The 144,179-nt window shown below is 33.3% G+C and overlaps 7 protein-coding genes across 8 annotated transcripts; 4 read left to right on the forward strand and 3 right to left on the reverse strand.

The window, feature by feature from the left end:
* Positions 1 to 53,868: 53,868 nt before the first annotated feature.
* LOC133200057 (crystal protein-like) lies at positions 53,869 to 59,589 on the forward strand. The gene is made up of 5 exons (XM_061335807.1): positions 53,869 to 54,060; positions 55,546 to 55,666; positions 57,641 to 57,830; positions 58,177 to 58,307; positions 58,589 to 59,589. Exons 1-5 carry the CDS (start codon positions 53,891 to 53,893, stop codon positions 59,573 to 59,575), a joined length of 1,599 nt encoding a protein of 532 aa, XP_061191791.1. The 5' UTR covers positions 53,869 to 53,890; the 3' UTR covers positions 59,576 to 59,589.
* Positions 59,590 to 60,971: 1,382 nt separating this feature from the next.
* Positions 60,972 to 63,166, reverse strand: LOC133204149 (uncharacterized). The gene is made up of 6 exons (XM_061339913.1): positions 63,065 to 63,166; positions 62,670 to 62,744; positions 62,529 to 62,585; positions 62,332 to 62,406; positions 62,025 to 62,163; positions 60,972 to 61,551 (listed from the first exon to the last, which is right to left on the reverse strand). Exons 1-5 carry the CDS (start codon positions 63,164 to 63,166, stop codon positions 62,044 to 62,046), a joined length of 429 nt encoding a protein of 142 aa, XP_061195897.1. The 3' UTR covers positions 60,972 to 61,551; positions 62,025 to 62,043.
* Positions 63,167 to 68,027: 4,861 nt separating this feature from the next.
* Positions 68,028 to 73,641, forward strand: LOC133200069 (bifunctional peptidase and arginyl-hydroxylase JMJD5-like). The gene is made up of 7 exons (XM_061335812.1): positions 68,028 to 68,373; positions 68,749 to 68,900; positions 69,278 to 69,444; positions 69,739 to 69,899; positions 70,685 to 70,849; positions 71,225 to 71,327; positions 73,413 to 73,641. The coding sequence occupies exons 1-7, from the start codon at positions 68,114 to 68,116 to the stop codon at positions 73,629 to 73,631; spliced, it is 1,227 nt and encodes a 408-aa protein (XP_061191796.1). The 5' UTR covers positions 68,028 to 68,113; the 3' UTR covers positions 73,632 to 73,641.
* A 1,211-nt stretch (positions 73,642 to 74,852) lies between these two features.
* LOC133200081 (uncharacterized) lies at positions 74,853 to 76,235 on the reverse strand. Its single transcript, XM_061335820.1, has 2 exons — positions 75,899 to 76,235; positions 74,853 to 74,978 (listed from the first exon to the last, which is right to left on the reverse strand). Exons 1-2 carry the CDS (start codon positions 76,230 to 76,232, stop codon positions 74,893 to 74,895), a joined length of 420 nt encoding a protein of 139 aa, XP_061191804.1. The 5' UTR covers positions 76,233 to 76,235; the 3' UTR covers positions 74,853 to 74,892.
* Positions 76,236 to 77,868: 1,633 nt separating this feature from the next.
* Positions 77,869 to 79,263, forward strand: LOC133200092 (uncharacterized). Of its 2 annotated transcripts, none has more exons than XM_061335831.1 (3): positions 77,869 to 77,997; positions 78,450 to 78,793; positions 79,042 to 79,263. In XM_061335831.1, the coding sequence occupies exons 2-3, from the start codon at positions 78,463 to 78,465 to the stop codon at positions 79,245 to 79,247; spliced, it is 537 nt and encodes a 178-aa protein (XP_061191815.1). In that variant the 5' UTR covers positions 77,869 to 77,997; positions 78,450 to 78,462; the 3' UTR covers positions 79,248 to 79,263. The 2 variants fall into 2 exon arrangements, with proteins under 2 accessions (XP_061191815.1, XP_061191823.1); XM_061335839.1 differs by having other exon boundaries at positions 77,869 to 77,993.
* A 3,058-nt stretch (positions 79,264 to 82,321) lies between these two features.
* LOC133202965 (uncharacterized) lies at positions 82,322 to 101,636 on the reverse strand. Its single transcript, XM_061338820.1, has 17 exons — positions 101,551 to 101,636; positions 98,994 to 99,217; positions 98,285 to 98,617; positions 97,526 to 97,613; positions 97,152 to 97,237; positions 96,315 to 96,413; positions 95,959 to 95,982; positions 94,898 to 95,227; positions 93,764 to 93,856; positions 93,210 to 93,269; positions 92,573 to 92,667; positions 89,976 to 90,008; positions 89,772 to 89,831; positions 88,355 to 88,949; positions 85,343 to 85,546; positions 85,049 to 85,186; positions 82,322 to 84,561 (listed from the first exon to the last, which is right to left on the reverse strand). Exons 1-17 carry the CDS (start codon positions 101,634 to 101,636, stop codon positions 83,906 to 83,908), a joined length of 3,204 nt encoding a protein of 1,067 aa, XP_061194804.1. The 3' UTR covers positions 82,322 to 83,905.
* Positions 101,637 to 106,597: 4,961 nt separating this feature from the next.
* LOC133171946 (la-related protein 6-like) lies at positions 106,598 to 111,476 on the forward strand. The gene has a single exon (XM_061306743.1). It carries the CDS (start codon positions 106,767 to 106,769, stop codon positions 108,435 to 108,437), a length of 1,671 nt encoding a protein of 556 aa, XP_061162727.1. The 5' UTR covers positions 106,598 to 106,766; the 3' UTR covers positions 108,438 to 111,476.
* The last annotated feature ends 32,703 nt before the right edge of the window (positions 111,477 to 144,179 follow it).

Raw genomic sequence — 144,179 nt, forward strand, 5'->3', positions numbered from 1 at the left:
GTTTCTGATTTTGATGAAGGGTGATGGCATGGTTACTAAAAATAGAAATTTCTGTGAAATTCTTTCAAAACGTTACTCCTCCTACAATTTTGGTCTTATTTCAATCTAACTTGGCACAGAAGTAGACTACACTACGATACATAATTCTCTTTTTCGGTTTTTGATTTCGATGAACGATGTTTGCACCAGGTTAAGGACAAATGTACGAAATTAGAATTTTTAGATTTTTAAGTGCATGCAATACCTTTGCCCTGCTGCAATATGCTTTTGGAGAATTTTGGCACATCGGTGAAAACTAACACCTGTTGAACGATTTATCCACGGCTACCTTTATATATGTCTAGACCAAGAGACGACATAGTTACGGAATTATGACTGTCTGCTTCCAAGCTAACACTCTGGATGTTGACGGAAATGGATTCAAACTACCCGATACTTATAGATAAATTAATAAGATCTTTCCTTAATGTAGGATCTCAAAGGTCAGGGTCACTAGGAAAAGAAATAATGAAACGGCCTCAGAGCCATTACTCTTGAAACTGAACTTTAGCTCAAATCCTAAATGTATTTCACGATGTGACACAAAGTCATATCTTAAAGGTCATTCATTACTCGAGGACTTTGATTGCAATGATTCAAACTTTATGTTGTTTCAAGGACGTAAAGATGTGTCAAGATCTTTTTGACTTTTGGTTGAGATTATTTGGCAATTTTAAACTAGTGTGATGGTAAAAAACATGTATCTTGATTTTGAATAAATGATTAAGAGGACCTCTAAGAATGTTGTTTGTCATAGTCCTATAGTGTAAAAAGATCTTGGCTCACATAATTACAGTTCCATGTATATTGTGTACAGTTACTAGTATCTCGGCCGCGACTGACCTAAGTCGATAAAAAGTAGGTAGCAACTGTTCCTTCGCCATGCGCTCTGCACTTTGAAGTGAAAGTTGCGGGTCCTTCGGATGAGATCTTAAAAACCGAGGCCCCGTGTCATGGCAGGCGTTGGCACGATAAAGATCCCTCACTGCTCAATGGCCCTGAGTGCCGAGTAAAGGTCCAAATTTGAAGCCCTTTACCAGTATATGGTGATGTCTCTATATGAGTGAAAAATTCTCGAATGAGACGTAAAACAACATACAATCAATCAATCAATACACAGTTACTATTAATTCAAATATCACTAAGCCTTTTGATTGTACAGGTTTTTCTCTTAATCATACATTGTAGATTTTGGTCAAAATTTCTTTAAAAATTGTATTCATAAACTTTATAACACTATTTCAAATTCATAAGGTTAATGCATGAATCAAATCGTTTGTAAATTTCATTTGCCTGTGTTGGACACGGTTTATTGTGAAAAGGAAGAAAAGGGACTGACCATCTTGATCAAGCAGCACGTGACTCATGTTCCCAACAAGGCTGAACAACTACCCCAGGTTTGAAAATTAAAATAAAAAAGAGTACAAAATTCTAATTTTTACATAACCAATTTAATGTCCTTAAAGCTACTGCTGCTCCTTTGCTTCCAAATTTATGTTTATGGTTTTTTAAACAAGAAAATAATTTTTTCAACAATATAGGGTCACGCATTCCTATATTTTGTCACGAGGTATGAAATATCATGATAGAGAAGAAAATTCTGACATACTATTGCTGCATTTTTGTCAATAATACTCATCTATATGTCGATATTCAACACGTTATTTTCGACTCCCTATTTGAAGAATTCCAGTTTAACAGACATTTCTAACATTTTTGTACGAAATTTTCCCTCGGCCAATTTATTAAGAGACTTAAGTAGGATTTGATCTGTTAAGATGTAGAATTTGTTGCAGCAGTTTGTGCAATATTCATAAAGATTTTCGATTAAATAAAATCACTGGAGGTGCAAATTCATCATTTTAAAGAAAAATGCATCCATGAATGATAAATAGTCCAAGATTTCTTGTTATGACATACGTAAAATCATCTTGATTGTGGCAAGACTTGCCCTTAGTCATATTTGGTTATTCCAAAAGGACGAATCTGCAAATTCTTGTTTTTTCTTTAAGATACTAGATTTGAAGTGCATTTGACCAATTTCACTATTTATATCTAGATCGGTTATAAAGACGACGTAATAGATAATGAAAAAATTGACTATGAATTTCAAACCATTTTGTGTTAATACAAACATTTTTAGACTTCAGATGGTCTACTTTGTTTGCACCAGATTAACTACATGAGAAATAATGATTTCTCACAGATTTTTAAGCGCAAACAATATTTTTGTCTTGTAATATGCTTTTTGTGATTTAAACTAACAACTATTGATCCATTTAGCTCCCTGCTATTTATAAATCTATATCGCTCAATAGGAAGCACCATACTGATTTGGTTTGGTTGTCTGTCTGCCAGCAATCGCAAAATACTAGAGCAACCTCCGGGGAATAACTCCCTGGGTATTGATTGTTCGAATGAATTCAAATTTTAATAGGAATTGACCATTACCTATATAGATATAATAATAATATTTTACAAAGGATCTCAGACGTGGGGGTCACTTAGTAATGAAATGGCATCAGAGCTATAACTCTCGAAACCTTGATCACAATGAATTCAGATGTTAGTGTGTTGTCCAATTCCTTAAAGTTATCTTAGGGTCTTGATACGTGGGCATATCTTAAGGTCTATTTATGTCAATTTGAAGACAGCTGCGAATGACACGACATTTTTTTCTTTACTTTGTATTTTTTCATTATTGTATTGTCCATCGTCGCAGTATACTCTGCAGAAATCATCGGCATCATCATGTGACAGAGATACAGGGTATCAGCACAAGGAAATCTTCTGAAGATAGCAAAACATTTTTATCATTTATCACTGACTTTTCTATCGATGTATCAATGTGATTAACAACTGCAGTAAAGGCATATGCCATTTCATTTATCTTCTTTGATTTAAAGACAGGCTGAAATATCCTTCTCTTTTCTTGGATGCTTAAGGTAGTCCCGATTCTCAGGTTCTGAAAATCAGCTTTTAAGTAATTGAAAATGCTCACAAAAATTTCTCTGATTAAATTTACCCATGAAGTTTCTTCAAAGTACATCATTATAGTTAATCATATTATATAGGGGAAAATATCAAATCTCAAATCTATTTTCAGGAAATGCGAATAAAAGCACCAGCTATGTATTTTCTAATTGAAAATTGATCAGCAAATATATTTTAGGATGAAAAAATATAGGTATCCAGGCATTTAGAGAAAATTGCATCTTTTTTATGCTTATACAGTATTTTAGTTCCTACACCAATTATTATGTAATACGTAGTGTAAAAAGCTTGTGCTATCATTGCTAGACATCAAATATCAAGTCTAATTTGATATCATGCTAATACCCATTGGTATCTAATGCTAGATTTAAGGAAATTCGATTTCTCTAAATGTAATTTTTTTTCTTTTATGGAGTACAAATGTTACATTTGTTACTTTTTACAAGACCGTTTCTAAGACTTCAAAGAACCTTGAATCTTACTGAGATGCATAAAATGACAATTGTTGCACAAAAAGATCTCAATTTCTAGCTTCATTTTGAGACTTTAAATAAAATAATAATTTTAAGAGTTATCATTTCTGGCTGAGGATCGGATATCCTTAATTGTGAAAGATTTTTTTTTTTAAATGCTTATTATGTTCCCCAAACGAAGTTTGGGAACATATTGTTTTTACTTTCTTTTTTTTCAAAATTTCTTCTCCGGTACTTTCTTGTCCGCGAGTGTTCTCTAAAACTACTCATCCGATTGAGATGAAACCTTTTTAGGTTTAACAGGCATATTGTGTAGATTGCAGGCGCGTGCGAGAAGTGAAATGACTGATACAGTTAAAACAGCTTTTACCTTCCTATTTTTCATGATATGCTTTGAACCTTATTATATATGTATTAACAAATATTAGTGGTGTAGACAAGATGAGGTGTTTGAAAAAGCAAGAAAACGCGCATGCCTGTGTGTTTGGCTCTGATTGGCTGACACAAAAAATCTCAATAACCATCTTGTTTTTGACGAAATACATTGATATTCAAAACATATTCACACATAAGGAGGTTATACATTATGATATATATGAGATATAGTGAAAATGCGCGCATGCACGTGTGATGCAATTTGATTGGCTTAAATTTTAAATGACTGTAACTTCCTTAGATTTCAACACAACAAGATGAAATTTAGAATATAGATAAGTACATGTATAATGGGTTCCTACATTATGCTACTATCAAAATTGAATGCAAGAACATGCATGCACATTTGCTGGATTCTGAATGGCTATAATACCTATATTTCTGTATCTCTCATAGTTTTCAATGAAAATTTTTGAGATTTCTTACATAGGTATTTTTATGTGGAAGACATGTAAAATATCTAGAAGACATGGGCATGCGCGTGCTCTGAAATCTGATTGGCTAACACTCAGAGGACTATACCAGAGTTGTTTTTCGATTAAATATTTCTGGAAAAAGTGTAGATTTCTTACACAAAAGAATTGCTTAATTTAATGAAGTTTGCAGGGAATGGGGCCCATAAGGGAGTGAGGGAATGTTTGGGGAACATCTGTAACGGTTCCCGTTACAATTAGCACTAGTTATATTTTTGTTTGCGGCCGATTTGTTGCTTTCTATTAATTTAACTTGTAAAAATGGTGCTAGATCCATAATTCCCGAGTCTTGACTGCAGTGATCCAAACTTTAGCATGTTGATGCCCACTCAAGGTTAATTACGCAAAGGTCAAGGACGCGGGCTGTAAGAGAGTGAAATGGTGAAAAGGGCACACATCCTTGATTAAATGATGGAAAATTCAGCATGTATCTAGGTCTTGAAGTGCAATCCTTTAAAGTACATATCTAATATTGAGATCGATTCCATCATCATTTACATTTTGCTTTACGGGGCGACCATTTGATTCTGATGGGGAGGGAGTGGGGCTGGCAGATTTTGGAAATAAATAATCTGTCCTCGAAAATATTGAAAACAAATAATCTGACCCCAACTGGAAGAAAATAAATAATTTATCCCTGGTCATCTTGGAAATAAAAAATTTGTCCTTCACTGACCTGAAAGTAAGCTGACTCGAAAACTTGAATCAAATGGTCGTCTCCTTAAAAATGTGTCACCGATAAGTTTGTAAATACTGAATAATTTTATATATATATATATATATATATATATATATATATATATATATATATATATATATATATATATATATATATATATATATATATATATATATATATATATATATATGTTTATATTTATTTATTTATACGGAAAACCTACGTTTAAATTTATCAGTTATATATGTATATTGTTTGCTTCCCCTTCCCACATTTTTACGGCAAATATGAACTTTAATACAATGGAAAGAAAATAACTAAATACTATTTAAGGAAACTAGTCGATCAGAGTGGGATCTTAAGCTTATTTTAATAGGATTGCAAACATCATTTATTCTATTAAAAATCTGTCTGGACTTGTTAACAGGAGTAACACGTGCAGTTTTCACTTGGTTAAATCCTGACAGGATGAATTCTCGTTTAGCTTCAATTCTTATTGGTCAAAAACAAGGTAAACAGACAGTTTCATTGGTTTTTTACCTCAAAATTGCGATTTGCAGAAATTAATTTTCTGTTTCTTAAACCACTCCTGAGCGACATGCCACAAGGTCTAAGGCTGCTTAAGCAGACTACTTATTTTCTCATACTTCTGAAGCGTGCACTTTTAAATCTTGTACCAACTAGGTCGTCGACTTCACAGCAAAATATATTACAGAAGCGCTACAGAATTCTGGACGTACTACATAACTAGTTATTAAAATCAGTTACAAGTAGTATTCCGCTCTTTTACCAATAAAAAATGTATGTCTTAATTTTTTCTTAGTTTGTATTCAATTATAATACTTAAGTTGGACCAAAACATACAAGTCTTGCTTAACGTGGCATTAACTGATTTAATTTCAATAAAGACCAAAAGTGTCTCTTACTGTTGTGAAATCTTACAATTATAAGCAATGCTTAGGGGGGTCACGGGAGGGATTATGATCATGCCTTTATGCTTACTGTACGTTTATTACATTGTTACAAAAATACAGACAGACAGACGGACGGACAGACGCAGAGGAAACCTATAGTCCCCTCCGGTTTCACCGGTAGGGGACTAATTAGCAATAATTAAGTTGAGTCAGCTTGGGTAATGACGATAGTGAACTAACAATGCTTGTCCAACCAAAGTGTTATTTCTAGTAAAACATCTAACAAATGGTAGTTTAATTGAAAGGTTCATCACTTATATCAATATGGTCAATTATATATATCAGTTCTCTGTTGAATTCCTCTTACCATGATTATGTCTAATTTGATTGATGAAACAGATATATTTGTTTTTTCCCTCAACAAGAACATTAACACGGATATTTACCGGTACTTTTATGTGAAATAGAAATCAGATGATCAGATAAACTACCTCGGGCATATATATAAGGACATGTAACCAAATGTCTGGCTCCGGGGCCATAAAACTTAGACGAGCTCACTTTTGATCTCAGTCTCACTTTTACCAAAGGAATTTATAGTGGAAAAGTGAGACTGAGATCAAAAGTGAGCTCAACTAAGTTTTATGGCCCCGGGGCCTGAACTCTGCCTTAAAATGTAAATGATGATTGAATGCAGTTAAAAAGTGTATAAATTGAGCACTGATTTTTTAATATAACGTGCTGTAAAAAAATGTTTCTTTCCTGAACATTAACAAAGAACTTAAAGAAAAAAATAACAATGTAATCTAGAGTTATCACAAGTAACCATCATTACATGGTGGAAAAGTAATCAGATGTAAAAATTGGCTGTAATCAGTTTGTAATCGATAACTTTTAAAATCCAAAGTAATTGTAACTTAATCGATTACTTTTAAAAGTAATCGACCCCATCCCTGGTACGTACCCATCTGTTATCCTCAACGCTTCCTATATCACTGAATAAAATATAATGAGACTTTCGCAGATTAAATTCTTTATTACAAAGTGCCACACATTTGGGGTTTCCCATAGAAAACATGGACGCTGTCATTCTTTCTATTATCCAAAAATTCTTCGACATTATATTCGCATGGGAGCGGGGATATCATTTTGTGAGCTCAGTGCTCACAGTATCTCTAGTTTTGCTTGCAAAAGCGACATTTTATTTTAGTATGAAAAAATAAAAGTAAGTTTAATTTCTTTTTTTCAATTACAAATAAAATGTTTAGTGCAATAAAATATTAAGTCATAGCTTTCCGGGTAGACATTGTAATTGACCTTTTCACTTAACAAACGGCATCCTTTCGGGGGGAAATATGACGATGTATATATCCATCTAAATCCAATAATTATGTAAGTGACAAGTATAACAAGATAATGGATTAATGCATAACCGATTTGCATTCAGTAAAATATTAAGCAAGACATATTAAAATAGAAACTACGTTGTATTTCATTGCTGAATTTTTATCAGTCTGTTTCAGAAAATCGGAGGGAATCAAACTTTGATAATTTTTTTCTCTGAAAACGTCTTTTGTGCTTTACAGCATCATCACTAAAATCTTCAGACTTGTAACATAAGATCGATTAAAAGTTAACATAAAGTTACGGATGAAATATTTTAGATACTATTGCAATAATTATAATTCAGGTTTTTAGTCCACGGGTAAAATGGAGTGCAAACCCATCACCATTTTTGAATTTTATGTCTCGTAACAAAGATGCCTTTCTTTAAATAACAGAAGTTAATCTAGTTATAAGCTTGACTAACGCTAATTCAAGGTTATCTCCTTTGTAGCATCTTGTTAACATTACGTAATTTAGGTCAGTGATTATTCTCAGAACCACGCAAAGTGAGACTTTTTACATGTTCTTGTTGTTGCACTCAAAACCTGGATTTACATCATGTTGGAAGGCAATTCTAAAATAGACTATTTGAATTTAAACACTCGTAGAACTAGATTAAATTGCTTTTCCTTACAATAAAAGGGTCCAATGACCATAGGTACGGATAAGTTCGGAATGGAAAATAGACTTCATGAAGCTACGTGCCTTTTCCTCTGTTTTCAACTTAGAGGTATATGTAACCGTGTCAATTTGAACGGTACCAAGGATTCGTCTGGAATGGCATCCGTTGTTTCAGAACGAACGGGGTAAGGAATGTTGGCGTAGATGATACAAGGTATAGGTAGAGGCACCGTTTGACCAACAAGGTAAAAACGAAATATAGGTGTGCCACATTCCCTTAGGTCAACTAATATGCAATTCCAGAGGAAAAAATAAAGATAAATGAAGGATTCTGTATTTATTAGATGAGTCTCAACGATGGCAACAGTTTACATGTACATGTTTCAACAAACAGATAAGTTAAATGTGATCGAGTCGGATCTGGCCGAAGTGGCCTGCGGACTCAGAGTCCTGCAGGTGAGTCGGACGTGGCCAAAACTGCCCTTGTATATTCCAGACTTACGATTGAAATTATACATTATTATTTATAAGATTCTACACAATGAGTATAAAATGACAGGTGTTGACATTAAGAATACTGAGTGAAAGATTCACGGGTATTGAGCAATTAAATATACTTACATTTGTAATGATTATGTGTGCACATGAAAAACAAGATAATTTCACAATGTTGTTATAAAGAGATAAACAGTTCTTGAGTTATAGCACTCTGTCCCTTTGTTATAACGGATCTAAAGTCCAAAAAGTGTTACTGGTAAATTAAATAATGAGCTTTATTAAACATGGGTCGAGAATTAAAATATGACATAAGCAAAAAAATTAAAAGTAATGTCCAAAATAAAATTATTATCGAGCAGTGAATTTTACACTTTGATATATACATACACAATTTAGAACTTAAATAACTAAGAATGCCACTTCAGACCACCGCTGTCTTTAACTTGGCACTTGGTTGCCATTATTCATGAAGTGAAATGAAATTGGAAACAGCAATTCTTTTTCTTTTAAGGATGCCTGATGTGGCGGTGCTCTTTTTAATCGAACAAAATTGTTTTAAATAAATGACAAAGCAACCAAAATATGTAAGCACACAGTATAATTGACAATTCTAAAAAAAGAAAATTAAACACATTATGTAATATAAACATAAACATGTAGCAAAAACCGTCATAATATCTTCAGTTTACAATATTATGCAATGAGGTTACGTATGGTAGAAAAATTTACAGTAAAAAAATGCTTATTTCAAATCTAAACAATGTCAAAGATGGGACATCAACCACCCTAAAAGTCAACAACGAAAACGTTAACACAGGAAGTGGAGTGGGTGGCGGCAACAGAAAATTGTAGACGAAGCTAACAGATGAAGGCTGACGTTATCTTGTGCGCATGTGCAACTGATGATGAGACAGGAATAAAGAGGGCCTCCCAAGGGGGAGAGGCTTCTCCAAAGGGGGGCAATTTAGGTGAACTAGATAAGATTCACCAAAATAGTCTTACAAAAATTATCTATATCCGCATACATGTTTTTGTAGAATAAAAATGTGTTTGTGATTATTTAAACTGTGTGATTACTAGTACTAGAAAACAACAACACAGTATGTCATATAGTGTTGGATCTACTAAATAAATAGATACAAAATCACGAATGAAAATTTAATAGAAGGTACTTGGAAATTTTCAGGACACCCTGTCTCTTCCTCGGGACAAGAAAAGATTCTAAAGTCATACAACAAAGGAAATGGAAAACAAAAAGAAAACTAGCAGAAAGCTACAACTACTAAACCCTATATATTTACAAATTTAATCGTTTAATTTTAAAGTTGAAATCAATTGATTCAAAATAATTACAGACCTCTTAATAACGTGCTTGGTCTGCCTGATGTTTTGATTTTCCAAGATTGTTGTATAGATTCATCATTTGTTATGTAAAACAATTTTGAGAAGGGACAAATCAAGGTATCAGTGTCAGTCATATAAATCTGCTTCAGCAACTCTAAAAACAACATTTTTGAAGATAATCATTCAACATTATTTTCATAGTGATTAAAATAGAAATGACAGATGATATGGGTTGCGTCGCTACATCCAATTATAAGATTTTACAAGACATGTCGTTAATATTTATGTGAATGTTATTCCAGTCAGAGACTACATTAGGTTACTTATCAGACAAATTGAACGTGAAAGTATATATCTGCTCTCGGTTACGAAAATTCATAATCCATACATCTATTTAGTGCAAAAACAACCGGCGCCTGTGCAGATAAGAATAGTGACATTAACATTGTCTATATTATTTAATGATTCCGGTTGATGTCCTTGCTTATGAAAAAAAAAATTGTCAACAAAAACTTTTTTGTCAACAAAAACAAAAATAAAAATGGTCTTTGAAGGTATTGCAGCTCCTCTGGTTTTCCCTTATAATAGAGAAAGAGAAAAGGTGCGCCTGGATTTGAAACATTTTTTTAGTTTTATATTTCTTGATGATTTCAAACTTGTATCAAGTTTTATTGAAATCAAACCCCATAGGTGGGACCAGGTGCCAAAGACAGTAAGCATCCCTTGCCGACCAGTCATATCCAACACCTACGTGGGACCAGGTGCCAAAGAGAGTAAGCATCCCTTGCCGACCAGCCAAATCGAAAACACCTAGGTGGGACCAGGTGCCAAAGAAAGTAAGCATTTCTTGCTGACCAGTCATATCAAACACCTACGTGGGACCAGGTGCCAAAGAGAGTAAGCATCCCTTGCCGACCAGCCAAATCGAAAACACCTAGGTGGGACCAGGTGCCAAAGAGAGTAAGCATTTCTTGCTGACCAGTCATATCAAACACCTACGTGGGACCAAGTGCCAAAGAGAGTAAGCATCCCTTGTCGACCAGTCATATCTAACTCCTAGGTGGGACCAGGTACCAAAGAGAGTAAGCATTTCTTGCTGATCAGTCATATCCAACAACTAGGTGGGACCAGGTGCCAAAGAGAGTAAGCATCCCTTGCCGACCAGTCATATCAAACACCTACGTGGGACCAGGTGCCAAAGAGAGTAAGCATCCCTTGTCGACCAGTCATATCTAACTCCTAGGTGGACCAGGTACCAAAGAGAGTAAGCATCCCTTGTCGACCAGTCATATCCAACACCTAGGTGGGACCAGGTGCCAAAGAGAGTAAGCATCCCTTGCCGACCAGTCATATCCAACACCTAGGTGGGACCAGGTGCCAAAGAGAGTAAGCATCCCTTGCCGACCAGTCATATCAAACACTTACGTGGGACCAGGTGCCAAAGAGAGTAAGCATCACTTGTCGACCATTCATATCCAACACCTACGTGGGACCAAGTGCCAAAGAGAGTAAGCATCCCTTGTCGACCAGTCATATCTAACTCCTAGGTGGGACCAGGTACCAAAGAGAGTAAGCATCCCTTGTCGACCAGTCATATCCAACACCTAGGTGGGACCAGGTGACAAAGAGAGTAAGTATCCCTTGTCGAACAGTCATACCCGCCGTGAGTCCTCTGCATTGATCAGGTTAACGGAGTTAATCTGAAGTTAAAAATTAGTAGGAAACAATAGCCTTACAATTTGTTCGTAACATGTCAGTAGAAATCCGATTCAACAATATAGGCTGTATTAATTTTGCAAACAACGTCACTGTCACGACGGTAGATTTTGCGTAATGATAAATTTAAACGAGACTGTTGAAAACCCTGATATGTAAACTTTTTGATCTGTAGATTGTCTGTTAATTGATCGTAGGCAGAAGATGCCTTTTTTTTTACCTTATCAGCTGGAAACATAAACACCGTATGAGGTGATAATGGAATATAACTATATAAACATATGAAGTTGACAAAAAAAGGCTAATCCAATTTGTCATATAGTTCAGTTGTTAATTGACAAACATATAGAGTAAAGAAACACCCAAATGAAATGTGTAAATAAACGAACAGTAATTATGCTCAAAATCAAAGTAAACAAAACAAACTAAGAGCAGAACAGATACATACCCCCATGAAAACAGGTCAGGTGCCCGTTCGGTCTTGGTCATGGTTGGGTAAACGGAAAAAAATCGTATATGAAGCATTTGGCAGACTCTGTAATTTCTTTGTTTCAAATTCACTTGTATATATCGTGTCGACATATAATGAAAACAAATTTTGTTATTTGATAAAACGTTGCACTTATACCTAAAAGTTGAATGCCACAGCAGGTGTGTTACGTTCATATAGAAAGTTTAAAAAAAAAATACGCTTGAAAAAGAGGTTGGCTAATAAAGGAGCACAATTAATTGCATTGGGAATTCCAACAAAGTGTTGGAAGATCTAGTATCCAAAAAACTACATATATATTCACAATAAGGAAATCCGGCATTTTTTTCAAGTATGTAATAATAACATCGAAAAATCGTGGTGTGGGATCATGGCAACCGATTAAAAATAATTGCAAGGGTTTTTGAGAAACAAGAACAAAAGCTATGTTTCAATGACGGCGATGGGAGAAACTAATGTGCATAATTACAAATATTAATCTTTTTCAAATCTCGACGAGCGTTCTTGACATGGTTACTTGTTATCATTGTACGAACTTTCTTTGAAATTCTTTCAAAATTCTCCCCGTCCTACAGTTTTTGTCCTACTTCCATAACCTCAGAACAGAAGTACATCGTAGACTGCATCAAAGAACAGATTCTTTGAGTAAGGTTTAATGAAATCGAACCAAAACTTACAGCAATAAACCCATATGTTTGTCTTCAAAGGTATGATTTCAACAGAGAGCTATCCAAGAAACATATTGAAAAGGTATTAATTCGTGTGGCGACAGATGTCATTGAAATATCTTTTTATTACTATGTAATTTTGTGGTTTTATGCAAAATAGGATTATGCTTTCTTTTCTGTTCAGTCATTGCATTTCTCATACATTTTCCAGTTCATCTGAACCGAAGGTTCACGCTCTAAGCTTCTCTGATTACTTGTCGTCTGCCTGTCTATCCGTCTATTAATTTTTCACGTCTCCGACTTCTTCTCCAGAACCACTGGACCTACATGTATGTCAACAAAACAGGCCACCATTAAAGCATTCCATAGTGGCTTGAGTTCAAGCGTGATCAAATGCAAAAGACCACGTCCTCTTCATGGGGGGGGGGGGTGTTAATCTGGAAATGCAAAAAAAGGGTTATGAGTGTCTTGAAACATATGTCTTTTAAGGATCAATGGGAGGATGAAATTTCAGTAAAAACTTTCTGATACATGTATGTACAATCAAGTTCAAAATATGACCCCTGGAGGTAGTGGTCGGGCGATCAAAGTTTTTCTTCATTTTTTTTTTTCTTGGAAAACTAAAGTATATACATGTATGTAAAAACTTGATAAATCTTTAATTTAAAAAAAATCACTATGTGAAAGTGATGAAACCTACATGCCTACATCGTACATAGCTGCAACGGGAGAAACGATGATCCATGATTCTAAATTTCATTTTTCAATAACGGCGAACAGTGTACATAGGTAACTACAGTTACCAGTTAGCATTTTCTGGAAATTCTTTCAAAACACAACCTACTTTTTTCGTCCAATTTCAATAAAACTTGCAACACAAATAAACTAACCAAGGTTATCCATACTGTAAATCAGGTTTATTGAAATCTTACAAAAAAGACATATTAATACGCATAAACCCATATGTTTGTCTTCAAAAGTATGAATAGAACAGAAAGATATCAAAGAAACAAATTGAGAAGGTATTAATTTGTGTGTCCACAGATGTCAATGAAATAACTTTAAATAAAATTTATGCAAAGTAGGCTTATGCTTTTCTGTTATTTTTAAATGACATTAAATTCCCCACACATGTTTTGTCTGATTTGAACAATTTTTGTGGGCGTATGGAATTGCTTTATAAGTTAATCAGTCAAATTATCTCACAATCTAGTTCACGAATAAAATTAATCCTAAAACGATTTTAGAAAAATCCAAAGATACACAATTTAGTGCATCGATCTGAAAATTGAACTAGAAGTCTTTGACGAGACTGTACCTCTACTGGTTGATACTTATTGTAAAGGTAGAGAAAAAGAAGCCCTTGCACTTGAAACTTTGCAACAGCAATAAATAGATAACGAGTAATGGTCCTTGGTTTAGTCTCTTTTTGTGACATGATTTATTGCAATCACACTAGTAGCCTTTTTAAAAGAATTTCACAGAAATTTCGATTTATAGTAACAATGGCAAACCGTTCACCAAAATCAAAAACCGAGACAGAGAATTATGTATATCTGTGTAGTCGACCTGTGAGCCAAGTTATATTGAAATCTGACCAAAAATGTAGGAGGAGTAGCATTTTGAAAGTATTTCACAGAAATTTCTATTTTTAGTTTTCATGGCAACACCATTATTCGAAATCAAAAACCGCTACACAGAATCATTTATCTGAGTTTGAAATCTCCTTTTGTGCCACGTTATACTGAAATCAAATCAGATCTGTAGGAGGAGTAGCATTTTGAAAGTATTTCACAGAAATTTCTATTTTTAGGAACTATTGCAACACCTCACCAAAATCAAAAAATCAAAAACCGATGCACAGAATTATGTACATATGTATCTTAGTGTTGTCTCCCGAGTGTCGCAGTGGTTAGAGCGTCTAGATCTGCTCTAGAGTCGCGAAGTAAGGAGCTGATCCTTACGTCGCGGGTTCGAATCCACTGCGAGACCGTATAAACCGAGGTCCCGTGTCGCGGTAGGTGTTGGCACGAAAAAGATCCCTCACTGTTCAATGGCCCTGAGTGCCGAGTATAGGTATAAATTTGCAGCCCTCCACCAGCAAGTGGTGGCGTCTCCATACGAGTGACAAATTCTTGAAAGGGACGTTACACAACAAACAAACAAAAACAAGCTTAGTGGTGTCTACCTGAGTGCCAAGTTATACTGAAATCAGACCAAAATTTTAAAAAACTGGTATTTCACAGAAATTTCTATTTTAGTAACCATGGCAACACCGTTCATCGACATCAAAAACCGATGCACAGAATTATGTATCTTAGTGTAGTCTACTTGTATGCCAAGTTTCTAGTATATTGAAATCAGATCAAAACTGTAGAAGGAGTAGTTATTTACGGACGGAAGACAGACACCTTACTATTCCATAAGCTCCTCTGGTCTTAAAATATTTTCAAATGTTAATCCTTGGACAGTTTTAATCTTGATTTTAATTAACCCAGGACAAATGTGCATTAAATATTAATTTATGATTTTTAAAAATTAGATTTTGACAAGTTATTTTACGTATCTTACAAATTAAGTACCTCATCAGAAACTGAACAAACTATATCTTCCAGCTTTCATTAAAAGTACTCTGTGATCGTTAACTTTCAAGAGAAATCATTAAGTTGTTTTGATATGCGTTGGCTCCTCAGACCAGAGGGAATGTTTAATATTCGCATTAGATTACTGGTATGTTAATGAAGACCTAAACACAATCATTTTTAAAGGTCCTAAATACAGGTAGCCCCGATCTTTCAATTGGCGGTAGAACTTACATTAATTCTGTCGAAGATTATGTCAGACGCTGATATTTGAAGGGGAAGACCTGAATATTTTATCAGAAGGGAATCAGCGTTTTAGAAATATTTTAAAGAATCGTGTTAGAAAGTTAAAAGGCAATATGCGAACCATCTATCTTTCCGTTTTCACTCAATCGAAGGTGATAAAAGATTTAAAAAGAGTACATGAACAATATTATTATGGATTCAACAGACAAGGCTTGTCATAATATCGTCTTTGTTTTAAGGCTCATTATTATAACTATATTTAAGAGGAACTTGATTTTAATTCTACATTTGGAACTCTTAATTACAATAGCAGTTCACTCTCTAAGGGGGACGTTCTTCAAAATACATTTCAGTCTGTAATACTTTTGACACTCCACTCACCGAAGATGAGTTCGATTCCCTATCTTTGGATTCATAAATTTTATAAAGATCCTAATAAACAAAAATGTCGACCATGTGGCACAGTTTTTAAGAGAGTAAGATCTAGAGTCGCGGAGTAAGGAGTTGATCCTTACGTCGCGGGTTTGAATCCCACTGTGGGATGTGAAAACCGGTCCTTTGGATGAGATCATGTAAACTTGGGTCCCGTGTCGCAACAGGTACTGGCACAAAAAAAAATTCCACACTGCTCAAAGGCCGTAGTCTAAATTTGCGACGCAAAGATACATTGTCAGGTCTAGCAAGTGCTCTATCAAGCTCCTATCTTTACCCCTCACAAAAATATTAACTGCTGTAAAGGAGAAACTTCAGATCTACTATGCCACAGCATATCCTAGAAGTGATGTAAATCAAATGTGGATTCTCAAACTTATCATATCACTTCGGAGAACTTTTAGAAAATTTGAAATCACAATTTTTTTCAAAAGTTAGTAACATCAAAACGCATGGCTTTTTTTTTTTTTACACTTTATACAACAATTCAAGGCCGTAACTACCATTGAGGCAAGTGAGGCCAATGCATCACTAAAATTTTAGGGTTTTCTGAAAATTGAAATAGCTTTACTTTGATCTGAAATTATTTGCCTCTATGTACTAAATTCGTTATAATACTTTCAGCTTTAATTTCAATTTCTAAAAATCGATCATCTCACCAGGTGCTTCGTTATAGTTTAGAAAGCATGTAAAAAATAATTCAACACGAGTGAAAATTTTCAAAGATTAAGTCTTTAATGTACTAAAACCCAGGTATTGAGAACCCCCATCAGGGCACGACCCTCGACCCGATTGGGACTCAGGCGGCCCCTAGATTGGGCCTAGAATCCTTGCCTCACTAAAAATTTGAGCCTAGTTACGGCTTTGCTGAATTTCTTACATTAAATTAAAAAAGAGACTTTTCGATATCATAAACAACTGCTTCTTCAATAAAAATGAAACTCAGAAATTTTCATATCTTGTGATTGGTCATCGCTAAATATCACTTTGATTCTACTCACAAGTAAATATACTCTGAAGTTAATATTAAAAGAATGCTGGAGTTCCTCCTTGACACTTGTATACTTCAAAAAGGTTAAACAGTCCAAGTTACAAGAACTGGTATAGTATGTGATTACATTAAAGCTGACATGAATTCTTAAAAACGCAACATTTGCATCAATGTACGACTTGTTTCATACCAACTATTCCGCAATATTTCTTTCAGATACCTTGTCTTATTGTAACGATGTATACCCCAGTGCCCTCGTTACACTTGAGTGAATTTGTGGTTTGGCTATCGACGCGTGCACATCTCCGATAGTAAAGTATTTTGGGAACACATGAATTGATGAAAACATTTCAAAACCAGAACAGATAAAAACAGTCATAACGATAATTATGAATAATAACATAAATGCAAGTTTGGAAGAAAAAACATTAATTGTTGCGCGTGTTTTTTAAAAGCATACCAATATATGCACAATAAACTTGAAATAATACACAGTAAAACTCGTACAAACAATTTGCAATAATCTATCGTAAGAATGGAACAAACCACCACTCCACTAGCGTATTTCCTATGCATGTCCATATGCATTCAAATACAATTGGTGCATATCGAGAGAACACGTCGAACACCGTAAACTTATTCATACCTGGAAATAGACCACCGTACCCGTTCGAAGATGTGCACATGCCGAATAATTTACACCTTGTATTCCATTTATTGAAATATGCATCACAAAAAAGTAATAAACTCCATAAATACTCAACAGTAAACACGTTGTCACTTGATCGTACAGCCTAGCATTCGAATACGCTTAGTCCGTGCTGATCAGATTTTGGTCAGGGAGAATATCAAAAGTGAAAAAAGGGAATTAGTATTTGCGCGACTGGGTAAAAAAAAAGAAATCACTAAAAAAATAAATAAAATAAAAAAAAAGGTCTAATTGCTGATTAGCTAAAAACTAAATTGAGTAATTTGGTGTGAAAAATAGATTTAGAACACGACATGAGAGCATTTAACCAGAACACAAATTAACAAATATACACATACGTGGAGCGCGGGGGGGGGGGGGTACTCCCTTTTCACAGAGTGTCTTTCAGGCACGTAGCATCTAAGAAATAATTGACACTTTACCTGAAAAATCTTTGACAAGCTAAAAAAAAAAATAATAATAATAATTACAATAATAATAATAACTAGATGAGATCTCGTTGCGAGCAACGAGTAGGTCTTCCGTTAGATTTCAAAATCTAACGGAATGTTGATTGGGAAATTTTGATTGATAAAAGAAAGTAAAACAACTTTAAATGTAAAAAAATATTCATATCTATTCTTCAGAATTGTTTAGCAACTCATAAAAGAGTGAAATCTATCAATTTCAAACAACTTCCGGTCTTTTTTATTCACTTCCGGTATGACCGGAAGTAGTCAAAATTACTTTTAACTATTCACTGAGTGTGGAGGAATCATCCCTCAAAGTTTCGAGGAAAAATGAGCATTTTTTCGACTACTTTCGGTTCGGAAGAAATAACTTCCGGTGGAAATAATATGATTCGAAACAGTATATTTGCCTCTATTAAAAACATTTCAATAAGAAAAAAATAAAAATTTGCATATTTTTAAACTACTTCCGGTGGACAACGGACGTCACGGCAACAAAAGCTATACAGGTTTCTCAAATCTACGAGTCACAATCTATCATCCCTGAAAGTTTAAAGACTCAATTTTTAACCGATTTTGAGAACATTTGCGGACAAAATGCCATTTTAAAAATTGAAAATTGGCTATATCTCGCGACCGGAAGTGATGACGACAAAATAAAAAAAAACGCGTAAAGTTCAGATAATTTGCCATCATTGCTGAAAGTTTCGTGAAAATCTATCGAGGCATTCTCGAGAAATCGTCTACACAAAATCGGTAAGAAAAAAAAAAATAATAATAACTAGAAACGAGCAATGAGAGGTCTTCCGTCCGATTCTGAAAATAAAAACAAAAATTCACGCTGAAAAAGTGATAAAACAAATTCAGCGTGAAAATCCAAGAAAGCTAACGATTAACCATTCACTTTTTTGCATCACTTCCTGTCTCGACCGGAAGTAACGACGATACAAGATTTTCTTACGATTCAAATAAACTGATGACTGACTATCAAAACTTAAATTTTAGACTTCAGTCGTTTACTGTTGCTGAGCAATATTGTGAGAACAAATTCTAATTTTGAGGACAGGTAAACACTCGACCGGAAGTGAATTTTATAAAAAATCTCTGCAAACTTTTTCAATCAAAAAGATGAAAACACACATAAAACTCCTAGAAGACTCTCTATTAACTCTGTAAATCCCAGAGAAAAATATTGAAAAACAAAAAGTTGCAAATTTAACATTTTTGAATTCACTTCCGTTTGCGACCGGAAGTAAGAACGACGAAAAATAATTGTCGATCACCATATCTACATTTGATACTCTATCACCTCAGCAAGTTTCATATTCATATCTTTAGCCATTCTCTGATGATACTGTTTACTTTCTTTTATTCTTTATGTATTCAACTTTTTATTTCATGTAATTCCATATACAGGCATGTCCATGTAATCTTTTTCTGCACTTCTATATACTTCTGCATCAGACCATTTGTCTACCACGAAAGGTTGGTCACGATACATTATTTCGCGCGAAACGTCACGGGTAAATATTCGCGCATTTCCTTTGGAATGTATTTTCTATTGAATGGTGATAGCTTCAATAAAATTTCAAAATGTATGTTCTTATAACCTGAATATCGAGCTTGAGAAAGTATATTTATCATATTGTACTTATTATATATCGTATGGATAAGTAACACTAAAGCAGTGATTTAGGTAAGATTTTCTACAAGTTTTATTTTCCTGTTTCCCCCAAAGTGGCCTATACCGATTAGTTACACATTCATGAAAATACTGGAATGTTTCGCCCAAAAACTTGTCTCGTCCTGCGACGGTCAAGGAATCTGATACCATTTATGTTCAATAACAACATCTTTTAGAAAAAAAATATTTATATCAACTTCATTAAAAGAAATATATGGAGATAACGAACAATATTCAAGCTCAAAAGTCCATTAATCAATACAAAATAGGAGCAGAGCAAACACGGACCTCCAAACATCAGAGGTGGGGAAAAAACAATGGCAACGTAATATTTACTATATATTGATTGCTTTAGTCAGGCAAGTTTCTTGAAAAGCTATTACTTATAACCATGGTTTAGGATCAGTTTTTCCGTGGTGTAAAACAAAAGGTTGTAGTCATCGTATTTCCACTTGTAGTCATGTCGTTTTTCTACTTTAAGATACAGACAAGAACAATTATAGTAGACGTTTGAGGAAACCCTCGAAACAGAATTGCAACGTAATTGTGATGTGACAATCCAACAATTCCTTCACATTTCTTTGATCCTTATGGTACTTTCATTCAAAAATCCTAATTTGTGGCGGGGGTGGGGGACAACTTTTTCGAGGATTTGACTATAGTGCAACAAAAAGTGGAGGAGATCAGCCTTTGAGTATGTATTTCAGTAAACAGTAAAACATTATGCTCGAAAAAAGGGGGCATCCCCCACCCACGCGTTCGACAGGAATTTTTTAAATTTTAAGACCGGCTGCCCCCCCCTCCCCCAACTCTAATCCAACATTATTGTACACTGTACTCAAATATTTTTCTGCCGAAAATGATAGTATGAATGGAATCTGTCCCTCCCCTGACTACGGATTTTTTTTTAAATGCCTGTTTTCCTTCTTCACTTCCCCCAATTTTTAAGTGCCTAAAGTTTTTCTTTTGCTTGACAGTCATTTTACTGCCCCCGCTCCCCCTCGCATACACACATTTTGAGAAACGGTGATACGTGCCTGTTTTATATATGGATATATATTTTATATAGGATTACTTAAAACCTAAACCGCAAGACTATGGATAAATATTTTGTGCATTTTCAATACAAGTATACTCTCTCTCTCTCTCTCTCTCTCATGTGTAAGCATCCAAACATGTAAGAGTAATAATGCATATAAAATCCGATGTTGTAAAAATCTTGGGAAATGATATAATCTTTATAAGGGCAGATCGAGGAATTTTTCTGGGGCAGGGTGGATCAAACCTGCTGAAAAAATTGTCTCCTTTTTTTGACAAGCCAAAAGAAAAAGAAATGAAGAAAAAAAACCTACACACCTAAACGAAAAGGTACACAAATTTATTGTGAAAACTATATTTCACGGGAATGGAAACATGTGGACCCTTCTCATGTACTTTCCAGAGGAAACAAATTCATTTTTTTTGTTTCTTTATACCCCCGAAGAGCACATAGGGTTCCTACCAGAAATTTTTTAACCAGAAAAAAAATAACCAATATCAAAATGAAAAAAAAACTTGTGTGTGTGTGTGGTGGTGGGGGGGGGGGGCACTGTCAGGGGCACATTGTTTTCCTTTCCTATAAACTTTGACCATTAATTATATAATATTTAAAGAAATAATACACATGCACGCAACCATATTTTAATCATTCAGTCACATCACAAAATTTCTTTATATATCTAAAACGTGTAAATATGTGTATAGTTGTTTAAAAAAAACTTATGTAATGTAATAATAGTTCTTTTGCATGGCCTCGTGATATCTTTGGCAATGCGTGCGAGGATTGTTGAATCACACGACATCACATTTGGGTACACGGTAGAACTATTTCAATTATCAATATTACTTTCACATATATTAATAGTGTAATACTTATTCAACTTCAATATATACAAAAACATGTACTGTAGATTATTTTATATACACATAATTATGTCTGTGCTTGTTGGTAATTGTATCAATCGTGCTTGTAATTTGTGACGCCTAAAAGTCGAAAATGTCTACAGAAACAAATTGTTCAGTGTGTGTAAATTTAAGATATATCAGTTTTATACCTAAAATAGTTGAGGCCAGTTCATTGCAAGTATTTAAATATGTTTGATCAAGGAAAATCCGACCTTTTTCCGACGTTTGTTTAAAATATATTGAAAAATGTATTCTACATACCCCCCCCTTTTCATTTTCTTTAAAAGATGTAAGATCCGTAACAAGAATGTATGTTTATGTAATAAAGAATCTGGGGGGATAAGACGAGCCATGTGCCCATGCCCATTTTTCGGCTATGCAAGAACATTTATTGGAAAAAATCTCTCAATTGTTCGAATTTACTTAAGCATTTTAATGTTTCCGTAGTTTTCAAAATGATATTTATATTCTAAACAAGCTAAACAGTTGACTTTTATTTTCTGTCACAAATGTCTAACATGGGTAAGGACTTCTTTTAATTAATCTGCATATTGAGTGTTTACACTTATTGTGGAGATATTATAAAAATGTTAACATCGTATATAATGATAATGGTGATCTAGAAGCGCTTTTATTTAAAATCAATAAAACGGGAATAAAAGTATTCAAATATCTATTATAATTTTTATCCGGCATTTTAAATAATTTACTGTAAATAAGTTCATTACTACATGTATATATTTTATTTCCAGTGAAAAATATGTTACTCTTATAGACATTTTTTATAAAGTAAAACAAAATTAAAACCAAAAAAATCAACAAAAAAAAAAAAAAAAAAAAAAAAAAAATCAGAGCATGACTCGAACACTTTCCTCAATAAACGTCCCTTTAAAGAGCTCATCGCTAACCACTAGGCCACGGAGTCACACTAACATTTCCATTTAAATAGCATACAGTTCTCTATATTTAGCAAGCGTTTTTGGACTTAGAATTTTTTAAGACCACGGTGATAATTTAAGTAAGTTAACTTAATTTTTTATGTAGAGTGGGTCTTCATACCAAATTTTTGCAAGTGTAAAAAGCAACATCTTTCCATTGCCTTTCATTAATCGTTCTCAAAAAAATGGTACGATGACCCACTCTATTTAAAAATTGTAGTTATATCATCCAATTTATGTCAGTTTCTGTGAAAATTGAGCGTAATGCCATTTTGTTGTGTTAATCAGAATCATTTTCGCTGTTACAGTATTCAGGTTTTGTCAAATTTATATGCAAATGGTAATAAGCATTACATTAATTCAACAAAAAGTGAAATTTTTGTAAAATGAATTTATTGATTTTTTATCGATCGTTATGTAGGCATATGGCTCGGCTTATCCCCCCAGTTTCTTTGATGTAATGAAGCCACATTCATGAACATATTTACTTCATGTACCGACAACAGTTAGTTCGATTTCTGAAACGTTTTATTTGCGTGACTATATTGTCTAATCAGGCAAATACCAGTGTCATTTCCACCTTCGATATTTTCCCTGACCAAAAATGCTGATCGGCAGGGACCATGTGTATTCAAGTGCTAGTGACAATTTGTTTACCGTTGAGTTACAAATGGAGTTATTTCTTCTGTGATGCATATTTCAATAAAAGGAAAATAGGAAGTAATTCTGTCGACCTGTGCACATCCCTGTAGCGATAGCTGTATTTCAGGCAGATGAGTATAAAGCGTTCGACGCGTTTTCTCGGCATGCATGCATGCATGTATTAGTTCAATGCGTAAGTTGCAAAGTATGTGCTTATACCGTGTAGCATGCATAAAGCTCAATAGTACAGTGTTTTTTTTGGGGGGGGGGGTTGAAAAAAAAATGCATGTGGTAGCTTTTTTATTGTTCAAATATAAATGTAATGTATATCAAACATGCATTTGCCGTTTTGATTTTTATGCATTGCATCAAAATTATTCAAAATTTATATACTCCTTTCCAGTTTTCAGTAAAATTCCTAGTTTTGGTAGGATTGTTAGATTTATTGCATGTTCCAAAGCTTTATCGGAGATGTGTACAGGCCTACATGTTTACGGTCAGTTCATGACGTGTTCCAAAACTTCGCTATCGGAGATGTGCACATGCCGACAGCCAGGCTAGAAAATCACTCAAGTGTAAAAAAGGCATCAGGGTTTATATAGCCGGTAAAATAAGTGAACGAATCTGAAAGAAATATGGCGGAAAAAGGGAGTACGGGAATGAAATAAGTCGTACAGGGATGAAAATATCACATTTTTAAGAGTTCATGTCAGCTTTAAAGTAAACAATCACACTTCCTATTTACAAGGAAAGCTAAACTACTTAGAACCAACATAATAGGTTACTTATAGAAAGGTTTTTAAAAAAATATCACTGGGTACCCATTAATCTTAAACCGTAAATCGCTTATTACTTGTTACCGTAAATATTTCGTGCACAACGTATGATCGGTTTTCGTAAATCGTGTTTCATGTGCTTTCTGTATTTTCTTGATCGTTACCATTGTGTCAGTCGCCCGCGTGGCACAGTGGTTAGAGCGTTCGCTCTAGAGTCGCGGAGTAGGGAGTTGATCCTCACGTTGCGGGTTCGAATTAGAAACCTGAGTTAAAAGCCATTTGCAACTATGAGAAGGAGAGATTTAAAGGATTTGATGAATTGCGAGTTGCATTAAGGAAGCTGGAGAAAGAAAATTAGATAGAAGTGTGAAGTAACACGGCTCAGGTTAAGCAACCTGTTGTTCGGGAAAAGGATGAAGTTCAGGGAATACTTAAACAAATTGCTCATCGACTTGACAATTTGGAACTTCAGAGCAGAGGTCGAACTCTTTACAGAGGATCATCAACCTATAGAACAAGAGGCAGGGGCTGTATAATAGGAAGATTTTTTAGCTCTCCCAGGCAATCAGATGGTGAGTTGAGACCGCAACAAAGACATCAGCGTGATCCAAGCAGGGTAACTAGTGAATTTAGTTCCTCACAAAGTCAACCTTTCGCTGAAGTTATATGCAAGAGATGTGATAGAGAAGGCCACATACAGCGGGGATGCCGTAGTGTCGAGCTAACAGAGATATTAATGGAAAACCATTGACTTTAAAAGTCTATGAGGAGAGGTCGTTCATGGACTCAACCGACTTTAAATCATCAGCAATAACATCATGGAATTCACCATCGGGTTTATGCGGAGAACCAACAGAAGATAATGTTATAATTAATGGCATAGAAACAAAGGCACTCATGGATAGGTTCTACAGTTTCAACAATAAGTAAGAAGTTCTATTTGGATTATTTTCAAGATGTGCCTACAGAGGATATAGGAACCTCAATTAACATCCAAATACAGCCAAATTCAAGGGTAGTTGTTAGAGGATGTATAGATAAAGCCTTAGCCTACCAACATTCCTTAGCAGTGCTATAATCTACAATCAAGTCAAGAGTAGATAAGGATATATACATAGAACCAGCCTTGATTAAATACAAGAACTCTGTGCTGGATCAAATGTATATATGAGTAACATTACTACAAGAACAGTTACCATACAACCAAAAGAAGTTCTATGTGAAATACAGCCTGTAACAGAAACCGAAAAGCCAGTGACGGAAACAGGAAAAGATTCAGAACAAGATGTTATGAACTTGATTAAAATGGATGAGGAAAATTTATCTCATGATGAAATCGAACAAGGAAAGCAGCTGATTTTGAGCTACAGTGACATATTTTCAAGAAGTGATAGAGATGTTGAGCAAGCAAAGAATGTGTATCACAAGACTGAATTAGAGGATGATAACAATTTCAAACAAAGATATAGATGCATATGATTTCTCCGGCAATGGTCAATGAGATAAAAGAACATCTGAGGCTCCTGTTAAGATCAGAAACCATTAGAAAATCCCATTCACCACGGTCATCGAATGTAGTTTTGGTGAAGAACAAGATAACTCCTTGAGATTATGTATAGATTTCCGACAACTAAATAAAAAGACCAAGAAGGATGCTTACGCATTACCCAGAACTGATGAAATGCTAAATTGTTACGCGAGATATAAGTCTGTGCTAGACCTAAAATCTGGATACCATCAGGTCGAGATTTTTGAGCCAAGAAGGAGAGACGGCGTTCACTATTGGACCCTTTGGGCTGTATGAATTTAACCGGATGCCTTTTGGATTGACAGAAGCACCAGCTACGTACCAAAGGTAAATGCAAAAAACTTAGGAGATTTACATCTAAAAATTTGCTGTAGTTTCATTGATGATGTCATCGTATTTTCCTCCACATTTCAACAACATTTAGAACGACTCAAATTAGTTTTCGACCGCATTCGTGCAGCTTATCTTAAACTGTCACCTAAGAAATTCTTCTTATTCAAAAGAAACATGAAGTCTGTGGGACATGTTGTTTCAAGTGAGGGAGAAGAGACGGATCAGGACAAGATATCCAATGTGGTAAAGTGGCCTACACCTACAAATCCAGAAGAGATTACGAAGTTTATAGGCTTTGCAGGATATTTCAGGAGATTCATTCAGAATTTCTTTCAAATTTCTAAACCATTGACAGTTATTTCCAAGTACATTCAAAAAGAAGAAAAAGAGAAAAAGAAAATTGTAAAAGGAAAGGGAATAGCAGCAAATAGCTTTTGATCTATTGAAGGAGAAGCTATCGACCGCACCAGTCTTGAGCTATCCAAATTTTGCTAAGCCTTTGAACTTCATACTGATGCAAGTGGCCAAGGTCTTTTCCAGGAACAGGGTGGTTTGAAGAAAGTCATAGCATTTGCAAACAGAGGATTATCTCTAAATCGGAACAAAACTGTCCAGCTCATAAGCTAACCACCCATGTCACCGTTGCATCTAAAGTTGCTGACGATAACACGTAGGTTAAGGGATTATTGTCCGTAAGAACCGTTCCCTACCCGCTTTAGGAACTTAAAGAGTTTGACATAAAGTACAAACCAGGAATCAATAACCAGGATGCAGATGCTCTATCTAGGATTTCGATGTCCAAAGATGCTGTAAGGTCTGTATGTAAGAAATGGACATTTCTTTCGTAGAAATTTTAGGTAGACAAGAGACAGTAGATTTAGTTCAGACTGATTTGCGGATGGATGTATCAAAGGATATTGACAGGAAGGAACTTCAACATCAAGATGAAGGAATTAGACCCTGGATAGAAAGAGTTAAATCAGGAAAAAAGCCAAAGAGAGGACAGTTTCCAAACAGCCCATTGTTTGACAAGCTATATGTAGAAAAAGGAATTTTGTACAGAAAAGTAAACTGGTAAACTTGCGAGATCAGAACTTTAAACCGGAAAATTTAACAGCAGTGCAAATACCAACAGTACTGAAGTTACTTCATAATGAAATGGGTCATCCGGGTATAGAACGAACAACATCTTTGATAAAAGAAAGAATCTATTGGCCTGGTATATCTGTAGATAAAGAGAATTGGGTAAGCAACTGTGACAGATGTATAAAGAGGAAGACACAACTTGACAGAGCACCATTGGTAAATGTTACCACCGAACAACCATAAGAGTTGATATATATTGATTTTTTTTTGTCACTTGAACAATCCAAAGGAGGACAACAGAACATTTTGTTAGTTACAGACCATTTTACGCGCTATGCCCAGGCTTATCCTACCAGAAATTAGACAGCTAGAACGACAGCAGAAATTTTATTTAATCAGTTCAAATCTTATGTTTTCTCATTTAACTGTACAAAACACGAATCTACTGGTAATTCTCCATATTTTCTTATGTTCGGTAGACAGGCAAATTTGATCTGGTCATAGATGACAGTAGAAAACCACAAACCAAGTATGTCCAGGAGCTTAGGAAGAGACTGGTACAAGCCTATGATTTGGCTTTTCGAGAAGCTGAGAAATCTAGAATGAGACAGAAAGATCATAACAATAGAAATGCCAAGGAACAGTGCTGGAAGTGAGAGACAAAGTATTAGTTAGAATGGTAGATTTTGAAGATAAGCATAAGTTAGCAGATAAAAATACACCTTATATCATTCTATCACAACCCAATCCAGAAATTCCAGCATACACTGTAAAATGGAGAAGGAAAGAAGAGAACCTTACACAGAAATTTATTATATCCCATTGGTTTTATATTTGATAGGACAACTTCATTACCCAGAAAGAGAACTACTCCAACTATACTTCAGATTACCGAACATCCAGAGCATTCAGATAAAGAAGATGAACTCCAGAGTGAAAGTAGTGAATATGAAATTTTGGTGTTTGCAGATTCAGAAAGCAATATTGAACATAATATTGTAGGATCTGAACATCATGTGCCAAATGAAGAATTTGATAGTTTCAATATGAATTCTGAATAAGAAGAATCTGAAATTTCATCAGAAATTGAGGAAGAGGATGAAAATGATGACGATGATATTGATGGGGATACTACTTTGGATGATACAATAGATGACTTGCCGTCAAAACCTAGATCATCGAGGATGAGACAGAAACAAAAACGGTTGACATCAGGTGAGTTTATAATGAAGTCGAGCACAAGGCAACGACAAACTTGGCAAGACAAAGCTTATTTTATTCTTACTTTTTAAAAAAATCTACACAGAATGCCACAATTTCTAAAGACACATCAGCTTTTGTGGTTAAACATATTTTAAATTCTTGAATAGAATTTCAATTATTGCATTTTGACATATAAATGAATTTTTGAGATTTAACTGTACTTTGATTTTCAGGGTTCAAGGTCATGTTGCAGTTTAATCCATCTTTTATGATTATTTGCAGATTTTGCAGATTCTACTTTGATATGAATGGAATAATTTCATTAAAATGGTTTATAAAAGTAAATATTTCAGATCCGTTACAATTTTTGCAGAACTGCATAAATATGACTTACTATATTTCCAGTATTTGTTTATAAATAAAGTTGTGTTGTTTGCTCAATAGCTCTGATGTCTAGTGTTATTTTCATTTCGTACTCTTACTTGTTAAATGACGTGACGTGGAAGTCATTTTTCGAAACAGGGGGGGGGGGGGGGGTTGGGTTGTGATAGTATATATTTATTTTGTTTGTATTGGTTTAAATAAAATAAATAATTAAGAACTAAATTTTCAAATATTACCCAAATAGGATTCCATATTCTAAGTTATTTAAACATGTAATTTATCAATAAAATCATAAATGGGTTTCCGTAGGTAGTGTAGTATCCATTGGTTTATATTCTTGTTGATGGATTTAGGTGTCAAAGGTGTAGTAATATTCAAGTGTTTGAATTTTATTCTTGTTTTGTATGTGTTGTGATATTGGACTTGACTGACATCGACAGAAAAGACAAATCTTATTAATCTTTATTAACTTGTGAGAATGCAGAATGATAGAAAATTGATTGATTGGATGTTGTTTTACGTCCCATTCGAGAATTCTTCACTCATATAGAGACGTCACCATACACCGGTGAAGGGCTTCAAATTTAGACCTTTACTCGGCACTCAGGGCCATTGCGCATTGAGCGATCTTTATCGAGCCAACGCCTGTCGTGACACGGGGCCTCGGTTTTTAAGGTCTCATCCGAAGGACCCGCAACTTTCACTTCAAAGTGCCGAGCGCCTGGCGAAGGAACCGTTGTTACCTATTTTTATGGACTTAGGTCATTCGCGGCCGAGATTCGAACTCGCGGATAGAAAATTGAGTGACAAATATAAAAATAGTATTTAATTTTATACATTTTGATTAAATCAATATTAAATATAACAAATGATTTTTATGGGTTTTTCTAATAATAGCTGTATATAAGATCATTTGGTTTTGATACCATATATCTGGTAAGATCAATGTTGTGTGTGTTGTATTTGTCTGTGGTGTTTGATTATATTTTCTGTTTAAACTGTATTGCACTGATAAAATTGATCAATATTTACCTATTTGTTTAACTTGATTATAAATTATAATCATGAAATATCTGATAAATGATTGAATTTTACTGTTCTATTTGAATACATATTTATTCCATTTCAAGTAATATTGATTATTGTTTATGTTAACAAAGTTCTGAAATGAAGTTATTTCCCTTTGATGTGTGTTTTGTGTTCTAATGTATTTGTTTGTTTGATATAGATATGCTAATGAGATAAATGAGAGATAATTGTATTCTTTGATGGAATAAAAAAGTAGACGAAGACGCGGGAGAAATTGTTAAAGCCTCGTCAAAAATAAATATTAAGAAATCAGGTCAAACATTGAGTTCCATCGCATTGGTTTGTCCTTTCTGAAGATCGAGAATGTATATAGAATGTTGCTCAAAGTAAACCTGGCGATAAACCAATGGAGTGAATGAGCAATTCTTAGAGGAAATTGCAGCAAAAAAGAAGCAATATTATCCATATTTAAAAGAAGCCAAAAACAAAAAAAAAGCAAAAAGGGTCAAACTGATTGATGAAGAGTGTGTGATTTATAAGCTAAGCATAGACTGGAAAAGAGAGTGACTACAGCTGTAGATGAAATTCTAACTATGCCGAAAATAGATGGGGAAAGAATAGAATAGATCTGAGCCTTTGAGATGGAGAAGAGGAAATCCAACGGAAAGTATCAACAGAATAACCACTTGTAGAATAACACCATGATACAGAACACAAGCAAACTTTAATGTATCATCGCCACCACCACCAGTGGCAGGGACCGCAGGGAATGACCAAGCAAACTTCAATGTTATACCACTAATACCACCGTAAATGGAAGTACTTACCAAAGGAAACGGTCAGTATATCATTTTCCCAGCGACAGTTGTCTCTCTTATCAGGAGGTCGACAAACCTTAAATGACTTTGATTTTGGAAAAGGTACACAAGTATTTATGGCATGATAGAATAAACCTTTTACATAGTATTCCAACTCGTACATTTAACTGAAAAGTCCTTGACATAATTGTAAAGAGTGTGGCATTAAAGGCTAGCATAAAATTGGTATCACAAGATGAATCGATTACACATGACAAAGACAGCAATGACGGTCAGATTAAATGAGCGCGAAACTGACTGTTATCGTTTGATAACGATGCCAAAACATCCATCTGATAATTCTCTAGCTTAGGACAGAGCTAGACGAGCCAAATTTAATAGCATTATAAGCCTAGCCTTGACGCCATTCTTTTTTTTTTCAGACCCAACAGATAATCTGTAGAAGTCTGGTGATATTAAAAAAGCGATCCTTTAATATATTATCACCAGGTGGATATATATTTGTTATCTAATATCGTACTCCTTTAGGTAATTTTTTTAACATTTTAAAGACGAGTCTTTTTACAATCTATTTGAAAAATAATCTTTATTTCAAAAATAACTTTGGCCTCGAAGGGTCTCAGATAGTCTGATTATTTTTGCAAAGAAGATGTTTTGATAAGGCTGTTTTTTTTTCATGATGCATTTCAATTTAGTTTGTTAAATAGTAATAAGATATATGTTTCTCTTGTTATATTTTCTTATTTGTTTGCAGAACCAACGTACATGTATGTTAATCAAGTGACTTATAGAGATAATTAAATGGTCTCCAAAAGCGCCTCAGTAGGTTAGGACAATTTATTACATTATTTTGACTATTTTATATGAGTAATGGATTTAAAATCAACAGTGAGTTATCAGAATACAAATTTAGGTCACTTGAATCACTCAGGTGACCTATTGCTATCTGTTTTTGTTCGTCATCGTTCGATGTGCGTCGGTCGTAAACTTTTGAACATTTTCATCTTCTTATCTGAAACCACTGAACCAATTTCAACCAAATTTGGCATATAGCATTTATAGATCAATGAAAACAAAACTTATGAAATTCATGGCCCACACCCCCCTGGGGCCTGAGGGGTGGGGCTAAAACCAAAATTAATGCAATCTTTAAAAACCTTCTTCTTTACTCCTGGACATCAAGCAGTCTAACTGTTGGCATGATTGTAATAAGCATTGAGCCCTCTACCAAAATTGTGAAATTCATGGCCCCAGAGTCAGGGGTTCTGGTGCTAGGGTAGGCTCTATTGAGTATACAGTGAAAATGCATTATTCCTTTAAAAAATCTTCTCCTCTGCTCCTTGGTATTTAGCAAACAAACTAAATGCTTAGATATGATGAGTAATCTTCCAAAATGGTGAATTTCGTGGCACCTGGGTCAGGGTGTCTGTGTTAGTGCGGAGCTCTATAAATTATATATTAAAAATACATTAATTCTTTGAAAATGTTATTCTCTGCTCATCGGTATTAATCTCCTAGATATTAAACCGAGTGCATTGTGATGATGAGGAAAGGTGCCTCTTTAAAAAAATTTGAATTTCATGGCCCCTCGGTCAGGAATTCAGTGGGTTGTGAGTTTCATGGCATCAGGGTCAGGTATTCAAGGGGGGGGGGAGATATTTATATATTGAAAATGAATTAATTATTTGAAAATCTTCTTCTCATCTCCTGGGAATTAAGCTGATGAACTGAGTGCATGTTTATGAGCTAGTGAGCAAGTGTGCCTCTCCCAAAATTGTGAAATGTGTGTCCCCAGGATCAGAGTTTCCTCTGAGAGGGGTGGGGGCTCTGTTGATTATATTCTAGTGAAAATACATTATTTCTTTGATAATCTGCTCTTGGATAATAAGTAAACAAACTAAGCATATAGTTATGATGAGCAAGGATGCCTCTTCCAAAATTGTGAATTTCATGGGTCCTGGTTCAGGGAGTGTTAGGGCGAGGCCCTTTTTGGATATACCTGATCTAAAGCTTTCCACTTTTTATCTTTCACCTGTCCACTACACTACGAATCTTACCTTTGTTACACATAGGGAATCATGGCTGTAGGAATTACCTGTGATTGGTTATCTGATTGGTTATAGACAGTCACGTAATTGGGCCTTAAAACTTCATATTTCACTGTCAACCCCTTATTCAACCCCTGTTTTTTTTAATTGTATTTCGACATCATTGATCTCGTGGCGCAGTGATATGATTTCTGCAAAGCAAATGAGGTGATTCCGATTTAGAGCCCAACATTTTCCAAGCCTTCGGGGAACATGATTTTTCCCGGCGGAATAAATCTTCGAATTTCCCCCATCATCATGCAATTTGGTGATAGTGATGGAGTGTGTAGATAGTACAGTAGCATATGAGGGCAAGTATCTTAGTTGTTGCTGGTCATGAGACTAATTATTTTGTGATGCTTGATTATCGTATTTCTCGTGTTTTGGAGTTTTGGTGTAATTTGTGTTATTATTTAACATTCGCAGAGTCGCCCGCGTGGTGCAGTGGTTAAGGCGTCTGCTTTAGAGTCGCGGAGTAAGGAGCTGATCCTTACCTCGCGGGTTCGAATCCACTGCAGGACATGGAGACCGGTCCTTCGAATAAGACCGTATAAACCGAGGTCGCATGTCACATTAGGTGTTCACTGCTCAATGTGCCGAGTATAGGTATAAATTTGCACCGGCAAGTGATGGCGTCTCCATATGAGTGAAAAATTCACGAGAGGGACGTTGAACAACAAACAAACAAACCGTTCTGTGGATCCTGTACAGGATTGTGTTAATATAATCATGTGACCAGGCCCTTGGGCCTCTTGTTTGAATAGTCATTTGTGCAGCATTTACAGTATTATCAGTAAAATCGTCAGACTTAACTAAACGTCGATCAAAAGTTAACAACATAAAATAGCGGATGCTATTGCAATTATTCTTTTTTAGTCCATAGTTAAAATGTAGCGCAAATCCTTCATCATTTTTTTTCATGGGCTTTATGTCTTAGATAAAGATGCCTTTCTTCATACAACAAAAGTTAATCTAGGTTATAAGCTTGACTAACATTACCTTCATGAATATCTCTTTTGTAGAGTCTTGTTAACATTACGTTATTAAGATCAGTAATTATTCTGCGAACCACGCAAAGTGAGGCTGAATACCTGTACTTGATGTTGCTCTCAAAATCAGGATGTTGGAAGGTAATTCTAAAATAGACTGTTTTAATTAAAACACTTTTAGAACTAGATTAAATTGCCTTTCATTACATTCAATTGGTTTAATGACCACAGGAACATGCATGTAAGAAATAGTTCCAGTTTTATTCGAAAAGTATTAGATTGTGATTATGGAGGCAGATAACGGAGGAGGAGTTGTTATAATGGATAAGAACTTTTAAGAAAATATAATCTAATTTTAATCATGTTAAAGACACAGATTTTTTTTTTTTTTTTTTTTTTTTTTTTTTTTTTTTTTTTTTTAACAGTTTTTGAAGTAATTTTTGAATTCTGGTGTCCTTTAAATCCTTGTCATTCCCGTAAGATCAAGCTGTTTGATGAATTATTCAAAACTTTAAGAGCTACCGTTCGTTGAATATTTGAAAGTTTCTATTCGGGAAGGTTTTAAATGACGAACACAAAAAAAATGTCAATTATCCAGTGGCGGATTTAAAGCCCCCTCCCTCCCCCCCAATTGTCAAAGTAAATCATAGTTTCGTCAAGAAAATAAAAAAAAAATGAATGAGTCGACAATCTAAAAAGCCACCTGTGAGTGAATGAGTAAAAAAGTTACGATAATTCATGTTTTAAATCTTTTCTAGACAGTTTCCATGTGCGCCCCTGACGCATCGCTACTATGCGATCGTCACTGCGGGTACATATAATGTTCTGTTTGAGTCAGGAATATTATTGAGCATTTTGTATACTTCTCTTTTTGGTATATTTTTTTCAATATACCTTCATGATGGCATTCTGATTATTTTTCAGAAAAATGTCTAACACACACGATGCCATAACGTTATTAACGTGTGTGAAGATCAAACTTATACATATACTGATTCAATATTTCTAATATCCTGGGAATCTTTCGCAAACTAAACATTTGCTGGTTGTAACTAGTAATATTCACTTTTTGTTTAAGTACTTGGAGTATATTTTTCCATTCTTTGACCATTTTCCATTTTTAAAAAATCAAAAAATGTGGAATATTTGTAAACTGTGCCGAACAATACGTTCACTTTTGTGCCATTGAACAGTGAAGGTTCTTTATCGTGCCAACGCCTACCGTGACACGGGGCCTCGGTTTTTAAGGTCTTATTCGAAAGACCCGCAACTTTCACTCTAAAGTGCCGAGCGCTAGGCGAAGGAACAGTTGCTAACCAAGTTGCTACCTTTTTTTATCGACTAAAGTCAGTCGCGGCCGCGATTCGAACACACGACCTTCCGATCATGGAGCGAGCGCTCTACCGACTGAGATTCCGTGACGGTTATGTGTAATGAAATAATGGAGATAACGAACAGTATTCAAGCTCAAAAGTCCATTAAACAATACAAAATAGGAGCAGAGCAAACACGGACCTCCAAACATCAGAGATGGGATCAGGTGCCATGGAGGAGTGAGCATCCCCTGCCGACCGGTCACACCCGCCATGTGATCCTTGTCATGATCGGGAAAGGATTTTTTGAATCCTTGTTTGAAAGAGTAACATTTTTACTTACCTTCTATTAATTTCAACATTGATTGTTGTTTTGTCCCCTTACAATAGGATATATCTCCCATGAACTTCGTGTTTTTGAAATATTTGATGCAAAATCAATACAACCACGTAGTACACGAACGTATAAGATTTTAATAATCTAAATTTCAAACTTCAATCATTTCAATACTAAATGTCTAAAACTAAAACTCTCGTTTAATATATGTTACGGAAATCACTTCTTCGTCTGGTCCGGTGGATACATACGCAAATAAATATTTTATTTCTTGGAGGCGATCACTACACACACACATACATTCCAAAATGATCCATCACTCAACCCCTCTGAAGAATTCTATTGTTACTTGATGTCTGGAATCTGGAATGCAAAAGTCGTGCACAGAAAATTGCAGGATTTTTTTTTTAATGACCCATTTATGATTATAACTTTTTATCTTCTTTGTCATGAGAAAGGGACAGGGAGTCCTGTTTTGAATTATCATTTTTTGAGTGGATCTAAAAGTGAAGCTTGAAATTGAAAGCTCATTGTGCAACAATTTTCATATCATGCTTCGTAATACGATTCAAGGTAATCTTATGCCTTTGAAATTGTTTTGCATTAAATTGATATGTTCTCTCTGGAAAAAGACAAAAAAAAATCTCATTTTACAGAAATTAAATTTCCTTTTCAACTCGCATTATATACCAATGCTTTTTAGCATGAAATAAAGTTGTAAGTGATCTGTGATATCTATCAATGATATCACATTCCCTTTACACGGCGTATTATACGAGGGTTGATCCAAAGTAATGTCACAGCTGCTGTAAAATCTTTAATAATCGAATGTTATCAACAGAATTTCATATACTAATACCTCTATATATTTTCATTTTTGTCTCAGAATTTCATTTAGATATTTGCAGTACTTTTTAAAACATTCAAATAAACACAACACTGGGTCTCGTCTATCGCCACACGTCAAGAATGTACCGACGGCGTTATGACGTTTCTCTTCGGCACTCATTTTCAGTTCATTAACAACTAAGATCTACGCAAAAAGGAATGAATTCAGAAATAATACTTTGACAGAGTTCAAATAATTTTAATACAACAACTCAAGAGAAAATCAAAGCAAAATGGTAGTTAAGATTATTAAAAAGAAGCACGTGTACGTGAGAGACGTGAGAGGTTTAATAAGATATGGTTATGCCTACATGGAACCTGATCCTACGTATGATGTTTTTAAAGGTCCGTATTTGCTTTTCTCCAAATATGTATTGTTCCTATGGACTTCCGATATGTTTTAACATCTGCCGTGGCCTTCTAAAATCGATATTCAGATATCGACGACGTTTTATCAATTAACAACATTTATTTCCATTCTTATGTCAACTCGATATATCCCACTGAACTTGGAATAAAAGACACCACAGCGTCTGCCAAATTTGTTTCTTGGATGTTTTACTGACTATAGACAACTAAATTGTATGACAAACCAGATGACTTCAGCTTTTCCATTCTAACTTTAATTCTTCTGCTATTACATGCATGAAATATATGGAGATAACGAACAGTATTCAAGCTCAAAAGTCAATTAAACAATACAAAATAGGAGCAGAGCAAACACGGACCTCTAAACATCAGAGGTGGAATCAGGTGCCATGGAGGAGTGAGCATCCCCTGCCGACCGGTCACACCCGCCGTGTGCTCCTTGTCATGATCGAGAAATAACGATAAAATCCGTCGACAATTCAGTGTGTAAATAATGGCCTAACAATTAGTATGAAAAACGTCAGTCAGCATCTGACTCAATGTTAAATTGTATTTGCTGACAAGGTCATTGTATCGACCATAGAACTTACGAAATGATGACTTTAAACGAGACGGCTTATATTCTTATTTCATCAACTTGTTTGTCAATAATTTACCTCGTTTTAGAAATTGTACATACGTAGAGCATGCTCTTGCGTATCGAATCAACTGAGAGATATATACCCCGTATGCAGGTGATGAAGGCATATGGTGTTTATGTCTCTCAACTTATTTGCTACTCAAGAGCACGCTCCGAGTACGATCAATTTTAAACCGAGACAGGCTACTCACACAAAAGTTGATGTTACAGGGATTTCAACTACCTTGTTTAAAGTCAGCATTTCGTAAATTCTATAGTCGTTAAATGACCTTATTAGCAAATATAACCTGTCACTGGGTCGCATTTTGGCTGACTTGTTTCATACCAACTGTTAGGCCTTTGTTTTTATACTAAATTTGACTACGGAATGTTCCGTGTACTTGATCAATACATAGAATTCATGGCGGATGTGAATGGTCAACAGAGGATGCTTTCTCCTCTTGGGCACCTGATCTCACCTCTGGAAATTTGGGGTCCTTGCTTATGCCCAGTTCACAAATTTGTATTATTTGTAGTTTTTATGAGATCGATTACAGCTCTTTGTCTTCACCTTTATCATTGATTACAGTTCGTTATCTTCATATTTCATCCCGAGATATATTTGTTGATCAATTTCAACTAGAAAAGGCAGAATTAATATTTTCATTTATATTTCCTATAAAAGTTTTTTTTAGATTTCGTATCTTTCCCTCTTTATATGATGAACTTTGAAGAAAATTGCATGGCAGATACACATTACTTTGTGAATTCAGTGACATTTGTGTGAGCAAATTAGTTACTAAACTGCTCATTTTTATCCGATGGTTCGAGATATCGAGGGTAAAATACTTATGAAATACGTGGTTAGGAATTCCCTATCCCTTCGACATATCCATGGTATTCGTGATATCCGTGCTCAAGATACCGAAGTTCAACTGTACATGTATATCAAAAGGATTCATGACAAAGCAAGAATGTGCGACTGGAATACAGGCATGTCCGCTGTGTTACAACAGTTCAATGATTTATTGGCATTTTATGTTGTTTTTTTAAAATTATTATTTATTTATTTATTGATATGAAATTTTGATAATTCCGAAGAATATTTTAGATTAAGTAAAAAAAAAAATGTCTTGGTATAAATCCCCCTCTCGTTTTCATTTTTATTCATTTTGTATCATGTTTTTGTATTGTATATGAACTTCTGACCAGTTTGTATAAAATGTATATATGTTATTAATGATGTTGATGTACCTCATGTGGCAATATTTTTGGTTGGGATGCATAAATTGAACTTAAACTTGGTATTTCACCCTAATTAATGTTTGGCATGATTATAGAAAAAGAAAAATCCATCCATTTATTGTAATTATGTCACGAGGAACAATATCATGTACACGTATCAAGGCTTTGCGCAATAGGAAGTTATTTGAGAAAATGATGAACTAATCTTCATACTTTATTTTTATTTTATTTTACAGCAAATGTTTAGGCTAACGCACCTTGGTTGAGAATTATAACAGCATGTTCTAGCTTTGTTGTCAGACATTAGCAGTCAATTTTACGCTTATAAAATCTGATAATTATTTATAATGTCTTTATCATGTGTAATCGGTCATCTAAAAAATGTAGTTTTATGTAATATTTAATGCAGTGATGTAATTATGTCAAGGACCTGCTTATTTAATATAGTCGTGGATTATTCTACTGCAAAAGTCTGCTTCTGTTTTCAAACTGACTATTTCATACATCATGACACTGAAATTAAATTTTAGAATATTATTATTATGATTTTTATTTATTTATTTAGGGATATACATGGTGATAAACGAACTTGGAGCACATGAAAAGAGCCATAGGACATTTGATAGGCATTTTGGCTTACTCTAGTAGTGATTTCTTAAGGAGTGATTTTTCTCATATTTATTGTATTTAAGAATTAATGAAATTTTCACAGATTCAAGAAGACAATACCAATGTTTGATATTATCAATAAGATTAAATCGATCGTTTTATTTTGGTCAGATCAGGGTCATTGTCTTTTTTCATTAAGATTTTAAAAAAATCCTGTTGCCAATTATTTGATGCCTACTTCTATTTCAAAAGATTTTTTTTCTTTTTGCATAAAAAGATGATACCATACAGTATATGTCACGTGATACTTTCAAATTGAGATACATAATTTAACTAAAATAGATATTGGCCAACCTGCATTTCCTCTAATTTTTTTAAATTCTTAGGGAATATTAGTTATTTTTGTTTGCTTCTTAAATTTAAATTTTGTTACTTTTTTCATGTAGTGAAGTAGTCAAATAAAGATAAAAAATGAAGAAAAAAAGGTTTGACTGTTTAATAAGCGAGAAAAACACTTTTTACTGATTTTTTTACTCAAATCTGTTCTTAGATTGGAAGAGTTTAAAAGCTAACAAAATTGTAGTCTGCTCTGAAAATCATATTTATTTTAAGCTTTATTACATTTATTAAGCATTAATTTCAGTTACTTTAGAAAATTCCTTTCAGTCTTGTTTGTTTAAAAATGATGACTAAATTCATTATGCTTTTGTAATTTTGAGAAGCAGAAAAGGAGATATTTTCATATGTCGCCAAAAATATACCATAGTCCCTTCTAGATTTCAAACTCAGTTTACCATTACTATTTAAAATTTTACAATTATATATGGGAAGGAAAGAAAAATATAATCTTTTAAATTCCTAACATCTAAATATAAAAGACATTCAAGCAAATATACTTTGAATATTTCATGAAGTCAAAAACCAGACAAAAATCCCTTTTTAGATTCATTTTTTTTTCTCTTCTATTTTGTTATACAATCTTATATATTTACATTTGCTGTGTTTTTCTACTAAGCCAACTGTGAAATTGATTTGAATGTCATTTTCGTGTATACTCAAGCGTAGAAATATGCATGCACGGAGAAACTCGCACTAAAGTGACGTCACAATGAGCTACAGAGACGTTAATAAAAATATCACGATATAATTCAAACACTAAGTATATTTTTGGTGCTTTTGAACATGTAAGATGTAAATATAAGGAATGTTTTTAAGTTAGTGTGAATTATTGGTGTGTAAATCACACAGACTTGTCACGTAGGCATATTTCATGAAGCGTCAATAGTCGCATTATAATATCATAAATATGAAAATCAACAAAGAATTACATACATGTACGGTAAAAGCGTATTTTTGCCCCGATGAAAGCCAAATATCAAAAAAATAATTTAATTTTGTTTGTATTCTAGCCTCTGATTGGTTAATATCCAAAAAGGAACACAAATTATTTCTGTATAACCTGGTTTGGTATGGGGACCCCCCCCCCCCTTCCCGACAACCAGCTGAATCATCTGTATCCATACAATCCTCTCATTTCCAGTCCTCGGGATTCATGAAAAATTCCAGATTTAATAAATGTACCTTTAAATTCAAACAATAATTCGATCTTACCACATGTAACCAAACAACATGGCTGCTATGCCTATGTATCAGTTTTTATCTCCCCTCGATTCCCATCACTTCCGTTACTTCCGTTACTATGGTTGTATTATTGAGCGGCAAATTTGAACTAATAAAAAGTAACGAAATTTTACACCCATAGTTATTTAATGATTTTAAAATTAAATTATAAGGAATGACTCTAATTCTTGGCCAAATTATTCGAGTATAACCTGGTTTGGGTCAGTTTACGCTGTTTTATAATCCGCTTCGCGGATTATAAAGCGTAAACTGACCCAAACCAGGTTATACTCTAATAATTTGGCCAAGAATTAGAGTCATTCCTAAAATGTACACAATTGTATAAACAGTTGTAGTTTGGAATTAGATTACTGGCAGTTCTTGTTTCTGTGACGTCACAAACTATTTGGATTTTCCATTGTTTTTAGGAAAGAGCACAAAATGGTCAAAATTCATTTAATATTGACTATAGAATTAAAAGAGCGCAAGCGTAATATTCACACATTTCATTGATATTATAATTTCACAAATCATATCAAAATATCGAGTTGGAGCAGACATGCGCTCGATGACTTTCAATCAAAATGTAGTCGAAAATACGATTTTACACGTTAACGCTTTCGTGGCGCAGTGGTTAAACTGTTGCCGTTTGAATTTTGTGATTCTAAGTTCGAGACCAGCATTTTCCGCTTGATAAGTCATCTTTGTTTTTTATTCTTTTTATTTCTTTTCTACTTTTTCATTTTTTAATTAATTAACATAATTTCAAACAATAATATACACGTTACACTTAAAATGTAGAAAGTATCTCAGGAAATGTCAGAAACTATTTTATTTAGGGATGTCAAGAAAAGTCGACTATTCGACTATCTGTCGAATGGACCGACGATCGAATATCGAAACAACATTCGTATAAATAAATGCAATAGAAGAGTGAAAACGAGATCATGGAATTCTCATCTCAAAATTGAGAATCCGTCTTTCCTCACGCACAGTCGATAATTTATTGTATTTTTCATATCTATCTTTTATTTTTATAGATTTTCTAAACTAAATTAGAGCATGTAGAGTGACGTATAAGATGATTGTTACACTTGCACCTGTGAAAATAGTACACGAAATATATTAAAAACGTTTCCCTTGAATTGAATTGACCAGGTATGTGTATTACTAGAAACGGATATTTCCTTTTAAATGCTTGAGTCGGCCGTGATATCTTTTTCTGCTTTTTGCCTAAATTATAATTAATAGATGATATTTTTGTTTGAAAAAGTCACTTATTATTTGTATTATCATTTTTGTAACCCTACCTCTGACAGTGACGTAGATTCCATGTATGTTTGTATGCTTGTATGCTCGAGCATGCACATCGGGCTAGCCAAGGGAAAAATTGAAGTGCTTTTAATTTTTTTTCTTATTTATTTAAATATTGTTTACCCTCAGTTTCTGTCTGGTTTCTTTCTCCAGGACAAGCCAATGTTTTTTGTTTTTTGTTGTTTTTTTTTGTTTACTTTTATTATCTATTTGAAACACCTGTTGGGGTAGTATTACGGTGAAAATTTTACTGTTTTATTATATTTTTCAAGATTCAAAAATTAAGATAATGTTTTATGTTTATAAAACAACTATTTTTAGATTCTCTTCTTTTCAAATTATTTTCTTTATTGAATTTACGACTCCTAATATTCATTCAATTATATCATCGACGATTTCATGTAATCCAAGATAATTGGGTTTAAAACCTGTCATCGATTTGTCCTCTACAAAAAATTAGAATTTTTCAATTTAAAGTATTTGACAAATTGTCGTATACAAATTTAAATGAAAAATTCTAAATTTTTGTAGAGCACAGTAGGAATAACATGTACTTAGATGATTTCTATTCAAAGTTGGTACAACGACCGTTTCTAATTGCAATTCATTGTATTTTTTTTTTGTATGGAGAAGGTATATATAGGCATTGCATTATATATTTTTATTTTAACCGAAAATACCTCTTTGAAATTATCTTTGTGTGAATTAATTATAAGATGCAGATCCCTATCTTGATCGTTTACATCTTTCATATAAAGATGGGTTCCTGTACAGAAAAATTGAAGAAAAATAATATCCATTGATTGCCATGCTTTTACTAGGAAATAATTACCCGAATTGATAAACATACTGTACTCAAGTTCAAACTTTGCATGTTTTCATAGTAACCAAGACTGAACAAAATCAATTAGGTATCTAGATAGGCTTAGATTTTTTTGTTGTTGAGATAATCTTAAAATAGATCATTCTGTTCTCAGCAAAAGCAAAAGCAATATCAAATGTTCATCAGAATAATAACAGGTATGCAGATCTGGAATGAATTATCCTTTGTAGGGGTATTTTGAAATGATTTTTAAAAAGTAAGACGACTACAATAACCTCAGACTTTACATGAAGGAAAGGATTCTTTTGATCTCTGCTGCTGTCAAAGGAATTAATACCTTTTCCAATTTGTTCCGTAGATATATTTGTCCTATTAATACTCTTGAATTAGAAACATCAGGATCCTCATTTTTGAAGATTGCCAATGGTTTTCAGTAAAGGATCTCCTGTTGTTTTCAACGATGGCCGATAGCGGCCGCCACTTTCTGATTAAGAATATTGTCATTTTGTACAGCTTTTTTGTCAATTTTCGTTGACATATTACAACTAAACTGGTAATGCTATATGTACATGTACACTTTTTACACTGACAATTTACACCAGCGAAAAACATTAAAATTCTTTCGTGTGATATGAAATTAAGATACATAAAACAGGTGGCTTGAAAGAGATAAGGAGCATTTTAATGATTTTCACCCTCAATTAGTCTGAGATATCGTAACCCAGTTAATCCTAGATTAGACGTAAATCGTCATTCTGTCACCTTGTTGTATCATTAAAAAGATATTCTTGGGATTGTAATTAAAAAGGCGAATAAAAATAGTGCGTTTGTTGTAATGGATATACATGAATATAATGGATATATCTCGATCCTCAAAGTGTATGAGACAACTCGATTCTACCTATTATGCAGAGGTAGAAAATCAGGATTTAGTAGCTCTACATGTGAGCATCCAATCAAAAGTTTATGGAATGTATCAAAAACAAAACTTTAGATACGGAAATATACCCGTTTTTAAGCAAGAATAAAATGACAACCTTAAATGTGGGAGTCTGTATTTGCTCTCTAAACACATAAATTAATAACTAAATGCTTGAAACACTTTTAAAGGCCAACGCAACCTCTCAAGACTTCCACCTGGTCGGCCAATTATTTTTCAATGTGGCACGGGAATGAAAATATAGGTACATGTAACTAAAGTGATCATTTCCTCGTGCGCATTGTTTAAAAAAAAATTCATACATCAAAGACACGTCCGATTATGAACAAAATCAAATTTCTCATAGACCTGGAAAATTTCATCCTGGTTACCTATGATGTGACCAGCAGGTACACCAACATGGAATTTTATGAATTAATTACTACAATCTGTCGAGAAAGCATATCTAGAAGACAATACTAATCTGTAATCACCCCGACCTTGCTGTTCTGCTAGAACCTTAAGCTTATCACCTTCAAGTAACCTGTTTTATGTATCTTCATTTCATATCACAAGAAAGAATTTTAATGATTTTCTCCAGTGTAAATTGTCAGTGTAAAAACTGTATATGAACATATAGCATTACCAGTTTAGTTGTAATTTGTCAACGAAAATTGACAAAAAAGGTGTACAAAATGACAATATTCAGAATCAAAAGTGGCGGCCGCTGTCGGCCATCGTAGTTTTCAGACTTTAAAATATTTTTATCATGTGATAAATTCAAATTTACAAATAACTTGACAAAATGACAGAATCTATGTGCCAAAAGAATATTCTTATACAATGTATTATGCATTGTTAAACAAGCCATCAAATGATCGTTTGTATACGTAAAGCAAAGACTTTGCATAGGCTAGTATATATATATATATATATATATATATATATATATATATATATATATATATATATATATATATATATATATATATATATATATATATATATCTCCAACCGGAGCTTCTAAAGTAATTTCATTGTCATTATTCATTTTAAAACCAATCATACATTGTCAGTTCCTCGTTGTAAAGGAATGTCATTGAAGACTTTCTGGTAGATAATTACCAAAATGCAATCTACATTATCTTATCCCTATTGTTGTAGTTATAGCTATACAATTTAGCATAACCAAAAGCTCAAGGGAGCGTTCCTTACCAAAGTCTTCCACAATTACTTTCCTATATAATTTTTCAAAGTTTCTATTAAAAAGTTTTCTGAAAGTTGAATGTTATGAATCGTTTGTTTCCTTCTTTCAATAACTAGTAACTTCAGATAAAGTCTATAATTGACAAAAAATGTTTCTGAGAGGGGAAATGTGATACAGATGTAATATCTAACCCAGAGCTACACAGTCTACATAAATAAGGTCAAGTACCATTTAAGCTTCCTGTCCAGAAATAATATCGTAATTTATTAGGAGACATTTCTTTGGTGTCAAAATCTACGATCGGCTACGCACGGCTTATCATTCTTTAATTCCACCCTTGGCGATGTACGTATATCAGGACTGACAACCTTTTTGCACGTATATCTCTGTAATATTTACATTCAGTGCAATTTTCTGTATGAAATCCATTGGGAATCTACAACATTCATTGTCACTGCGCGAGAAAATACATAGTAAGAACTATAAAGACAATTTCTGTATTCAATTATTGTAAAAATATAACATTGTATGTTTAAAATTAATTTGTCATTTTTTCCCTCGCAATATTCATTTGCGTTATCTAACTTTCTACCTCACAACGACTCTCACGTCTATTAAGCACACCAGTTTTGAAATGAGCTACATTCATAATAAAGATTAACGAAATTAACAATCAATAAGAGGGAAAGTAAGAGAATGTAAATATGTGCATTAAAATCTTATTTTTGGATGTCGTCCGTCCTATAACAGCACCTGTCCGTGTCGACAAATCATCAAACTGCGCTAAGATATGCTTAAATATATTCACATTATTTATCGTACTAATAAAAGAGCTGATCTCAATGTAATTTCTCTGCTGTATTGATACATTTTATGATTTATTGCTGTACAAAAATAGGCTTTCTGTATCTGCACCAGAATTTGATTCAATTTCGGAACGAAAATTGATCTTAAAGTTGACTCGTTCATAACTTTTTAAAACCTTTTCTTAAGACATGCTTAAGATTGAAATGGTGAGTATGTGTTCTTGTCACTTTCTTGGGGACACGACATGCCCATCTGGAACTATTTCACTATGTATATCCATAACATCCCAAAATGAGGTCACAATGACCTACTTTGGGGTTGCTATATACCTTCCTCCCAAGTTATGTCAGCGAACAAGGTTTATATGGTCCTGGGCCTCATAGAGTGAAAGATACGATCTGAATACGAAATTGCTAACGGACAGACGGACGGAAATACAGCACCGTCAAAAGACTCGTGTTTAAAAAGATTTATAAGATTTCCTTAAAATAATACACTTAAGAAAAATCAAAACTACTATAGTTGCATTTATGTATTATTGAATATGAATTTGAAATAATTGTTATAGGTTTATATGAAATGTTATGTATAGAAAATGTAAACCAAGTACACATATTTCAGAAATACATGGATTTGAATGATATTGCTCAAAAACACTATTAGCCACAAAAAAAAAAAAAAAATAAATACAGTACAGGTAGTTCAAAGACACCAGCTAGTCACTTTTAAGCACCAGTAGGCATGATCATTCAAAAACAGAAGAGTCACGTACTTTATTGAAATTCCCTTCAAAGACTAGTAACCTTGCTAAACGGAAGTGGACACTCTTTTATGCAGAATTATAAACACATGCATATCAGCTAAAAGAGACTTTTAAGGGATTAGATTCTTTTAATAAGAGTAGATCAATCTGGAATTTTTTTCCTTTGAAATTAAGACAAAAAAATGGCAAATTACACACATATATTTCCGGTTCTATCGACGCACAAGCCACTCCATCCTATTGCTATCTGAACGGGTCTTTCTCATTAGGAAATATATCTGATAAATTGTAACCGATATATCATTAATTCTATTTAATTTGAAACTGTTTTATAGATAGCGTGCTTGTCTCCATTTATTTACAGAAAAGATATGGGTTTATAAAATCCGATGATTATTGAGTGACACATTGCTTCGAAAATGTATCTTCATATTTCTGATAGCAACTTCCCGGTCTGGGGATTATTGAAAATGTGTCTTTTATAGTTATTTAAAGACATTATTATGTAAAGATTATGTTTTGCTTTAATTTCAAATTAGACCTTTAATAGAAAGATTTATACCAAATAAGTTCAAATCCCGAATTTTAGAATTAATACAAGAAGAAAACAGCCAAAAAATGCTTATCTGTAAAGTTTTGTTTTTGGAGAGAAAAAAAAAGTCAAAATTGATTTTCAGAAATGCGTTTTTCTATTGAAGAAAATTGCACTTTACTGTCAATGCTGTATTTAAAATTGCCACATTCATTAACTACCTTGATTTCATTATAGGACAGTCTACCATTGTGAGCAGAGTACTAGAGACATGTTGTTTATGTGCACTGTACCATAACATAAATCAGAAACTGAGTCATTACTGCGTTTGATCTTATTCCAATTTGAATTTTATTAGAGTACAAAAACAAATACCCGTTTATTCTTGTATGTACACCCTTTGATTGGCTCAATTTTTTTTTAGCCATTTTTAAAGTAATTTTAAGAGCATCATAAAAGCAACATATGTACAACATGATGTGGCATTAACCTTGTTTGATTTTATTCTGTTACAAACAATGTTTGAAAAAATAATTCTAGGTTACTTTTGTCGCAGACAACAAATGTCTATCGTTAACAAACAGGAAGGGAAAAGATTCACTCATTAAGCTTTCTACTTTATGACACATATAACTTTAAAAGAAAAAATAGGCACTCGCTTTTTAAAACTTTCTATTTTTGCCACTTTCAACTATTGATCTGTGATGGTTACATTGAAAAGCATTCTCCTAGTTTTAAAAAGAAACCTCTGATTGCCCATAAAAATACTGTTAAAAATCAATGTCTATCCTCTAAGTCTTTTTTTTTATTTGTTTTTGTTGCTTTTACTCACTCAGTTTTGGTAAAGACAACCAGAATTCTCAGATGCGTTATATCCTTACACCATCAGAGAAAAAAAAAACTGTTTATATTTTAAGTTTTCTAGCTTGGAGAAGTTAATTGACAATTGGTAGTGAGAGAAATGTGTTTTGTCCATTACTGGAAAATAAATATGGCTGTCCTGAGTTCTGGGTAGACAGTAGGTCGGAAAATTCTCTCAGATGTAAATACTATTCCGAGCATCAATAACTCCTTTTGTCACCGATGTTATCCAACGGTACTATAACTTGTGATTTTTTATTTTTATTTTTTTCTTTTTAATGGTGATGGTGGACTAGAGAATTTAAATATCAGTTTTTTTGCAATACCGAACTGTAAGGTTTTTTTTTTTTTATAATTTTATTTTCATTGAGAGTGTGATTCAGATATAGATATTTTTTTCTAGAAGAGGGGGCCAAGGTTAGTTTTTTTTTTTCGTTCAAAATCACCTCCCGCTGAAGACCAAGTGGTGAGTGTCTTCTAATAATTTGATTTTTTTTAGCCTGCTATTAAGTACCTCGGTAATCTAATATATTATTTGGAATGATGCCGATATGCATTCGTTTCGTATGGAGTTAACCTCCAGTCGTTTAGTATCAATAATCTGCAATTCCGTTCTTGATATGGTTGCTCTTATATACATGTACAGTAATGATAACCGAACAATTGGATTATCTGAGTAGTATTATCTGTATTCTATCATTGCTAGCGCTCTCGAGCGCTAGCAACTACGTTAGTCTATTTTTCTGGAATACGCATGCTCGACTTCACGGTAGGGCATTCTCTGGGAAAACTGTACCATGTAAATTTCGTTTAATTATCTGAAAATACATATGATCTGAAGTTTTGTGCTTTGTTGTCTAAGCTGTATACAAATGTTAAAAAAGTAGCAGTTAAACTTAGGTCTTATAATGCCAAGACTGAAGAGATCGGTTAATTCTAAAAGAATACTAAATAACCAAGTTTTTCTTAACTTCTTTCTGGCAAGCTTGGAAAACAATCTCGGATATATATGTTGCCAACCTGATTAAAATCTTGGCCGTGTGCAGCAATCTATGTGAGCGGATTAAAGGATCTGATTTTAATCAGGTTGTATATGTTACCGGAAAGACCCGAGAAGATGCGATTGCTATAAAACAGTACTACACTGGATTATTTTAAACTAGGTGTCCATACCTAGGTTCTACTGATCTCTTATATTTCACCTCAAAATTGAAATAACAGTAAGCTACAGAATGCTTAAAGCACAGTTAATGACTTATGCCATCGCAGATGTGAAGCCCACTTTCACCATTCATTCTGAATTGAGACCCCCCACCTTACACCACCCCAGTGCACCACTGCACCTATTAATAATTAATCGATTCAGCAACTTAACAAAGGGTTCAGATATCTACTTCTGTGTTTTATGATGGCTAACGCGCTAGCTCACCTATCTTTTTTAAAAGAAAAGCTTGTAATGGGAAAAGACAGATAGGAAAAAGGAAATACGCAAAAATTAGGGTAAAACAGAAAATTTTACATATAATACATTACCCCTCGCCAAAATATTTCAACATTTATGTTGATTCCGATTCTCGTGTTGAAAATGTAGCATCTACTGGGTGGAGGTAGTCGCAAAATTTAAAAGATATTTGTTGTAAATTTTACATTTACATCCATCCACAAAATTCCAAATTTACACCATGATAATTTACATGATGTTAAACATTTCCTTATTAATTACAGTTGGAATTTGCATTTCGTCACGCCTCGATGATTTTTTATGGTATTACGGCCTTTTTAATTTTTAGGGGAACCAAATTACATTTGCTTGTAGGGGGGAGGGGGAGGTTAGTTTTGCTAATGAGATACTCACGTAATACTTTTTTTGTATGTTGCGGTCGTTGCACGATCGCATGTTTAGTTATGAGACGCTGTCGATCGACAAAACGGAAATGGGTACAATCGAAATCATTACTCTAATTGACACTTTCTGTTTGGTGAACAAGTTGAAACTGGAATACGTCTACAAATAAAACCATGAGAAAAGCAAACATGCATTTCGTATAACCTGTTGCACAGTATGTTAAGTACTAAGGCCAGAAGTACTACTAGACGTACTTCGTATGTTACGCTGTCACAGACATGTAATTGTTTACGGATTAATTAGCTTTTACAAATAAAATAATGTTTCTTAATGTACTAGGAAGGTTGATGTCGTTTAATATATCAATCACCAACTTCAAAGGGAAAAAAAATGTTGTAGGAAATTTTCCTGGAACTGTTTTACATTCTTCACCTGATTGTATCAAATATGCAACCCGCACTGCGATCTTATCCGCATTGCCAATCTCTTTGTATGGATGGAGCATTGAGGCCCATTACTAAGGTTTAATTAAATTCATCTCAATAAAATTTTTTGTCAGCAAGTGCCGATCAATTCCGGTAGCAAAATCAAGATATAAAATTTTAGCGAAAGAATGATTTTAGGGACCAGGCAAATATTTATCACCAGGGTGGGACCGGTGGAAAATATGATGGGACTGATATTTTTGGCCTTCATTAGGATGGGACAAGTATTTTTTTTATTACAGCAGTAATGGATGAGGCATTCATATATTTCCTCTATAAAACACTATGAAACAAAAATCGTCACTTGAAATATTAAATAAGAAAATCAGACAATTTGTATGCAAATGCCTAATTACGGAACCTTATATTAAGTATTATTATGCTTCCTGTCAGTTTGTCTCTATATAATCAATACCCAACTATTTTCGCATAGTGTTCTAAGGATTTATATAGCGTAAGCATACTATGCCGAAATAGTGCACGGCTGTCTTTTCTAGAGAAAATGTAATGAGCACCCACGCTGGGGATCGAACTCACGATCTCGAGAACGTCAGTCCAACGCGTTACCGATTACGCCACAAACACCGCTACTTTACGGAATGTATTTTCAACTATATAAACGTAGTTTTTATACATTTGTCACAAAACAAGAAATAAATGAATATAATTTCTAAAAGACTAATATTATTGATAAGGATCTTAAAGAAAAATTCTCTAACAAATAATGGAATTTATCAGTAACCAAAATTGCAACGTAACATGAACTGGTTCTTCGGAGTCAATAAAACGCTTTTTGATATAACGCTTGATTAAAGAATGTTCAAGAAAATTTTCATTTAGATTTAACGTCTGCAAACAGGTTTGGGATTGAGAATTTAATTAAATTGTCGTATACAAACAACAGTCAGCATAATAATTATAATAGTGTTATTATTTGGATGTACTATGCCGAAATAGTAGTCAGGGTTTGACACATAGTGCACTCGCCTCCGGCTCGTGCACCATGTGTCAAACCCTGACTACTATTTCGGCATAGTACATCCAAATAATAACACTATTATATAATTGAATATTTATACAAGGTATGACTGTATTTTGTAATAAAGTGAGAGAACGCTTTAAAATCATATATATATATATATATATATATATATATATATATATATATATATATATATATATATATATATATATATATATATATATATATATATATATGAACAGTACTCTAAAATAAACCGGATCCTTTTTTCACAACTTAGACGTCGCCCTGAGTGCGAAACTTTCTTCTGTCTCCTTTAACATTTCAAAATTGTCTGGAAATCAATATATCATTTTAGAATTAGAAACTTCATGCTAAATTACAAAAGAGCAATTGATACAAAATATGCCATATTTAATAGGAAAATAAAAAAAGTTATGGCCAATTAAGAGAACACGCCAAAATCGATTGACTGATATTAATATGATGGTGGATCCTTTGAAAATCAAGTCTTCTTACAATATTTCATTAAAATAATATAAACAAGAAGTCTATGACGAGACTGTAGCTCTATTGATGTATATTTATGATAAAGTAAGATTTATCCTTGTATAGTCTACATGTTACTAAGTCTTATTGAAATGGGACCAAAACTTAGGAGGAATAATGTATTGAAAGAATTTCAAAGAAAATTCTATTTTAAGTGACCATGGCAATATTTTTGTCGAAATCAAAAACCAATATACAGAATTATGTACCTATGTAGTCTCATTGTGTACCAGATCGTATTGAAATCAAACCAAAACTGTGAAAAGAGTAGCATTTTGAAAGAATTTTACAGAAATTTCTGTTATAGTAACAATGACAAGGCTGTTCATCAAATAAAAAACTGATACAAAAACATTATGTATCTTGGTGTAGTCTACTTGTGTAGAAAGTTTTATTGAAATGAGACCAAAACTGTAGGAGGAATAGTCTTTGACAGAATTTCAAAGAAATTTCTATTTTTCAAAAGTAACTATGACAACATCGTTTGTCAAATCAAAAACCGATGAAAGGAATTATGTATATAGAATAGTCTACTTGTGTACCCTGTTATACTGAAATCAGACTAAAACTGTAGGAGGAGTAGCATTTTGAATTTCGCAGAAATTACTATTTATATTAACCACGGCAATTCCGTTCATTAATTTCAAAAACTGATGAATTGAATTGTGCTTCTTAGCTTAGTCTACTTGTATACTAAGTTATAATAAAATTTGACCCAAACTGTAGGAGGAGTAGCACTATGAAAAAGTGTTTACAAACAAACAGGCAGAAAGACGGACCTGGCACACCTTACTTCTAGTCTCTGACCAGTAGAGCTAAAAAGAAGGAACACTCAGTAAAGTATGGGACCAAGGCTTTTTTTAAAATTTAATTTTACTTTATAATTATTATCATATTTTTTTGCCCCAGTTCCACCCTGGTGATAAATATTGCCTGGTCCCTTTCCGAAATTTGAATACATTTAAAAATTTAATACTTTGGAGTAACCGATCTTACAGTGCAGTAAATATCCTTGTTAGGATTTCAACTTTTCTAAATTTTATTATGTTTGATGTAAAAATCTGTACAAAGTTATCTTTAATCTGTAAAAACATGAATTCAAAGTCAGTGAAAAGTTGCTATTTCAAATGAAAAGCCTGTTAATGAGCATGCGAAATAAACTCGTCTTATGACTTGGTAGCTTGAATATATATCTTGAATTGTGGTCAATTCACTGTAAAATAGTTGTGGAATCTAATGTGTCTCCTTGTGGGGAATCGATTTAAAGAATAAATGCAATCATATTTTTAATCTGAAGTTTGAAAATAATCGGGAATGTATGTTCCATTTCTAGACAATACAGACTAATTATTAAATTCCAGATGAAAAACAGAATGAGAAGAGATATTTTGACAGTAAATCAAAAGCAAACAGACAGAATTCTTTGTTTTCCACTAAAGATAACATGAAAACCTCCAAATAATTACAACTCCCTCATTCAAATGAAAAGTAACACTCATGGCACAAGGAACTCAAGAAATGTCGGATATTGTTTCGAACACTTCTTGTGCGGATGATATTTTCCTTTCATTAAAAGAAGTGTGACTGTGAAATTGAAAAACTTTATTATATTTCAAAACATTTCATATTATATTCCATCATTAGTGTTTTAAAAACATTATATTATTACAAGGGTGCGTGCCCATAATAAAAAGATTTTTAAAAATGATAATCCTGAAGAGGAGAAAAATTAAATTATTAAAAATAATTATGAAAAGCTATGTACATGTATCCAGGGAGAAGAACGAAGAAAAACATAAACTGGAGTGAAACTAATATACAATGAATTTACCTGCCGCCTGAAAATATTATATCATCTCGGGACCAGTTGTAAAAGCTTCCTAAGCTGAAAATACGCATGCTCAAACTTTCAAAGTAAAATTGAGTTAATATGCGATAAGAAAAACGATCTAAAAATCAGAAATCGAAATATCAAGTATGCCATCTTTAATAAAAGTACATCAACATATAAATAAATTACATATATATACATGAAGGCTTTCAAAAAATAAAATTCCTTGATGGGCAGTTTGAATGCCAATACATGATTTATATGTGCAAATCATCGAAATAACAAGTGACGTCATAGCCTGCGGGCAGGAGTACATCAGTCATTTGTGTTTAGGGAGAGGGCTTTTTCTTAAGTATTCCATAACAAACTATACACATTTCTCGAAAAAGCCATGGGGAAGAGTTCATGGAGAACAAGTTTAGTTGTAGTTATCGTTGTGTGTCTTAGTTGCAAAGGTATAGAATGTGTTTTTGTCGAAACAGCACATGGATGGATCCAAGGAAAGATAACGAATGATGCTATAGTGTTTCTTGGAGTCCCATTTGCCCAGCCTCCGGGAAGGTAAGTTACTGTCGTGAAGAGCCAGTTTAAATCAGCAGTTTTTACTCTGAATCAGAATAATGGAGGAACAACGGGTGGAGTGTCAGATTTATTTGACAAGTAAAAGCATATCAGAATAGTTCATACGGTGACACAGGATGAATACACTCCACTTCATACATGTAATCTAATGAATTATGGAAGATATCTAACATTTTTTGGAAATTTGATGTGATGTTTTCCTTTTGCAAACGGTAAAACTGCAACCATTTCTCAAGTGATATATGTAATTAAATCGTTATAATCTTTGTGATCTTTGTAAAAACACCAAACAGTCAGTTTGTTACAATACATTCTGTTCATTTTGACGACAGGAGATCTGATTAAATGAAATATAAGGTACTATCTTGATATAGATCATATTTTTTTTTCTACATTTGGCTAAGAGAAAACTCATGTTGCAGAGATACATAAGCAATGTGCATGCCAAAATAGGTAATATTTATCTCTTTACTCTGGAAAACATCAGGTTTATTTTCACGGAACTAATCTCTTAATGTTGTGATATTTTGCACATAATTTCTGTTGTTTACAGAAAGATAACATATTAAATGACATTATACAACTCGAATCTTGATCTCAATTTCATAAAATTTTGCGTTAGTTTGCATGTCACAGACATTTTATCCTTAAAAACCCAATAATCTACTCATTCGTATACAGAGCGTTTTTGCAGACATGTAGATAAAAATATGCTGATTTAACAGCTTTTCAGCCTCATTGTAATCGGTTTGACATTGATAATCTTAGAAATGAGACTACTTGGCGCGATAATTTAGATTGTTTTCTTCTTTCCCCCACATAACACCGATACCAGGAAACGTCCTTGTATGGAGCATTTAAAAAGTAAAGAATATGTAAATCATACCTTTATATATTTTCTTCTGTCGCATTTCAGGCGCTGGATGTCAATTCCGGTTACTTGAAATTTCAAGCTTTTAACCCGAGTTTTTTAAATCGTCAAAAATGACCTTGAATTGTGCATTGAAAAACAAGAATATGTAAATCATTTACCTTTATATAATTTCTTCTGTCGAATTTCAGGCGCTGGATGTCAATTCCGGTTACTTGAAATTTCAAGCTTTTAACCTGAGTTCTTTAAATATTCAACATCGGTTTAAACTCAGTTGATGTTGACAGACAAATCAAAGAAAACAAGACATAATTCTATAATTTAAATGAACAAAGTGAATCCCGAATGCTAAACAAAACACGGTCATGCATTTTAAGCCGGCAGGTGTACACAACAGACAAAGAAATTTCCATTTTCTAATTTATTTAGGTGTATTAAAATTCTTAAACATTTAAAACAAAAAAAAATCGTATGTAGGGAAGCTTCCAGACTGCTGAATTCCATGGGTACGCCAGTTTTCAGAAACGGATCAATTTCAGTGGTGTAAAAGTAAAAGACGATGAAAATTAACATGAAAAAAAAATTTGTTTTAGATGGGAGGATCCACGAGAGCCTTCACCGTGGGACTTTATGTGGGATGCTCGATACGTGCGTCCAATGTGCCTACAGCCACCATGTGGCGCTAATCAAATGCTGGGATTGTGCATACGTGAAGTAGGTCTTACTGTTTGTGCAGTAATCATAAAGGAGATGGGTGAACAAGGCGTGCAGAATGCCTATAGCTTCAGAGATATAAAAATAATATTCAGTTTGTAAATTTAGTATTTAGAGTTAAGTTCTCATTATTGAAATTAACGAAATTATGATAAACAAAACCTTTCTGAGGAAAATTTTCTTACAAAAAATTATTCTGTTATCAAAAAATAATGTGGTATTCGTGGGGTTCGAACTCTAGCAATAAAAATCTTGAGTATCATTTTCCTTTGAGACTAACGCACTAAGCACTACGCTACACAACACCTGATGAATTATGTTATTCAAGTCATGCTTGTGACATGACCCTTGACTAAATGGTCTTCCATTAATTCTCGTAAAGATGCGAGCGAATGTTGTGTCATAAAAGTGTATTTTTAAGGTATAGTTTATCTTTGCTCCATGTTTTGTTAACCAAAAAAAAATGTATATTTTTACGCAAACTATGAGGATAAACTTTCAAATAGGGATGGGGGAGACCCACTCATATCGCAAAATTGTGTTAAAGTATGAGAAAATGATCTTTTTTGCCCTCTTGAATGTGTGTATGCTATTTTATAGGCAAATAATTTCAATCTTATTGAGATTCTTGCAAATTGTGGAGATTTTACATAAAGTATACTTTAATTTTAGATGAAATATCAAAGAAAATTTTGTTATAACTGAGATTTAATTTTTCACCTTCATGTCTGTCGCACTAAAGGCATTTCGCTCGTCCTGTTCGCCCGTCTTTTTTTTTTTTGTTCCTTTGTAAATTGTGTGCTTTCGAATTTTATTAATTATTTCCTTCCATAAAATCATATGATGACAGGTTTTGTGATTTTCTCTTCGCTTTTCTCTCCAATCGCATAAGAAATGTTCTCTACTTTTGCAAACCAGTCTTTCAAAATGAGGTTCAAACAAATTGAGACAATGATTCTTGAGATTCCAACTTTTTTGCATAGTGCACGTAAACTTTCACAATGACATGTATATATCCATCATTTAGAAGACAAATTCACCTTAATTAGGGTGTTAATTGCCTAATTAATCTCAATTTTGTTTCGTTTTTGGACCCACTTCATTTCTAAAGAAGAACACATTTAAATGTTATCTCTTCATCGTGTTTCAGTTCTACTTTCCATAAACAAGATTAACAAAGAATACATATTGTTCAATGTACACATAATCATGAAATTTACATCCAATGTATATTATAAATATTTTACATTATAATATTTAGAGTATAATTTATAAATTGTTTAAACTTTAAAGAAAATGTTCTTTTGCATTAGCTATAAAAACACTGAATTTCCTAACTTACATAATTCTTTTACATGATGCTAAATAATTATTCGAATTTGATGACACTTGGTCTTCAGGAGCATTTATTTTAATGTATTTTGCTATAACTAATAATACTTTTGCAATGTTAATCATACATTTCTGTTAGCATTACATTCATCATTATTTCCTATCCTTTATATGAGATAAGCCTTTGTTAAGAATGCAACCATCACTATTTTAGTTTTAGTCAAGAATTTTTTTTCTTACAAGTACAAGAGGAAATTCAGTTTAGGGGCGAAAAGGTTACACCGAAAACTTACTCATTAATTAAAAGTGAAAGTCACACTGACAGAGTGCAGCTTTTCCTTACCATCAAAGAAATGATACAATTTGTACAGATTATGAATTCTTTTATTAGGCAGTCACAAAAAGACGCTTTTCAGAACATTAAATATTCTAATGTCTTGATAAGATGCTTCAACATTACGATTTTCTGTTAATTCTTCACGTTTGTTCACATCTATACATCTATAAGATGAAAGCTAAATTCTTACCGTCCAATATTCTAATTATTATTCCCAGGTCAGTTACTAATGTTTAGGTTTCCCTGACCTAAATATTTGCGGTCGAATTTAATTGGAAGTTCAAAATTTCTTTATGTTATTCTAGATGTCTGAGGACTGTTTGTACCTGAATGTGTACATGCCTCTAAATACGGCGCCTAGCAGCGGAAAAGCGGTCATGGTGTTTCTGCATGGTGGTGCGTTCGAATCTTTCACAGCTGGTGCCGATATCTATAATGCAGAATTATTTGCAAAGAGGGGTGACGTCATCGTAGTTACAGTAAATTACCGATTGGGTAAGTAAAGTAGAATTCAATATTTAAAGTAATTAAAAAGAAAGAGCTTCCAAATTATCAATAAAGCACACTTTAAGCAAAGCGACAAGATGTCTGCTTTGCGGGCAGGATTGTTTGACCTTGAATTCTCAAGGTCCTCTGTATGAATTTCTGGCTGATATTTCTATCTCTTTATTACTGCATGGGTATGTAAAGTCAAATTGAGAGAGGGGGGTGGTAAATATGGATTAAATTATCTGTCGGATTATGCCCCCCCCCCCACCACAACCGAGTAAGCACTAATATTACGTCTTAAATTAACAAAAATCTTTTTATCATTGAAATGTTCTAATCTGTGATATTCCAGGAGCGCTGGGTTTTCTGGTGACAGGAACTGGTCAAGGTTCAGCAACAGGGAATTATGGGATAAAAGATCAGCGATTGGCTTTGGAATGGGTGAACAAAAATATCCAAAAATTCGGAGGAAATCCAGAAAATGTAAGCTATAATAAAAATGGTCAACGTCAGTGAGAGTTACAGGGGATTTATAAGTAATATGAGAAATCAAGAATTGTACTGAAGGGAGAGGGCTCACAAAGGCCTAAACAAATCTTACCATATTTTTGTAAACATTAGTTTCTTTTATAGTGGAAAGTGTTAATCTTTTATTCTTAATGGCATATGTTTTATAATTGTAACATAAAATAAGAATTTACTAGAAAATTTATGTGAACAACATTTTTTAACATACTTCATGAATAAATAATTTTAACTTTCAGGTTACTCTCTTTGGACAAAGTGCCGGCGCTTTGTCAGCACTGATTCATCTTACCTCGAGAAAAGCGGATAAATTGTTCCAGCGAGCCATCATTCAAAGCGGTCCTTTTAGCATTCCGCCGAAGTCATTTCAACAAGCGTATTCTCAAGGAGTTGAATTCAGTCGAAATCTCAACTGCTCTCCACGAGACATGCGTTGCTTGCGTCGAAAATTGCCGATGGAAATTGTCAGGGCACAGGCGTCTACTAGAGCCATTGGCAATGTGCTTCAACGGTTTTTGCCTTGGTCACCGCATTATGACGGTGACGAGGTTCCGGTTAATCCTCACACTGCTATAGAGAAGGGACTTGTTGCTAATAAATCACTTATCATTGGAACAACTGCACACGAAGGACTGACGTATGTGTACAACATATTTACATCACCAATGAATATGATGACGTATTCTGGACTTTTGTTAATGATCAATCAAAACGAAGCTTTCACGTGGCTTTCGAGATACTCTCCCAGAAACGCGCGAGATGCTCGCGAGGCTTTGGCGGAACTCGCCACGGACTACATTTTTACTTGTCCGACAAGACAGATCGCTGAAGACCTAGCACTCTCTCGGCATAAAGTCTGGTTGTATGTGTTCGACTATGGAATGAAATTTCTGAATGGTACAGGTATTATGGAGAATTGCCATGACAACGCATGTCACGGAGGTGACATACCGTATCTGTTTCAGAATCTACAGAAAGTGTTTCCTCTCAACCAAGAAGAAACCCGCCTAGAAAATGACATTCTTATATATTGGACAAACTTTGCTAAACATGGAAATCCAAATGGTGCTAGCACTAACAATTCATCTACAGTGTGGCCATCTTACGATCAGACGTCCGAAGTCCCTAGGGCAGTGATGTATTTTCAGGTTCCAACGTCCAATATTACACTTGACTATAAGGGATCTATTTGTGATAAATTCAATAAATCAGATTTTAAAGGGTAGTTCATGCACTCTAATACATGAATTTTACTTATTTTGTTTTCCAGGAATTCTTGGTCCATGGAACAGTTTAAGTAGTTAATGTTTAGATACATGTAGTTGTTTGCACATCTATGAAATACTAGTACACGAAATTTCGAATTGCAGGTGTAAAATTATTAATACATGTATACAAATATAGCCCTTTTGTGAGGTCGATCCATAGATACATGTATATCGACTTCAAAGAATACATATCAACTGAGTAAGAATTGTTAAGTCGATATGCTTTTCTATGAAGTCGATATATAATGGATTGACTGAATCAAAAAGATATATCTGTAATATTATTTTCTTTGGAACAAATCAGAGACAAAGTCTTTATATGAGAATTTTAAGTTTTAAAGACTTTTCACCATTATAAACACACATCTTCGGATTTTCCCTATTATATTTTTATTTACTCGAGCCAATATCGTAAAATATAAGTTTTGCACCTGACATCAACCAAACCAATCAGATTTATTGAACTACACTGTAAAAATATTTTTAAACAATAGTGCTTGATTTACAGTTAGAAAATGAATTAAAATTATTTTAATGCCTTGAAACTGATGATGAGTACATATTCATTTCACGTGACAAGCAAAAACGCAGAGTAGGTGGCTCCTGAAGACAAGACTAAGTTCTTTTCATATCACTTCAATAGGGAAGCCCATTTACGACCTATCAAAAGAGATTTTTGAATTCGATATAACGAATTGGCGAATTAGTTTTAACGAATTTAATTAGTTATAACAATTTCTTTGAATTCGTAATAACGATTTTAATTTTTAAAAAATCAAAATTGAAAAATGTTTTAACGAATTACATTCCTTCAATCAAATTCTAAAATTTGTTATAACGAATTAAATACCCTTAATCAAATTCAACAATCAGGGCCTACAGAAAAATATATATGAATTCGATATAACAATTTGTCGAATTCGCTTTAACAAATTTAATTCGTTATAACAAATTTTAGAATTTGAATAAACGAATATGATTCGTTATAACATTTCTTTGAATTCGTTTAAACGAATTTAATTCGTTAAAACAAATTTTTGAATCGTTAGAACGAATTCAACAAATTTGTTATAGCAGATTAAATACATTTTAACGAATTCAAAGAATTGTTATAAAGAATTAAATTCGTTATAACAAATTCTACAATTTGTTACATCGAATTCAAAAATATTTTTGATAGGTTCTTAATGGGCTTCCGTACTTCAATATGTAAATGTCACAAAAATAAAGTTTAAAAGGGGAATTCGAAAAAAAATATCAATAAATATATTTCAATCCCCGTCTTTCAAACGCTCGTGTTTCAAATTTTCAATCACTGTCTGGGGTATTATGACAACTAAAACAAACGTCAATCTCATTTTTAAAGAAAAATTTATTTCAGCAATGAAAAGATCATGCAAGTACTATATACAGAGGTGCACATTGTCCAGCCTAATAAAGGCAAATAAAACTTTGTCAAGAAGAAACACCCGGAGACAGCAACTCCATTCTATATAGTAGCAGACATTTTCTATGTACCGGTAGTCACAAATCAATGGCTCCATAATGCAGTGAAAAAAGGGGCATGAGTACCAGGCAAGAACACAATGGTACTACACTGTTTACTTAGCAATGCATCCAGCGAATGTATCGTGTTATATTGAGTCTATATGATGTAAAAAGGGGCGCTGTCATCAAGTCCGAGTGATGGGTATAAAACTTATGGGTCCATGCCGGCCTAATAAAGGAAAATAAAACTTTCCCAAATAATAAGTACATCTGCAATGCATGCTTCGATTGTTTTGTCTATGTAACATATATACAGTCACATACACAACCCCATTATACGCTAACAGAATGCAATACATAGGGGGTGTGAAACATGAAAGTCGAGCCCAGTGGTACAGAGATGGTTGTGTCGTTCTGTGACATTTGCGACCATGCAGACATATAACCTACAGAAGAAAGGAAAAGGCATTATTATAATAATTACAAAATTCCAGGAAAAAAAATCAAATTGCTGACAAAAGGGCTAGATTTAGATACGTATTTCAACACAAAATAGCAAGTTGTAATTTTGAAACAGGCATACCCAAAGGAAAATTATAACTGTCTTTCCAAAATGGGGATCAAAACTTTGATCCTCAATAAAATTCCATATTTCTATATTCTATATTTTCTCTAGAACATTTACTAGTGTTTGTATCATTTCATTTACTATCTCTTTGTAAAATATAGGAAATATATAACATAATTAACACCCTTTATTACATTTTCAACAGTGAAACACTCTAATTTATCCATTGAATAAAATATCGTGAAAATATAAAAAAAAAATCCTGTCTCACTCATGAATGAATTTCATATCCAACTTGAATATTCCCTATTTAATTCATCATAATTATGGTTTATAGGAGGTTCAATTTACCAATATAGAATTCTCCTCTTCAATAAACGTAAAGGGAAGAATTCAAGTCCTGTTTCTTGGAGACTTTGTGACGTCTCTGTTCTGGTACGTCACGGCGCACTGGTCTGTGCTTAAAATTGACTCTAGCCAGCCACTCAATCTGTTAGAAAAAAAGGACATTTCAGTTCATATGACTTACAACCGACCAAGAAAGTGTGAATAAAAAAGCTTGATTATCGTTCATAGATTCGTATAATGTATAAGTATCTAAGTAAAAGGAATATTTGTGTCTATGTTGTTCCAACACTGAGAATGAGTCCCACACTACCTGATGCGTAGGTTGTGGTATGGTAGGAAGCTCTCTACGCTCCTCAGACTTGTTGATGGCACTGGTCAATTCACGCTAAAAGTAAAAAAAAAATAGAAGTACAGCGTACTATCTAAAAACCAAGAGAAAATACAGTCATGGATAAAAGACATACAAAGATCAATGCACTTATAAAATGACCCCATTCAGACTCTTACCCAGTCCCGAATGTGATCTCTCCATTCATGAACAGCAGAAGCAAGGACTTGCTTGCACTGGAGAGAAATAAGATAAACTAATTTAGAGGTTGAGAGAGAGAGAGAGAGAGAGAGAGAGAGAGAGAGAGGAGAAAGACTTACAGCTGATTTGGCCGCCAGGGCAAGCATCACCTCGTACCACTGACGACTGTCATCAGAAGAGGCCTCTACACGGCGCTAGAATTACAACAAAAACGTTCTCGATTATTCAAGGGATGTTAATTTTCACACACACTCCATATAAATACATGTACATGTAACTATTTAAACTGTAGTAACTATTTAAACTGTAGTAATTTTATGCATTTGCAAACAAACCTTAAAATAGAATAAATCCATGTAGCCATGTATCTTTTAGTCAAATTTTAAAACAACAATAAATTTCATTTTTCTCGATGAATTTATATCTGTGGAATTTTTATGACCTTTGTTATACTGAATTCTGAATTATTACATGTTTTGATAATTAATGTATGAGGCAAAACAGAGTATCTTACATTGTAAATCATTTTATGGTCAAAGGGGAACAACTCAAAATACGGTTGCTGCTCAGTACGCTCCCCTTTGCTTATAATTATTAGTAAGGAGTCTAGAGTCATGTTATTGGGGAAATTGACCTTGGAAAGTGTCTTCTTCTATCCCCCCCAACGAAATAGGTTTTTCGGGTTTGGAGAAGTAGAGTTTTTTTTTCTTGACAAAAAATTTCTGAGTATGACATGTGGACCCCGCCTTGGAATGTGGATCCGTGCATTTTGTTCAATTTTTGATTTTTCTTACTTTGACAATGGTAGACACTTCCAATAAACATATTTAAGTTTAAAATTTAATGATATTTGGGAGTTGCATGTACTGTGGCGTGTACTTCACACAGTATTTTAAGTATTTTTACTAAAATGCATGTCTAGCTCCATGATCCAACACCGCGACTACTTATTACTATTTCTGCCAACACCCCCCCCCCCTTTTCACATATTTATTTTAACTTTTTATCTATAAAAAAATCAAATGCGTGCATATTTTCTCCGTTTTGTACTCAAGTAAAATTAGGATATCATGGGTATGTAAACATTTCTTTCTCATGAAGCATTTTTTATGATAAGCCGTGCCTCATGTGAACCCGGCCGTATATGTCTATGATATATTGCAAGTATATTTCATGAAAACAAACATTAAAGACCAATCAAAATTTATTTCCTGAAGAATTACCCTCTTAGACACACTCTTGCTTTTTCTTTTAGAAGATCTTTCTCTTTTCATAGTGATATATGAGATTTTTGTCGCTCTGTGAAAAACACGTCTAATCGCCACTGATCGAAGTGAGTAACTAACAACAGTAACCACAACGCAACGGTTCCTTGCAGTTACCAAGAGTGACGTCATCACCAATGGCAACACCTAAAGCTAAATATAGCTGTTAAATGCGTAAATTGTATGTCATAAAAATTGTTTACCTTTGGAACTCCTTTTAGAACTTCATAGGCCTATATCCATTATTTAACGTAGGTCGCGGGTTTGCAGGCCATTTAAAAGTGTCCGAAAACATACCTTGAAAATTAGTTATATGAATCCTCTACCTTGGTTTTATATTCTCTGAAATTTTTATAAAATTCGTCTGCATCGTTTTTGTGTAATTAAATCCCAAACATGCCATTGTTGTCGTTACATTTTCGACGTTATTCTATTGAATTATATAAGAAAAACGTCGTTTTCGGCTCGTTTTGAGGCAAGATTTTGTTTCAAAAAATATCAATAACTTTTAAATGGTGCAGACGAAATTGTTTTCCCTTTGGTATTTTAACAAAGAATTGATTTGAAATAAATCGATGTGAAAAAATTAATATGACTTCGGGTTAGTTTTCGCGTAATTTAAATGTGGACAATTGCTTTTATATCGCAAAATGTAACATTTTTTAGAACGACGCCATAAAATATCGTCATGCTTGACGTCGTGAATATCTATCCGGTATTCAGTGCAGAAATATGAGCTAAAATAATTTTTATAAAAAAGAAATTCACGTCTATCTACTTTCAAGTGGCCCGTGAATCGTATCATAATAATTTAATATCATTGAAATGATTATTAGATATGTTTCTCTTCAGATTAGGGTTTTTGTACGTTTTATATTAGTGAAAATTCTCGCAAGGGACGTAAAACAACAATCAATCCTTTAGTTTCTTTCTTCCAATTTACTTTCTTTATGTGTTATCTTACCGTTTCTTTTCTGTTTGTTTTGTTTTGCTTTTTTTCGTTGATTAGATGTTTTCTTACATTTGGCTGTATATTTTTCTTTTCAAGCGTGCTGGCGGAAAACGGTATCCTTTAATTCAAGTATATAAAATGTTTTTGTTTAGACCATTCAGCAAGGCGCTCTCTCAAATCTACGAATTTCTGCCAAATATCGTCCCGGCTAAATACAATATATTTTCAGTATATATTTAAACAAAATATTTATTTTTACATACCACATTTTCAGAGGGGAAAATGGGACGAGGATTTAAAAATTAATTTTATCTGACGTAATCAACAGCCAGGTTTTTTAGAACATTAATTCTATTTGTTGGACATGGAAAGCAAAGTAGCGAATAAACTATGTAGGTAACAGCATTGTAAGCTGTTGCTTAGGGGACGATCATTTCATGGGGAGGGGGGTGTAACAGATTTTGGTAATAAATAATCTGTCCTCGAAAATGTTGAAAATAAATAATCTGTCTTCGACTGGGCAAGAAAATCAATAATTTGTCCAAGACTAGTTCTAGCACCCCCCCCCCCCCCGGGAGTTTTCAACTTTGATGTTCTCTTTTCTTTCTTTTTTTTATGCTCGTCAGGCTTTTTTCTGTGAAGAAGAAATAAATAATCTGTCCTTGTTTTTTTGGAAATAAATAATCTGTCCTTCATCGACATGAAAATAAACAATCTGACTCGGTAAAATTTGCAACCCCCTCCTCCTCTCCCTCAGAATCAAATAGTTGTCAGGAACAGGAAGTCAGTGCCGCTAAAAAATTGTCTTAATGTTTCATCGTACCTTAGCAGTATTTAATTTATGATAAACTTGTACATCTATATATTTTAAAAAATATCCTGTTTAAAAATAAAATTTAATCTTTTGATGTAACAGGTGTATTTGCGATTTTTTTTTAATAATGGCTTCTTTCTTAATAAAACAAAACTGATAATTCAAATACGATCAAAGGAAAAAAGGTCAGTTGAACCTTGTGTCCATATCGTTTCGCGATACCAAGTGAGAACAAATCAATTGCAATTTCTCGGGCCTTTCCGACAAGCCGAAAAAACAACCACTTGTTTTTCCTAGTTTGCAGGAAAGGCCCGAGAAGATGCGATTGATAAGAAATAATTAAACTTTTTTTAATATTTCCAGTGTCGATCATTCGAATAAGCCTTCTTCACTAAATTACCAATACCAAAAAAAGTTTTATCTAAGTATTGTATCGACTTACAAATCGTAAAAAGCCTTCATTATTTGTGATAAGTTGTTGCTTAAATAATATAACACTAAACTACCAATTCCAAGAAAAGTTATACCTAAATAATGATATACTGAAGAATTTAATAAAACAAAAATCATCGCAGATTTCTTTTTCATTGTGACGTCATAATCAAATGTGCACAAGAAAGTCGCCCAAATCATATAAATTGCGTACCCAGTTTTAACGACGTCAGCAAACCCGCGACCTACGTTAAACCGTCAGTGCACATAAAAAGTTAAATGTATTGTGACGTCATAGGGTGGGAAACTGAATACTGCTTCAGAGTGCGGAAACGCCTTGACGTACTGTAAGTTTTGGGTGGGTTTTTTTCCCTGGAAACAATAAATCATCAAAATAAAGACAGAGACCCTGTGATAGTGTTCACATTCACTAATTTATGCTTAAAATGATTTTGTGATACAAGAAAATGTTCCCTGGTAGTTATCTAGGCTATATATTGAAGTTGTACGTCCTATAAAATACAAAAATAAATAAATGAATAAATATCAGACATATAGAACAAGGAAGTTTTATACATTTATTTTCCACATTTCTCTGTACATGTAATTCATTATTCTAAATGTTAGCGTTCTGCCTTATATACGTTAATAAATTTATCATTCTTCAAGGTTTTGTTCCAACAAAAAATTGTTTGAGTTGTACGTGTTTTGTCCAGCGTATTCCATATTAGCAAATTATTCAAATATAAAAAATATAGTACTTCATACTGTGCATGAACAATGAAATGGAAAGCACTTTTTTTTAAATGAATACAAAAATGTTATAAATGGTACAAATGATGATAATGATAATAGTAATACCAAAACAAACAAATTAAACAAAAACAAAAACAACAACAAACATAAATAAATAAATAAAAAACATAAATAATAAAAACAACACCCCCCCCCCCCCCCAAAAAAAAAAAAAAAAAAATTAGGTATATTTTGAAATTCAGGCATTTACACTGAGAATAAGACCGTATCAAAAAGAAAAAAAAACTTTTAATTTACACCGCCGATATCGCTGCATGTATTGATTCTAAGTCTCTTTGTGCTCTAGTAATGTCTTTCAGTCCTGTCTTCATTAATTTTTACGACCTTTATATGGCGTCGAATTGCAAGTAACGTCATTGCTGGGAAATTGATAAGGTCATGCAAATTGTTGTGACAAGATTTTTTTTATTAATTGGCTTTGATTATTTCAGCTTTTACACACACCTTCAGATACAAAATTCTAGTAATCTTTTAAATGCTGATATTTTTTTTTTTTATCATAAAAGATTAGCCAGCTATCAAATAATTTGACATCTGATGATTTTTTTTTTCAAACTAAATATTTACTTTCGAAAGTCCAGCTAATAACTCAGCTACTTTTAAAGCATCTATTTTATTTTCATTTTTAAATTTCTCTCTCTCTCCTTTTTTTGGTCAATTTTCGTATCAATTTTAAATGACATATCTAATCCCTCCCCCACCTCCTCCCGTATTTAATTTGTTTTCTATAATGTGGTTTGTAAAAGGATTCGTTCAGCAAAAGAGGGAGTACACATAGCTGTGGGATTGCTCTTACACTTATGACCCATTAATATCTTTCATTTCGATCTGTAGATTTTTTCTCTGCTATACTTGTATATTTTTGTTGTACCTTTACAATTTGTCAAATTCTTTTCCTATCAAACATGTCTATAGGGACGGGGGCTTTGAATGAAAATGCATGGAACGAGTGCACTTTTACCAAATAAAGAACGCATGCTTTTTTGAATTTACATGTGTACTTTTTTGAAAAAGAAGATTGAATTAAGACTGTAAACTATTTCTAGTAATTTAGACTGTTATCTGTTTTGAAACACATTTTTATTTTATCATTGTTAAGTTTAAACATGCAATGACTGACAATCGATTGATGTCATTAATGATTTTCTTTCTGAAACCATCGATTTCCTAAAGAAGTATTTATATTTCTTTTCTTTCTTTAAATGCCCGAATTGTTCTTGTTAGGCAAATAATTCACGACGAATTCCGGCAATACTAACATTTCTTTACTATCTGGAAAACAGGATGAAAATCCTGTCGTATTTAGGAATTTTTATTTTTGCTGTGGGTCATGGCGTGGGTGCACGATATAAACCCAGAGGACACCTTCAATATTTTGGATCCCACCAACCTGCAGAGGGAGAAATTGAAACACTGAGCAAATTTCCAACTCCAGAGGACTTTTTCGAAATGTATGTGCTACCCAGAATTCCTGTCAAGTTCCGTCAAGTCCTCAATGCACAAAACATGCCAGCTTTTGGTCTTTGGACGGACGATTACTTGAAGTAGGTTAATTGAATTTCTCAAATAGCTTTTTGTACACACAAGGGTCATTGAAAAAAGTAGACTGTTGTCATAACTTTTACTTAAGTCATTATAACCAAATTAGGTAAGCATATTTTAGCAATAAATCCGGTTTTTATTTAAAAATTTAAATGCATCATATGTTACAAAATTATTCATTTAAAACTGCAAATAAGGGGTCAAGGAGAACGTCAGAATTTAGTAAAATGTTTTTTTTTTAATTCCCAGCAATGAAGTTACTTTAATTTTACATGTAACACGACATAATAAAGACCGTATAAATTTGCCATCTACCACAAAATTTGCTCTATTTGGCAAATTTAAAAACATTCGTTATTAAACACAATATATTTCAGCACTACTTTTGGGCGGGAAATTATGTATGCGGAGTATGGAAAGAAGGAAGATTTGGACAATTCCTACCGTTACTACAGACTGAACGACTTCATAAACGATTACACATTCAAGGATATCTACATGTTTCAGGACGTTCCAAAGAGCATGCAGGGTAAGGCACTGATAATCTTTAGCTATTCCACAGAAAAATGATCCTACAACATCTAGATATTGAGAAACTGAGAGATTTTTTTTAAATAATTGTAAAAATGAGTAGAAAATGCTAGAAAACAATAAGTATAGACAGCTTTATAATACCTGCGTTCAGAATTTTTTTTGTCCCTGTAATTTTATACATCATATGCCGCGGCCGCACTAAATTTTAAAACGCAAAATTTCATTTAGTAGAAGTAGTTATATGAATACCCATATCTTATTTTCTTAATCAAAGACTCGTGTTTGCAACTTAAGTAAATAATAATATTTTTAACAATTTTCAAATTTTGTTGTTCATTTTTCGGGTTCATCTAAATTAAATTATATTTGCAGAAAATGTAAGTTTACCGTTTTGCTTATTATGCTCCTTTGAGCGCATGCTCCAACGTGTGATCGTTTGGATGAGCAGTGGAGGTCTTCAGACCGTTCTACGTAAGGACGTCTTTGAGAGTGTCTACTGTCTGTTGGACGGGACGAAAGAAGTCTACCTTATAGACAGTGTAAGATTAATCATTTGATTAATCATCAAATATGAAAATGTTTGCTCGGAAATTGAACACTGATTAAAAAGGGCTTAATCATCTTTGATTCTATGTATCATTTTTGGCTTTCCATAATCCATACAATTAAAAACGAAGGAAAAAAATATAGGAAAAAAAAGAAATAAATGCATCTCCTAAAACTGTGTTCCACATAAAAAAACGTAACAAAATTTATCATTTCATAGAAGCAAATCTATATATAAAAAAAATAATCGCGGGAAAATTCCCTAAAATCTAGAATTGATGAATTAGGGGCAGGGAGACTTAGTCGAGAAGCGACACTGGAACGAGGCTGGGGCATATAGTGAAGTAGATGTGGAACGAGTAGACATGTTCCGGTTCCCAGAATTCCAAAGTATTCAATGGTGGAAGTCCAGCATAAATTCTGGAGATTGTATCTACATACCCAAGGAGTAAACGTTCATTTTTATGCTAAAAATGTTATTAAGATATTCAATGTATAACGACCATATTGTGTACCTATTATATAAATGGTCCGATATTTTAAATCATGGTAGCATTTTGAAGGTGTTATCAAATAAAAATTCAACACCAAAGGAATTTACAAAATTTTGATTATTGTCCAATTTTAAATTGCACCTTGAATTTTACATTGAAGTCCATGGGCAGCGCATGTATTATTAAGTATTGTAAAAAGTAATTTAACCTCATATAAATCTCTTGGTAAAAATATGCATAAACCCTCTCTATTAAAATTTGAAATAAAATGAATCATTTACCACAGATATTTTGACAAAATTAAAATTTTCTTCTTTTCCTCAAGGGCAGAAAACTCTTCAAAAATGTTTATGGTGCAAAATGACTGGCTTCTTATATGATACCAGTCGTGTGAATTTGGTTCATTCTCTTTCATCGTTATCTAGCAATGTATATTTAAATAGTGAATTATTCAAAATCATTTCATTATACAATGAATACCTTAAATATCAATGATATAATGGTAAAATATTACAGTACATGTAAATACACAAAGATATTTTTTCCTCTGTGAACGAAACATTACAGTATTGTTTCAAAATATGTAATATGACAAAAAATATGTAAACACTAAACGGTTAATGAATAAAAGCTCCAAAATCTAAAGAAGCAGGAGAATTTCATTAAAATTTCATTTGAATGTATTTCTTAATATTTCATTGAAATATATTTCATGTTTACCATTTGTTTTGTCTCTCAGTTGGTATCATCATGCTCGGAGTGGAGACCAAAGAACTCTAGTCATCAGTTATCAATTCCTTCGTCCTCTATACTTTAATGTTTCTGGATGTCCTAGAGTCCAAAGTATAGAGAAAATCAGGAACATGACGACTGTTACTCTTTTATCTGATCTAGAAAAGAAAAGGTACAGTCTTAATAACAATTTTGCATTACAGAGTATTGTGCTCCAGTTTGTGTTTTCTTTATGAATATACATATACATGTATATCTATTTTAGCTTTTAAATAATCATTTTTGGGGTGAAAAAAGATATATCCATTCATTTACATTTGGCAATAAAGTCAAGTTCTTTGTTATGTATTGATAATTAATTAAAGCAGAAAGACATAAAAAACTGAATCATAATTAAATAAGAGGCCTATACCTGGTACGTGATATCTAAAGAACGGCAAAATAACTTTCTGGCACTTGGAAAATATTGTCTTGCTTTCTTCAGTCATTGAACATAAAACATTAACAAATACAGAGCTGTACATGTATGCTTGATTTTAAATGACAGGATAAGGATGCTCCGGGACTTTGAGGGTTTGGCCGAGGTACAGCTATCAGACCTGGAGAACCTGATTCGTCTCCGTAAAGAACAGGATGGGGATTATATCAGAGTGAGTAAAATTACATATCAACTAAAACTTACTATTCTTATGAACTGTTCCCTCTTTATTCTGTAGAGGACAGCATTTAGGGAACATATGACCTTGCTAGTAAGCTGGCTTTTCTGGTTATGCAGTTTAGATTCTCCGTCGATTTCAGGCAGGTTAAAGAGGCATAATGATTTAGATCATATATTTTTATATATAGTATTTGTATCATAAATCGAAAGATATATAAAAAATATGAATAAACTGTATAGCGAAGTACTGCAGTTTAAAGGAAGCAAAGAGTGCTGCAAAATACTAGTATGTGCCAGTAACCGTGGTACATGTGTACATATGCGTTGTATCTACTACGTTGTTATATATTGTTCATGTATGCTGACTTGCTTCAGGAAGCTCAAAGACTTTGTGTCCATTTACAGACTATCCATGGAAGGCAGGTTGCTGTTTGAGACCCCAAACACTCGGAAAGTTTTGGGACGAAGCTTTCCTGAGTAGGGGAAGTGTAGCAGACAGTATATAGGGAACTTGTATTGTCTACATGTAGTTCACTAGTAATGCGGTAGAGTTTCGATCTCTTGATTTCAGACAGTTAGCTGCAGCGAGCCTCGATAGCCCTTGTAGGGATGACCAGCTTCATATTTTAGTTCTTTATTTTTGAATTACCCATTTTCATTAATTTATACCCTTGACAACCCTTTTTGTATGAGAATCCAATAATTGCGGAGGAGGGGGTGGAGGGTGATAGTGGTACAGTTAAGGAACAGTAGAACATTAGATTATGCTATATTTATTCCAGTGGTATCTAGAACTATCAGAACGAGACTTATACCAACCAAAGGGTACACTTATTTTTTTTAAAACTGGAAACTAAGAATTCTTTTTCTAGAATATCAGAGTATCATTTAATCCATTGAAATGGCATTGTTCACAAAATGGCCTCCGATCATAAGCAACCTTTGAATTAAGCTGAGCATAACAGCGTTATTACCTGAAAGAGTTAATTCTTCTTAATCTTGCGACCTTTGAGAAATTTCCTTGGCTCGGAGTCATGATACACCCTTTGGTCACGAGCACCTGAACTCTACAAGTAGGAGCTTTTTACCATTTTAGTATACTCCCTGGCTCCCCACCACCCCCCTTCAAAAAAAAAAAAACAACTACAAATGACGTTGGATTAAGGATAGGAACACACCTTTTTATAATGCAAAAAATGAGCTGCTGTTGATTCTCATTACAAAATTATGACTCAAACAAAAAAATAACTTGGATAATACCGTGTGACTTTAACTTATCCAAATAGCCTTGCTTCAGGGTCAAGGCATACCTTTGGTCACACGTCTGAAAATTCACACGAAGTTGATCTCCTGCAAGACACGCCTTCCCTGTACACTAAGAGTGATAACTCTAATGAGTTATCAGGAATTTATAACAATAATGGGAAAACTGCTTTATTCTGGAATAAAAATAAATGTGTATGAACAACTGTGCAATTTTTGAACGTTGCGATGTGGAATCTGAGAATTAACTGGAAAATTGCTCCGAAAAAAAATGTTGCTATAAAAAAATCAAAGTACAGAATTTACCCCTATAGATATGAAGTTTTAAACATTCAAATAAAAGAAACTTCAAATATCGAAGACAATCCGATTTTAAACATTTTTGAAACATTAGTTCAAAATGCACTGCATACAATGCTACATAAGTACGTAAAAGAGTGCTCAATAACATGAAAGCTGAATGCAACTTTAACACAGAATTAATACATGTACAATATCTTTTAGGTAATTTATGTAAACCTATTTCCTAGAAAAATGTCTTATGAACGCGAAATTTTTTTTTATCAGACGTACAACATTCATTAGACTGTTAGGGTACACTGAGTATAAGGAGTCTACATTGTATATAAAGATTGAACACAAGTAATCTAACAGTGATATCATCTGGAACATAGCCCATCAAGTCGAGAAAGAAAGCACTTGACAGAAAAGGCCGAGCGATGCGATATTAAAAAAATAACAAAACTTGTAGAATATCTAGAAAGAAATTAAATTGAGGTCACAATATTGTGTTTTAATTAACTTAAGTTTACAGTTTTTCAGACTGGTGGACAAAAATCGAGATCGGAAACTGACTTGGGATGAACTTTACAATTTCGAAATGAAAATCGCCATGACTGTTGCCAAGTCGTTATTTCGTGTTGAAAAGCGCGTGAAAGAGAAACCAAGCTACAAGGTTCAACTCAACTTCGCCAGTCCGCAGGCGCAGAGACTGTACGAGGAAGTCCACAGCCCCGCACACGACGAACTCTGACAAGAATTGAAATATTGATACTTTACATTAATATTGATAGTTGTATTGATATATCTCATTTATATTGATGAATATGCATAATGTCTATAAATCAGTGCTCTTTGACAATAAATAACGATCACATAGACCGCACTCAACTTGAATTTGAAACTTAAGGTCATAGTCAAAGTACTTACAGCGTATCTTTATACCCATTCATAAATTTTCATGATATTCTTAATTTGAAATCATAATGCCATGATTTACCATCAGATGTTTTCAGAGAAAAAATATCAACATACATTATCAAGCTTGGGTTTTGAATAGATATCAAACAATACTGAAAAATCCTTGTCTTATTCAAAGGAAAATTAGTAAATTACAAAACAAATAGTTCTTAGATTAGCTGGTATTTATCAAATTTATTTAGAGGAGGTGTACAGCATCTTTAGGCATTATAAAAGTTCACAAAAAATAAAAAAAAAATTGGTTCAAAATTACGTTGTCTCCTTAAAATTTTGGCAATTGGTATGGTTAATTACTTCTGTAATGGTACTGCGTCTTGTAATGAAAAAAGTAATTAATTCTCCATAGTCGTATTGAGGTAGTATTATACGCGGGATTTACTTTATGCCGGGCGCGGGGGGGGGGGGGGGGGGCACTGGTATCCTGCTGAAATAAATGTATTATGCATTATTATTAGATAAAAGAATTTAATCAACATTGAGAAAAGTTATGGATTTCTTGAAATTTTGTGTTTTATTCGATGTTGTTTTTAAATTTGAAATACTCTTTTAGAAGTTAGTTACAGAATCCCTTATCTGTTCCTTTTTCTGAGGATTATTAAAACATGCTGATGATAATTTTGCACGTAAGTTTTTGTTTTCTCCCAAGAGTAATGAACTTCAACCCAAAAAAGTAGAGTTTTCTTTGCATAATTAAAAGTAAGTGATAAGAGTTATAATTAGACTGGTAGGTAAGAAACTGGACTATCTGATGAAATCCTGGACCGCTATGACATTTTTGCATCATATTTAATTTGCATTCGTGATTGCAAAAATTTACTTTGCCGAGTCCTTGAACAAAACGGTAGTTTCACTAGTTTGGTTCTCAGGTTCGACAATTTAAAAATGTGGCCTCAAATCCAGTCAATAAATGTAGCATGTTCGCCCTCGAACCCAGACAATAAATTTAATTCTACATTACGTATAAAGAAATAAATAACATATATATTTGCTTTACAATTTATTATAAATATCAAAACATATAAAGTCAAAGTATATCAGGATTCCTTTACTGAGTTTTCTTTCCGTCGATCCAGCATTTCCTTTAGTTTGTAAATTTGGTAAAATGCAGCAACAAAACACCCTACAAGTAGAATAAAACTGATAATCAGCGAAAGAAAAAATAAATCGGCTGTAATAGGGCAGGGAATTTCGTATTGCAATATACTGCGATATTTTTAACTGTATTGCAACATGTCATTGATATGTATTGCAATATTTTCAAAAACAGTTAAGATGATCTTTTCTTATTTTATCAAGCCCCATTTACAAGCAGAAGGTATATAACTATCATAATGATTAATATGTAATATCAAAAAAAAATCTTGTTGATCTAAGTTCTACAGTTTTGTACCGAAAAGCAACCATACAACAGCAACCTTACTGTTTGGCACTATTGAAAAGGTTCTGACATCTTAAATTTCATAAATTAAATTTCATATTTTACTTTAGAATTCCCACGCCCAAGCATTTTGCCGATATATCGGTACTGAAAAAACGTATTGCGATACGATATTTTTTGTCAACGAACCGCAATACACCGGAATATCGATATTATTGCGCACATCTTGGCTTTAATGATCAAAGAAAGAGTCAAAATTATTCTCTATTGAGATGTTGATGGCTCGTTTTAATACTCCCTCTCAACTTCGTTGAGGGGGAGTATTAAAACGAGCCATCAACTTCTCAATAGAGAATGAGGGGGAGTATTAAAACAAGCCATCAACTTCTCAATAGAGAATGAGGGGGAGTATTAAAACAAGCCATCAACTTCTCAATAGAGAATGAGGGGGAGTATTAAACGAGCCATCAACTTCTCAATAGAGAATAAGTCAAAATATGCGTGTAATAGGAAGATAATGACTAGGATTTGAAATTACGCCACCTTATCTCGACACACTCGAGGAGACAGGTTCTTTCCCAACCAATCTACTAGTACTGGCAACTGGTCACTTACATTCGCATATAAAACTGATGAACATAATACTAGTAATGTGTACTTACCACATCCAAAAAAGGAATGAGCTGTAAATATGGCCAGTACAGTGTTTTTGTTTTTCAGGTATTTTCTCATGCTCTGTTTATATTTGTCAGTACTAGGAATAGTAAGGATAGCCGTGCCATACATAGTCAGTGTAGCTATGACAATAGCTTTACATGCATAACATTCATCCTCGGGCTTGGTCTCTTGGGCCTTGGAAGGTCCCTCATTCTCTGGGTCTGTCTCTTGATTTATTGGCAATGAATTCGGCTTGATTGGATTTTCTCTTTTTGTTCCTGTTCTTTTTTCAGAGTAATTTACAAAAGGTTCTATTAATAAATCATACAACTTGCCCATTTTTAACCTGAAACAAAACAAAATCAAATAATTAAACATTTATATATGACAATGTTACATTTCACTTTTTCAGCTCAACTGCATGAGTCAATGGCCCAAGTGAGACTTTCTTTTCAATTAAAAAAAAGTAATAAAAAATAATTGATATCATCTTAAGACTTATTTATATGCAAGTATCAGATTCTCAAGAACTGTAGATGTCATTCGGAATAATTCAAACTAAATCTTAATCTTTTGGGGGGAGAAAGGAGGGGGGGGGGGTATGATTGGTGTCAATTAGGGCTTTCTTTTTGATTCTATACATAAGTTCTCTGAAGCTGATATTAGAAAGATGTTTTAGTTTCTGGTTCGTAACATCTAAAGTCTTCCTACAATCCTTTGTAATTCTGATGGGCACCTGCAATTGTGTTCTGTATTAGCTGACTTTTTTTTTATTCCCATGAAGAAGAATTTATTCAAAAACTTCTACATGAGAAGAAAACACTTGTTGTGACCTTTAACTTGATATTCATATATTTCAATGACATTTTAAATCAATTAACAATAGTTACTTCCATTCATATGTTGACTCGATATATCCACTGAACTCATAAAAGACACCACAGAGTCTGGCATACGTTTCATATTCAGATAATTTAGTGACTGTAGATGACTATAGATGATAAGAACCAACTAACAACTAAACTATATGACAAATCATTTGTCACAAATGAGATGACTTCAGCTTCTCCATTGTCAACTTTTCTTATTATTGTAGTAAATATTCTGCTATCACCTGGGTATGACGTTTATGTCTCCCAACTTATTCCTATTCAAGAGCATGCCCTGAGTATGATCAATTTTTAAACTAAGGCAAGCTACTGGCAGATAAGTTGATGTTACAAGGATTTCAATAACTTCATTTAAAGTCAGCATTTCATAAATTCTATGGTCATTATAATGACCTAACTTGTTAGCAAATTTTAACCTTTCATTGGGTCATATTTTGTCAGGCATTTTCAGGCCTTTGATTTTATAATAAATTTGACTATGGAATATTCTGTCTACCTGATAAATACTTAGGGTTCATGAAGTGTGTGACCAGAAGACAGGGGATGCTTACTCCTCCTAGACACGTGATCTTACCTCTGAAATTTCCAGGAGTCCGTGTTTTATGCCTTGTTCACATGTACTGTTTGTAGTTTTTTTTTAGTTCAATCATAGTTCATTATCTTCACCCTTTTCATTTTTTATAAGAAAAGGCTTGATCAAAACTATTTAAGCAGTTAAGTGTATTTTCATTGAAAGTCAGTTACATGTATATGCTATTACATTTAACAAATATTTTCATGACTTGCCTTTGCTGGGGATATGCATAGACATATATGTAACCATAGATTATGTAATGAAATGATAACATTTGAGGAAATTCGAATTAAAACGTTTTGTTATACTACTGCTTAACAGGTTGTCAGATAGTCGTTTATTCTACAAGAAATAAAATGCAATAAACTAATGGGAAAATATTTTGTCGTGTTAAAGTATCATAACAGATTAAAATATGAGTGTGCAACGTTACCTTTTTGTATTTCTTGCATCACACGTTGTATTAAATGGATCGGGTTCGGAATGCGTAACTTTAAGGAAATTCGAAATGAAATGTGACTTACACAGTAAACTTGAAACTGAACTGAGCAAGATGAATAGTTGACGATGATGATAACAAATTGCTTATTGCTAATTTATTTCCACGAGATGAATGCAGAAAATACGTTATTAAATGTAAGTAACTCTGATGTTGTTCACTCTTTGGATCTCAGTCTGCAGAGCAGAGACTCTGAGATATGGTTATTCTCTTCAGAGAAGTAGTCAGGGTTTAGCCTTGGCTCAGCTGAGATCTCTGCCTTCAAAAGAATACGACATATGTGTTTCTGTGGAGCTACATGTACAATGTTCACCTGAAAGTATTTTGCCAACACATAATTCACTTGTTTAACTCTATTCCATTGGACAAAACGTAATTCTATAGTTTTTTGTACTTTCATATATCAATATGACGACATATTAAATATACTAATTTCTGCAAGTTATTGTTCTGTTGGTTCCTGTTGTAAAGGTCTATCAGTAATCTGACAGTATGGATTTTTTTTGGGGGGGGGGGGGCGCTAAGGACCTATTTTGACACACAGACTCTATTAAAAACAGCCACATTTATATATTTAAATCTTATAATTTCAGATGTAACTTAGTAATGAGGATATTCTACAATTTGTTTATCAAGAGTGCTGTTTGTGCACCACAACTTAAAACTCAGGGTGGTCAAAGAAATGTAACAAATGATCAGTCCCATAATGGCTCAGACATTAATGCAGCAGCCACTGTAGCACAAACAAAGGGACAGGACACTAGTGAAAACCAAATAGATGGGACTGAAGGCAAGAAGAAAAAGATCAATCTTCACTCAGCTGTATTATCTTGCACAGCCATGGGGTGTTTTGTGACACCTTTCACAAAGACATTTCTGGTGCGGATTGTGGAAAACAGAGTTCCATTTGCACTTTCATTTTACCTCCTAGGAACAAGTAAGTGTGTCAAGATAGAACCTTTTATCTGCTGAATAGTTAAAATTTACAATCCTCTATTGTGTGTTTATTGTCCGAAGTAAAAGATAAAAATTTGTAGGTTAATCACAAACAATTCAGTCAGCATTGTTCCTCCATCATAGGTTTGCTTTTTAATAATGTAAAAACATGTATCTATTTTGTGTTATTATATTGTACACAAGGTTCGAAAATTGAGATGTATAAACATTTATCTTTTTTTCTTTCAGTATTTTATATACAGTCCCTGTACAGCTACTTTGGAATTAAACATCCACCTCTTCGGCTTTTATATGAAGACCCTAAGGAATATAATAGAATGGACAATGAGAATATTAAACTGTTGTGTAGTAAAGTTGGATATACCTTGATAAGTTTATATCAAGGAATAACTAAAAAGCAAGAAAAATTAGAAAATGAATCCAAGAAGAAATAAAGTGGTCTTTCAGATGTGATATTCAATTTTTTCAAGCCAGGAAAACTCATTTATAGCTTTCAATGGTTATGGAAGATATTTTTTCTGCAATGTTTCAACCATTATTTCCCATGTATAAAAACAAAGTGTTTAAAAATTGTCACTATAGATCTTTGTATTAGAATGTTTATTAGTCCCCTACCGGTGAAACCGGAGGGGACTATAGGTTTCCTCTGAGTCTGTCCGTCTGTCTGTCTGTCTGTCCGTCTGTCCCTCTGTCTGTCTGTCAGTCTGTCCCACTTGGTTTTCCGCACTTTTCTTCTAAACGCTTGCAGATATTGAGCTGATTTTTGGTATGTAAGTGTATCTTGATGAGTTACAGATCAAGTTTGCATTTCGTTCCGCTTCATTGATTTTTGACGGAATTACAGCCTTTTCAATTTCTAGGGGTTTTCCGCAATTTTCTTCTAAACGTTTTCAGATATTGAGCTGATTTTTGGTATGTGACTTTACCTTGATTAGTTATAGATCAAGTTTGCATTTCGTCCCGCTTCATTGATTTTTGACGGAATTATGGCATTTTCAATTTTTAACGGGAACCAGATTACACTTGCCGGTAGGGGACTAGTATTGCTAATGCAATACTCTCAGAATGCTTGTTAGGTCAGTGTTTCTCTCCCTTGGGCAGTTAAGGAACAGGAGGGATTTACTTCACTTTTCAATGTATACGATTGATACAAATATTTACAAAGTTTAAATTTAAATCCATGTGTGTATAAGTAAAATATTTAATTGTATTCTGCTAACTTTAGCTTACTGCATAAAATAAACCGTAAGCCTAGAAACCGTGTGCTATTATATGCACTGTATAATCTTTACTGTACTCTACCAAGTACACCATTAATATGATATTGAGATCTATGCCAGGTAATATATACATGGCTTTTCTTGACTATATATATATCATGGGCACTAGAGAGCAACTGAAAAGCTTAACCATACTGAACACACTGTCAACAGGACCATGGCCAGTATGACTCAGAGGCCTTTAAATTGCTTTAATCCGACAGAGAAACAGGGTATCAAGAAAAGTAAAGGTATGGAACTTCTCAGGTAGGGTACCCAGTTTTGGCAATGTAATACTGATAAACCAAATGATAAATCATACTTTTTCCCATATTTATATTCATATTATATACAGTCAACTTTAACACAAAGTTAATTCTGAAATTCTGCATACTTCCCAAGATATGCTAAAATCAATTCCAGAATCAATCTAAAGGCTGTGGTATGACCACACACTTTTAATAAGCTATACCAAAACTTACATATGAGAGGTCAATGGGCCACAACACTCACCTGAGTTACACTATATATTCCTTTGTAAAACTTTGATCTTTTGTGGGCTAAACTAAATGTTTCCATATCAGTATGACTTTTCATGCCTTTGCTGTTTCTTCACAAAAAGTTTTTAAAAGATTTTTTTATATTTTTTATATATTTATAATATATAAAACTTTGATTGCCCATTGCGGCACCAGCCTACCCCTGGAGGTTATGATTTGAACAAACATGAATCTACATTATTTAATGAAGCCTTCACTTCAGTTTCAACTCTTCTGACTCGGTGGTTCCCGAGATGAAACTTTTTAAAGATTTTTTTCCTATACATTCCTATGTAAAATTTTGATCCCCTATATCGGCCCCACCCTAACCCTGGGAGCCATGGTTTGAATAAACTTGAATATACACCATGTCAAAATTTTATTCACGTAAGCTTCATCTTTGCTGGCCCAGTGCTTCTTGAGAAGAAAATTTTTATATTAACTTACCCCATGCTAAATTTGCTGTTTCTTAATTGTCTCCCCTTGAAAGGGGTGTGGCCCTTCATTTGGAAAAACTTAAATCCCCTTTACCCAAGGATACTTTGTGCCAAGTTTGATTGAAATTGGCTCATTATTTCTGAAAAGAAGATGAAAATGTAAAGATGCTGACAGACAAGGTCAAATGCTGAGGCTTTGGACCAGGAGAGATGAAGAAAGCTTCATTGTGCTGAACTGAAAATTCATATGGATCCAGAAGAGCCTTTATTACTATCAGTTCAGGTTGAAACACTACACAATTTATGAGACTTACTTATATGTGCCATATCTGGCTAAAGCAATTGCAGAAGACTGATCAAAAGTTAAGGTAATCTTGAAGATATTTAACTTGTATCCCTTGAGCTGAACTCCTAGTTATAATTCTACACACAAAACAAGAATATGGATGATATGGATAAAATTGTATTAAATATATAAAATCTTTCAACTTCTATCAAAAACATTTCATTCTGACATAAACGATATGTGTATTATAACTACCATACATTGCAATCTTCAACAGATGAAATGATGAATACATGTACCTGTACTTTCATAAATTACCATGTACGTACAAAACAAGTAACATGTAACTATGTTGATTTCAGAGGAGGTAGATACATACATATACCAGTATATAGAAAGAGATCTAAAGAGAATGATCTATAAGTACAGTAAATATGTAAGCTAGCTGATATAATTATGATATCAAAGAACAAGAAACATACATGTATGGATTATATGTATTTTGATATAAGAATAAGCAATAGGAGATCTTGGAAATAATCAATACAAACTTAATGACTTAAAAAGATCTCACAGAAAGGAAAAGGAATTAAAGTTACATGTATATAAACAGCGACTCATGTTTTTTTCCTTCTCGTGGATTTATTTCTCTAATTCAGTGCTTGAACATGAGATCGTCACTGAATTTTAAGACTATGACTGAGCAATTAGTATGAATTAGGCACAGAAAAAGTACCAACATAAATATATGTTGGGACATAAAAATGGCTACCTTTTATTACTTTTGTTCTGCGCACAATAATTTGTTTTGGCACGTTACATTATTATATCGTGTGCTGCTCATAAACATGTAGTCATATACACCAATAGGAGTAAAAAGAAGATTGTATAAAAATCATTTAGATATAAAATATCTTGGTTTGACCAAATATCAAAAATGTATTCATATTCAACTTGGAAGAATTATATGTATTTTTTTTATATTACAAAATATTACATTGAACAAACTTAAAGCAGATAAATATATTGATAAAATTGTCAACCTTTTAAACAGAACAGCATCTATACAGTAACAATTCAATCACAATATTAAATGAGCAAATTTATCTAAAATATTTAACATTTATTCCTCACAATAACAAATTATCTCAGAGTGAAATTTATGAGGACAATGGGAACAAATACCACCATGATTTTTCACCTCCATCTTCTTGCCATGCATAATTTTGAATGTATGCATGCATGTAAGTGCACTTAAATGTAGTTACATGTTTTGTTTCCAAAACATATTCATATACTGGCTTAGCACAAAATCTGCTGCCTCAAACAGAAAAAAAAATAATTAAGTCTTACTTCCATAAGTTTTCTAATTAAAAACAACACTAACATGTTTAATTACTGCGTTCTCTTACATCAGCACTGAACCCCTTCAAAAAAGAAGAAATGGCTAATATATTGTCATATTTACTGCAATTCACACTATCATGTCCAAAAATTAGGCATGACTACTGAAAATGTACATAAATAAATGCACCTAAAACTAAGCATGATCTTCCTCATCAACTACAGACAAACCTTATTATCTCCAACTCAATGGGACCAAGAAAAAACTTTAAAATATCCAAGAATTCAAGATATCCAGGGTAAAATACCTACAGAATAAGGGGTTGGGATTTCCAAATCATTTTGACATATACATGATTATTCAAGATATCAGTGTTCGAGATACTGAAGTTCAACTGTAAATAGCATAATCATAAATTAGTGCACTGGACCCATGCTTCTATACATATCTGTTTTAATCATATACCCTGGTAATTATCAACATGTACTCAATAAGTGGGTAAGAAGCAGTGCAAAGGTGCTAATTATAATTACAATAATAGCTAAAATAAGTATATTAATTAATTTACAGTATTTGCTGTTACAAAATAGCCTACACTGCTGCAGATACGCAGTAAAATAGGAGATCAAAATGACTTCAACTGAGCATCATTATTACCTGTCAGAAGATAATTGAGGTAAAATAATTAATTCGCCTTAATTATAACATCTCCATAAGACTCAGTAGAATTTGAAAATCAAAAGCACATGTACAATGTGATCATGCTAATTTACTTGTAAAATTGGAGAAGTTCAAATGTCCAAGGAGAGTTCCTGACAATCACTTTGTTTAAATAAAAAACAATAAGCTAAAAAATTAATGTTTTACTTTTAAATTTAAAACATTTACTTTTCATTTTGAAGAAATTTATTTCTATAATAAAAAATATTTTGTTGTGAGTTGATTGAATTCTGAGTCCCTTAGGAATTAAAGTTCAATTTGTTAAATTAGAAGTCATCTTCCATTTGAAAGCCAACAATTTAGAAAATAATGCAGCATTTGAAATGCCAGGAGTGAATGTATGATGAATAATTGCCCCATCTGTGAGTGTAAATTTTCTTGTGGTAACATAAAAGTTGCTAGCATCAAATGCAAGAAAAAAAAAGTTTCGTTCAAAAAAAAAAAAAAGGAAAAAAAAAATTAGAAAGAATCACAGCTCAACACAACTTCTAGAATGCCATTCTTTTTCATAAATTTTGAGAAAACAACTCCTCTGCTAGCTGAATTAGAGAATGTTCTATAAGGAGGGAATGGACTTTTTCCATGGAGATTCCGGATTCCACCAGCAGCTCCGGATGATCCTCCTTACCACTGCTGTAGTTGTAGTAAAGATGGGGATGCCCTTTCAGAAGCATTCCTGTGACTTGAGGCTTTTCTTTGATGACAATGAGTGGAGAACCGGAAGCCCCATGAGCAGTGCTCTCAGAGCAGTGGAATAAAATGTGATCCGAGGAAAGGACACAAGGGGCGTAGTCTTCCTTCACTTGGTCAATTTTATAACCAAGACCTGTGAAGAAATCAATGCCCTTGTTTACTAGTTCAGTTAATTCTGCCTGATCCTCGATGATTTTACATCCTGGGTCATGTTGAAGTTCGATTCCTTTCGGATGACCAATCACATGGAGTTTCACTCCAGGAATGTTTGTATCCTTCAGTATAAGAGGGGGTGGGAGATTTGTATCTTCATTCAGTTCTAAGATCACAACGTCATGTTTTTGGGATACAAAAGCTACATCATAAGAGAACCCTAGAACGCTTTTTGTATCTGATTTCCCATCCACAAATCCAAATTTGATTAAAGAAGACTTTGTAATCATTTCATCTGCTATTTTTATCAGCGTGCCTAAAAAAAATTTTAAAAATATAATGTTCATCTGCCACAAACAAAACCATACCTTGTATAAATCACATAAATACATCCAGGACAAAAATCTTCATAAAACAATAGTTGCTTTATACATATTAACCGCAAAGCTTACAAATCTTCCTCAGATATTATAGTGCATATTAGTTACGGGTTAAAAGAAGTTTATAGATTTTAAGCACAACAATATCCTTGTGTACATGTTTCTATCCATTCCTCAAAAGCAAGCTCCTTTTGGGCTTTAATTGGCTTCATTGTTTTAAAGGAATGGAGAAGTGCTCGGCCAATATCTTTTACATAATTAATTTTCAAAGATAATAAAGCATTTTATAGTGGCTAAAAATAAATATGAATAAAAAGAGTTTGGAAATGGCTGACAGACATAAAAATTTAAGACTTACTTTTATTAAAAAAAAAAAAAAAAAAAAATGATAACTCTCGGGAAGATTAGACGATTAATTCCTACCTTGTATGCTAGGGTCTAGTGATGTTATGAGGATAGAGAGATTCCACCTGCCATCCACTGGTACATTCTCTGCTGTCCACCTCAATGGACGTCTTTCTTCATCCTTCAGTCTGCTATAAACTTGCTTCCAAAATGGAACTTGAATGAAAAGAACATGTTTTTCAATCATTGAACCATTGCAAGATTATGTGTATTTCTAAATCCATGAAATAAAATATGCAACAAACAAATCAAGTACAACAACAAAAAAAAAGAGAGAGAGCGAGAGGATTGTTTAGAAGTATAAGCTTTTACCTAGAACATCCTCCATGACATGGAATGCGGTCATGACGTATTTGCTGCCGACCCTGAACCCTGTGCCGTTGCTCCTTCTTTTAGCTGTGATTTCTATGCAGCCTATCCGTTTGTCTAGTTCGTGGTCAACAATCACCTTCCCATCTTTGTAGGGATAACTGCTGTCTATAGCTTTCCTGTGTAGCTCTCCATGCTGCATACTTGCTGATAATAGAAAGTTAAATGAGATATCTTGATACATTCAGTATACTTTCCAGTAACTAGAAAACTAAGAAATGAAAAAGGCCCCACAGTGTTTAATTAATCATGAATATCTATTTGTGGTCAACTATTTGAGCCAACTACATGCATGAACCGAATATCAACTAAAACTTAACCAATCATTTTCAATATTTTGTTTGTCAAAAAGAAGAAGTCTAAATTACAATCATATACACTGTAAATACCCTAGCTGTGGAAAGGTTTTTCATGAACAGAGTACAAAAGAAAGACATTGCACATAAGGGTTTGACACTAATAAGGCACGTCCAACCAACAACCAACACAGACTACTTGGTACTACATGAGTGGTCTGGTCATGTAAAATGTAGGTGAACTAGATCAACTGATCATGAAGGTAAAATAAATGTAAACCTGTATTTCAGTTTTACAGGAAAACATTTCAAAAACATTTAAAAATGAAAGAAAAAGTGAGCAAGCTCACATACCCCATGCTCCCCTAAAACTTGACAATGCAACATGTAATGAATGGCACAGTGCATTTTAAACACACAGTATAATTCAAAAAGGGGCATTACTTGCAAAAAATCATCACATCAAAACTTCTTGCATATAAGGACATTCAAATCTTTGTATGTTACAAATTTAATTGGATTGAAGTTTCTAGATAAATAATGGAATCAAAATTTCTTGGTAATATACAAATCTATACATTATGTCTGAAATACCTACTAAGTTTCAGGAAATTCAGTGCAGGAGTTATGCTGACAAACTGTTATTTAATTTCCTCAGTGATTTCAGTTTGTTAATGAGTGTAAGTCCATGTCCAAAACATGACAATTTACACATTTAAATAATTGATGGAAACAAAATTATGATGTAGTCATATGAATTTGTTTATATACTGTACTTATGAAATTATTTAAGGCACAGCACCAATTTGAGGGGTGGGGTGGGGGGGTGGGGGGTGGGGTGAGAACTATCCAAGATTTTGTATGTGTGTGTTAAATCATTAATATCTTGATCTCAGAATCAATTGGGGTCTTTTGAGGTCATAAAATATTTCACATAAAAGGAGATGGGTGAACATGATGAGTGATAAGCCTATAGTGTGACAAACATGAAGATGAAAAATTTAATTTCAATTATATCAAAATTTTCCTTGATATTTCGCCTAACATTAAAATAAACTTTATGTAAAATCTCTATAATTTGCAAAAATCCCTCAAAGATTGAAATTATTCACCTGTGAAATATTAGACACACACAAAAGCAGGCAAAAAGAGTCATTTTCTCATACTATAATACTATTTTTCGATATGAGTGGGTCTTCACTCCACCTTTTTGAAAGTTAATCCTCAAAGTTTGCATAAAAATAAACATTTTTGGGTTACCAAAATTATGGAGCAATGACCCACTATACCATAAAGATATACTTTTATGACATAACATTCGCATCTTTTTGAGAAATACTTGAAGTCCATTAAGTCAAGGGTCATATCACAAACATGATTTAAATGCCATTATTCATCAGGACTTGTGTAGTCTAGTGGTTAGTGTGCTAGTCTCGAAAGAAAATAATACTCAGGATTTTTATTGCTAGGGTTCGAATCCCACGAATACCACATTAATTTTTTTAATAAAAGAATAAAATTTGCCGAGAAAATTTTCCTCAGAAGAGTTTTGTTTATCATAATTTCATAAATTTCAATAATGAGAACTTTACTCTAAATACTAAATTCACAAACTGAACATGATTTTTATATATCTGAAGCTATAGGCTTTCTGCACGCTATGTTCGCCCATCTCCTTTCATTACAAAAGCTGATTCCAGTGGATTTCTTTATTACCAAGCTGGAAAGTTTCTTCAATTATAGGCAAAACTCTTATGGCAAAAATAATGGAATCGGAATTTCCTGGTAATTTGCACATCTACACACTGTGTACACTAAATATCTGCAAAGTTTAATCAAATTCTGTGCAGCGGTTTAAGAGGAGTTGCACTAACAAACTGTTCATCTCTATATTCAAGATATGGCCAAAAATCTAAGTTGAAAAGTGCCGAAATTCCCAGAAAAATAAGGAATCGGAATTTCCTGGTAATTTGCACATCTACACATTGTGTCCTAAATATCTGCAAAGTTTGACGAAATTCTGTGCAACGGTTATTGAGGAGTTGCTCTTACAAAAAAACAGGACTGACGGACTGACTGACTGACACACTGACTGACTGATGGGTCAAAAACATTATACCTCAGACACGCAACTTGTTGTGTGGGGTATAAAAATTCTTATTTGTCCATTGTAAACACCAAATAATCGCAATGTAAAGGATGACAAAATTGCTATTTTTAGCCATGGGTGTAGTCATGGTCAAAAGGTGTGCTCATAAAACAAGCTTTGTTTGTGCAGTGTCAATCTCTCTAAATAATTCCTAAATAATTAGAATAATCTAATTTTATTAAAGTTTGTTGGAATGTTCTTTAATGCTTATAATATTATATATTAGCATGTCCCAATTAACTCAAATTGCTGCAATTTATCAACAGTCTGTTAAAAGTTACAATAGCTTATTGATTTTGACGTACATTATACTTCATCAATGTTATAATGTGAAAAATAAAGGGAAACAAAAGCTACTCATCAAAATTAGTAGGTTATAAGAAGTAAAGTCATGCAGGGGTAGTGGTTTTATAGTCAGGACTAGTAAAAATAATCAGAGGTAACCCAACTGGTCTTTCAAGAAAAAATAATTAAACTTAATTATGCTAATCAAGTCAAGAATTGCCTTACTTGGTTGTTCAATGGCTTTTTCTTGAAGAGGTCTGAAGGAAACAAAATGTACTCCTTTTCCACGTACTTTCAAATGCCCAATATAAACAACTGGATTTGGTGATGTTTCATTGGTATGATTAAAGGAAATTTCATTAAGTCTAAAGCCATTCATTCCCACAGAAAGCACAGTGACTGGGACATTGAAGAGCTGGGCTAGTCCCATGATCTCCAAACTCCCTCCCCACTCCCCATCTTGTATCTTTTTAAGGAATCTCTGCCATCTAAGTTCCTTCTGATCTTCTTGATCTTGCACCCTCTCTATTGCCATGTCTTCAGGTTGAAGAACACCATGATCGGGATCTAATGGAAGACAAAGGAAATCCTTGTATGGTACTCCATCAGGAGTGTTTGGATTGGATTCCAGATATTTGACAAGCTTTCTCCGGAGTACTGTTGGATCATCTGGCAGCCCATGCATGTCATCACTCTGGCTGAAAGCATGGTATAAACAATGTCCATCTCCTGGTACATCCAAAACTTTCAGCTTGTATTGTGACTTCTGTGCTAACAAATCTAAATTTTTTAACTCCCTTTGAAGATTTGAGACAGGTTTCTGAAAAATATAGATACATGTCAAGTTCTCCTAATTACTTCACATCTCAGAACACCTTCCTGGATGCACAGAATATTGTTCAACGCTTCACCTGGATGAGTTTACTGTAGTATAATATAAAAACATTTATGCCCCATACTCATCATTTTATATAATTTGCAGGATAGAGCACAAGTATGATCTGGCCAATCATATGCCTAGTAAAGTATGGCATCATGATATGGCAATGAAAAAAAATCTTTAAAGAATATGCAGTTAAACTTTGGTATATTGATCATATACATCTCAAATACCATGGATATTTCGAAGTGATTTGGAAGTCCCAACCACTTATTCTTAAGTATTTTACACTCAATATCTTGATTCCTCGGATATCTCAAATTTTTTTCTCGGTCCCACTGAGTTCAAGATAATGAGGTTTGACTGTATATAGATTTTAAAACAACTTCTGTAGAAGCACTTTTTTCCTTGTGATATTAATTTACACTATGTACGCGATCATATTTTCCATGGAAATTTGTCCCTGCATACTAAAAGCACATTTAAGGCATATAATGGCAATCCAAGAAATCTGTGCAATTTTCTACCAGTGAATTGAACAGAAATTGTACTTCCACGGAAATCTGACCCCATGGAAAAAAGTAGGTTAAGTATATAGGTACAGTTGTACCTGGGTAATTGAATTTTGTGTCCTAACCAAACAATGGGGTAAAATATATAACTCGATCATTTTGATAACAATTGTGATGCCATTAAGCAACATGGATTGACAAATTACTGCTATTTTAGTTTTCTGAAGATATAATTATGAGTATAGCTTACAGTTGGTTCAACAAGAGGTGTGTCACTGCTACAAGACGAATCATCATCAGACTCTTCCTCCTAAAAATCCATCATCCATCTCGTTACAAACTTTATAGCTAAACTGCTTTTAAAACAGTAAAATTTTGTTCCAATAGTTCTTAATCAAGTAAATAAATTAAAGATTACTTAATGTGATACTAAATTACAAGTAATTATACATACCTTTTTCTTTTTTCTCTTTGATTTCTTCTTTTTCTACAAATATTTTTGAAATGATGATTCATAGCTAAGGATATGATGTTACATGTATGTAGAAATACTCCAAAATATATCTGAAGCTTCTTGAGTTTTGTCCCCTATTAGAAGTGCTATATGCAGTCATGACACATTACATGTATAAATACCGGTATATCTGCCCAAATAATACTTTAATTTTGAAAAATCTCACAAAATGTACACAATTGTACTTCTTGTATAGAAGAAATTACAAAATAGTCAAAAATAGTCGACACTTCACCTCATTATTTAAAACAAAACATAGGAAATCAGAGATAACAGAGCTCACCTTAACAAATGTTGTCTTCAAGTAAGGCAAAGTCCCATACTAAACTAATAATCTAGTAGAATGCATCACTAGATGCAACATATATGCAATTTTGGTTTGATAGGGCTTGCAGTTACCTGGGAATGGACTTATCTGAAAACTTTGAAGTAGTCACTCATCCAGAAAATGTACCGGTAAGTCAAATCTGAAGCAAGTTTGAGAGTGTTCATCCCTTGATGCATCATCCATGCAAGTTTCTTCAAAATAGGTCTTATAGTTTTTTGGTAATGGACCTGCTCAAAAAGCTTTGACCAGGTCACTCATCTGGAAAATGTAGGTCAAATCCAGCATTGAAGTAACTCTGGCAGTGTGCATTCCTTGACGCATCATCCATGCAAGTTTGGTCCAGTTAGGCCTTATTGTTTCTTGGTCATGGACCTGCTCCAAAAACTTTAACTTGTTAACTCATCTGGTAAAATCCCGCATCCAAAGCAACCCTGGTAGTGTATCAGTAAATTACCTTCTGTGCAAAGTTGGTTAGCATGGATTATAGTCACTTTAGAAAGAAACTGCTCCAAAAACTTTGACCTGGTTGCTCTTCTGGAAAATGTTAGTCGAATTCAGCATCTCAAGCAAGTCCAGTAGTGTGCATCCTTAGATGTATCATCCATGCAAGTTTGGTCCAGGTAAGGCAAATAGTTACTATAAAATGAACTACTCCCAAGGTCAGATCCAGCATCCGAAGCAAGTCCAGTAGTGTGCATCCTTAGATACACAGCTATGTTAAGGCTTCCCGAAGCTTTAAAATGCGCTCAAAACATAATATGTCATTGCGAGGTCGGTTTTAATTTTAATTAAAAAGTATTGAACTTAAGTACTTCCAATTTATATAGTGGGTTTCCTCGGCTATGTATCAACATATTTGTTATGATATCACATGACTTTGCTGATCACGTGACGGTCATTTATAATTTTTTGAAGTGTTTCATATAAATCGCTTCGGCGCAGCTGATTAACACAATAATTTTTAACATTTTGTTATGTAAATAAACTCATCGTATCCTTGTGTATCCGAAACGTGCTTGGGAAAAGTCATAGTATTACTTAAATACAAAATATTTCCTGAGAAATTCAACTTACCTACAAATTTGAGGTTATTTTCCACACAATATCGTAATCTGTATTAAAATAAAGCCAACACACATTTTTCCCAAGCAAGATTCACTTAGAGAACAACCTCTTCTTAAAGATTTCCACAAAAATTCTCAGATTAATCCTCATTAATCACCTGCGCCAGACCTTTTTATACACACTAAATAAGTTCTACCTCCAACCACGGGTATAAAAAAGAGTACATTTCAAAAGTATATTTTTCATAAGCGTTTTGAACATGCTGAATTTCAATCAAAGGTAGGTAAGCGGTGTATTTTTAAAATATTCTGACACATACGACTTAAAAAACCTTTAACGACCCGTGAATTTTGCAATAGCTACCTAGCATTTTACATGCAGTTTCAAATAAAGTGTAAAGTTCATGACACTCTCCCCGTCATAACAACTCAAGTTTGCAGTGACTTGACGTCATTTTCCATTATGACGTCATATTTTGATAGTTCAGAGATGTGAAGGCACAGAGTGCACTGTGATATTCTACGGGAAGCCTTAACCTACCTGCATACATCATCCATGCAAGTTTGGTCAACATAGGGCTCATAGTTACTTTAGAATGAACCTGCTCCAAAAACTTTAACCTGGCTACTCATCCAGAAAATGTAGGTCAGATCCAGCATCCGAAGCAAGCCTGGTAGTGTGCAATCTTAGATGTATCATCCATGCAATTTTGGTCAACATAGAGCTTATAGTTACTTGGAAATGAGATCCGCTCCAAAAACATTAACCTGGTCATTCTTTAGCTGAAAATGCAGCATTTGAAACCTTCACTGGTACAATGAAACATATTAGAAGCATTGTCCATGCATCTCTGATTAATATAGGGCATAGAAGTACCTGAAAAAAAAAATCTGCTCCAAAAACTTTAACCTTGGATGCCAACACCCAGGGTATTACATAAGCTCTCCCCAACTTCATTGAGGTGAGCTAAAAAGGGTGTGCACTCAAAGTCTTAAGAAATTAAATATAAATTAAAAAAGAAAATATGTTGCACATACTTTGAGAGACCTCATTAAAGATAAACATGCATTGATCAATATATACATGCATGTTTAATACAAGGAACAATTATATATTTCAAAGGATTTTTGAGATGTGAATGTACCTTATTCTTGGCATCATATGTAACAACCAGAGTACTTTTATCACCTATGGCAAAGTTTTTTCCTTTGTGTATATGAATTTCTTTGATATATGTTCCTGTGGATATAAATAAAGTATATAATTTACTAGTAATCTATAAACAAAATATAGACTTATATAGATAAGCATATGATTGATCATATAATACTGTTATGGGGGAAAATAACTCACGGTGTTAATATTAACTACAGGTGTACCTAAATCTGTGAATTCAAGAAACAGTGAATACGATCTGAATATTAAACCATTTTGTTCATTTGAAAATAGTCCAGACTACTGATTGTGATTGATATATGTTACACAGTCATTAAGTAATGAAGACTTGTTGTGGGTTTTGATTACACATGCGTAACTAACATTACCTGTTGCCCGAGTATGCATTTCTATCAACATTTGGTGTAAATCAGGTATTTTTAAAAAAATTTTTATTTATTCAAATAACATTTGGACTTCCTGTAGGTATGGAACTTCATAGACATAATGTATTTATCATCAAGTTAAAGTGCTAGCATACTAGTATATCACTCTTTTATCCCTTGAAAGGAGAATTAGGAGCCTACAACACCACTCATCATAAAACATGCATGCATGATAATTACCTGCAATTATTGGTTTGTTGTCATGTTCATCATCAGTGTCCATGGTGGCTTTTGGAGCATCTGAATTAACAAACAGTTCAATTAATTAAAGGAAAGTTTTTTTTGAACTCTTGAGAGTTAGATTTAAAATTTCTTATAATTGCGGCAACAGATTCAAGTAAGCAATTTTTTTTTTAAAATGTATCATTTCAAAATACTGTAATAAACTACACAATCAAATGTGCATCATTTCATGCATTAATCAACCAATTTCAAATGTATGGTAATTCATGCAGTGACCATTTGCTTTTATACATGCCCCAATTTTATACAATGTCATATGCACATTCATATATGGTTGGCAATTAAATTTTTTTAAAAGCTAGAAAATACAAGAAATCTATTTGAAAATGCATTCATTACGACATGGCGACATTTTTTTAAAATTCCTTGCAGGATAAAGTTTATGGCCATGTGGAACCAGAAAGGGGGTCCAATAGATTTCAAAGATTTAAAGTGTACTCTGATTGTTGATAAAGAAACTTTCACTGGAAAAAAATTCATAGTTGACTTACATAATCCATTTACATTTGGAAATTTTTTGTCTTCTTGTTTTTTGTCTGCAGGAGGACTTGGCAGTGGTGATGGCTGAGGTGTGTAAAACTGGCCTGTTGATTAGTACCACAACTATTATCTTTGGCATTTTCAAAATGACTGTGTTGTATATTAACACATATTTGTTTATATTTTTTTTTTTTGTTTAATTGATTAAGAAAAAACTGGAAGTACTTGTCATTTCTTATATTAATTATTACTGTAACATGAAACTCATTAACAAGGGTACATTGAATTAATGTGCAATTTTGAAATTAACTGCTGGAAGTCTATACACAATTACAATAATTCCTTGAAAAATAAAATTAAAAACTAGAAAAAAAATCTTTTTACGTCAATTTACCATAATGAAAGTTCAAAAGAGAAAACAGAGTTTGCAGGAAGTGGCTATAAATACTGATCCTTTAATATGACCGATAATTTAGAGGCAATTTAGATTCTAGTCTTATTGCAGGAGGCTAGATAATTGATCCCACAAGACCTATTCTGCATTCCTATATCTGAGAATGTTGAGTTTGCAATTTTCTTCATAATTTAATTTACATACATGTAGTTAAATTTAACGGGAAATCATAAATGTATACTCAATAAATGATGAAACTTAAATATTTGTAAGTTGTTCAAGGAGATTTTTACTTTCCATAATTTGTAAGTATAACAATTAATGCACAAAATTGCTGTCCCATTGCATGTAAAATTATACAGGTTCCACTGTATTTACTTGTAACAAGAACTCTAACTCTACAGAAAAATTACTTTCCATCCCAAAGCCATGATGCACCTGTGGCTAACATCATGCAGTTTTATATGCATGTACGATATGGCTGACACTGCTAAATGTGCAAACTATTTGCATGCAACTGATAATAATTTACTGTAAACATACGTTTTTCCACGGGGTCATAATTCCGCAGAATCACAATATCTGTTTAATCTGCAGGTATGAAATTATGTGGGTTTCTAAGAGTTCCATTGTATTTCTAAAATGCACTCTAAGTTCACTGTGACAAATTTGTGACCAGGTACATAGCAAGAATTAATCCCACATGGAAAAAAAGGTATGTCTACATATGAAATATGAAAACAGAACTAACCTCCTTTTACATACAGAGTTGTTGAGGTCTTATCAGCGATTCTTGACCAGCATTTTAAGTTAGCTCTACAGACATATTCAGCCTCCAGTTGTACAGTTACTTGACTTATCGTAAGACTAGAGGTACAGCCCTCTGTCCTTATAAGGAAGTGGCTCTGTTCTCCATCAGTCTGAATTTCCTCTTCTTCATGGTTTATATCCTCACCCTTTATCCGACTCCACTGAAATTCAATGTTAAACCAGGAGAATCCTGGAACATATGCCTCTAGTGTCACATCATCCTTGAAGCTGGGTGTAATGATGGAAGGTTGTTTCATATGGATTTTAAAAACTGAAAGTTAAAAGAATTATACAGTACGTGAAACTTTTCTAAACTGACCGCCTGCCAAATCAGACCTCAAGGATTGATTAGAGGGGTTGCTGGTTTTCTGTCTAATCTAAGGTTTTTAAAGAACTAGCCATTTGACAGGGAGTTATGTACCTTTTCACTCTATATACAGTGTACAAGTACACACTGTTGAAGTTCATGACTAGAAATGTGATTATTCAAGAAAAAATTGACTACTTGAGGAAGCTCAGTCATGTATACAAGGCTACAGTGATTTCTCCATATCATGTTACCCAAGCCCAAAAGACATGGGCATGATTTACTTCTTCGCAGCAGTGTAACTTCTTATCTATTAATATGTAAATTAGTAAAAATTGGCTGCAAATTAAGAAAAGTTGCTGTACAGATCTTGATCAACACACTGGCCTTATGGGTATGCTTGCAAAATATGAAACTCTCCATCTTGTAAAGTTAAAAAACTATGAATAAAATATTTTTGACCACTTTGACAGAAATTCACAAAATATAAAGATGCTGAACAAATTTATAGATCAGCTAAAAGTGTACTTATCAGTAACTAATAAGACTACAACTGCCATTCATTTGTCTGGCAACTAGTATATAAGAATACTAAATACACTTCCATAGTTATGAATTAGAGTAATAACCAATAAATAAATATAATTAATTGAAAATCTCCAGAAACTGATTTATGATGTGCATGTAGTACTTACATTTCTCCAGAAAGAAATACACCACTGAAAGTAAGAAAAGATTTTCATGTGACAAATGCAATGCATACCAGAATTTTATCAAAAACTTGTGTGGTTTCATCAGTTTTACTGATGATTAATACATCAAAATATTCAAAATTATTTTACAGACATGGAAAAAATTCAGACAATATTTGAACTATTTTAAAGAAAAAAAAAAGAAAAAACAAAACAAACAAAAAAGTAACAAATATCAATACATGTACATGAATTACCTATATAATACCGACACATAAGTTTATACTAGATGTACATCTAAACAACATGATCACAGCTATATGTAGGAACTGCTATCATTTTACTGAATTTACTCTTACCCAGGGTAATAATGACAAGAGCAACAACAGCCAGGGTGACGTAGCCAGCGATCTTCCATTTCTCAACAGTGGATGTAACTGGAGACTTTGGTGGAGCTGCTGAAATTTTTGTAAATTGTAGCAAAAATGTTTACCGGTATCATGTGTATACAATTATATATACTGGATCCAACCTCTACATTTTTTATCATTTTTGTTTTAAAGGTTTGTCCCTTTGTTCACTCAAATATCATTTTGCTTTAAGGTCAGACTACACGTTCCTCAAAAATATATAATTTTTCCCAAGAATTTGTCATTGAAGTATTGCTACTTAAACAAGTTTCCTCACCAAAAATTGAGGTACCTTACCAGGCATTTGGGCAAGATACCAGAGGGTGATATTTCCTATATAATCCATATAGGTAATCTTTTGAATTGCCAATATTACAATTTCTGGTGTACTTATTTTTTAAAACATATTGAAAACAATTAAGAAATCACAAGAGAATGACAATTATGAATAATTTTTGATATAATACCAAGGTATGCAAAACATATAATTGAGTAACGTGTCGTCTGACCTTAACTCATATGATTTTCTAATAAATATGTAATCTAAAATCGAATTGCAACCAATTTCAACAAAGCTTACCATGTAAAGTTTTACAAAAAAGACCTTTAAATATGATAATTTTATAAAGGAAGAATAGACATTATTCATATAAGAGTTTTGATCTCTCTTATCACTGGGTCAATGTACCTTGAAAGATGCTTATTACATTGCATATATAATAATGTTCACCCAGTGCATTGGTGTAGAATTTCAAACTTACAAAACTATGTAGATGGTATACATACATTTAACAGGCACCAGAATAGTGGTAGGAGTTTCCGTTTCAGCAGTAGCAGGAGAGGTTGTACCTGAGTATGGTGTAGTAGCAGGTCTACAAAGGAAAATGTGATTACTAATATAAGTACTTCTACAAGAATTCTCTACCTTAATTGATAATCAATCAAAATTTGTGTGCATGCATTATATGTGCAAATGTGAGGATTAAATTCACAAAAAAAAATCTTGAAATTTTAAAATATACACTGTAGTTCTTCATTTTTATACAATATAGTATATTTGTCCGAGAATAATTTTTTCCCAGTTAAAACAAGAAAATGTTTTTTTTTTTTTTTGTAAAGGCTAAAGCTAAATTGTTTTCTCAGTTTAACATGAAACTTACCGGGTAGAGGTAGTTTTGTTCTGAATGCAGTTAAACTCATCTGGTGGTCGATAAAATCCTGGATCACATTTTTTAACACACTGGTACGCTAAAGAATGGGCAAAACATTAGTACACGTATCTACATAATAAACATGTATAGGAAATTATATACTTTTATACCTGTCCAGTACAAAAACATGGATCATATTCTTTGCCTAGATGTCACATAATATGTTTAAATTATTAAAATAACTAGCCTTACATCCTATTTAAGAAATGCTATAAATATCATAAGTTTTGAAAAAAGAAATTGTTTTGATCATTTTAGATTATGAAAGATGATATGTAAGTTCAAAACTAAAAACTCAATTTGCATATACATCAGTTACATGCTTTGTGTGCATGATTCTTGAGCGTTTTCTGTATAATTTTTGAATATTAGATTCATTAAGTGCATCTTAACTAGTTTCTACCTTCTGATTTTCAAATTATTGATGGTAAGGCCATCTTTAAAATAATTTTTGTTTGCCCTCCCCTGACTCAGGGTAAAAAAATTGGGTCGATAAGTAGGTGGGAATTTTTTTCCCAGGGAATTTCAGCATACCTTTTGACAGAATGAGAAAATTCAGATATAAAAAGAAAAAAAATTTTCATTTCCTTGAAGTTAAAAAAAAAAAATTTGAATTTGGGCCATTTTTAGCCAGTTGGTCAGGAGATGGCAAACAACTGATTTTTTAAAAATGGCGTAAGTTTAACAATAGACTAAATGAAAATTTACCTGGGTTTAACTCCTCCCCTGCATTAGTACAGCCATACATAACACATCCCCCACCCACATCTTTCTTACTGTAGCACGATTTGTTCAGGGGGTTGTTAAGGAGGTATTCTAAAGATCTGTAGCCACGAAGATAATCACATTTACACTCCAGATCCTTGGTTGTGGTACCCTGAGTACAATAATTCTCTCCAAATCCATTACATTTAGTCTTGGAGTATTCACATGTGACCTTTTTGAACTGATTGGATAGTGCACCCTCTGGTTGATACCTTTCGGTTGGACATGGCACAATGTTTAGTCTGTCAAATTCCTCAGATATTTCAGGATAATGACCTGTAAAAATAATACACTGTCATTCAGTAAAATTTGAATAAAGCAAAGTTTTGGGAAGCTTTGGTTTCATATTGCTTCATCTGTTAGTTGTTATATCCATACATCTACACTAGAAATTAATTAGATACCATAATTTTGCAAGAAGCACTACTTGTGAAATAAAATTACTCTCTTTTATTTTTAAGTGCTAAAATCCATGTAAAATCTCTAACTCAACTGTTCAATTGCAAATTACTGTTCTTGCAATTTAAAGTCCAAGGGCTATTTTGTGATATTTAGTACATAATATTTAGTACTAATGTAAAATAAGGAATCTACAGTATCACGTGTGTTAATACACTACATGGTAGTACTGGTAAAAACTGGAATACATCACCTGGTTCTACATCAATAGGTTTTGTGCAGACCTCTAAATACCAGCCAGCTCTTGTACGGAGACAGTGGTATAGGGACTCATCCCAGTAACACAGGGTCTTTGACCGGCCCTCCCACCCAGACAAGCTGGGGCATATGTTTTTCTCACTCCTTTCACCCTTGATTTCCAAAGTATTTTTAGCTGCAGCAGGGGAAACCTGTTTAAAAGTGAAGAAAAATGAATAACTATATGTTAAACATAAAATTCTGAGTCACTGTTGAACTTGTTAAACATAGTGCAGTTTCAATATAAATAAGTAAACATGTACATGTATTAAACAGACATTTTCTTGGGAAAATATATATATGTATACCATGTACACTGAAGACATACACAGATGCATTAATAATACTGACATGAAATGTGCAAACTGTAGCAATGCATTTTTTCTGTGACTCGCTATATGCATGAACAAAATTTACAATTCCTCTAACATTTCAAGTGAGGTAAAATTTCTTTATCACCTTACTTATATGCATGGATAAATTTCATTTACTGTATATGTATACTTTTTTCCACTGAGTCAAAATTACGTGGAATCACAAATTTTTGTATCAATCCGCAAGTAGAAATTACATGGATTTCTTGGATTAATTTGCTATTGTAATTATCTTAAATGAAATTTTAATTATGATGATCGGAGATTTATGACCACGTACATACCTTAAATCAATCCTATGTGGAAAAAAGTATGTCTACAGTATATAAATATTTATTTTTAATATCTTACATAAAACAGTGGTGCTGTTAAAGAGAGATATGACAAAAATTTTAAATATCTAACTAAACGGTTTTTGGCATGCAGATTTCTAAAAACTGAAAATATAGCTATATTAATTAACATGATTAAAATGATAAAGCCTAGCCCTACAATGAACGTGTCGAAACTGATCAAAATGCAACCAGATTCACAGATATTGCATTAAAGATAGGATACATGCTGAAATGATACACCAACACAGTACATTCACAGACAAACATACCAACGGTGACAGGAAAGAGTGGGAGCAATACATATATTACCAGATCTGATAAAAATCGCCTGTGAATAAAAGCATGTTTTAGGATACATTGAAATATTACTGAAAAACTACTGATTCCTATAAACTTTTCATGTATGTATATATACTAGTAATGGATTTGCTCAAGTATGTAAAACAAGTATTAGTATTGGAATCCAAAAGCAAATAAAAAAATAAATATTTTAGTACCATACATAAAATAACGTAGTACCTGGTGCATTGAAAAGGAAAGTATAAAGATTAGATACACAAAGCAAATATATATAATGAAGTTAAATTATGAGCTGATGGTAGAGAGTGCTCTGCAAGAGTTAATAAACAAAGAGACTATTCTGTGTGCAATAAACAAGTCTGATATTCTAATCCTGATTGACAAAATATTGCGGTAGGGAAACTCTGAAATTCATAAATTTTAAGTTGAATTTTTTCAGATCGGGATTTTAGGGCAATTTTGCTTTCCCGATCGTGAAAGCGGGATCAAAGGGTAAAATTAGGAAGATCCCGCCTAAATTGGGAAAGTTGGCATGTATGAAGCTTGCAATCAAAAGTTTAGCATTTTATTTTTTCATGGTCATTTCATTTTTGTGTGATGTCTGGGGTGCTTTAAGAAACCATTAAAATCTATTCTTTAAGGGTGTGTAGTATGGATTTTTGTTCATTAATCTTATCTCAGTCTTAATTTTCATCTGCCTAGCAATGATCACCATGGACACTGAATAATGGCAGAGGTTAGGAACTTTATCAGTCTTATAGTATTTATGGGGACTTATAACCATGTCTTTGATACAAAACCAACGAAAGTAAATGTATCAATTTTGTTAAATGACAGAAAACCTTCATAGAAATAAGTAGAATCAGAAACCAACAGAAAAATTACTGCCACAAGGAAATAAGATGCCTAAAAATGATCAAAAGTGAGGTAGGCTCTTGTGACTTTGCACAAAATACAAAAAAAATTTCATATAAATAAAAGAAGAGTATTCTGAAATTTAACATCCACTGGCTGGCCAGTACCTATGTAAAAATTTTGCATGAATATACATATTTCATGGTAAAGCAAGAGAAAGAAAAGCATTGTACATGTACATAATATTATAAATTGTATTGTGATAAGTCTAAATTTCATCTAAATAAAAAAAATAACATCAGTATATATACACAACGCCATATATACTTGATAAGGTAAATAAGTTATCATATATTAATGTACTTACTAAAAATGCCAGAAGAACACATGTGCAACCCCAAAAAATTGTTTTCGTAATCTCCATTCTTCTTCTTCATTATATCGATCTACAAAAATACAGGTAAACAGGCTAACGGGTTAATTTAAAATTGTTTCATTTTTTTTTCATCTATTATTTACAAGTCCATCTAACAATTTAAAACTACCAAAGAACTTTTTAAGTTTTTATATTGTAACAAAAAAAGGTGAATGTGATGAACCAGTGTAGGATTCCATCCGGGTCCCCTGCATTGCTAGTCAGGTGCTCTACCAATTGAGCCATCTCAAGGCTATACCAGCAATTGAACCTGTCTCACTGCCAGACCAGGATTCAACCCTGTGCCTGGTCTGTTGCATTTTTCACCTCACAAGTTACATTTGGTAAAATGCCCTGGAATAGTTAGAATAATCCTTGTGTAGGAACAGGCCCTGAAACAGGGTCCATAGGACATTACCATTATAACGATTAGGGCTGGGTATTGGTTGGAAATTTTGTATTGCGATATTTGGAACTGTATTGCGATATGTATTGCAATATTTTTAATAACAGTTGAAATGCTCTTTTCTTGTTTTATTAACCTCCACTTGTAAGCAGAGTGTATAAAACTTTTGTAAATATGTTGTAACAAAAACATTCTAGTTGATTTCACTACAGTTTGGCAATGAAATGCAACCATACAACAGAAACTTTTACCGTTTGGTACTGTATGGCACGATTGAAAACATTTCTGACATCTTAAATTTCATATTTTACTTCATTAATGTACTCGAAAAACGTATTGCAATACAATATTTCTTGTTATCGAACTGTAATATACCAGAATATCAATATTATTGCGCAGTCCTAATAACGATAAAACATTCTATCTAGCCCTGGAGGTGACAGGTAAAAAACCTGCCAAGAAAAAGCCTGGATTGGTGTCTGGGGGAAAAATGTGGCAGTTATACAGGTTTGATCACTGCTGGCCAGATAGCTCAGTTGGTAGTGCACCTGACTAGTGATTCAGGGGATTAGACAGTAGGGTGGGTTGGAAACTTTTGCAGGTTCTTCTCATTTTTCTCCTCAATAAATGGTTTTAACATTATCATGGATGTTGAAATAAGGATATGACACAGGAGTTGGCAATTTTATCAGAAAGTGATAATAAATGAGAAACAAGCATTAATCCTCCCAGTGAGCTACCTAACTTTTCACTACGAATACAAATTAAGCTTACTGGTAAGAATTATGACCATTTATCATGTTTATCAGATATTTTCACTTTATTAATAAAATTGCTAACTCTTGTGGATATGCATAGCAACATGTTGTGCACTTCTATCTAAAATTTACTGATGCTGTTTATTATAAATTTCTTCATAAATTCTGGGATTCCCCAGAATTTTCCCACCTTGCTGGGATTATTTCTCAATCATTTTTTTTCATCTTTTCTTAACTTCGACAATACTTCGAAATACAAAGTGTCTAACCATCATGATAAAAAATTGAAGGATAGTGTCGGTGATAACATTACCAAAATTTTCACTTAATTTCGGGTTTCTAGTTCTTGTTACTATTATGGCAAATGACACATAGGGATTAAACGCTAAATAGGACACACTACAGTGCTGATAGAGGCGTGTTCCCTCGTGCCCGGGCTCGTTCAACTTTGTTTGATGAATTAAATTTTCTCAGAAAGTACATTAACTTACCTTTTTCTGCTACGTATAAATCTGGTACGAAAAAAAAAACAATATAAAACTGTAAGACAATACAAAACGATTCACAACATTTAGGAATGTTTCGGAAAATGAAAGTAAGATGACATCAGCCAAGGGGAGGCGGTAAAACTAGTAACATTACTGCCGACTCCCGACTCTCTCTGATTAATGTTTTTCATTGATTTTCTCCACATCGAATAATAGCCTCAAATCAAACTTTTAGCCATATGCACTTCGTTGAAATAATTTCAAAAAATAAAAATATCAAAATTATTACAAATTGTGGCATTTATGGACTAAATTAATTGAGCAGTTCGTTCTGAGTTTCTACATTTATATATAATTTAATACTTAATTTTACGCATTTGGACAGATGTCATTATCATACATATATAACTGTAAATAAACGTTTGGGAATTCACTTTAACAAAGCCAATATGTCCGAGAAGTTAAAAGTGATTCTTTTTTGGTGAAATGAAGAATAATTAATTTATGTAAATAGCAATCTGGAAAAAAATCGATGGTTGGAAATTGGAAATCAAAAGTACTCAATTCATCACATTATGCATAACATTGTTAATATATTAATGTAGGTTGAAAAGTATTTCAATGTAATAAATGTGCCTGGCAAATACAAAGCAGCAACAGAAAACTGAGAGAGTCGGACCGGAGTCGACAGAACTAGATTTATCGCTTGACTCAGCCGAAGCATGTGTTAAATCTAGTATAACAAATTCCCGATTGTTCTTCCGTCCTAAATTGTGATATTTATTACATTCTTTATCCATAGTTGTTGTTCCCCCTATGCTCCCACATACACCTCTGTCAACGTTTGCTATGCCAGATTCTTGGAAAAATTGTACAACATAAATGATGAAAAATTGTATTCATAATTGATTTAATTTACATTTCTCATCTGAAAACAGGATTTATTTTAATCTTTACGCCTTAAAAGGATTTTTTAATTAAGTTTTTAATTTTCATTCCGCAAAATAGTTCCCTAAAAACTTTAGAAATAAACGAGCTTTGACAGAGGTGTTTGAAGCGTAGCGGAAGACAACTCTGGATAGAGATCAGCCGGTATTCTCCATACCGCTGAACAGAATATCTTCATACTTCACAGGTAACTTTGTTATGTAAAAATGATTTTACGCATATAAATGAATTTCTTAGAATTAAATATACTAAAATGATAATTTCTGAATCCCGACTCCATATACGGTCCAGGGTTTCATTTATATTTCTCTGACATATAGTAAATCATTGCTTAAAACTTCCCAGGAACAACAAGAGTTAGACTTAACTGGAAATGCCACCAATCAAAAAACGGTTCATCTACTTTTGGGTTCAGAAAACATAAAATGGACATTAATTTGTTAAGTTACGCATCTCGGTCCAGTAGAATTAAAATGCTGCCATGCGTATCATCGATGATGTAAAAATGTATATGTACATGTAAATTTAGTTTAATATACTAGCAAATGTGTCTGGGAAATATAAAACGGTTTTGTGCAGCTCAGTGATTTGAAAAATATCAATATATCGAAATCCTAAAGGGGTTGTCGGGAGCATGGTATCAGATTTACCGCCCATCATTAACTAGTGATATTCATTGTACAGCTTTATTTAGCGAGAAATAGTACAAGTGTGTTTTTTCCCCCAAAGGTTTGCCGTTTTAAGTAGTTTTCGCTTTGATTTTTGAAACACCTCGACAATAAAGACATTATATAATCATAACCTTACCATATTATAGACAGTAGGGAAAAACCCCACACATTTTAATTTTTCATGCAATTTTTCTTAACCATGGAAAGGATGACTGCACTTAACGCCTGTTTTGGGGTCTTTTTCGGTTGCTTCTGTTGCTTTTATATCTAAACCTTATTTCACTTGTGTATGTTTATGAAAGAATCCTGTCAATTTGAAACCAAATTTGAATCTTAAAATGATTTTAGACTGTGATACAATAAAATGATTCGATGTTTTTTGTCCTCACTGCTTTCCAAATATAGTGAATTTGCACTTACCTGCCCTTGATTGAACATTAGATATGCATGAGAGGTGGAGTTAACATTGTAAGAATGGCTCTAAAATTAGACTTGATAAATAACAATGACATGTTTGAAAAAAAAAACACGTTATCACTCTTTCCAATCTCCCTCTCCATTCTGTATGGCACAAATACACTTCTGACAAAGGTTTCAAAACGAAATTAACGATATGAGCACGTCAATGTAATTAGAGCCGATTTTATATCAATGCCAGATGACTTAACGTGTTCGAACACAATGTCCTAGTTAGCGCAAAACATGCTATCTTACAAGTCACGTGACGGAATTTAGTATTCACAGAGTAACCTGAGGTAAGAAACCACGTGGTGAATTATAATATTCAACAAGTCACAATCCTTGGTTACAACGTAAGTAGAAGCAGTTTTTTCTCTTTTTAACCATGAGTGCATGTTTGTCTATTAATCTCCTTTTGACACATTATTAGTCCCCTACCGGTGAAACCGGAGGGGACTACAGGTTTCCTCTGAGTCTGTCCGTCCGTCTGTCTGTCTGTCTGTCTGTCCCACTTGGTTTTCCACACTTTTTCCCTAAACGCTTGCAGATATTGAGCTGATTTTTGGTATGTGAGTGTATCTTGATGAGTTACAGATCAAGTTTGCATTTCGTTCCGCTTCATTGATTTTTGACGGAATTATGACATTTTTAATTCTTAAAGGGAACCAGATTACACTTGCCGGTAGGGGACTAGTATTGCTAATGCAATACTCTCAGAATGCTTGTTATTTATGCAAATATACAACTACTTTTAAACGCAGAACAATAGACAAACATGCGCTGACTATGTATAAAGTCAGTAAAAAAATGGGCGTCCTCATTATCGAACGGGGATTCAAGAAATTGTGATGACCCCTGCCTTTGAAAACAGATTCGAACTTCGTAAATACACACTTTTATTAAACGTAATTACATAAAGTTTAGATTGGATGTTGACCATTCTTGCAATGAAAAGAAAAATGCTTGTTTTGAAAGTTTATTTTGTCGCAAATTTCGCATGTTCTTTAGTGCAGTCATCCATTAGTGCAAACATTTTTTTTTCAAAAATAATGATATAAGAAATCGTACTGTTGATTTCTTTTATTGCAATTTTCTTTTGTTCGTTTTTTTTCAAAGATTGAAAATCTTGTCTTGATCATCAGGACGCCTCAACTTTGTTATTGGTTTAAAGACAAGCGTCTGGATGATCGAGACTATTGAAAGAAGTTGACCCCCCCCGGGTTCCTATTTTCTATGGAAAATTTTTCATTTTTCAGGTAAGTTGATTTTTTTCTCTGGGTACCCCCACCACATTAAAAAAAACATTCTATATAAATGCTTGTGAATAAAAATAATTAATAAAAATCGACGATTTGATAGTTAGGAGCGTTAAAACTCTTAAAGTGTTATAAAGGTGTTTAACTTTGCGTGGCAAGAAGAGAAAACTAATGACAGTGCATTTCCGATAATTAAAGTCAATACTTATACTTCCGTGTTAGTTGATTGAAGAATCGACAATTTGTGTAATCTGTAAGTTTCACAGTACTTTCAGTACTCTGATTATAGGAGGATTGGTCAGAATCGGAACTGACGTCACACATCGGGAACGCAAAACACAGCCACATTTACGAGTAAACAGGCAGAGAGTCTTGTGGTATTTTCCGCATTTTTGCTGCCTTTTACGAAAAGAGATTTAATTCTTCTGTGTTTGTGGTGAGTGTTTTCTCTCTAGGATACTAAAATGAGTTCTCTGGAGCAGAAAATCGAAGTCCCCGAAATCCGTGAAGAGCTGACGGGGGAACAATCTGTTGGGGACAACGGTGTGACAGAGAGGAGCCTCACCCCAGTACATCTCCAGGTGGAGCGACTGCGAGTTGAGGAAGATGGCAATAGTTCTGCGTACACCAGCGAGGAAGAAGCAGGGAGTCATGAAGGTAGTCATGACGAAAACCGGACTGCGGACGAGCCGGAGTTTGTGGCACCAGATGATGAACTCCGAGACAGAATTATCAAACAGGTGGAATTCTACTTTTCTGATCCTAACATTTTGAAGGATGCATTTTTGCTTAAGCATGTGCGTCGAAACAAGCAAGGGTTTGTGAGTATCAAACTCATAACCTCTTTTAAGAAAGTGAAATCCTTAACAAAAGATTATCGGGTTGTTGCTTATAGCCTGAGACACTCTGAAAAACTAGAAGTGAATGAAGAGGGAAGGAAAGTACGGCGAAAGGATCCCCTGCCAGAATGGGATGAAACTACCCCATCACGTTCAGTAGTGGTGGTTAATTTACCTATGGAAAACCCATCCATTGAGAGTGTGGCAGAAATGTTTTCTAAGTGTGGGGAAGTTTCGCTCATTAGGATTTTAAGACCAGGGAAGTCAGTGCCACAAGATGTGAAAAAACATTCCATCAAGCATCCAGAAATTGGTACAACAACCTGTGCTGTTGTAGAATTTGAGAAACATGAAGCAGCCCAAAAAGCTTGTGAAACAATGAACGATACTGAAGACTGGCGTCAGGGCATGCGTGTTGTTTTACTTGCTGCTCAGAAAAAGAAAGAGAATAAAAAGAAGGAGAATGGTGATGATTCTGGAAAAGAAGATGATGGTGAAGGGAAGGATAAGAAAAAGAAGAGGAGGGAGAGAAGAAAGAAAAATAGAGTTGATGAACTTGCAGACAACGATTCTTCTTGCTACTACAGTAGTGGTTCAGAGGCAGAGTTTGGCACACCTCAAAAAGGCAATTACAGAACACACCAAATCCTCAAGAAAACACTGAGTCCAAATCACATGGAACATCCAGTGCTTAAAAAAACATTGAGCCCAAATCATATGGAACATCCTGCACTTAGGAGAACAATGAGTCCTAATCATAAAGAACATCCTTCACTCAAGAAAACTTTGAGTGGAAACCAAATGGAACACCAAAAACTGAAAAGAACCATGAGTCCAAATCAAGAGCATACTATGCTCAAAAGAACTCTTAGTCCAAATCAGTATGACTCTAATCGTCTGAGTCCTAATTCCTCCCCGAGGTCAAGTCCAAAATCTAGTCCTAAAACCAGCCCAAGGTCCAGAAGAAGAAATTTTCATGGGATTTCACCTTTGGCTGATGACAAGAAAAGTCCTAGTACTAGTCCAAAGTTGAGTCCTCAGGGTAGCCCAGACTTGGGTAGAAAAAAATATGAAAATTCTGCAGATGGTAAACCATCAAGCCCATGGGTGCAGAGAAGGCTAATGCTGGCTGCTCAGGATAAAAGCCAAACGTCAGGCAGTCAGGTTAATGGAAAAAGCCCTGAAAAACACAAGATGTATGGAATGGAAGGGGTCATTCGACAGCCCAGAGGACCTGATGGAACCAACGGCTTCCATTTGGGGAGAGGAAAACCAAGGAGCAGCACGTTTTCATAAACTGCTTGTAGTGCAGAAGCTTTGCTGTCGCAGATATTGCTTTTTGTTCTGTGCACACACCATGGCTCTAAAGATTAACTTTGACTTCACTCACAAAAACAATGGTGGAGGTCTCTGTGATAATATCTATGTCGTACATGTACATGTGTAATGTTAAACAACTCTTTTTATGCTGTTCCGACCTTTATGTACCTTGCACAGAATGTCAATGACTTGGAAATTTAATCTTACACTAATGACAACAATTCATACATATAGGAAAAGGTGTCTGCAGACATTTAAAACTTAGAAATGGTGCAAAAAATTTGTTGCTTGAACACTTGCAAAAAGCACATTTTTGTAACTGTTGTGTTTACTCCTAGCTATGGGTAGTGTAAATCATCAAAATGACTTTTGTTTAAAAATGCAAATGAGACAACTTAGCAATTTGATATTTTATGATGGTTGTGTTCATTAATAATGTGACAATTATTCAACCTTGTATTGTCTCAGCTAGGAGAAAGTAAAGGTGCACTATTGTTGTTTTTTTTTTCAATAGCATTGATCATGTTATAGGAGAAGGTTGTAAAGTATGTTGATAAATGATTTTTTTTTTCTAAAAATGTCTCAGAACTCAAGTGCTTAATTTAATGGATGTTATTTTGTTAACTGACCTCTGGTTTAAAAAAAGATAAAAAAATCGGATTCTGTTTTACAATTTTACCATTATATGGCCATTTAAAGAAAAAAAAAACAGATGTTACTTAAAAGAGTTGCTGTAATTTCACTTCAGTATAGTTTTTTCTTTATAAAAAAATGTTAAAACAATAAGTAATATTTACGAAGCTCATCCAATTGAAATTTATTGTTATAATGTTATATTTAAATATGAAAGCAATTTTTGTGTCTAAACATCACCTTTTCTTTTTAGAGTGAACAGGGAAGGAGGGAGAGGGCTAAAAAAAAAATTGATATTCGCAACAACCAGATTGTACATTGTGTAGTATACATGTGTAGTAATTATCTTTGCATATAATTGTACTTGAAGTGAGTTACGTTTTGTGTAGTATAACTTGTTAATGCTCATAAAGAAATAGTATTTACCTATAGTCGCAGACGCTGCTTTACAAGATCTGGAGCTACCTGTTTGTAAATTACATTAAATTTGATTTTGTTGCACATTTTTAAACACTGTGTAGAATCTCTGGTTCTACCTTCATGTTCTGTGAAATGAAAGCTTATTCTTGCCAGCTTTGATGGCTTGTGTATTATTTTCTTATTGTGTTATATCTCTATATAGACTGTATAGAGAAATTCATTGCAACAACTATTGATCTCTTTTGAACCTTGCAGCCAGCATTTTAATGTCTAGACAGTGGTTAGGAATTGCATTGCATGGGAAAAAATCTGTTTCAATAGCAGTTCTATACTTTGGAATTAAGAATTTTTTTCTCTCAATAAAAATTGAGGCCAGGTTTCCTTTTCACTGTTGTCCTGATTGAAGCAAAAATCTACTGTACTGTGCAATACTGAATCTGATACATATGTATGTACATGTAGTATGAAAATGAGATGATATCTAGAATTTTGATGCAAAAGTGTGTACTTGAGCCATTACAACTGTACATGGATAATTATGGAAGGGAAGTGCACAATTACTTGAATAATACGCTTTTTTAGCTTGAAGCCTTCAGAACTGATTTCATATCCTTCAAACTTTCATTTTCCACATTTGGTAGAGCATTGTCAGGTATTTTATTTACTTAATTATTTAGTTGCCCAATATATAATGTATTTTACAGCTCCTCTGTGATTTTGTAATACTGACTAATAAGTTCTCTGAAGTATTACATTTACACAAAATAATTCAAAGAAATTTATATATTCTGCTTGGGTATTTATAATACTAAAAATGTTTTGAAGTCCAAATATGGCACCTTAAAGTATTTTTTGATTTATTCTGCAGGGAGTTGTTAAATTGCATTTGTTTGTTTGTTTTTTAGAATATTGCAGATGTTGACTTTTCATTAGTCCTATTGTTAAAATCTGCTTTTGTATTGATTATGTTTTTGGAGTGAAAATACTTTTTATCAATTTTGTCATTGCTATACTCTTTTTGCAAAGAAGGTATTTTGTGAGTGAGTTTTATGATATATTTCTTTCTTGACACTTATATTCATTCTTATTAAGATAGTTTACACAATCATGAATTTTATGCATCAGAACAAGATCAGACAGATAAATTCAGGTAAAAGTAAAGAAAATTTTCTTGTGATGACCTGATAAATACTTTTCACCCTCTATGCATTTATTTTTTTTTTCAAAGAACTACACTAAATTTTATTTTTATTCATAATTGGAAGATTTATATTATTTTGATAGAAATCTCTTTCATCATTTAGAAAGGAAATTTATTTCAAGAGCAAATGATCTTTTATGTTATATGATATGTGTTATGATTATGGTGTGAATGTATGCCTACATATCTTTATTTATTGACATAGTTTTTTTTTTTAAAAAACATTCCACAGGTTTGTTACTGGTTTGATTTGTGTGTATGTTAGTGTGTAGTGTTGTTATGTAGTTTGTTAAAAATTTCATGCATTATATAGTTTAAAGACCAAGAAAAGGTATACCTGAATTTATCAACAGCAGGCATTTATTCTTAATAATGGACTTGCGTGTCTGTATGTTTTGTCTATTCCTTGTATTGTGTGCACTGCTAAGTTTAAGGTCCATCATACCTCTGTTCACTTGTATAAAATTTTGCTTTCATGCTTATGATTTTCCAGATGATTTGTAATTAATGATTAAAATGCAAAAAATAAAATATCAACATAGCTTGTGGGGCAAAATTTGACAAAAATGACCTTTAACTTGACAAAATTATAGAGGAATAAAAGAAATTTATCCCAGCTCGAGCTATCTCTCATAACAGAGTATCGATGAACCTTAAAAGTGAGAGATTTCATGATATATCATAAAGTAAAGACTTTTAACTAGAGAAATATAATCTATGATGGACTGGAAAATTTACTGTGATGTCTTTTGTGTGTGTGTTGGGGGGGGGGGGGGGGGGTAATAAGCAGAAATTACTGTAAAACATAGTGTATAGCAAACACATCATGTTTAAACACACAAGTACAGCAAACTGAAACCACTTTGTTGTTACATCCTTTATTTTATTTTTTTTTTGTAGTAACACTTTTGTCTGTACCACACAAAATTTGTGAAATATCTTTTGTATTTTGATATTATTTTTAACAGTAGAAGTTGATGATGAGAAAAACCAAATATAAGCATTTTTCTTTATTCATTGCAAACGTTGATTCTGCTGATGGGGTATTCCAGCTACATAAAGTAACATTTATGTATACTATTACTTAGATTTGAATATTATCTTTGTTGTGCATTTACATGCAATATTCCCACCTATTGATGTAGGATTTTTCATTTGTACAAGGGCAGTAATGTCTACTAGGTGCTGTTGAGGCTCTTGTTTTAAACTTGATTGTGTTCGAATACAATATTTCAGATGTATTTATCTGACCTCTTTTCATGTCTATTGTCTTTTAAAAATAAATTGCAATGTTTAAAAGAAAAAATACTTTTTCTTCTTTTAATCTGATATTTTACTGTGGTTAATTTCTTCTCTGAAATAAATTTCAATGATATGTTTTAAAAAACAGTTATTGTAATTTTGTTTCTTTATTTAGTTTGTTTCTTGTATTAATGATCAGGATACTTAAATCTGTAAATATAGAACTAAAAAAGTTAAGTCTAGGTGTAAATTTACTCTAACTAAATCTACAGGTAAATACACATCAGTAAAGCTACAGACTCATCAGAGAATATGATAAATTGCTCTTTGCACTTATTTTCTCCAGAAAATTACCATGCATAGTTTTACGTATATTAATTCTGAAATCCAGCCTGTTGCATTTGTGAGACTACAGCCTTTGACCGTTTCAGTCCACTCAAGGTCCACGTCTCTTATTAATTATGCTAATTAAGTTGCCCTTGTTTACCTAGTTTCTGAAGGTTATCTTGTTTACCTGGACGATTTGTAATACGTAGAAAAGAATGTACTTAATTATTATCGAACTTATAATCATTGATTTATCTTATGACACAGTGCATATCGATCGAGGTCTATCGCGGAAAGTCGTGATCCTCTTAACCAGATGTTTTTTTTTTTTTTTAAATTATACATAGATATATTTCTCAACAGGTTAAACAGTAAGGAGACGCAAGTGCTCGTGCTCTTAAGCGCCTGATTATCTTTGGCTCGATAGGAAGGGGGGAGGGTTATGAGATAATAACTATCCTGAAGTGACCTTTCTTGGAACAAGGAAACCTGTCATACATAATGAGTCTGCAAACTGACTAAGATGAGATTATAGCCATAATGGTCACTATATACACTGGCGGATTTAAGGGGGGGCGTGGGGGGCGCACGCCCCCCCCCCCCTAAAATTTTCAAAGGATGATATGACTAATAGTAATAATGCCATACTTTGGTATATAACTAACCAATACCACTATTTTTGTGCCTGGTTTTACTCTTAAAATACACGAAAACCCAGGAGCTTCCGGGGGCTTCGCCCCCTGGGCCACCTCTATTCAAAGTACGATATGACTAGTATTAATAATGCCAAACTTTGGTACATATAAACTAACCAATACCACTATTATTGTGCATGGTTTTACTCTTAAAATACACGAAAACCCAGGAGCTTCCGGGGGCTTCGCCCCCTGGGCCCCCACCAGGGCTTCGCCCTGGACCCACTGGGGGCCGTAAGGCGGCCCCCAGACTCCCTGCCTAAACGAAGTTATCCACGCCCCCCCCCCTAATCACAAATCCTGTATCCGCCCATGATATAATTAATAAAAAATATGACGACTGAACTTTGAATTTTTTTTTCAAGGCCATTCACAGATTTCAGTGCAAGAGGAATGCTTTGAATAATTCATCATGTTGCAATTTAAAGACAACATTATGACAATGACCTTGTGTATGTAATAGATGTACTCTTTTTTTTTTTTTTGCTTATAGTCAGAAACGCCTATATTGTTTTATACACCTGGGGCCAATAAACTGAATGAGATGACTCAATTGACTTAATTTATTTTGTTGTGGTTGGAGCAATTCATCGACTTTATGATGTCTTTGTGGTTTTGTAGTACATGTATATTTTTTAGTTGTGTTGAGAATGATTGTAAACAAAATTTCACGCATTACCATTGACGAAAATCTGTCCGTTGTTCTTCATAGGGCAGTGTGTATTGTTAATTCGATTCCGTCTACAAGATGTTTTTCACTGTCATAAACAAGTTCGGCCGGAACAAGGTTACTTTTGTATACGTAACTCGGTAAGACCATTTCCTAAAATTTGACAATTATTAAACAACCCCAAATAAATAAGCCCCGTCATTCTTCCCCAGTCGTACGATCTGTTTTTGTTTTTTTCTTTCAATGGCGACATTGGTGATAATCCCTATGCGTCGGAATCTTGGCCTTGAATACAGTGACTTAAATGTGATCAATAAGGCTCATGAATGTGTCCTTCGGTTCCGTACGCGTGGTCAATCAACTCTAATCGCATGATGACGATTTCGTCACCTCTTTTAGGAATACCAAGAAGCCATTTTAAATATTAACCTCACTTAGTCTTTATTTTTATAAACTGTAAATATGATATGAATCCAGGATGGTGAATAACTCCCACAAAAAAAAAATCCTTCTAAAACTAATTATTTCTAATCATTTTGAATTATCTTACTTAAACTATATATATATAGTTGCTTTCAGATGTCATCAAATGACATATCCAAACGAAAACTTAATCAAATTCCTGTACTTTAATTTGAGTTTAAAGTGTATAATTATGTGCATATATTTGTGCGGGCGTTCCCGAATTCAGTCTGTAGCACACAAAATATATTAATTAGACGCTTTAGTTTTGCAGTCGTCTTTTTACTATGCCATATTACTCAATAGACAGGCCCGTAGGAATCAATTTCGGAGGGGGGGGGCACAGCCATACATTTTCAGTTGGGGGCACTATCAACTATCAAAATTTCCTTGAAAAAAAAAACAAAAACAAAAAAAGGTCATCAGACGTTTTTATTGAAGGGGCGCAAGCATACAATAGCTATGTTTTCTATAGTAATCTGTATATCGGCAAAATTATTGGGGAGGGAGCACGCCCCCCCCCCCCCCCCGTGCCCCCCGGTTCCTACGGCCATGATAAGAGGCGAAAAAAACGCCTTTGATAATGCATGGTAAAGAGAAGTCTGTATATATGGAAATATGAATTTAAACGCCCCCAACATTGAAACTGACTTAATTCTTAATTTCATCCCCTATATGGGATTTTGACAAGGAAACAGACACATGGAAACTTAAAAAAAAAAAATATTTACGTTATTTTCCGTGTTGTGTGGAAGTTCTAAAACACCAATTAAACGACGCTATTCACAAACTATAATCATCATTGCGTCCCATAAACAACGAATGAAATTTCGTAGAGATTAAATTATGATATACAGTTATTATCTTCGAACTTACTTATGAAAAAAGACCTCGATGAATGCATATATAATTAACTCCTCTGTTTACATTCTCTAGCTCTGATATGCGGTCTTGACAATCTTAATTCTGTACACCATAAATTTAATTATTATTATTTTTTATAAATTCGAGAATATTTAAAGCTATTCTACACTTTAAAAATTACAATTTAAGATAATAAACATCTGTCATAGAAAGTGTTTTTAATATCATTAGAATTTAGTACATGTATAAGATAATCTACATAACAGCTGAAGGAATGGACCACTCTTGGCTAAATTTGTGCTGCAATATCAGAAAACGTGAGATAAAGTTGAAAAAAAAAGGTGTAGGTCAAGATATGGGTATGTAATATATGTCCTGAAAAAGATTTCAATGAAATATTTATCAAAATTATAACCCATAAATGTAAGCATGCTTGTGTTAAGAGAGGATGTATTCTAAACGTTATAAAATTTGTTAATTTATAAATTTGTAGTTTCCACACAATAAAATTAAATATCAAACCAAAATTCATATATCTGTAAAAGAATTAAGTCACGCACGTGAATGACCGGGGCCAGGTACATTGCAATATGTAAGAATATTTTTACTCCAGTACAAAATCATATTTTCTTCCGATGCGTTTAATAATGCGAACACACTTTTTAAAACAGAAGTTACATTTTTAACATAGCAACCAGTGATTTCGGTTGTATGCAAGAAAGGCTGAATCTCATTTTCTCTCACACATCTGCTCAAATGCTTGTAATAACTTTCAACCCATTCTTATTAAAATCAGATCCTTTGATCCGCTCACATAGATCGCTACACAAGGATCAGATTCTTTTCGTCAAAGAAATAAAATCTAAGATACAATTTATTAGCATATACACGTAGTGTTACCTGTATCAAAAAATCATAAAGTAATTTCATGGTACATGTTTTCAATAAATAAAACTAAAATATAGTTGGAAAAAATGTAAAAATATAGATGAGAAAATGTTAAGTAAATGTCTAAGGTAGGTTAAGTCAAAATTGATGCTTGTTTGTTTTAAATATCTATCCTATCTGAATAGAGTTTTGTGAAGTATTTCTTCAAAAAGAAAAAAAAAAGATTAACACAAAATGTTACTACAAGATAAATCCCGAGTCTTCTAGCAGCATTGAAATACTTTTAATAAATCAATTTGCATTTAAAAAAAGAAATAATTACGTGCATCTTTGTAAGACGCCGTATACAGGAATCAAACGTCAAGAAAGAAAAAGAGCAAAAAGAGGAAATGTAGGGTCAATGTCATACAGGGTTCATTTTAACAAATTTCCGGCTCCGCTGCAGTGCAGTCATCATGATTTGTACAGCTCAAAAAACCTTTAACCCAACATGCTTTTGTGAATTAATGCACATTTGGGAAATAAAAACAATGCTACTAAGTAAAAGGCAAAAAAATAAATAAATAAATAAAATAAAATAAAATAAAATAATGAAGTTTGCTTTTTAAGTAAAGTTTTGATATATATGATTGATAGTTTACTTTGTATAGTACATAGCCGCCCCCCCCCCCCCCTTTGCACGAATAACAGCCTAAATGTAATAAGCCATGTTATTAACCATTTATTGAAATAAAAAAAAAAACAATATACAAAATTATGTTTATGTTATATTTGTGTACCGAGTCTTATTGAAATCGGACCAAAGCCGTAGAAAGAGTAGAGTTTTGAAAGATTTTCAAAAAATCTCTATTTTTAGTAACCATAGCAACACCGTTTGTCAAAAGGAAAAAAAAACTGAAATAGAATCATGTACGAGGATATTAGTATAATCTACTTGTCTACCAAGTCGTATTGAAGTGGGACTTAAACAGTAAGAAGAGTCGCGTTGTGAACGAATTTCAAAAATCTCTAATTTAATAACCATGGCAACACCGTTTGTCGAAATCAAAATCCGATATAAAGAATTTTGTATCTTTGTTAGTCTATTTCTGTATCATGTCTTATTGAAATCAGACCAAAACGATAGGAGGAGTAATTTTTCGAAAGAATTTCAAAGAAAATTTCTAATTTTAGTAATCATGGCCATAGGCACTCCCCTGCTTAATTGTTAAAAAATACATATCTACTATACTATAAACATAACAAGCTTATCTTTTAAAAAGATAGGTGAGCTAGCGCTGTAGCTATCATAAACCACAGAATGAGGTATCTAAATTATTGGATTAATTTGCTGAATCGATTAAGGGGACGACCATTTGATTCTGAGGAGGGGGGGGGGGGGGTCTGGCAAACTTTTTCGAGTAAGATTATTTATCTTCATGCCAGTCAAGGACAGATTATTTATTTTCAAGATGATCAAGATCAGATTATTTATTTTCTTAAAAAACAAACAAACAAAAAACAAAAAAAAAAGTTCAAACGGGGACGGGGGGGGGGGGGGATAAGAAGTAATAGTCAAGGACAGATTATTTATTTTCTTGCCGGTCGTGGAAAGACAGTTATTTATTTTCAACTTTTTTGAGGACAGATTTTTTATTTCCAAAATCTGCCCCCCCCCCCTCAGAATCAAATGGTCGTCCCTAATTATTAATAGGGAGACACAGTGGTACATGTACACTGGAGGTGGCGTTGGGGGAATGTGGCTTAATTCAGAATGGTGAATCTAGAGTGGGTTTTCACATTGGCAATGGCATGAATCATTAACTGTGCTTTAAGCATTCTGTAGTTTACTGTAATTTCAATACTGAAGTGAAAAATAAGAGATAAGTAGAAGCAATGAACACCTAGTTTAAAAATATTCCAGTGTGGTACTGTTTTGTAGCAATCGCATTCTTTCGGGCCTTTCCGGCAAGCTCGGAAAACATATCCGAGGTTGTTTTTCCGAGCTTGCCAGAAAGATCCAGGAAGATAGTTAAAAATAGCTAGGTTTTTTTTTTATTATAGTTTTAAAAATTATAACTGATCTGTACAGTTTTGGCAGTCACTGTTACCTTTTGTACATTTATTTAAGATTAGACAACAAAACACGAAACTTCAGATCATATGTATTTTCAGATTAAAAAACGAAATTGACATGGTACATTTATCTACAGTAGTATTCCCAGAATGCCCTACCGTGAAGTCGAGCATACGTATTCCAGTAAAAAAGACTAACGTAGTTGCTAGCGCTCGAGAGCGCTATAGCAATAACAATCGGATCATTACTCGGGCTTTTCCGTCAAAAAAGGAAAAATGAAAAATTAAAGAATTATAATATATCAGTGCTAATGCATTGTATCAATCGCTTCTCGTGTCTGTCCGACATACTCTGAAAGATTTATTGGGTTTTTTTCTGAGCTTGCCGGAACTATCTAGGAAGGTACATGTAGTATACATGTACATGGTTAGCTGTAAGGAAAGCTAGGTTTTACCAGTTGATCTCTATAATCTTGGAATTATATGACCCAAATTTTTCTTGTACTTTTAATCTTCGGTTAGACAATAAATTTAGAAATTCAGAATTCGGATCATATCTATTTTTTATGATAAAACGAAATTATCATCGTACAGTCTATCTTCAGTAGTTTTCCCAGAATGCCCGACCGTGAAGTCGAGCATGCGTATTCCAGAAATATAGACTAACGTAGTTGCTAGCGCTCGAGAGCGCTAGCAACAAGGCATGAAACTAGCCTCCATGTTGGATTCCGCTTAGGGGCACTTTCTGACTAATAGCGAGAATTTCTCGCCAAAGTCGGACTTTTTTCAGACATCGGAAGCTGTCATTTATTGAAATAAAATCAAATCAGGTTGAATCTTGCCATACGTTCGCCGCATTCACGCGTTTTCTAACATTTCTGTGCAAACCAGGTCTCCTCGGCCGGAACTTGAAGGTTTATGGGGGTATAGATAATTCGATCGTCGTTTACCTTCAATGTACGAGAACAACATTTCATGGAAAACTAACCTTTGATTTTCAAAAATGAACAAAATGTATTGTGAAATATATGTACATGTATTTGTATAACAATAAGACATACGATTTTTCTTTGCATTTTTATTACTTCTATTGGTAAAAAGAAGTCTAGCAGATACTTGAACTTATGAAAAATATATTGGCAACCGGTTAGTCTATAAGTCAGCAAGTCAGCAGTGTCAATGGGTTATATATATATATATATATATATATATATATATATATATATATATATATATATATATATATATATATATATATATATATATAAAGCAGTCTTGAAGACAGTGGCATATTATCCGGGGGGGGGGGGGTCACCCCTTTCAAAAAAGGAAAAGGGGGAAAATATTCAATATAAAAGAAAGTTTTGATAAAACTTATGCTTTAACACTTAATTTAATAACAAGTATTATGAGTTTCTATTGTCACTTAATTTTTTTTACTACCCCCCCCCCCCTTGAAATCCCTGATTCGTCTATGGAAAGTGTGTGTTACTTACATACATGTAAAGTATTAAGTATTACATTTATTGCAAAATAATAAATATACAAGTACATGTATATATTTTATCCTGATAGCGAGACTTATTTCTTATAGATGGATTCATACAGATATACAATAATAAAATGGGACAGTTCTAAAGTTTAATAACAAGTTCAAAAAATTCACCAAAATATTATATAAGTGATTTGGATGTTTTGAATATTTTGTAAGGGTAATTATTTCTAAACATATATTTTGGCATGTTCACATCACCATTAATATTTACAAAGCTGAAACTAACTTCATCAGCTCACTCTTTGTGGATTTTATTACAGTGTTCCACTGAGAATGATAGCACGTATGGCATTAGTTTTGACCAAAACCCAGCTCCAGCCCAGTTAACAAATGCAAAGGCAGCTAGATTAGGAGTCATTTAATAGACTAATTTACTATGTATATGTCATTACAATGAAGTTCCTGAGCCCCGCCCCGCGCTGATTTCACAGCGACAACCACATATAAACACAAACATATACACAAAGTGATAAACTATTAATTTCTTCATGTGCATGATTACAAAGTGTGAATTTGTACATGACAACAACAGTAAAGGATTCAATTCTTGATGCGTAATTCTGAAGGGACAACTATTTGATTCTGATAGATGCGGCAGATTTTGGAGAGAAAAAAATCTGTCCTTGAAAATAACTTTTTTGATTTTGAGTGGTAACCCCCGAACCCCTGCTCCCCGCACACACTCTAATTTTCTCATTTTTCTTTATTTTATCCTACCCACTTTTTATGGTGTAGTAGAAATAAAAAAAAAACTTTCCCTAATCATCTTGGAAATAAATAATCTGTCCTCAGTCAATGACATGAAAATAAACATTTTGACTAGAAAAAAATGCAACCCCCCTCCCTCCTTTAGAATCAAATTGTCGTCCTCTAAATTGTATGATTCTGTTTTGGTGTCTCTGTACCATCATTGAATTTTTTCAAAAAAGAAAAAAAAAGAAAAAAAAAAGAAAAAAAGAGCCCAGTCATTTCCCCGTGTATAGTTCCTTTTCTTCCAATACATCTCAAATTTTTCATGCAGAACTTACTTCTGCTAATATCTGCTTTATTTTATTATATAATATTTTTTATTAACTATTATACATTTATCCCCCCCCCCCGGTCAAATCCACCTCTGTATTGAAGACTCACCTGCTTAGACGTGTCCCCTCCTTTCGCCCCTATAATTTTGCCAATATATGACTTACTAATACTACGCAATAGAAAATAAATCTAACTTAGGATTGTCCTCCTTCAAAAATATTTTTTCTTGTCAAAGAATATTGTTGTTCAGTTGACCCCCCCCCCCCCCAACACACACATACATGTACACACAAACTGAAACAGCTTTTTATGGGCCTGATAATGTATATAAAATCTTGCAAGGTCCTACTGATATAAAATTATATTTATTTCACTGTGCATTTGTTCGTTAAGAAGAACAACGTTAGCTTTCTATGAAACACACTTTGAAGGTAAACGACGATCGAATTATCTATACCCCCATAAACCTTCAAGTTCCGGCCGAGGAGACCTGGTTTGCACAGAAATGTTAGAAAACGCGTGAATGCGGCGAACGTATGGCAAGATTCAACCTGATTTGATTTTATTTCAATAAATGACAGCTTCCGATGTCTGAGAAAAGTCCGACTTTGGCGAGAAATTCTCGCTATTAGTCAGAAAGTGCCCCTAAGCGGAATCCAACATGGAGGCTAGTTTCATGCCTTGTTATGTTTATAGTTTAGTAGATATATATTTTTTAACAATTAAGCTGGGGGTGCCTATGGGTCAGACGGACAGTTGGACGGACGGACGACGGTCACCTTACTTATGCATCAGCTCTTCTGTTCACTGACCAGTAGAGCTAAAAATAAGCCAGGTCCAAAGTCGGAAAATTTTAAGTCATGTTCATAGAAGGGCAAATCATTACTGGACGGAGCTACTACATGTACATGTAAGAGCATTCATCTTTTGCTTTCGTTTTGAAAAAGCCAATCCAGCGGCATCTTCGCTAGCCAAGGATTTCTGATCCGCTAGTCTTCTCTTAAACCCAAGGTTTGTGAGAAGAGTAGCGGATCCAGCGGAGGGTCTGACTCGATCCCATTCCCCCTTCAATTTTCTGAGTTATTAAATTTTAGTTTAAAAAATGACTTTGGACCTCTCCCCCAAAAACTTGGACTAGGCGAAAGTTGGTAGGAAGGTAAAGAGTCATAAGCAGCCTGTCAATGAGAGCTGTCCGGCACCCTCTCTCCCTTTTCACCACGAAAATTTTTTTTTATTTCGTGTTTTGGCAAAGCGAATTCATCTGTTGCATAAAAATGTCTTCAGATGAAAACTTTTGTTCTCTGAGAACTTAATTTTGCTTGTAAGACAATGACTCCTATTGATTTTGAAGCAAAAAAGTCAAAGATCAAGGTCATAAATAACAAATTATGAAATGGTTTCCAGATTTACTTCAATACTTTATATTAACTCTACTTAAGGTATTCCACCCCAACAGCTAGGACTTAATTCTCTGATTTTAAATATCCATCAGTTATATAATACTCTGATATTATTTTTTTAAAAGCATTTTAGAGTAGAAAAGGATATTAAAAGAAATTTTCAAAGCAATTACCCAAACAGTAATTAATCAACGAAGACTACATTGAGGTCAATGGGGACAAGCGAATTTTTTGTAAAATAAAAATTCATAATAAGAATATCAGTAAAAATCAGTGGAAAGATTTATTTAATCACTAGGAATAGAAAAACATTTATTTACCTCTGGATTTTATGAATTAATTACATTTAATTGAATTTCAATATAATAATAGTCATAATTGAGTCGATATTTTTCAAATCTAGTTTAATTTCAACTTGTTTTATGCATCTACTTCAGTAAAAGTAATCTAGGTTTAAGATTAATAAGTAGAATAATTATATAAGATTTCAGGTTGGCACACATATTTGTCAATGTCAAGTTGTCAACAAAATATAATAATTACCTTATTATTACCTCATAATCTGCCCATTTCACTTCACGGATTCCATTTAAATTTTATAAAAATCCAACACAGACATCTGAGAGAGCAAAGTAATTTAATGTTTCGATTCCTTGTTCTAGACATAAAGCCACCTGAAGTACTATGAAAATGCATTAGACATGTACTCGTAAATGGATAAATTGCACGACGTACGATTTTATGTGTAGTCTTATATCTCTGGATTGACCGAATGAAAAGGCTACGTACGTTTGTTATATTATTTTCTGCAAAGGCTACATTTATTACATTATTTTTAAAAAGAAAATTGAGAAATTGTTATAAGAAAATGGGAAAATTAATTTCAAGTTTAACACAAAATAGCAAAATTTCCCTTTTTTATTAATAGAAAGTATTGGCCGATCCGAGTTTATGATATAGTTATTACTTTGACACGTGATATCAAACGAACCAATGATAAAACTCATTACAACATGAAACATAATATTGTTTAATATATTACACATTTTGAGACACTGCAGACAAAAATTCCTAGTCTGTTTCACAGTTTTATCCAAGTACACGGTAAAATGAATTTATGGTATACATAAACTCTATCTGATGAATCAGGTTTGCTTAAGCTTTAAAATGATGTCGATTAGCTGAATGCTTAACTTGTATTTCAAGTTACGATAAATATGGTATCTTGCATGAGGTATCTATTCGTGTATATTTTTGAGATATTTTTTTTCTACAACTGCATACAGTACAAACCAGGGACTTGTTCATATACTGATACCCATTAAAATGGGGGGGGGGGGGGGTATTAGAAAGAAAAAGTAATAAGCCTAACGTGGTTTCTTACAATAATCGTTTGGTTGAATGCGGTCGCCAGTTCATCCGCTGTATATCATCAATATACTTATTTATTTAATCATTTGCTCAAGTTTGAAATGAAATGCGAAGATATCGAACAGTGACAATTCTCAAAAGTCCATTTGAACAATACAAATTATGAGCAGAGCCAAAACAGACCTCTGAATTAAACAGAGGTGGGATCAGGGCATCCCCTATCATGCACCGGTCACACCCGCCATGTGTTCCTTGTCATGGTCAGGTAAACGAAAAAAAAAATCGGTGTGGAAATAATGGCCTTCAATTTGTATTAAAGACGCCATCAATATTCAACATAACGAAAATTGTATATGCAAACAAGGACATTGTATCGACCATAGAATTTGTAAAATGTTGACTTTAACGAGATTGTTGAAATCCTTGTATCATTAATTTATTTGTCAATAGCCTGACTCGTTTTAGAAATTGGCGTGCATAGAACATGCTCTTGCATATCGAATCAGCTTGGAGAGACGAACTCTATATGCAGGGGATAATAATATAAGGGAAGTTGACGATAGAAAAATAACCAATCATTAATCGTTTATCAATATTTTAGTCGTCAGTTTGCCTTCAAAATCTTTCTCTCGTAAAACATTTAGATATGAAACGTGTCAGACTCTGTAGTGTCTTTTATTTCGATTTGAATGGGATATATCTTATCAATGAAGGATTGAAACTGAAAATGTTAATTGATAAAACGTCTTCGATATATCTAAATGTCGAATTGAAGGCTAATTGATTAAATGAATGATATATGAACATCAAAATAAATTTGCACCTTCATGCATCCATCGTAGTATTTCTACCCACAATCTATTTGTATGTGAAATTGTATAACGGAATTGAAATTTCTTACAGTATGCAAGAAAATGAAGTATATAATTGAGAGTACAACGGGAAGGTCATTGTTTCAAAATGTGACACTTAATTTAAAAGATTCCGAGTTTTATTTGACAAAAATATCCTCTACAGTTTCCAGGACGGACAGACAGACAGAAGAACAGAAGATACTATATACTTAGAGAGAGGGGTCTTTGCTGAAGAAGTATACATTAATTTGCACAGGTACATGTCATATAACCAATCAGATAGCATTTTAATTTTCATACCGTTATTTTTTATAATTACATTTTATCTCTGTAATCATGTCGCTTCCAACAGGGATCATTACCGAGGATTACTAGTTTATTAATTCTCCTTATGACCTTGTGTCGATATTATCTTGAATATAATAACATCTGCAAGAATAACGACAACGTTATTAACGCCAATAAAGGCGAAAACTAACTGAACATTATTTTTATATCTGGATTATCATAAGTAAAATTACTAGTTTGCATTTTTCTCTTATAAGAAAAATATAGGTATGACCATACAATTTATTCAATAAAATCAATTGACTAGATATTTGTACTATATATACGAGTATGTCTGTATGGCACTTCAAATTCCGAACAGGGTAATATAGAATGAAGTCTTCATGTCTTGTAGCTATTTTATGTCTGGGGTGTTTTTCCACAGGTGAGTCGATTCAACGGGTTGGAGAGAAAAACCCAATGATTTAGCTTCTGTCAGTATTGAAATAATGTTAAAAAAAAACAGAGAGAAAAATTGAGAATGGGAAGGGAATTGAACCTGAGTGCATGCAAAACCTATTTAAATCAAAGTTAAAGTGATGTTCTTTTTGTACATTTAATTCATTTAGTTATTGTTTAAATAATAAATGTATTGTTTGTTCACAATTTCATCAGCAAGGTTAACTGGTTAACCTTACGTCACTATTCTTTTACGCCTTTTTCTAGAGGCATATTCTGATACCAATTCCAATACAACTAAGGAATGTTCACCCAAAAATGATGACGTTACATTGCTTAGTGAAGCATCGACAGAGAGCACAAGCCTAGAAGAAAATGAACCAAAATCTGCGCTGTTCCTAGGAGCAGAAGTAAAATCGGAGGCAGAAACGACCCCCGAGAACGAACCCAAGAGTGAAACCAGTCCTCAAAGTGAGAATAAACCAGAGAGTGAAACTTTACCGGAAAGTGAAACCAAAACTGAACCCGAAACCGAGGCTGAGGTCAGGCCATCTGATGCTGAGATAGTATTGCCACCTGTCATGTTGATGGCTGTCATAATTATTGGTATCAATTTTCTTTTTCAATAAATCCTATCCCAAATAGAAACAAATTAATATAACAATAACATCCGTTTTTCTTTTCCTACTCCCTCCTTTGCAACTACGCTTACGATTATTTCAGGTTCTCTTGCACTTTTACTTATCAGTCATTCTTGTCGAATATTCCCTTGCAATAAAAAAGGATTTCAAGAAACACCAGAATCGTCTGTTGAACCATTCTTCAACGACTTTGATCGAGAAGTGATGGACAGTTGACTTTCAAAACACCTGGTGCATTATTTCAAATTGCTTTCCCTGCACTTTTGTCTCTTGCTTTGTGCCCCTTTACACTGTATCTTTACCAACCTTTCACACAGTTTGTTTGGCCATCGGACCAGTATATATCTCCACCCGACATAAATGACGCAATTTCCTGTTTTCTTGCACCTGCTGGTCTCGTATACGCAACGTCATTCGGTTTTGCCTTTCAGCAAGCACTAACAAAACAGCACCACATCTTGGAAAAAGTTACCTCAGAAATCAGCATGGTGGATCAAATCGCTACCTTTGCTGGTAAATTGTTATTTAGTACCCCAGAACTTAAGTGTGAAATCTACAGAGCGGTTAAGTCAGAGGCCATCTTCATGATTCTCCAACTCGTGGACAGGGAACCATCGTCCTACAGAAACAGACCAAGGGAAGACGTAAAAGGTGATAATGGTTGTTTTTCGCTGATGTGACATAGATTATTTATTTCAGCTCATGTTACATATTTTTACTTCAAATATTCTAAAAGTATAAGTATCAATAATTATACGGTTGTCTAATGTATAAATATGCACAATTCTTCGAGTGTGCAAATGGTGCTGGTTGGATTAAAGCTGATTCATTATTTTGCTTCATATGAAAAATGATTAAGACGCCTGATATTATTCATAAATATATGAAATTGATGTCGTCATCTTTCACACAGTAAGGATCTGGACCATCGTTGACATACTTCGGAAGGCTCCAACAGACGTTAGCCATCAAGTTAACAGAATTCTATGTGAAAAAATTGTATCGCACATCTTACAACTTAACAGCATCTGTTCCGATAGAATTGGCGTGCTTCACACTAAAATCCACCCTGTCAAGTAAGAAGTCACTCTCTTAAAATTATTATAACAAATTCCAGACATACAATTACGAACATGCAGTCCTGACGGACACTATATTTTCGTTCAGATTATATTTATACTTCCACAAAGGTATATGGGGTGGGGGTGTTCATAGAAATCACACTGTCAGTCTATCTGTCTATCAGTTCGTGCAATCGTGTCCAGACCACATAACTTTGTAATGGAAAAAAAATGGTAGCTCAGATCTGACATATTCTATGGGCGTGACCTTTACCTAAGGTCAATCGGGTATTCAAGGTCATTGGCAGAAAAGCGACTTTAATTCTTGTCAGGTCCATAATTTTTATAGTTATTAATCATGACGTTAAACTTCATACAATTATTACTTATTACCAGAGGGTTGTCTTGACCTTGACTCAAAGTTATTTTGGCAAGTTTAAGGTAATTGACAAAAAATATATAACCCCTTTCCTGGTCATATTTTGCAATAATATTAACATAGGGACTTGACACAAAGATTGCTTATGGTGTGAGGGTATTCTTGACCTTAACCGTAGGTTATATGAGGAAGTTCAAGACTGGCAGAAAAAGTGTATGATTTGTGTTGTCCATACCTTTCTAAATAAAAAAAGTTATACTTGACACAATATAAAAAGTCACTTATAAAAAGCGTGTAATTTGTGTCCGATTCGTTACTTTCTAATGGATAAATATGGAACTTCACGTAGGGACTATTTTTTTCTTGTGGATGAGTCATAATCTTGTCGTGAGGTCATTTGGTCAAGTTTAAGGCCACTGGCAGAACAATATATAATAAATTCCTGTCCTAGCCATATCTTGACTTGTAAAGGAAAAACATTGGAAGCTCATACTTGACACAATGTATGGTTTTGACCTGAGTGTAGTCAAAAGGTCAACGGCAGAGCAAGTGTATAATTCTTGTCAGGCCCTAAGACTGTAATGAAGAAATATTGGATGCAGCAATTTAAAAAAGATGCACAGGACTGATGAATTTTCTTCTTTGCTGAAAAAAAGTTTGACAAGCAAGAAAACAGAAAGAAAAAATGCCAAACTCCAAAGCTCTATTTCATGATAGGGGAGGGGATGGGGTTAGGGTTGGGGGTAATGGCAGCACCAGCCAAGGACATATTATTTTCTTGCCAGTTGATTACAAATTATTTATATTCAACATTTTCAAGAACAGTTTATTTCCACAATATGGCAGTCCCTCTCCCTTCACTTGGAATCAAATGGGCGTCCCTTTTTTTTTAAATCGATGTGCTCCGACCAATCTCTTGTTCTTGGCTGAAGTACTTTAATGGAATGATATTCGACTAAGTTATTTCTAGTGAAAAGAACTGTATACAAAATCATTTTGCAGATGGGCGTTCCTGGAGACTCTTGGTTTCTTCTCTTTTATTGGTGTTTTGCTGCTTCAAGCTTCTTCTTACCGGATGGAACTGGTTATGTGCATCATCACTGTCTTCTCCATCAGCATGTTGTGTTACGTCGTCTCAGATCTGGACTCCCCCTTTAGTGGATTCTTCCGGATGGACCTTTCCATTATGTTTAAGATGCTGAAAGGTCTTGAACAGCGATATCTACAGGACATTTCAAGTATATCAAGGACAAATTCAGATATATCAGAATTTTCCACATCTAGTTTTACCCCGAGAACGAGTGTCACTACATGCAGTGAATATAGTTCTAGGCCGCATGTGATGATATGTGAAAGTGGTTCTCTGTAGTATTTTCATTTCTGTTTTAAAAGAAACATATTCAAACCTGTTTTGAATTTTATAAATGAAGAAATGTTTGAGAAACATGCGTATATGCACTCCATGTGGCAATATTAAAAAGGGTCAACTTTAAATTTAAAACTGGCTCTACGTGAAATGTTGGATTACGTTTGAAATAAGTCTGCCCTATCAAATGATTAATCGACTTTATTTTTTTTTTAAAAATACAAACTCCAGTTACTAAAACCTAAATGTAGGTAATCAGAGATTGCAGAGCTCACCTCAACGAATGTTGTCGTTAAGTAAGGCAAAGTCCCACACTAAACTAATAATCTAGTAGTGTGCATCCCTAGATGCAACATTTATGCAATTTTGGTCTGATAGGGCTTGCAGTTACTTGGGAATGGACTTATCTAAAAACTTTAAACTAGTTAATCATCCAGAAAAAATAAGTCAAATCCAGCATCTGAAGCAAGTTTAAGAGTGTTCGTTCCTTAATGCAGCATCCACGCAAGTTTGGTTCAGGTAAGGCTTATAGTTACTTAGCAATGGACCTGCTCAAAAAACTTTAACCTGTTCACTCATCCGTAAAAATGTAGGTCAGATCCAGCATCCGAAGCAAGTCCAGTAGTGTGCATCCTTAGATGTGTCATCCATGCAAGTTTGGTCAATATGGGGCTTATAGTTAATTAGAAATGAGATCTGCTCCAAAAACTTTAACTCATCCGGAAAATACAGGTCAGATCCAGCATCCGAAGCAAGTCCAGTAGAATCCTTAGATGTATCATGCACGCAAGTTTAGTCAGCATAGGACTTATATAGTTACTTGGGAATGAGATCTGCTCAAAAACATTTAACCTGGTTATTCATCCGGAAAATATTGGACAGATCTAACTTCTGAAGCAAGTCCAGTGATTTAGATGTATCATACATGCAAGTTTGGTCAATATTGCGCTTAAAAGTTACTTGGAAATGAGATCTGCTCAAAAACTTTAACCTGCTCCGAAAACATTAACCTGGTCATTCTTTAGCTGAAATTGCAGCATCTGAAACCTTGACTGGTACAATGAAACATACAAGAAGCATCCTCCATGCAACTCTGATTAATATAGGGCATAGAAGTACTTGAAAAGAAATCTGTTCCAAACACTTTAACCTGGGACGCCGACGGTATTACATAACCTCCCCCAACTTCGTTGAGGTGTGCTAAAAATTAGATTTTTTCTTTGACGTTCAAAATTTGAAGCCATCGTAATAAATCTGTACATTTTTATCACTTTATGAGATATTAAATATTTAGAAACCTTGAAAAAAGTTTACCTTGCTAACTTATTCATTTAAGTCAGGTAATCATATAAATATAAGTTTAATTTTTTTTGTGGAAAATTATTTGTTTCCAGAATGTTGCCTTACAATGCTCTTGTACATATATGCTCACAAAAAAGCATATGCTTGAAAACAAGAGGCCCATGGGCCACATCGCTCACCTGAGCACACTGGCTAGGAAGAAGCAGAAATCAGTTCAGTATATTGAAAAGTTTTAAGGGGGGTGGCAAACTTAAATTTACACTACCTCAGGATGCTTCTATATCAATATTACTAATCATGCCTTTGCTGTTCTTAAACAGAAGAATTTAAAGATTTTTTCCTATGTATTCCTATGTAAAACTCTGATTGGTCATTATGGCCCCACCCTACCCACCATAAAGGATGACTGCACTTAAGGACATGCGAAATTTGCGACAAAATAAATTTTCAAAACAAGCATTTTTCTTTTCATTGCAAGAATGGTCAACATCCAATCTAGAACTTTATCTAATTACGTTTAATAAAAGTGTGTTCGAATTTGTTTTCAAAGGCAGGAGTCATCACAATTTCTTAAATCTCCGTTCGATAACGAGGACGCCCACTTTTTTTACTGACTTTATACATAGTCAGCGCATGTTTGTCTATTGTTCTACGTTTAACAGTAGTTGTATATTTGCATAAATAATAATGTGTCAAAAGGAGATTAATAGACAAAGATGCGCTCATGGTTAAAAAGAGAAAAAAAACTGCTTCTTCTTACATTCGCTCCCTGTGTTGTAACCAAGGATTGTGACATGTTGAATATTATAATTCACCACGTGATTTCTTACCTCAGGTAACTTTGTGAATACTACATTCCGTCACGAGACTTGTAAGGTAGCATGTTTTGTGCTAACTAGGACATTGTGTTCGAACACGATAAGTCATCTGGCATTGATATTAAATCTGATTTAATTAAATTGACGTGCTCATATTGTTAATTTCGTTTTGAAACCTTTGTCAGAAGTGTATTTCTGCCATACAGAATGGAGAGGGAGATTGGAAAGAGTGATCGCGTTCTTTTTCCCAAACATGTCATTGTTATTTATCAAGTCTAATTTTAGACCCATTCTTACAATGTTAGCTCCACCTCTCATGCATATCTAATGTTCAATCAAGGGCAGGTAAGTGTAAATTCACTATATTTGGAAAGCGATAAGGACAAAAAAACATTGAATCATTTTATTGTATCACAGTCTAAAATCATTTTAAGATTTAAATTTGGTTCTAAATTGACAGGATTCTTTAATAAACATACAAAAGTGAAATAAGGTTTAAATATAAAAGCAACAGAAGCAACAGAAAAAGACCCCAAAAACAGGCGTTAAGTGCAGTCATCCTTTGAACAAATTTGAATCTACACTACCTGTGGATGCTCCTATAATAATATGACTAATCATGACTTTGCTGTTCTTGAGCAGCAGATTTTTTCAAGATGATTCCTATATATTATTATTCAAAACTTTGACCCTCTGTTGTGCCCCAACCCCTGGGGGTCATGATTTGAACAAACATGATTCTACAATACCTAAGGTTGCTTCTGTATATATATGACTAATAATGGCTTAGTTGTTCTTGAGAAGATTTCAAAGATATTTCCTATGTAACGTGTATGATCAGGTTCTTACAAGGGATATATGGGTTTTCCTTTTACTCTGAGTTAATGATTGGACAGCTACGTTTGAGGGTATATCACATAGTACTTAAATTTTCTCTTTCATCTAGAGATGGGGACTGGGTAAGGTACTACTTGCACCGTGTTTCTCCCCTAGGTTCCCATTAATAGATAAGAACCAGTTGTCTCAATCTTCTTCAGATTTACTACACCCAGAACTTAAGTACTTAACAAAGATTGCTTTGAAGTCTGTGGAGCAATTTTTTAAAAATAAAAATTCAAATAATATGAATATCAATAAATAATGTAGTGAAAAAATGCACTAAAACACATTAGAAATAGAATGACAATTGAAAATGATTTTTTTTTTTACCAGGTAAGATTTTTAAAACTTTTTTTTATTGTTTAAAACAGAGGGAGATAACTCTTACCAAAATTCAAGGTCATAAATTAGGACACATCCCACCCTTACATGCTCTACGTATGTACAATTTCTAAAACGAGGTAAATTATTGACAAACAAGTTGATGAAACAAGAATATCAGCTGTCTCGTTTAAAGTCATCATTTCGTAAGTTCTATGGTCGATACAATGACCTTGTCAGCAAATACAATTTATCATTGAGTCATATGCTGACTGACGTTTTTCATACTAATTGTTAGGCCATTATTTACACTCTGAATTGTCGACGAATTTTTCCGTTATTTCCCGATCATGACAAGGAGCACACGGCGGGTGTGACCGGTCGGCAGGGGATGCTCACTCCTCCATGGCACCTGATTCCACCTCTGATGTTTAGAGGTCCGTGTTTGCTCTGCTCCTATTTTGTATTGTTTAATGGACTTTTGAGCTTGAATACTGTTCGTTATCTCCATATATTTCATGCTAATAGTAATAAATGGGAATTCTGTCTAAATATACTGAGTATTCAACGCCTACACATATGTTATGTTTTCAAATTCATTGATCTTTTGTTATTAGGATGGAATACCTTAATCTTCTTTATTGCTGATTCATCGTCCAACTTCTTCAGCTACCTTCTGAATGACTGACTTTACCAAAGATTTGCCTTATATAACCTTAGGCTAGTCCATTCCAAGGGTTGTCAGGTCATTCCACTATTGGAAATCTTCAATGCGTTTTATTCCAATGCCCTTAACCATTACACCTATATATTCATATGTAAACCTTGACCCACTGTTGTGGCCCCGCCCTACCCCCAGGGGTCATGATTTGAACAAACTTGAATCAACACTACCTCAGGACACTTCTGTTTTAATATGTCTACTAATGGCTTAGCTGTTCTTGAGAAGAAAATTTTTAAAGATATTTCCTATATATTCCAATGGTAAACTTTGACCCCCCTGTTGTTCCCCTGCCCTACCCCACCCCCCTCCCCACGGGTCATGATCTACACCACCTGAGGACACTACTGTATTAATATGTCGAACAATGGCTTAGCTGTACTTGAATAGAAGATTTTTAGACATTTCTCATATATTCCTATGGTAAACTTTGATGGTTGGAACAAACTTGATTCTACACTACCTGAGGATACTTCTGTAATAATATATCTAATCATGCTTTGCTGCTTTTTGAGAAGATTTTTAAAGACATTTGTTATATATTCCTATGGTAAACTTTGACCCCCCTGTTGTGGCCCTGCCCTACCCCCGCGGGTTATGATATAAACAAATTTGAATCTAGAGTATGTAATTAAAGCTTTCACATAAGTTTCATCTTCTCTTGCTCAGTGGTTCTTGAGAAGATTTTTAAAAGATGCCACCAAATTTTTCACGAATTCTTAATGATCTGAAAGAGGGCGCGGCACTTCCTGTGAACAAACTTGAATTCCCTTCACCAAAGGATTCTTTGTGGCAAGTTTGGTTGAAATTGGCCCAGTGGTTCTTGAGAAGAAGTCGAAAATGTGAAAAGTTTACAGACGACAGACGGACGCCGGACACTCTTTGATCAGGAAAGCTCACTTGAGCCTTCGGCTCAGGTGAGCTAATAAAAAGTCAAAACCGAAATGAATAACAGAAAATGTTAAAGCACTGTAAACATTAAATTGCCAATGTTTCCAAGTACGAAACAGGAATATTATATAAAACTCGATCTTCTTCTAGACAGGAAAAAAATCGCATTACTGCAAGTTTGTTAAGTGCAGCTTTGGTTTAAGTGCAACGAGTATACTCGTAAGAATTACAAATAAATCTATACAGCAAAAATAGAGTGTTCTAAAGAATGCATGTGTTGCCTGCTTTATAGCATCATCAAAGATGTAAATAAATATGAGTGGTCAGCTGTTTATCTGATGCTAGCATTACAGTTCATGCCTTGCCTGTGAAAAACATAGCTAATCAAAGATAACGAAGCTCACCACGATGAATGTTATCTACAAGTAAGGCAAATCTCACATTATATTTTTTTCTAGTTACTGTACATCCCAAGATCAATATCAATGCTAATTTGGTTTAATGTAAATCCTATACGGTACCAATTAAAAAGGAGTTAACGTTACTTGAAAATAAACCTGCTCAAAAACTCTTAACCTGTTGACTAATCAAAAAACTTTGGACAGTTCCAATATCCAAAGCAAGTCTGGAAGTTTTCATCCTTAGATGCACCATCTATTCAAGTTTAATCATAACAGGCTTAAACTTTATATAGTTACTCCAAAAACATTAACCTGGTCACTCAGCTGGAAAATGTAGGTCAGATTCAGAATCCAAAGCAAGTCTAGAAGTGTCCATCCCTAGATACATCATCATCCATGCTAATTTGATTAAATATGGCTTAAATTCACGCATATGGAAAATCTAGGTCAGATCCAGCATCTGACGCAAGTGTGGTAGTGTTCATTCCTAAATGCATCATCTATGCAAGTTTGGTCCAGATAGGACTTATAACTACTTTGGAATGGACCTGCTACAAAAACTTTAAGCTGGTCGCTCATCTGGAAAATCTAGGTCAGATCCAGCATCCTAAGTAAGTGTGGTAGTGTCCATCCCTAAATGCATCATTCATGCAAGTTTGGTCCAGGTAGGACTTAGGTACTTGGGAATGGACCTACTTCTTAAACTTTAACCGGAACGCCGACACTAACGTTGACGCCGGGGGTACAGCATATTAATCTCATCTCGACCTCGTCGAGGTTAGCTAAAAATCCATAGATGGTAAGACTGTGATATATATATATATATATATATATATATATATATATATATAGATATAGATATACTGTCAATCAAACAGAAAAAAGATTCTCCAACCCACAAAGCTAAAATTGAAATTAATAGAAATAATTACTTATCACTTTATTAAATCTAAATACGTGATATATGCTTCCAACAATCCTCCAAAAGATTTCAGTCTGTCTTGACTGCAACAACGATCCATTTGGAATACCGATCCCAATGTATTTGCTTAATATGTGTGGTAACTGTATATCATGCAGTTTCATAGTACAGTGTCATGAGCTCAAAATGTTATATAAATGCTATTTATCAAAACCATGCCTCTTAGAATTCAAAAGACACAAGTTTTAAATTAAATCGTACCTAGTATTTTTCGCAAATTTGGTCAAGGTCAAGTGGACTGTAACGCGGGTATTCATGGTAAATAGCATAGATCTACCTATTAAATATAATTTTTTTTTATATCTGCACTATGAACTATTTTTGAAAAAAGGGTCCAAGGTCAAGTTAAATGGTCACAAGGTCAGTAACCATGGTATTTTACAAAAGCCATATTGCCAATCAATATATATGCAAAATACCAAATCCTTACCACTTACAGTTCTGGAGATATGAGGTGTGACAAACTGACAGACAAACGTCAGGTAAAGTGATCCCTAAGTATCGCTCTGCTTTGCTGGTGATTTAAAAAGGACATAAGTGCAAATTTGATTTAACTGTCAGAAATAAAACAAGAGGCCCAGGGGTCACATCACTCACCTGAGCACTATGGCTAGGAAAAAGCAGAAATCAGTTCAGTTTTGTAAGGTTGAAAAGTTTAAATATAATAGTGGTTCGGGGGGGGGGGGGGGGGGGTGAATTGAACAAATTTGAATCTACATTACCTGAGGATGCTTCCATTTAAATATGACCAATCATGGCTTTGCTGTTCTTGAGTAGAAGATTTTTAAAGATTTTTCCTATACATTCCTATTTAAACTTTGATCACCCATTGTTGCCCCACCCTACCCCCAGGGGTCATGTTTGAACAAACTTGAATCTACAATATCTAAGAATGCTTCCATATAAATATGACGAATCATAGCTTTGCTGTTCTTAAGAAATAGTTTTTTTTAAAAAAGATTTTTACTATGTATTCCTATGTAAAAATTTGATCGCCCATTTTGGCCCCACCCTATCCCCAGGGATATATTCCTATGTAAAACTTTGATCGCCCATTGTGGCCCCACCCGACCCTCGGGGTCATGATTTGAACAAACCTGAATGTACACTATCTGAGGATTCTTCCATGTAAATAGGACCAATCATGGCTTTGCTGTTCTTGAGAAGAAGATTTTTAAAGATTTTTCCTATATATTCCTATATAAAACTTTGATCGGCCATTGTGGCCCCACCCGACCCCCGGGGATCATGATTTGAACAAACTTGAATCTACACTACCTGAGGATGCTTCCACATAAGTTTCATATTTTCAAGCACAGTGGTTCTTGATAAGATTTTTTAATGATGCCATTAATTTTTCACGAATTCATAATTATCTCCCCTTGGAGGAAGGCGTGGCCCTTCATTTGAACAAACTTGAATCCCCTTTACCCAAGGAAACTTTGTGGCAAGTTTGGTTGAAATTGGCCCATTGGTTCTGGAGAAGTCGAAAATGTGAAAAGTTTACAGACGGACAGACAGACAGACGGATTACAGAAAAAAATTGATCAGAAAAGCTCACTTGAGCCTTCGGCTCAGGTGAGCTAAAAAGCATAAAAATATTCAGTTATTAATACAATAAATAAACAGCATAAGTGCATTTGCTTTACATGCCACAAATAGTCATAGTAATAACACAAATAATAAACAACATAAGTGCAAGTTTGGTTCGCTGAAAATAAAAATAAATACTTGTAACAATAACAAATAACTTAAAAAAAGGCAATATATGTTAAAATTTGGTTAAGATGCAAAAGAGGGAAAACAAAACAAACAAGTTTAGTAAGTGCAGTTTAGTTTGAACTGCAATATAATATAAAACTTCTCTTGACAATGATAAATAACAATAATTATAAGTAAATAAATTAAAAAAAAAAATAAAGTAGTTACAAGTTTGGTACGTGCAAGTTTGGGTTGGTACCACATGTATAAATGCTCATAGCAATACTAGATATCTACATGTATTTAAAGCAATAAAAAAAGCTGCAAGTTTGGTTTATATGCCACATGTATGAATATCCCTAAGAATATTAGATAGCTATAACAATAAACGTAAACGAAGGTATATATATATATATATATATATATATATATATATATATATATATATATATATATATATATATATATATATATATATAAAATAGAGTTGCAAGCATGGTAAGTGCCAGTTTGGTTTTGATACGGCTTGTATAAATACTCATAACATTAATCAACAAGTATAATAAGGAAAAAAAAAACAAAACTAACTTTGATACAAGTTTCTGCCATATGTAGAATGCTCTTAACAATATTAAATGTTATACGCAGAAAACAAATGAAACAAGAAATGCAAGTTTGGTAAATGCAAGTTTGGATTATCTGCCTTGTGTGTAAAATACTCTTAAAAGAAATAAATACCTTGAGAAATAGAAGTTAAAAGTTCATGTTATTTGCATTATGAACAGCTACTCATAAGAATGATAATTACTGTAAGTAAATAAAAAATATTCCAAGTTTGTTAAGTGCGTGTTTGGTTGTATATGCCACATGTTAGAATATTCCTAGCCATAATAAACAGCTATAAAAAATTTCAAAAAATTGAAAAAGGTAAATAAAATAACAATGTTGCAAGTTTGGTAAGTGCAAGTTTGGTTTTGATATTGAATGTATAAATACATGTACTCATAAGTATGATAATAACTATAATAAGCAAAAAAATAAATAAATAAATAAATAAATAAATAAATAAATAAAAAACTCATTTGCAAGTTTGATAATTGCAAGTTTGGCTTATATTTTCGTGTAAAAATTGTTAAATTATACCTAGCCATAATAAACAGCTATAAACAATTACAAAAATTGAAAAAAGTAGTTAACAATGTTGCAAGTTTGGTAAGTGCAAGTTTGGTTTTGATATTGAATGTATAAATACATGTACTCATAAGTATGATAAATAACAATAATAAGCAAAAAAAAAAATTAATAAAAATATATAAAAAATATAATAAATAATATTATATAATAATATAATTTTATAATAAAAATAAATTTAAAAAAATTGATAAGTTATTTGCAAGTTTGATAATTGCAAGTTTGGTTTATGTATTACGTGTAAAAAATGTTAAAATATTCCTAGCCATAATAAACAGCTATAAACAATTTTTAAAAAAAGTGAAAAAGGTAAATAATTAACAATGTTGCAAGTTTGATAAGTGCAAGTTTGGTTTGATACTGAATGTATAAATACATGTATTTATAAGTATGATAAATAACTATAATAAGGAAAAAAGAAAAAAAAACTCATTTGAAAGTTTGATAATTGCAAGTTTGGTTGATGTATTACGTGTAAAAATTGTTAAATCATTCCTAGCCATAATAAATAGCTATAAAATTTTTTAAAAAATTGAAAAAGGTAAATAATTAACAATGTTGCAAGCTTGGTTTTGATATTGAATGTATAAATACATGTACTCATAAGTATGATAATAACTATAATAAGCAAAAAAAAAAAAAAAAAAAAAAAAAAAAAAAAAAAAAAAAAATGAATAAATAAATAAAAAAAATAACTTATTTGCAAGTTTGACAATTGGAAGTTTTGCTTATATATTACGTGTAAAAATTGTTAAATTATTCCTAGCCATAATAAACAGCTATAAACAATTAAAAAAAATGAAAAAGGTAGTTAACGATGTTGCAAGTTTGGTAAGTGCAAGTTTGGTTTTGATATTAAACGTATATAAGTATGATAAATAACAATAATAAGCAAAAAAAATTAATAAAAATATATAAAAAATATAATTAATAATGTAATTTAATAATATAGTTATATAATAAAAATAAAAAAAAAATTAATAACTTATTTGCAAGTTTGATAATTGCAAGTTTGGCTGATATATTGCGTGTAAAAATTGTTAAATTATTCCTAGCCATAATAAACAGCTTTAAACAAACAAATGAAAAAGGTACTTAACAATGTTGCAAGTTTGGTAAGTGCAAGTTTGGTTCTGATATTGAACGTATATAAGTATGATAAATAACAATAATAAGCAAAAAAAAAAAAATAAAAAAAAAATAAAAAAAAAATAAAAAAAAATTAAAAAAAAAAAAAAATTAATGAAAATATATAAAAAATATAATAGATAATATTATATAATAATATAATTATATAATAAAAATAAATTAAAAAAACCAATAAGTTATATGCAAGTTTGATAATTGCAAGTTGGTTTATGTATTACGTGTAAGAAATGCTAAAATATTCCTAGCCATAATAAACAGCTCTAAACAATTTTAAAAAAAGTGAAAAAGGTAAATAATTAACAATGTTGCAAGTTTGATAAGTGCAAGTTTGGTTTGATATTGAATGTATAAATACATGTATTCATAAGTATGATAAATAACTATAATAAGCAAAAAAGAAAAAAAAATTATTTGAAAGTTTGATAATTGCAAGTTTGGTTGATGTATTACGTGTAAAATTTGTTAAATCATTCCTAGCCATAATAGACGGCTACAAAATTTTTTTTTTAAAAATTGAAAAAGGTAAATAATTAACAATGTTGCAATTTTGGTTTTGATATTGAATGTATAAATACATGTACTCATAAGTATGACAAATATCTATAATAAGCCAAAAAAAAAATGAATAACTTATTTGCAAGTTTGATAATTGCAAGTTTGGTTTATGTATTAAAAATGCTCTTGACAATAATAAATAATTGTATTAAACAAAAAACAAAAACAAAGAAGAAAAAAAAGAAAAGAAAAAACCAAAAATAAAACAAAAGAAAAAAAGAACAAAAGAAAATTATTTGCCTTATGTATAAGTACTCCTACATGTAACAGAAAGCAATAAAATTAAAAATAAGAAAGTTGCAAGTTTGCCTTATCTGCCTCATGAATTGCTACTTATAACAATAATAAAGAACTATTATAAGTTATTCTTCCATATGTATTAATATCCCTAACAATAATAAATAGCCATAAACAATAAATAATAAGTTTTGTTTTTTTTTTGTTTTTGTTTTTTTTTAAAGGTAAATAAATAACAATGTTGCAAGTTTGGAAAGTGGAAGTTTGGTTTTGATATTGCGTGTATAATTACTCATACGTATAATAATAAATACGTAACTATAAAAAGTAAAAAAAAAAACAAAACTTATTTGCAAGTTTGCTAATTGCAAGTTTGGTTTATGTATTACACGTAAAAATGCTCTTAATAATAAATAACTGCATTAAACAAACAAACAAAAAAAGTAACTAACCAACCAAACAAAGAACAAAAAACAAAACAAAACCAAAACAAACAAACAAACAAAACAAAAAACATATTAGTAAGTTTTGTTTATTTGCCTTATGTATAAATACTCTTATTAGAAATAAATAGCTAAGGCAATAAAAGTTAAAAATAAATAAAAAGAATGAATGACATGGTTGCAAAATAGGTAGGTACAGGTTTGGTTTATCTGTCACACGTATATATTACTCATGACAATAAGAAATACCTGTAATAAGTTTAAAAAAATAGTTGCAAGTTTGGATAATGCATGTTGTGGTTTTGATCCTACACGTTTAAGTACAAAAAAGCTGCCAGTTTGGTTATAATAAATAACTTCAAATATAATTTAAATATGATTTCTTGCCACTTATAATACCCATAACAGTAGCAAATAACTATATATAGTACATAAATAAGTGCAGGTTTCATAAATGCAAGATTTGTTTAGCTGACACCAATAATACTCATAACAATAACAAGAAACCAATTACAATGAATTAAAAAAATACAAGTTTGGTAAATGCAAGATTGGATAAGCTGCCACTAATAATACTGATAATAATAATAAATAACTATGTACCATAAAGTAACAATATGTGCAAGTTTGGTGAATGCAAGTTTGGATACCAGTAAGATGTCACATGCATAAGTGCTAATAATGATTACAAATAATTTTATAACTAAAAAACAAAAGTGCAAGTTTGGTAGATACAATACTTTCAATAAGACGTAAGATGCATAAATACTGAAAAAAACCTAAGCAAAAAGAACACAAACTCAAAATTGATTGAGCTGCCACTTATTATAATCAAAACAATAATAGATAACTATATACAAGAAATAAACAACATAAATGCAAGTTTGGTAAAAATGCAATATTGGTTAAGCTGCCACTAATAATACTTATAATAATAACAAATAACTATAAACAGTAAATACACGATATAAATGCAAGTTTGGTAAATTTTTGGTAAATGAAAATTTGGATTATATACAACATGTATACATACTCATAACAATTACAAATAAATTTATACAGGAATTAAAGAACATAAGTGCAAATTTGGTAAATGAAAAATTTGGATTAGTTGCCTCTTGTAAATACCAATAACATTTACAAATAACTATAATATAAAAACATAAGTGTAAGTTTGGTTGCTACTGAATATTTTCATATCAAAAACTATATTAAGAATAAATAAAACAAAAACAAAAATCAAAAGCAAGTCTGTTTTTGAGATCACATGTATACCACTAATAATGATTAAAAATAACATTGTTGCAAGTTTGGTAATACAAGTTTGGCTAAACTACTACATGAATAAATAGTCAAAACTATATGAATAGCTATAACTAGTCAATAAAAAACATAGTTGCATGAAAATAACATTGATGCATGTTTGGAATAAATGCCACCTGTTCAAATACTCATAACAATATAAAACAACTGTACACAGTAAAAATTAACAAAAAGAGTAAGTTTAGATGAGATGTACATCTATAAATAATCAAAACAATAAGTAAATGTATACAATAAAAAACAACACCAATTTAAGTATGATGAAAATGCGACTAATAACAATATCAAATAAATATATATGTATTTACATTGAAAAACAAAAGCTACATTGTTCCTTCCCCCTCTGCTTCTGATGGACCCTGCATCCTGTCAATTGAAAGTCAGGAGATCAAAGTTTGACCCAGTTTAAAACATGTTAAAACAAACAACTATAAGAAAGGTGTTCAAGAAAAAAACCTAAGAAGAATCCAAGGTGGAACTGGGGATCCGTGACTCCACTACTGGGGTCAAGACAAACTAAGTCAGAAAAACAAGAGGTCAAAATACTGAGACCATTCCGATTAAGAGGGTGCAATAGAGAGAGAAAGAGAAAGAGAGAGAGGAGTAATTAATGTATCCTCTTATCATAAAGTGGAGTGTTGGCTTCAGTCAACTCCTCCTATCTGGACTCTTCTTCTGACAAACAAGCTGTTTTTAAAGTAAAGATGGAGGCATATCTAAAAGAAATGGAGGTCAACAAAATCAAAGCATGGACTATAAAGATTCATCAAATAGCAAAGAGAAATAAAATTTTGCAAAGTGAAAAGGAGAAGTTTTTATCCCATGTTTACCCCTTTATCCCGTGGATATGACTCATTGGATAATTTTTTCATAATCCACAGTTGTGACGTCACAATGGTTTTTGCGTTAGCGCGATGAAGTAAAATAAAGTGGAGTCCTATATAAAACAGTGTAAAACATTGGTTGTGAAGTATTAAACATGGGATAAAAAGAATCTCCCATGATTTGTAGTTGGATATGACTTTTATCCAACTCGTTGTGTGTTTTTATCCCCTCGCCAAGGCTCGGGGATAAAAAAAACACACAACTCGTTGGATAAAAATCATATCGAACTACAAATCATGGGAGATCCTATATATATCTTACCCTCACTTCCATGCTGCACTGCAGTCCATCCTTCCTTTTGTTTCTCTAGGTAAAGTTACACGATTTGTGCTTAAAATCAGAGCCACGCCAGCCTACCCCTTTGTCTGTGAACACAAAATGTGGAAATTTCAACGAAAAAAATGGGTATGCAGACTGCATCAAATAAAAAATTGATAAAATCTCTCAGATTGAAGAGTAGAGCTTGTGTCTTACCCTCACTTCCAGGATAGTCCAAAGTAGATCAATACTCTTAAAAATCCTCCTCTAACATGATGGTCTTTTCTCGAACATAGGATTGATGCTTGCCTACTGCTTTGTCTGTTAACAAAAAAATTGGAGAGATCATAGAAAAAGGTACTTCCTCCAGATAGAAAGAGTGATTGAGACTGAGAGTTCAAGGAATGAAGCTTTTACCTTACACAGTTGACCAAAGTCAATCAATAGTCTCCAGACTCTTTCTGACAGATAATGCTCTTTGGGGTAGGGGACTGTCTGTCCTTGCTTCTGTTAAGAAAGAGATTAACCTGAAAAGAGGTCCAAATCAAGTGAGGAAGAGGAAAAAATGGCACCAGTGCAAAGAGGAGAGTAATGTATATTTATCTCATACGCATGGTGGATACTACCCATAAGATAAACCTATGCTTTATCCACAGGTATGCTTTATCCATAGTACTTCCGGTTTTGACTCAATTCTTTTCTCAAAACTTCTATTTGTGAAAGTTCTTGCATTATAAAATAAATTATGATGAGCAAAAATTTTCGTTAAAAACCAGAAAAAATTCATTATACCCCGAAAGTGTCAAATTAATCAAAGCATCGTACTGGCTACTGCGATGACCCCCCCCCCCCCCCCAATCGTTCTCAACGGTAGCATTGCCAAGTAGTAAATTTGTTGGTGCTAGATTCATTTGACCATGCAGGAAAGTCTAGTCACTTTCAACAATGCGTTTTTACATTACACTAAAGCATAAAACTTACCATAGATCTCTAAGCAGCACTGTTATTGTACACAAAATCAGAGTAGGATTCTTAATTCCTCAGTTCTTACAGCTTTGTATGACACAAATCTCCAACAGATTGTCACATATGTTTAAAAGACACAGCAGACCAGATATCATTCCAAGATCTCATATTTTGTATCTACAAATAACTTTCTTTAAGCATGTCAACGTCAACAGAATGACGTCATCAATTTACGCATCATGGATCTGGGCAAATCTTTTTCTCAGGAACAGCAAAGCCATGATTGGTCATATTTATATGGAAGCATCCTCAGGTAGTGTAGATTCAAGTTTGTTCAAATCCTGACCCCCCGGGGTTTTGTAGGATATAATGTATACTACACTGTAACTATATAACCGTTTCATGTGCTAACATGGGTTATCTCAAATTGTTCAAAACTAAAATCGTATGAGATAAATAGAACATCTAAAATTGTGTGATTTATTTAGTTATTTGGAATAGTGTATATTTGCTCGGCAAGCCTTATATACACCATTTCAACTCGTTGGATAATATAAAATCACACAATATAGATATCTTCTATGCATCTTACCCTTTCTTTTAAGCTTCACTGCAGTTTATCAAAGCTCTCCAAGACTCTTTTTGATGAATGATGTTGGGCTCCATACTGAGAATGAAATGGGTACAGTGCAAGGAAGAGAATTTGTATCTTACCATTTTTATTGAGCCTGGCTACAATTGATCCTAGCTCTCTAGACTTCTCTTGTTGAGTAATACAGTCATTCTCAACAGTGGGATAGAGACTTGTCTGACCTTTCTTCTGCCACAATATTGGCCTCTTGGCACAGTGAAAACTATATCT

This window comes from Saccostrea echinata, unplaced genomic scaffold (assembly GCF_033153115.1).
Source record: "Saccostrea echinata isolate AGI-Se365-2 ecotype Australia unplaced genomic scaffold, CSIRO_AGI_Sech_v1 ptg000002l, whole genome shotgun sequence".
NCBI classification, from domain to species: domain Eukaryota; kingdom Metazoa; phylum Mollusca; class Bivalvia; order Ostreida; family Ostreidae; genus Saccostrea; species Saccostrea echinata.

What these genes read in the sequence shown, in the direction of transcription:
- LOC133204149 (XM_061339913.1), bottom strand. Translation starts at nt 63,166, where the DNA reads ATGACTCTAGACTCCTTACTAATAATTATAAGCAAAGGGGAGCGTACT. An exon ending in ACCATAAAATGATTTACAAT is followed by an intron (nt 62,745 to 63,064) that starts GTAAGATACTCT and finishes TTGTAATTCTAG; the next exon opens with CGCCGTGTAGAGGCCTCTTC. An exon ending in CCCTGGCGGCCAAATCAGCT is followed by an intron (nt 62,586 to 62,669) that starts GTAAGTCTTTCT and finishes ATTTCTCTCCAG; the next exon opens with TGCAAGCAAGTCCTTGCTTC.
- LOC133200069 (XM_061335812.1), top strand. Translation starts at nt 68,114, where the DNA reads ATGAAAATCCTGTCGTATTTAGGAATTTTTATTTTTGCTGTGGGTCAT. An exon ending in CGTTCCAAAGAGCATGCAGG is followed by an intron (nt 68,901 to 69,277) that starts GTAAGGCACTGA and finishes TTATATTTGCAG; the next exon opens with AAAATGTAAGTTTACCGTTT. An exon ending in AAGTCTACCTTATAGACAGT is followed by an intron (nt 69,445 to 69,738) that starts GTAAGATTAATC and finishes TTGATGAATTAG; the next exon opens with GGGCAGGGAGACTTAGTCGA.
- LOC133200057 (XM_061335807.1), top strand. Translation starts at nt 53,891, where the DNA reads ATGGGGAAGAGTTCATGGAGAACAAGTTTAGTTGTAGTTATCGTTGTG. An exon ending in TTTGCCCAGCCTCCGGGAAG is followed by an intron (nt 54,061 to 55,545) that starts GTAAGTTACTGT and finishes AATTTGTTTTAG; the next exon opens with ATGGGAGGATCCACGAGAGC. An exon ending in TCGGAGGAAATCCAGAAAAT is followed by an intron (nt 58,308 to 58,588) that starts GTAAGCTATAAT and finishes TTTAACTTTCAG; the next exon opens with GTTACTCTCTTTGGACAAAG.
- LOC133202965 (XM_061338820.1), bottom strand. Translation starts at nt 101,636, where the DNA reads ATGCAACAGACCAGGCACAGGGTTGAATCCTGGTCTGGCAGTGAGACA. An exon ending in AGGGGAGGAGTTAAACCCAG is followed by an intron (nt 97,614 to 98,284) that starts GTAAATTTTCAT and finishes CCCATTCTTTAG; the next exon opens with CGTACCAGTGTGTTAAAAAA. An exon ending in CACCTCTTGTTGAACCAACT is followed by an intron (nt 88,950 to 89,771) that starts GTAAGCTATACT and finishes TATATTTTTCAG; the next exon opens with AAACCTGTCTCAAATCTTCA.
- LOC133171946 (XM_061306743.1), top strand. Translation starts at nt 106,767, where the DNA reads ATGAGTTCTCTGGAGCAGAAAATCGAAGTCCCCGAAATCCGTGAAGAG.
- LOC133200092 (XM_061335831.1), top strand. Translation starts at nt 78,463, where the DNA reads ATGAGGATATTCTACAATTTGTTTATCAAGAGTGCTGTTTGTGCACCA. An exon ending in ATTTTACCTCCTAGGAACAA is followed by an intron (nt 78,794 to 79,041) that starts GTAAGTGTGTCA and finishes TTTTTCTTTCAG; the next exon opens with TATTTTATATACAGTCCCTG.
- LOC133200081 (XM_061335820.1), bottom strand. Translation starts at nt 76,232, where the DNA reads ATGGGCAAGTTGTATGATTTATTAATAGAACCTTTTGTAAATTACTCT. An exon ending in TCATTCCTTTTTTGGATGTG is followed by an intron (nt 74,979 to 75,898) that starts GTAAGTACACAT and finishes TTCTACTTGTAG; the next exon opens with GGTGTTTTGTTGCTGCATTT.